Genomic DNA, 116,059 nt, shown 5'->3' on the forward strand with positions numbered 1-116,059 from the left:
ATAAGTCAATCAGGATAAGCTAGGTTATGATGTTGTCATGTTAACCCTGAAACCTCATGCATTAACACAGCTGAAGTTTATTCCTTGCTTATGCTGTTTCATCAGAGATAGCAGAGCCTTCTGCTTTGTGTTGCCACTGGATTTGGGATGACAGAAGCTCCCCTATCTAGTGATGTGACTATTCTCAATACAAGGCTTCTAGGCTTGTCATATCCTGGGAAGAGGAAGGGAGAAAAGCAAACTTGCACCTGTTCTTAAATGTCCCAGTCGCTCCATATAGCTCATTTTCTGAAGTAATTGGTGCAAGAGACTGTGAAGTCTTCCAGAGAATGAACTGCAGTCAGCACCATTCATCTCTACCACAGTAGAGATGTGTCACAGGGTGATGAATCATTCCTATAAGATAATAACAGTGTGAGAAACTATGCAAAGCATGTGACCCCTAAGTCTTCTCTAGCACCTAGTAACACTAACTCACGGGTGCCTTGGCAGGTTATACCTTGTAAAATTTTATGTAACAGACACGTCTTGGCCTATTCAACACACTGTGCCTTGGCACCTACCCAGTACCCATTTACTCCAGCTACCTTTTCCCGTGCTGAAAGTATACACTGTTTCCCAGTAACACATGTAATGCAGAGGAAGGGGAATCTCACTCTATCTACAAGGCTGGTTCTTAGCTAGTTTAGTGGCCTTCCTTGACCACAGGCTTCGCTTCAGGTGTATATATGCGAACAAAGTGGTCTGATAAAGGAGAATCTCAGGAGTCTTACTTGAAATACCAGGGCAAAAGTTGCTTCTCATAGTAGGCAGTTTTAAAGCATGGCACATGCCATGATAAGAGAAACCAGTCTAAGGATTATGATAACACAAAGAAGGCACAACCAACAGAATAAAAGAGAAATGAAATCAGAGCCACTGGGCTTAGCCAATCATGAAGCCCTGTCCTTCCTCTAAACTTGCACAGGAGCTAACATATGTCTTCATAAGGCCACTGAGTCAGGTATTTATTATGTGCAGCCAAAGATATTTTAACAGATTAAATATCTAAATTCCAAAAATACCTGCAGATCTACAATGTACACAATTATTTCAAAAATATGCAGAGGTGACCAAAGAAACATCACTCAAAAGTCTGGATAAAACTAAGTTTACATGAGAGCACACGTGTCTGTGATCCTAAATGAGTTAAAATGAATAACTCTACAGGAACACTGTAGTGAGTCCCATTGCGTTAGGGTTCTCCAGAGAAACAGAAGCAACAGGACAAAAAGATAGAGGCATTGGGAATTTATTTATAGGAATTGGCTTACAAAATTATGGAGGCTGAGAAGCCTCATCATTTGATGTCTGAAAGCTGGAGAACCAGGGAAAACAGTTGTGTAATTTAATTCAAGTCTGACGGCCTGAGAACCAGGGGAACCAGTAGCGTAAGTCTGAGTCCAAAGACCCGAAAATCAGAGGGGGGCCGGTGATTTAAGTCCAGGTCTCAATCTGAAAGCCAGAGGACCAGGGGCACTGATGTCCAAGGGCAGAAGGATGTCTGCGCTCAGGCAAAGAGAGCAAACGCGACCTTCCTCTGCCTTTCTGCTCTACACAGTCCCTCAAGCAATTGGATGGCGCCCACCCACATTGGTGAGGGTGACCTTCTTTGCATCCTCACAGACATGCCCAGAAATGGTGTTTTACCAGCTAGCTGGGCATCCCTTAGAGTAGTCAATTTGACACATAAAATTAACCATCACACCCACTGAGTAAAATAATCTCTCAAACTTGCTCAGCTCAGACACACTTCTTTTCTCTTTTTAGCTTTTGCCATTGACTTTAGAAGATTTCCTTCTTAACTTTTCTTCTTTCAAATTCCTCAGATATCAATAGATCATCCCCTACCTCAGCAATCTCTGTCTCAGGCCACAATATGTAAGAAGTACACATAATACTTTTACAAGTGACACCTACCAACTGCCCATGCTTTACACAAAAGGCTAATTTAACATTAACTGAAATTTATCACTAGCAAACAAAAATTTCAGTAAGAAGGAGTTAAAATTAGCTGAACGTTATCGTTAAAATGTGGCTACTACATCATGGTGTAAATCGTTGGGGAAATAGAATTAAAAACAAAATCATCTCCCAACTCAGAAATCCTCTCCACAAAGACAGTAGAGAAAGAAACACCTTTTTTTTTTTTTTTAAATTGCATAAGCATTAAATCCCTCTAAGAGGCTGCAAGAACAGAGAGGAATCTTATGCTTTTATATAGCCAAGCAGATACAACTCACCTTATACATGTTCAAAAAATAATTAATAACTAGTTCTCAAATAAGAGGACTTGACAGCACCATTTGTCACACACACATAGTTCATCCTTACTTTACCTGGTAATTAGGTAAACATCTATATTAGCTAGCTGGCTTTACCAAGAAAAAAACCAAAGTTCTCAGATCTTTATGATAGGAGGTAGTTTTGCAACTTAGAACAAAGCACCCACCTAAATTAGTGTACTACCATCCCCCAGAAACTGGGAGAGAGGGGTGCTATCTCCCTTGATGTTCGTATTCAGAGAGATGGTTCCCAGGTTCTTGAGAAACATATTCTTGGGTCACAAAGCTGACCAAATGCCAATGTCATCCTCAAAAGGATTTATGTACATTTCAAAAACAGAAGAAAGTACTTCCAATTATAAGTTTTCTAAAATAAATGCTCCAAGAAAAAGAGAGGGAGGAAAACTCTTCCCTTATTGTCAGTAGGGAGAATCAAACCTCTTAATTTTGAGTTATACTTGTCCTTACATGCTGCACACATGTGGACAATAAAGTGGGTGAAATTTCATTCAGCACATATTTCTAAGACTACCTACTATGCGCCAGGCATGTGCTAAGCAGGTCTGAAATCCTTCATCCTTTTTCTAAAAGAAGGAAGCTCTGAAATTAGCAAAGTTTTTTTATCAGTTTGATGCTGAGATTCTTTTAGTAGCAAAATTTGACCTAAAGTATCATGAGACTAAGTATCAATTTAACCTTCATTTACTCCACTTGATATAAATAAATCCTGATACATTTTACTGAGAATTATTAATGTGTTTGAATACTGGATAATATCCCAGACTCTGCTTGGTTAGTTTCAGTTATTGTTCTACTTTGATTTTTAAGTGAAACAAACATCATAACGTAGGGCAGTGGGAGGAGAGAGATTAGCAATATATACATGTAAGTTGCATTAAATTTTTTTTTCATTCTGCATTATAGCCAATTAACGGAGGTCAAAGAAGTAGAAAGAAAAAGAGCAAGAGAAAGTAGATGGAAGGAAAGGGAAAATGCAAGCAACATATATACATATGAGGGCAAGGATCACGTTTGTTTTATTTTCTGTTGAATATCCAGAATTTAGTACAGAGTCTAATACAAAGTGGAAGCTCAAACAATATTTGCTTTATGAGAGGTACAGGAGGAAGGACAGCTGGATAAGCACAGAAAATAGAGAAAGACAGACAATCGTAGAATAACCACCAAGGGAAAGGAAACAAAGAGCATATTCCTAAAACTGTAACGGTTCGAGGGGAGAGAGAGAAAAAGAGAGAGAACAGAGATAGAGACAGGAAGGAAACAGGGAGACCAGGAGCCTCTGAACTATTAGCGTGGTAACAGCTCTTTGGTACAGAGAGAGACTTCAGAGGTCTATTATCTTTGATCTTTGAAATGCTAATTCACGGATTAAAGACTTTCCAGAACTTGTTATTTATACTTAACTTTTTAGAGGAGGCCTCTGAAAGGGCAGGCCACAGCAGCTCCCCAGGTGGGAAATGATGCTCTTGGTTGCCCTGACAGTGACTAAAGAACCAGGGTGATGAGGTGAAGCCCTGTCAAGGTCTGAGGCCATCCATCTCTTCTTTAGAATGAGTAAAAGGTTATCCAGCATCTGAAATGTTTACATTTGAAAAGAGATGTTCCCTCTGTGTGTGTCTCTGTATCCAATATTCCCCTTCTAATGAGGACATCACTCATATTGGATTAGGAGCCTATCCTACTCCAGAATGACCTCATCTTAACTAATTACATCTGCAATGATCCTATTTCAGATAAGGTCATATTCTAAGGTACTGGGGATTAAGACACCAACATATGAATAAGGGGGGCACAATTCAATACATAATGCTTAGTTACCTTTACTATCTGTAAAACTTAGATAAAGATATGAAACATATTATTTAGTCCCTAAGTAGTCATAGGATATATTGATTTTTCACATTAATATATTATTTAATACATTACATGGTCTATGTTTGAAGTATTGGCCATATGGAAATAAAATTCTGAGTTTTGTGAACAAAAAGAAACATTCATTTACAAAAAGACACTAAATCCTAAGTGTCATCAGAGAACACTTTACCAAATCAAACTGGCAATTTGCTCAGTTTCCTGGTACGGTACTTTTAGTGTTTAAAAGTGTTTTCTCAATTAGCTATTAAAAAGCATTTAATTTTGCATAACGCAGCTTTCACTTCAGACCCTTAATTAAAAGTCACTATTCAATTACTTATGTACCACTCAGGGTATCAAATCATTTAGAAGGAATAGCAAGTAACATTTCACAGATTTGGGCTCATTGACACTCAGGGTACATTTAAAATACGATTATGACTTTCCTTCTTTGGGTTTGTATCTGTTAGCCTTTAGAGAAAGCTGCCAGCTAATGCGTTGTCTGATGAGATCAAAAGCCAAGAAGATGCTAGAAATATGCTGAATACTCAAAAGTCCAGAGAAACATGAAGCTCAAAAAGTTTTACCAGCTTGCAGGAGAACAATTAGGTTGACACAACATCTTAAGAGCTAAGTAATAATCACGCCGAAAGAAAGAAGACTCGGTTATGTAACGCAGCAGGACATCTGTAGCTCCTTGGTGACCAAGCAGGCCCTGGGGGTGTTAGACTCCTCACTGGTGACATCCAGCCCTGGCCAGCTGACTTAGGGGCTCCTGAAGCAAGAGGAGTTTAAGGACGTGTCCCTGGTTCTCCCAAACAATGAGCTATCGAGGGTGACACTGCCCATCATGGACAAGTTGCCCAGGGAGGAGCTATAGGAGTTGTATCCCAGGTGGAAGCAAGTCAAATAGTTTCAGGTGACACCCAGAGGCATAGTAGGGGCTCTGCCCAAGTACAACTTCAAACAGCAAACCTGATCTCTGTTTTACATTCACAGGATCCCAAAACTCTTCGTTCAGTTTTAAGTTTTAATATCTTCAGTAGTATAGATGTTACAAATTTATAAAGTGAGCATGATTTGGAAGACTATTTATCTGTACTTATTTAGTTTTTAAATATTTGAAAAATTAATTTCTTTTAGTCACTCTGAAGATGGCAGACACTGATTAAAACAAAAAATTAAATTAGAAATGTATTATTTGACCAACAAACGTATGAAAAATGCTCATCACTAATCATTAGGAAGAAGCAAGATCAAAACCACAATGAGATATCATCACCTCATATACATTAGGATGGCTAATACTATCAAAAAATAGAAAATAACCAGTGTTGGCAAGGATGTGGAGTAATTAGAACACTTGTGCCCTGTTGGTGGGAATGCAAAATGGTGCAGCCACTAGAGAAAACAGTATGGCGTTTCCTCAAAAGATTAAAAATAGAATGGCTATATGATCCAGCAATTTTGTTTCTAGATATATATCCAAAAGAATTGAGAACAGGGTCTCGAAAAGATATTCATACTTTCATGTTCATAGCAGCATTAGTGACAATAACCAAAAGGTGGAAGCAACTCAGATGTCCATCAATGGATGAGTTGATAAACAAAATGTGGTTATATACATATTATAATATTATTCTGCCTTGAAAGGGAAGGAAATTCTGACACACGCTACAGTGTGGATGAACCTTAAGGACATTATGCTAAGTGAAATAAACCAGTCACAAAAAGACAAATATTGAATTATTTCCTTACTATGAGATATCTAGGGTAGTCAAATTCATCGAAATAGAAGGTGTACGGGTGGTTGTCAGGGACTGTGGAAAAGAGGAAATGGGCACTTGTTGTTTAATGGGTATAGAGTTTGTTTTGGCAAGATGAAAAAGTCCTGAAAATTGGTTGCACAACTATGTGAATACACTTAATACTACTTAACTGTACATTAAGAAATGGTTAAAATGGTAAATTTTGTGTTATGGGATTTTTACCACAATAAAAAATTTCTTATTCAAAGTTTCTCAAAACTGCATGATGTGGTAAATGTAAATAATTTACATTTTCAATTTTTTTTTTAATTTTGAAGCATTTATACTTCTGAGATTATTGAAACTTAAGAATATCTTAGACTTTGGAGATACCCTATGTTTTGGGTCTTCCTTCCATTTCTGGCTGATGGTGTTCACTATTAAGTTTAGTTTAGCCAACGTGTTACTGTGATAAAAATCCATGTCATAAATAAAAGCTTCAATATTATTTTGAAATACTTGATATTTCCAAAATTTGTATGGATTTGAAATCCATTTGCATTATCACAGAACTTTCAGTATTTCATTTGGCAATGAAAGAAGCGAAGTGTCATCAGATCCTAAAATACAATTTCAAATACATATTTTAGAATAGTTGCAAGAACAGTTAAAATCTCTTCACTTTTAATTATGAACATTTTCAAATATATAAGAGAAGAACAGAGATGCTGGGATAACTGGAGACTTATGTTCAAGATTCAATAGCACACTATCCGAAGAATTGATAGAAGAATCAGAAGACTCAAAAATACTATGTTACTGAGGAATAAAGAATGTTAAGTTGTTAAAAAATAACTGCTTTTTAAAATGAAAATGAACTGCTTTTAAAATCAAAAATCAAATAAAAAAGTGTTTACTTGCAAAATCAACTTTCACAAATAAAAAGTCCATGAGATAGTCTTCTAATTTAAATTTAAAGTTTTCTTGTCATTGCTTTTTTTTTTTTTTTTTTGGCTGAGTTGCTTTTGCAAGATCAGTGAAGTCATAGCAGTTATCAGGAGGCTGGTGAATAAATTCATCCTCCTAAAAACAAACATTGTCTGCAACTTTAAGTGAACAAGCTGTTCTCCAAAGCAAATATTTTCACAAACACCATTTTCCATGAAACAAAACGATTCTAAGGTCAACAATGCTTAGGGAATCTCTAATAAAACAAATATAAAAAGTTAGAAAATTGAAATATTAGGGGAAATTTCCTTCCCCTTTTAGTACAAAGATATTCACTTTAGGATGGTAAGGAACAGACTAAACGTAGATTTAACTTACTTTTTATGGTAAATAAAGGCTATATATTGTCCTCTATCTGTCTTCCTTCTCTGTAAACATATAGTAATGACTAATTTAGTGATGTAAATTCATGCATCACTTCCTTCAGCATCTTTCTATTTTTTCTTCTGTTTCACTTAAGGATCTTCAAATAGGGACTTTTTTTCCCCTTTGACTTAATCAAGGCTGAATTAAAGTATCCTGGGCTAATAATTTCTTTTTTCTCTTAGTTCATCGCGAATGAGCATTGTAACCTTCCTTATATATAATAGGAAGCTTCCTTATATTCTGATTGACATTTTGACAACTGTAGTAGGTTGAATAATAACCCCACACACATACCCCTGCAAGATATCCACGTCCTTGTCTCCAGAACCTGTGAATATGTTACTTACATGGCAAAGGAGCTTTGCAGATGTAATCGAATTAGGGATTCTGATATGGGGAGATTTTCCTCAATTATCCAGGTGTAATGTAATCACAAGAGTCCTATGAGAGGGAGAGTAGGCATACACAGAACAGGCTATGCTGCTGGCTTTGAGTATGGAGGAAGGAGCCACAGGCCCAGGAAGGCAGACAGTGTCTAGAAGCTGAAAAAAGCAAGGATCTGGATTCTTCCCTAGAGCCTACACAAGAACACAGGTCTGCTGACCCATTCTAGACTCTGACCACCAGACAGTGGTTTTAAGCTACTATACATGTGGTGATTTGTCTGCCAAGAGGAAATTAATCCAACAGTGGTCTATAAGCAGCTTTCACTCATCTCCTTTGTGGGATCTGCACCTGTTGCCTCTAGTGCTGCTTTTAGGTGTGTTTTTGAGGCCAGCACTGCTCGAGCCTGTGCCTCTAGTTACTGGCCTAAAGGTGATTGAAACCCTAGGTGAATGGTGTTGCTTTAGCTGCCTTATAATAAACAGCTCCGTTTCTCCTATGTGTGACTACCTAAGATACAGATTAGAAGGCTATTCACTATAACAGAAATACTAAAAAATTAATTTTGAATAAGATAGACACCTAGAGAAAGATTCAAGGAAACATTAATACGTAAGCCCAATCAGTGACTCTAGCAGTAAGTTTTAGCTCTTCTTCAACACTGCTTAAGCTAATTTGAGTTTCTATAAATTTCACTGGAGTAAACTCATCTTGAACCTGTATTGCTCTGAGATAAGTCTGGAACTATGAGACCAAATTGATATGAAAAATATTTCCTAACTGCAATACTCTTATGCTCTTTAATTAAATATTAATCTTTAAGGCTTTCTCTGATTATCCTCTTTCCTATTTGGTTCAGAGCCCAGACTGCCTGTGGCTTCCTTCTGCTTCCATGTAGAATTAAGAATATTATTCTGTCTCCCTTCATTCTCCTGGGCTGGATTCTGTGACTGCTTCTTCATCTTATCCCTCATTTACCTTCCAAGATAATAACCTCAGAGCTGCTCCGTGTGTATGTGTGTCCATGTCTTACAACACTTTCTGCTAAAATCCTGTGAAAGATGGCCTGTAAGAGATCGATTTTTTTTTTAAGTTAAGGCATGAAGTCACATTTAATTCACTCTGGGTTCTGTAATTCTGAGGGCCAGCAACCCCTCTAAACATTCCAATCCAGTTTCAAAAATTGGATCTTTAGCACGATGTGTATTACTTTTTAAATTCTTTACCAGTGTTTATAAAGTGAAGAAAAGAAAACCCAATTCATCCAAAACAGACACCAGTATGTGCAGCGTCAGTGGTATGCTAGAGAGCATAGCTGCCTTCCCAAACGGACACTAAGAGGCCATATTCTTTAGTTGGCTATTGTGTTGGACAAATCAAGTTTATTACCTGAGTTTTTAACAACTGAAAGGTACAGTGAGTTATCTAAACTACTCCATATTTCTTGGAAAATGGGCTGTTACTTTTTTTGAAACAGTATCCTGTTCTGAGGCCACCTCCTGACAGAGATGGACAAATAGTAAGTGGGTCACTAGAACAAGCATTTCATTAAATCAGCCTCAATTTTTCCTTTTCCCATCCCTTCCATTCTCTATACCCCGAGTTCCTGTTCCTCTTCATTTTTGCATTATGAAAATATGTCCAAAGGAAAGAAGAATGGCCCCCAGGGCAAAAGTGAGATGCTAGTAGGGGACTCTGATATTGACAATGGCACACACATTTTCCATGGGAGTGGGGCTGTCTTGCTGTTAACTACCTGCCTGAGCTACCTTGATACCACTATTTGGCAAGCCCATGCCAGCTGGCTTCTTTATTTTATTTTATTTTTCCAAGAAGCAGTATGTTCTTTCATGAGTTCTGTGTAATTTTCCTGAGTGTACACATTTCTAACATATTTTGCAGTCCAATCTTTAGAGACATCTACTGTATTCATTTAGTAACTAGCAAATCTTTTACCATTAGAATCATTCTTTATTTTCAGCATGATTTTAAGAACAAGAATATTTTCCCCACATTCAAAACAATACACAAATCATAAAAACCTCCTGGGAGTTTATTTGCTTGAAACTTTGTTGGTCATTGTATATGGAAGATAACTTGTCTATATACACAAGGGGAAAAAAATAAATAAGCCTTTGGACTTCATCTAACTAAAACAACTTCAGGAATTAACATTTGACTTAAATGATTATTTTTAACCACAGTGTGGTAGAGGAATTTATCAGTGGCTTTTATGAATTTGATGGAGCACGTAAAAAAAATGGTGATTTGTGACATTGGCAAATATTAAATTTTCCTATTACAACCATTCTTTTAGGGTATCCTGAGAGCATATCGATATGGTTCAAAGAGATCAGAAGGCAGTTTTAGAACAGCCCCAAGTCTCAGTTCCTATGTATGGAATTACGGAATCACGGACACTTAGAAAGATCTGTGTTCTTAGAGGTCATCATGTCTAACCCTCTGATTTGGCAAGAAGAAACCCATCAAGAGAAGATAAGAATGAAGAACAGAGAGATCATGGTCTCTCTTTTTTTTAATTAAACAACAATTGAGACCATGGTCTTTTGAATCCCAATCTGATGCACTTGGAGACTAAATGTCTCCAAAACCATTTACTGCAGACTTCAAACATAGCACAGTTTTGTAGAATATGTTTAAGAATGAAAAAGGTTATAATATCCATTTTAGAGATTTTCGTGGACATTGTTGGAGATTTTATTTTAACCTGAAGACAAACTGAAGTCTCATTTTCAGCACTTTAAAATGGCATTAATATTATTTTGTTATTCCATGTAGCTCCTATGCAAAATAGTGTATATGTCCCCATGTATGTATATATCTGTGTTTTTGTGTCTATATCTATAGATATATATGTATATCCTACTGGTTCTATTTCCCTGGTAGAACTTTAACCAGTACAAATTTTGCTATCCTTATATCTTGATATCATAGTTCACTGAAGAAGTTCTGGGATGTAATGAAACCCACAATCTATTTCTACAGTGGTTTATCATCATTATTTTTAAGTGCTTTCAACAAGTTGCCAGTAGAGGTGATACTACAATTACCAGGAAATACGCCAGTATTTGTATTTTTTTGTTTTTTTCTGTCAACTAGAACATAAGAAGTTATACTAGGTTTTAAAGGTGGCTTTAATGAAACAAAGCTATCAGAGACCTGACAACTGCACCACATCCCAGGTGTTATATTGATACTCATTCACTGATACTAATTTTGTGATATAAATTATGACCAAAAGGAATTCTCTCTTCCCATGACACCATCAATTTCCAGTCCCTGATTACTGTTATTATTTATGGTGGCGAGTATACCTGCCTTCCTGATTAAGTTGCTTTTTTATTTTTATTTTTTGGCCACACAGCACAGCCTGTGGGATCTTACTCCCCTGACCAGGGATCGAACCTGCACCCCCTGCGTTGGCAGCACAGAGTCTTCACCACTGGACCACCCGGGAAGCCCCCAGATTAAGTTTTAATAGAGATTTTTGTTTCCTATGGAACCTACAATGATTTTTACAAAACATTAGATTTTTCTTACTTCTGCCAAAGTAACTAATACCTGACAGAGATGGTAATCTAAGATGAAGGAGGATTTCTGGAACCAGAGCCTTCTCTTCGGAGCTGTGAGCAATCAAGTTGAACATGAGTTAACCAACTTTCATACATACCTCTGACTAGGATCTAGCATAGAGTAGGATGTGAATTTTTGTTTGAGTGTGGTATAGTCAGATGCCAAGTTCATAGCAGAAACACGCTCTCCTTTGATATCTCCTAGATCTCTCTTGACTTTGGGGGCAAACTGAACCCCACTTTAAGCCATTAACAGCAACATGATAAATCATTCCTTAAATTAGCTCTCCAAATGTGAAGGCTACAGACTTTTCCCAGGGTGTTTAAAAGACAAATGTAGCTGAGTGGAAAAAAGCTTACATCTAATAAGTATGTAAATGAACAAGGACAGGTGTGGGTATTGTGTGACTACAGCTGCAAGCTGGAGTGATGGGCTGGTCAATAACATCCCTAAAGAATTCATTGTTCAAGGTCCTGCTTCTGGTAACGGCTAATTTCTATAAGACTGAACTCCCCATAGATAACAGATATAAACTCTAAACACATTAGGAAAAATAATTACTTGAAGGCACTGGAGAGCGACAAAATATCAGGCAGATACTGGTGGGGACACAAGCAATGGGAGGAGTTGACACTTGGAGGGAGAGAAGAGCACCTGGTGAGTGTATCCCACTCCCCTTTTTTCAGAAGTATGATATGTATGCTATCTAATAATATCTATGTCTATGTGTACCTTTTAGCTTCGGGGAAGTTCCCGGACAATGACTTGAATTCCTCACCCCTCCCCAAGGGGTGAGGAAAAAATGGAGTCACACAGTGGAACAAGATCTTTCAGCACTTAGGGTTAAAAACTGCAAGCCCAGGGCTTCCCTGCTGGCGCAGTGGTTGAGAGTCCGCCTGCCGATGCAGGGGACACGGGTTCGTGCCCCGGTCTGGGAAGATCCCACATGCCGTGGAGCGGCTGGGCCCATGAGCCATGGCCGCTGAGCCTGCGCGTCCAGAGCCTATGCTCCGCAACGGGAGAGGCCACAACAGTGAGAGGCCCGCGTACCGCAAAAAAAAAAAAAAAAAAACCAACAAAAAAATTGCAAGCCCAGAACACTACATCCAGTGAAAATATTCTTTCATAATGAAGAATGTGGGCAGATCTATACCTCTACAAACTGTAAAAACAGGATTTGGGGTTTTGTTTTATAATGAAGAGAAATGGCACCAGGTGAACACTCAGATATTCACGAAAGAAGAGGAGCGCCAGAAATGGCAAATCAATGGGTAGGCATAAAACAAGTTTTTCTTTCATCAAAAAAATACTCAGAACTGTTGAAAACAAAAAGTGATAATATTGTATTCTACAGTGTACAATATTTATAGATGTCATATATATGATAACAATTACACAAAGAATGGAGGAGATAGTAGAAAGACCTATACAGTTATGAGGTATTTATATTTTATGCAAAGTATAACAATAGTACCGCTAAATTGAAAATTTAAGATTGTCCATTTTAACCCCTAGCGCCATCACTAAAAATATAAAGAGGTACAGCTAGAAGGCAATAGGTAAATTAAAATGGAATTCTAAAAACTATTCAATTAATTCTAAAAATAGGCAGGAAAAGACGGAAATAGGACTAAAAACAGAGGGGACAAATAGGAAAAAAATTCTAAAATTGTAGACTTAAATCCAACTATGTCAATAATGAACCAAACACACCATTTAAAAGGCAGAGATTATCAAGATGGATTTTTTTAAAAAGCAAGACTCAGTTATGTTGTGAACAAGAGTCATATTTTAAATATAAAGACACAGATTGAAAAGGACATGAATGAAAAAAGATATGCCAACAAATAGTATGCCTTAAAAGGGGTGGAGTGGCTGTACCACCAGATAAAGCAGACTTCAAGACAAAGGTTATTACTAGAGGTAAAAAGGGACATTTTCTAATGAAAAATTGGCCAATTCATGAGAAAGACATAATAATCATAAATATGTATGCATCTGATAACAGAGCTTCCCAGACACATGAGACAAAACAGGTCAAATTAAAGAGAGAAATGGACAGTTTATAACCAGAGTTGATTGCAATTGATGCAACTACTGGGCAAAGAAATCATTAAAGACAGAATCTCTGAACACCATCAACCACAATGACCTCACTGATGTTTACAGAACATTCCATCCAACACCTGTAGATTACACATTATTTTCAAAAGCATGTGGTACATTCATCAAGACAGACGAAATGTGTGACTGTAAAACAGCCTCAATAAATGTAAAAGCTGTGAAATCATACTGTGCAAGTTCTCTGACCACAATGAAATTAAACCAGAAAGCAGCAACAACAATATGTTAGAAAAACTCAAATATCTGGAAATTGTAAAATGCACTTGTAAATAGTTCATGGGCCATTGTCACAGTTTATAATATTTCAGAAGCCATTTAGTATTCACTATGATGTGAATTGTTGTGAACAGAATCAACAGACATGAACTATGATGTGTTTTGATGTGAACAGAAGACTAGAGGCTGTATTGGCAAAGTAAACACCTTTTCTAAAATCCATGGAAAACCTTTAAAGTTTTGGCCAAAAGAAAGATAAATGATCAGAAATTTCATTTGTTATTTTATCCTCGGTATTAATATGGCATGCGAATTTTAAAATCTTTTGTTTACAAGCCAGTTAGCCTAAATGTAATCCTCCTATCTAGACCCCATATGCATGTACATATAAAATTCATCTTTTCCTACTCTGATATGCCTATGTTCCTCTCTATTATCCAGAAGTCTATTTGAGAATACTCATCTTCCAGATTCTACTGTATTTAGAAAATGTGCTGCTTATTCCTACTAAAACTGCTGCTGTACTTATCCATGATAAGCTACTGTGAAGAAGAAAAAAAAAAAACCCAATACATTTTCATTTCATTGCTCAGTAAGAAGATAAGAAATTGAGAAAAAAACAGTTTTTAGAAGAACTATAACTTTTCAGAAGGTGTTCCCATGCACTCGGGAATGAGTTCATATTAGCTAACAGCCACTTCCACAGCTTGGTCTGAGTTATATAGTTACAGGGCACTGACATCCTTTATTCTCTTAAATTAGCAAAGAAGGAAAAAAACCCACAAAAAACGCCTCCCTGAAGCATTCCAGGTCAGCTTGACCCCAGACATATTGTTCAGTCTCTGATCCAGCCTTCAAAAGTAGTGAAATCTATCATCTCAGTAACCCCTTATTTTGTGCCAAAGCTTGGTCCTGCCTTTGTTCTAATTTTCCTCCTACCCTTATGTCTTTTAGGGATGTGTTTCAAGATAATCTGACACCTGAAGTTTAATTTAGGCCAGTGGTTCTTAAACCTAACCATGGGTCAGAATCACCAAGAACGCTTGTTAAAATAGATTGCTGGGTCTACCCCTAGAGTTTTGAATTTAGCAGGTCTGGAGTGGATCCTGACAATTTCCATTTCTAGCTGCTTCCCAAGTGATGCTGATGCCACTGGTCTGGGGTCTACACTTAGAAAACCATTGGGTTTTCCTGTTCAAAGGGAAAGAGAATGTTAAGAAAGGTTCCAGCATTTACTCAAAAGGATTTTTTCTATTGCAAGAAGTCAAGACTGTCTGAGTTGAAATGTTTCAAACTCTCTCTCATACCTCTTCAGAATACTTAAGGATACAGAGGAGACGGGAGCTTGAGAGAGCTAGGGAAGAAATTATAGAAATTCAATAGCTTTTGAGTTAGTCTAAATCAAGTTCCCATTCTGTGAGGCTGGGTTTCTTCAACATGCCTATTCCCAAGGGTTTAGAAACCAGCTAGTCCAGTGGTTCTCAATCTGTGGTCATTGATTCAGCAGGAGAAGCATGACCTGGGAACTTGTTAGAGATGCAAGTCTTCAGGTCTTAACCCAGGTGTACTGCATCAGAAACTCTGGCGCTGTTGTCAACAATCTGTAATTAACAAGCCCTCTTGAATGATGAATGATTAACAAGCCCTTTACCGTGATTCTGATGCACGGTAAAGTTTGAAAACTACTGATCTAGCCCAGTGAGAGTTTCCCTTTCTTAGGCCTGTTCTACGATGGAGAGGGTAGGCTGAGGGGTTCACAGTCGGTCAACATTGTGTGGTCAACACCCACAAATGTACTGTTGCAGACCCTGGCTAAACAATCCTCATGAGAAAATATTTTTGCTTCTTTTGGAAACAAATAAATGATAGGGTCAGATCATTTTATAAATTATAGACCCACCTTTTATTGGCTCTGTTTCAGAGAATGATACAATCAATAATGATGATTAATACAGCCCATTAATCCAAATTCTCACCAAGTAGCAGTCAGGCTGTCTTCCCAATGCTGAAATTTTTAAAGAAGGTATAGGAACACATTAGGATGAATTTCTGATGAACTCTTTAAAAAGGAATTCTTAATACACATTTGTTCATTTATTCATTCAAACATTTGCTGAACACCAACTTTCTGGAAGCTATGCTGAATGGCAATCAGAGATACAGTGATGACCAAAATACAACCCACCTCCTTTACTGAAGACCTAATGGACTGCAGAAGTCAGCACAGGAGTGGACCTTAGTAACCATCTGGCTCTGTGGTTCTCAGTGTGGTCCCGGCACCAGGGGAATCAATTATCACCGAGAAGTTGTCCTCAGACCTTGTCCCAGACCTACTGAGTCAGTGGAGGTGGGGAGGGGTGATCAACAACCAATTTTAAGTCCCTTGGGTGGTCCTGAGGCATGCTGAGATTTAAGAACCAGCAATCTAGCCTCATTATGTTTTACCTTTCTTAGGTCCCAGACCTAAGAATCTGAGAAGCTGATGAAAACAGTTTTGCTTTCAACTTTGGATGTTCTGAACGATGAAGACCCAGTTTAAGGACTGATCTTATTGTACAATTAAGCAAAGTAAATACCAAGAGTTAAGTGACTTGCTAATTGTTAAACAGATAATTAATGACAAAATGGTGCCTCCAAGTTCAAGCCAACCAATTTCAAGTTCGTTTCTCTACTCCTCTGCTTACACAGCAGCAAAAGCAAAGTGTGGGAGCAAGGACACCCAACTGAAGCCACAAGAATTTCTAATTTGATTAAAGAATCTATCTTGCCCATATCAAATGGGACTACTCCTTCAGAGAAGGAAGGGATAATTTTCTTTTTCGTAATGACTACTATGAGGAAATATATGCACTCCAAAACTATCTCTGATAAGCAGATATGCACCTAGGAATTATTCCCTGTGCCAAAAGGAAATAGTGCAGCATTTTGGTTCATTAAAAAAGAGTGTCTTCAGGGCTTCCCTAGTGGCGCAGTGGTTAAGAATCCACCTGCCAGTGCAGAGGACACGAGTTTGAGCCCTGGTCCACGAAGATCCCACATGCCGCGGAGCAACTAAGCCTGTGCACCACAAGAACTGAGCCTGCGCTCTAGAGCCGGTGCTCTGCAACAAGGGAAGTCACCGCAATGAGACACCCCCGCTCACCGCAACTAAAGAAAGCCCGTGCGCAGCAACGAAGACCCAACGCAGCCAAAAATAAATAAGGAAAATAAATTTTAAAAAAATAGTGTCCTCATGTTTCTTATGTTCTTGATTGACCGGGTGTGCTTAATCACATACCAGAAAAGAATTAAACACAAAAAAAGACAACGAAACGAGGTAAAGTCGAATAAAAGGCGGCACAAACGAAACAATACTGTATGCAGCCACCTCAGACACAGGCCAAATGAACCTGTGCTGTCAGGGCTCAGGATGATGATTTACCTCGAGGAGGTAGAAGTGGAGGCTGGGAGGCGGCATCTTCTGGGACTCTGCTCATGTTTACGTTCTTTATTTGAGCCCTGCTCCCACAGGTGTGCTTAATTTCTATTCAATCCATAGACTATGCGTTTTTCTTTCTTGTACATCAATATACAGTTGAAACATACACAAAATCAAGGTGTACAGACTTTAAGGACGCCAAGAGTCGCTCTAAAGTTTTCACGGAAGAAATATTTTATTTCCATCTCTTCCACAAGTAGAGGGCCATGGCAGTTTAAAGGCATCTATCAGGAGGAACATTGAAGCCTATCATTTTTCAGAAAGACAGAGTGTTAACAAATAGCTGCCGTCAGCAGGGAGAAGTTGAGGCCAGACACGCTGAACCAACTGAGTCGGGGACACCACTGTGGCTCAAACCACGTGAGTCTATAACCATGCAGGACCTGACGTGCTTCCAGACTGCTGCTTTGCTTGGCTTGACAATGAAATATTTTCAGTTCCCCACTTCTAGAATTTTACAAATTGGACCTGAGTTCCAGAATCTTAAAACTTTCATATTTTTAGAGGTTAACAGATAATTTTTCAATTTCTTATTGAAATGATATTGCCTGGAGTTAAATACCTTCAAATGTATAAACTGCAAATTCAGAAAATAAGACCACGTTGTGTTAACATTATTTAAATTCCTTGACCCAAATTCCATTTCTATTTTTTTCTGAATAACCATAAGATGAACAAAGACTTATGTAAGAATCTTTTAAATAGCTATTTTTAAAAGCAAAAATTTATATAATACCTTATATTGAACATAAAGAGTCATAATTATGCCCCATCCATACCAATTATATATATTTTAAAATCATGTATTTGAAGGACGGTTATTGATGTAGTACCAAGTACCACTTAACAAAGAGCAGAATAAAAGAACTGGTACAGAATGGACTTAATTTTTTAAAGAATTAAGCGAAACCATATTCGTAAAAATATAAAAACATTAGACGTTCTCATTTCTGTGGCAGAATACTATGTGATGTTTAGTTTCTTCCAAAAGCTTTCCTATATTTTCCAAAATAAACATGTATTAGTTTTTAAATTATAAAGATATTGCATGCTCTTTCTAAAGAAATCCAAGTATATAGATTAAAAAGAAAAAGACTCTCCTTCCCCTTTCCTTCTCCCACCCCTGCCCAAGACTTATGAATATCTTTCAATAAAGAGAAAAAGTGTTAACTTTTTATAATCAGATTTTTTTGGCTTTTGTGTCATGCTTTTCCCATGCCACAGTTATAAAGATATTTCCAAATTGTCTTTTGTGCTTTCATTGTTTTAACATTAGTTTTAATCTATCCAGATGAAAAACAATATGGTTAACATACAGTTTTAACCTAGCCAGGAATTATTTAAGTATGTAGATTCGTACTACTGTGGTAGCCAGCCTCCAAGATGGCCCTCAATTCTCCCCACTGCCTGGTAGTCCACCTCAGGCAGATGCCTTCCACATTGTACCAGGGTTGGTCTGTGTAACCCAAAGAATGTGTAGATGGGATGTACGGGAGGTCATTTCAAATATTAGGTTATTAAAGATGGCTTCCTCCCAGGGCTCCCTTTCTCAGACCACTCATTCTGGGGAAAACCAGCTGTTAGGCCACGAAGACTCTCAGGCAGCCTAAGGAGAGGACACTGTGGTAAGGAACTCAAGTCTCTGGCTAAAAGTCAGTGAGGAACTGAGGTCCACCAACCACTGCTGCTGGGCTACACCCCACAGACTGGCAAGCCCTGTACTCCCCCAGCCTCAAGACCAAAGAAAGAGCCCCGAGGCAGCAACAGGGATATTAATGGTTTAATGGATGGGGGATCTTACGTGTCTGAAGCAAAGCCTGGAGTGACACGCCACGGTATGCGGCAGACGGCAGGCAGGACACCAGGGCAAGACGCGGCAGCAGTCTTCGGTAACACGGGGAGAGGGAGGTTACCGGTTATAGAGGGAATTGATATCAGGTGGGCTCATTGGTTACCAGGGAAACCAACTGAGGGGCACGCCCCTTTCAAACTATCTTCGTAGAGCTCTGATCTAAAGATCAGAACAATCACCAGCTGGGGCCAGGGTCAAGTAGGCATTTACTGATTAGACACTATGATTAGGAGGGAAGGTCAGTCATGTGAGGCAGGGACTGATTGAGCAGGGGATGTAGAGAGAGCAAGAGAGCAGGCATCTTGAGTGGCCTGATCATACAAGCGCTGTCAGCTTGGAAGCAGATGCTACAGCCTTCAGAGGACTGCACTCCCAACCAATAGTTTAACTGCAACCTCAGCAGAGGCTGAGCTGGAAACCACCCAGCTAAGCAGCTCCTAGATCCGGACCACAGAAACGGATAGGATAAATATCTGTTGTTTAAAGCTGCTAAATACGGCGATAATCTGTTGTGTAGCAACAGATAACTAATGTAGTTACTTTTATAATTAGGACGTTTTATTTTTAAAAAGAAAAAGAGACACGTCTTTCAGAGAAAGAAAGGGCTTTGGGTGAATGATTTGTTATTAAGTTCTTGCTGATAAGCATCCTCCCTCTCCCCCAATGCTCGCTTACCTGAAAATCACTACCTTAAGTTCGTTTGGGAAAAATATTATGCGCTAGAAAAGATAAGTATTAGTATTCTACAACTCCTATAGTTTATAGGCTACAAAATTGATTCCCCAGATGTTTATTTGATAGAAGTGCTAGTTGAAAAAATTTTTGAACTGTAGAAACTTACATTCTCATAAATAATCTGACAGCAGAATATAGGCAAAAAAAAAGCACAGGCGTGGGACTCAGCAGTGGGACTTTTGGTTCCATCTTGGTCACTAACTCTAAGACCTTGGACAACTCTGCTTTTCTAGGTCTTAGTGTGGACCCTTTGGAAATAGTGGGGCAAAGTCAAATATCCTCTACTGCAGTGCCCTTCGCATGCTTTACACATGATCCCCTAAAATGAAGGGGGACACACTGACATAAAATTAAATATAAAATACATAAAAGTTGACATATAAAATTTTTATTACAAATTGAATGTAATTTGCATTATTTTATCTTTAAATATACTCGTCAAAACATCGGAGATGAAGATTGAACTTAATTTACAGAGTGTGCCTGTCACGTATCCTAATTGGCAGTCAGCACTTGTCAAATTAGTTTGCCAACTTTGTTTTCAATGAAAATGATTCATTTTTTTCACTTCAAATAAACACATTACATATGCACTCTATAACGTAACTACCGTTTAACTTCATAGTTCTAATTTTTAGATGGATGGAAGGGTAGGTAGATGATGGAGGCTTGCCATGAACTGACGAACTGGAAGAAATCAGATACCCCTCCCTTCGGTTTCCTGCTTTTCTCTCAAGGGACTATGCTATAAAGGCAATGCATTCTAGAATTGTCTTTGTTTAGTACCATGTGGTTTTCATCTCCAGGGCAGTGTACCATGTTGCGGTAGATGAGTTAATACTTTTAAAGCTCTTTATCCTATGACTTCCAGTCATTCTTGGCTGCAGTTATTCTGTCCTTATTATTTCCTGTGTAATGAAAATGACATTCTCACATGTAGATAATAATTATTAATAATAATATCACTTCTAGGGCTTCCCTGGTGGCGCAGTGGTTGAGAGTCCGCCTGCCGATGCAGGGGACGTGGGTTCGTGCCCAGATCCGGGAAGATCCCACATGCCACAGAGCGGCTGGGCCCATGAGCCATGGCCCCTGAGCCTGCGCGTCTGGAGCCTGTGCTCCTCAACGGGAGAGGCCACGACAGTGAGAGGCCCGCGTACTGCAAAATAAATAAATAAATAAATCACTTCTTGGTATTACTGCTATGTGCCTGTATTTTGGGGTTGATTTCTATTTCACTACAAAGATAAGTGAAGTGTATTAGTTATGATGATAAAAGGAACAGAAGTGTTTTCATAGACAAGAACAATTCAGCATTTTGGATGGGAAAAAAAAGCCTAACACTGAAATGTCATCTGTGTAAGAAGTCAGAACAGTAAAGAAATAAAAGCTCTGAAAATATAAGCCCAGATTTTTAAAAAGCCATTTATTTTAAAAAACTGTTTGTCAAATCACATACACGAGCAGATACACAACTACCAAAGTGGCCCTGTAATAGACACCAGTGGGGCATTCACCACACAGTACCTGAAAAATACAGCTAAAAAAGAGGAGTCTGTGGAGTATTTAATTTCAGACACCTACTGGACTCCCTGTTGAATGGCTTTAAGTTAGCATATAGTGAGTGAGAGGTAGAGTCCCAAGTATAATAGCTGATGCCTCAGGGCTCCATTTAAAAACAAAACAAAAACAAAAACCATTTCCCCCTCTGCACAAGGGAAGCCTATCCTATTTTTTTTTTCCTTTGTGAAAACAGAAGCCAAGTTTCTCTTCTCAAATGGTTCAGCATTCCCCGTAAGAGTGTTGTGTGGTGACCTAGGTATTGTGCTTCTTGAGCTGTCTAATTTTCTTCACCTTCAGATTCAGATTCTAGGAGAGAAGAAAGAAAAGTCAGGTCATTTAAATAAGGTCATGAAAGAATTTCTACTCTATCTCCCTCCCCCACTAAAAAAGACATTTTGCCTAGGCATCCATTTACTAGGTAAGAGAGTCATATATGAGGGGCAGGCAGCAAACTTTTGCTCCTTTTTGCTTTTAAACGAAATTACCTTTCTAAAAATGCAACATGCTCAGAAATATTATTGGTGACGAAAACCATTTATATTTTTCTGGATCTGCAACTTTTCACGCTTAGTTGGATTAAGTCTCATCATTATTGTTCTTCCAACTTGTACTGCCATTTTAAATACCAGTCAACTGGTAAAGGCGCCATAAAAACCGATATCATCCCATAAAAGTGATTAAGCCAAATGTATTTTTTTCCTTTCACAGCTGCTGATTATTTCTTCCTCTTTGTCCCTTAAATTAGGAATAATTTAAGAGGTTTTGGTTTTGTTTTGTTTATCTTGCAGAAATTTTCATTGCCTTGATTCAGAAACGAAGGCTAAGAAGAGGTGGACAAAATGCTGTGGAACACACCTCAGAACTTTAGTTTTAGGAAGGCAAGAAAAATCTGTGGAGGGGGGAGCTATTTTGAATTATAGTGAGAAAGGATTTGCTAAATGGTCACCAGAGTTGTTAAATGGAATCATACCTTCTTCTGCGTTTTGTAACCACTCAACAAATTTCTTCATCTGGTCAAGAAAAACACTTTTGCCTTTGGCAACATGTGCTTCTTTGTACCATTTCAATATCGCTTCTTCACTCAGCACATCAGCTGCAATTTCAAATCAAAGGTTTCAAACCTACTACATACATGTCATGTTTTAAAGCAACTTCATGTCTTATAGTTTAATAGAAAGCAATCACTTCAAATATTAAAGCTCTTTTATAAAAGAAATTCGTATTGAAACTTATCAGAAGACAAGAACCAAGCTTATTTCCATACAGCGCAGTGCCCTGTGTATTTTAGTAGTTAGGGGAGGGTTGGTGATGGGACTGGGACTTGAAAATCTCACAGTGCTAATTTGCTGGCAGGAAACTAGGTTATTTTGTAATTTTGCCAATGAATCATCAATTCCAGCCTTTCAGAACACTCTGTGTCCTGCCACCAACTGCAAACACATCTTGATTAAGCAGCAACCACAAATGACTGGTCTTTCAAGGGGATTTACTTTAGGAGGAAAAGAAAGCAAATGAAAAAAATGCAGACAGGATGCAATAATAATGTTAATAATTAAATATAATGATGAGCTTCCTGGGTGTACCATGGGACCAATACACACATAATCCAAAGTTCTAGAGTACTCTATCGCTAAGTCCTAAATTTACTTCCCCACAGCACAATATCTAAATCACATGAGTAATGTTTTCCTTGTACACTGTTAGGAGAGAAACAAAAAGTGTTATCTATTAACTATTACCTAGAACTCTAAATTCCACAAATATTCCTTGATACCCTCAAGTTACCATTAATTTAGAATATTTAATGTTAAGAATAGAAAGGGGAATATGAAAAAAATAGCCTACAGACTTTGCCAATGTTCTAATGGGTTATCTTTTGGGATTTTGGTGTGGGAAATGAGATGGAAGACAGATAAAAAGGATTTATTATCATCCCCAACGCCTGCCCAATCCATTGCAAATGCTGATAAATCATTCTAATGATGTTTTTGCAGTTAAAATATACCTTTAACTTATGAAAACAAGAGAAATGATTTGATACTGGTTTCATTCAAAACCTCAGTGATCTTTTCATAACAAAAACTTTGTTTTTTTAAAATTAATAATTGGCTCTTGGATTCAATTGAAGAGGTCAAATTGACTAAAAATGCACATGACTGGTTTTAGAAAATATAAAGTTTGTTTTATTTTGGTCATTAAATACACTACATTTTGCAAAGGAAGAAGGAAGTCTAGATTTATTCACATATAAGGACTAGATATAAAAATTATAACCAGGAGCCCTAAGGAATTACTCTTAGCTTCTAGTCTTTTAGTTTCTTGTGCTTCCAGCTCTACACTCCCCACTCACAATGATGAAAGAATTCTCCTACCTCTTGCCATCAAAGTCCAGTTTTCATACCAATGAGGAGCAGATGCTTTACAGCTCAAGGAAGTGACCTGTTACTGGGTAAGATGGCTTTGCAGAAACCTTTCAGGAATGCTAATTAGCTCAAACATGGATTTTTAAAGTCCCTTTTATATAATTTGTTTTTATGACATGTTTAAAATGCCTGTGATTTAGACCAATAATTTCCAAACTGTTTTGATCATGCTCCCCTATCAGTAAGACAATTTTGAGTGTGTACACACAACATATGTGTATTTTTTGTTTTATAAATTATATGCATGTACTATATAACTGCTATTGCTAATGTTATAAAACAAAACATACAATTAAACATGTAAAGAGAAATTCTCTTTTTTCTCCTCCCCTTAATGAATCATGTTATGACACAATGTACAGGTTGGAAAGGCAACGGAGAGTGTAGTTTAGCGATACTCTTTGTCTCAGGTTTTCCTTCTGAAGGCTGAGAGCTCATTCTCTGAAGGTTGAGAGTTTTATTGCCCCACAGAGGCCGAAAGAGGCCATGCAACTACTAGAATACTTGTCAGTGACTGTGCTTGTGAAAAGGACAGTACATGACAGGTAAAACTTATAGGATGTCTCATCCACTGAAAATCAGACAAACTGTGCAGAGCTGAGTTCTTAGGAGAAGCTAATTTAGTAATAAACACCTGCTGCAAGACCAAATTTCTAGTCCCAGGGGAATAAAATAATAAAGAAGGGACATAAGCACCTACACAGGGCGACTTTGCGGCAAAGCACGAACACCAGAAAGAAAGTCAACTTTTGTGTAGGGAAACGTCTCATCTTAAAAGGAAGGAACTCCTTGACAAATGAAGAAGAGAGAGAACTTTTTTTTCCCACTAAGGAAAAGTAGGGAGAGGAGTTCATTATAACTGGGAGATGAAGATGACAAAGTGTTGGGATCTCCCAAAATGCATACTAGGAATACGGAGGATCAGTAAAAGTACAGCAAGAAAGGAAGACATTCTACAATTGCACAGAACCCCCTCACATTACAGTACACTTCTCTCCCCTCGATGTGGCCAACTTCTTCATCATCTCTGGTGAAATGCTTGTGTCCCTTGAGCCTTCCTTGTTCTTTCTCCAAGTTAGCTTCAGCTCTGAGTTAGGGGCCCCTCCTCTATCATCCTTTCACTCTTCATCAGCATCTATCTGTACGAGCCTTATTTTAGCCACTGACAGGTGATTATGTTTCTTGATTTTCTTCTACACTCTGAAATCTAGGAAGTCAAGGACTATTTTGTTCAGCATCTCATTCCCAGCCTTTAATAACATAAGATCTGCCATCTACTTTGCATTCAATAAATGTATAATGTACAAATCGATGAACTTGATGAGAAAAACTAAATATGTCTCAATGTGTAGAGTTATAATTCAAAATTTGGGTTTTCACGAGGGTCAAAGAGACAATATTGTAAAAGTGGTTTGAGAACTGCAAAGTTTTAGGTAACGTTAGTTATTTAAATATTTAAGTTGAAAACTGTGTCACTTGGAACTTAGAAAATTCAGTACTTTTTATTAGCAGTGGCACATAGGGACACAAGTCAAAAATAATTTACCTTAAAAAGTTGGCACTATATGGTGAGAAGGCAAATAACCTTTTTTTTTAGAACAAGAATAAGAAACTTCTTTTAGAAAAATGTGCGTGAGGAACAGAATTTAACCTAAGAAATATCTGCAAACAATAAAAGCCATGATAGAGATACTAATGGTACTTGAGAAGGTAGTTATATATTTTTCAGACCTACATGCTGAGACTATGGTACTTAGCTTCAGGAAGAAAGAAAATTATTTTAGAAAGTGAATAATGTGACATTTAAAAAGTAGTGATGAATTTACTATTTTTCTTACTGCCTTAGAAATATAAAAATCTAGATTTTAGTACAAAAAGTAAATCTTCACTGAGTGACCAACCACCACTTTCTCCTTTCATTGCCGAAAAGCATTATTATTTAAAGTTTATTCACTTTTATTCCACTGTTTTTTATATAAAACATCTAAAAATACTTTAATAATATCATTCATTTAAGTAATTAGGTTTTCAAAGGGGACATGAGGAATCATACCCTCATGTTTCTGTTATCCTCAAGTTCTGGAAATACAGTAAGGCGGGTGTATGTAATAGAGACTTAAAATGGGAAAGAAGAAATGATTTCCATTACATTTTTGAAAACCTGCTTGAAAGCAAAATGTCAAGGGATCCACATCACTAGATAAAAGAAACAAAGACATTATTTGATTATTTGTAAAATGTGTATGTGTGTATGGAATTAATGATGAGTATAATCTTCACCATGTTACCATGGTTCATGGGATTTGTCACTTCTCACATCCGATACCCTTTAGACCAGTGGTCCCGGATGAACAGTCACAGCATCACCTGGAAATTTGTTAAAACGCAAATTTGTGGGCCCAATGCTGTACCCACTGAATCAGAATCCCTGGGGAATCTGTTTTAACAAGCGCTCCAGGTGAGTCACGTGCACACAAGCACCGGGAAAGGAGTGCTTTAATACATGCTGTCCTCAAGCCTTCCTAGGCATATGAGATACACAACAAGAGCACCCCAATCCTCATAAAAACAAATGAAATATATGTCTCCAGGTGCACAAGTGTTTGTTGGATGAAATAAGGTCAAAGTAAAAACTACTATTCAAAAAGGAAGGTAAACACAGTAACTCTCCTGACAGTAGTATGGAACAATCATTCCTTGGGGATTCCATGTTCTCAAGAGAAAAAATGCAATTATTTTACTAAAAAAAACAGCCTGTATGTATAATTTTGTGGAAAATTATGAAATTACCTAGAAAATGACATTTAGTTCTAACTTTTCAGTGATATAGTTTAGGTTTCCATTTGTAAAAAGCCTCCTGATTTCATTTCCAAATAACTGAGCCAGAATAAAACTGTTATTGACACTTATCCTCCTGTGTTCCCTTGGGCCTGCTCATACTTGCCACAGACCTCACTAACTGAAACAATCTATTTTAAAAAGCTGACTACCTAGTTAATCAATGGCCTAAGGAAGAGCTAATGCCTCTTCTTTTTACTTCTCAGGGCCCACTGCTTGGTTATTTTATAATTTCAGGTCACTGTTCCTTAGCATTTGGGGCTGAAGAATAGGAAATAAAGCAATCAGTTTTGCTAGCTGTTCGTAGTTGTTATAAAAAGTTTAATGGGGAAGGATGTTGGCATTCATTAATGGTTAAAATGAGAAATTTGAAGAATAGGATTTTGATAGTTTATATGCCACTTAAATGCCTTTACTGATAAAAAGTAGTTTATTTTTGTTTTTTTGAATTAAGTATAATAATGAAATGAGGTATTGCTGTAGACGAGGCTCAAACAACTACGTCTCAGTTAAAAACAAGGATTTGGGGCTTCCCTGGTGGCACAGTGGTTGAGAGTCCGCCTGCCGATGCAGGGGACACGGGTTCGTGCCCCAGTCTGGGAAGATCCCACATGCCACGGAGCGGCTGGGCCCGTGAGCCATGGCCGCTGAGCCTGCGCGTCCGGAGCCTGTGCTCCGCAACGGGAGAGGCCACAACAGTGAGAGGCCCGCGTACCGCAAAAAAAAAGCAAAAAACAAGGATTTGGTAAGAGACACTGTTTGGTTGGGTTGGCTATTAAACAAGAAAGGAAATTATGTGTTTAGGCAGCTAGTTTATAAACAGTTTGCTTTTCTGTAGTGGAAAATATTGACCACTCATGAAGCAAATGTGAAACCTATCCCACAGGCCTCTCTACCAGTTTAAAATGGGGCCAGCTATGGCCGGTGTGGACAGAATGGCTACTGGCTGCAGGGGGCTGCTCCTCTTTCTTGGCTCCTGGGTAGCACAGGTGGGTTGGCCATAGGACCTGCAGGTTTGGTTCTGATGGGTCACCTAGACTTAAGACATTGCTATCTCATGACCCTGCGTATCATTTAAGCCCTAGTTTTAGGACATTGCTATCTCATGACCACATCCAAGAGGGCCAGTTCAGATCTGGCCACAGAAAAACACCTATTACTGCATTTCAAATGGGACTTGGCAGTCATCACAGTCTCCCACTGATATGGAAATTGTGCCAAATACCTTAGTGCTGAGAAAGCAAAAGATCACCCAAACCCTTGTGGGCAAGACATATGCATTTCAAGAATCTGGACAGCCAGTTAAAACTCTTTGTGAAATGCTATTAAACGTTTTAAAAACAGCTAGTAATCAGTAATGTAAAATTTTTACATTCCAAATGCCCAACTTGTCATTCAAGATAGACAACTTTAAGAACACATCAAAAAGAAAAGAAACATTTGGTTGGTATTAATTTATACTTTAGCCTTTTCTGCGTTATGCCATTTAAGATAGCAGTAACTTCTAATTAACATTTTATAATGTTCAAAACGTCTCGCCCCCGCCTCATAAAACTACAAACACCTAGACCAAAGAAGAGTCCAGGATCATTTTCTTCATATACTATAGGTATAGAGATTGAGATCAGTTAAAACCCTAATAGCTAAAGATGTTAAAAAAAAAAAAACAACCCTAATAGCATTCATTTTTAATAAACTGGCTGTGCCAGTTGTCATGGCAACCTAATCCTTATAAATACAATAACAAGACAGTAAATGTGAAGTTCTAAAAATAGCCATTTCCTTGGAAAACAGGAGAATGGCTGGCCAAATAACTAAAATGCAAAGTGAAAAGCTAGTTATTTCAGTAATTTTAAAGTCAGCTTTATGGCGTCTGAAAAGGTATGAACATACTATATGTAACCACTTGGTAATCACCGTTGTTATAGCTAATCCTTACAATGCAAAAACAGACCTTATTTTTTGTAATTACAGTCTTTTTCACCATCCCTCCCCACCAAAATTATTAGTTCATCACCAGTCTTCTAGTAATTTCCACCAGTGACAAGTGTACAGGGGCCTAATCAGGCTGGTTCCTCAGGCCACGCATGTCTACGGTGTTTGCACCTTCTCTCTCTACATAATATGGCTGCATCACTAAAACTCAAAGACTATCATTAACCTATATCCCCCTCTGCCTCACCCCCTACTCTGTCCCTCGAAAAGCTTCAACAAAACATAGAAACATAGTGGCAGGACGACATAGATACACACCTTTATAAAAAAGAACCACGATCTTCTGAAAGGCTTTCATGAAATGGATGTTGTCATAACAGTACTCTTGCACCTTTTGGAGGAGGATCAGCTCTGACTGGCCTTGGGAGCTGAACACAGCCAGGAGTGGAGCGTATTGCTGGAACAGAAGTGGGGAGTAAAACCATTTACTCTCGTGAGAGGTGCAGGGCTGACACCACTTGAATCATAACAATAATCTGGAGGTTTGCTTAGAAAATCTTCACTTTGACGATTATCTTATTCTAATATTGTGACCAATCAAAATGAATTTTTTTATCCCTGCGCCTTATCAGATTTCTCTCGCTGTACCCACTAAAAGCAACCAAACATGAAATTCTGACTATATTAAAGATAACTGCCATGCTACTGTGTCTGTCTAATGGGTCCTGTGAAAATAAGACAGAGTTCCTAAGTTCCAAAGGTTCCCAGGGCTGCTGTGACCCCTCCATCACTGAAGTGTGGCTCTGCCACTGGAAGAGTGGGCATCTCCTTCCTAAACATCGCAGACCCCTCACATGTCATCTTTATGGTTTTGTTCATACTGTTCCCTTCGTCCCAAATGACCTTGGCTTCCAGTTGTTTGGCTGTTGTTTTCTCTAAGACCTACTCAGCTCAACACTTAACTCTTCCTCTGAGCCTTCCCTGGTCAACTTAACCTGCATAGGCTACTCACTGCTCTGTCCTCCTAAATACTGAGAGTTATCTGAATTTACATCCTACCTAGTTTAAACTAGGTACCTGTTGATTTCCCAATTCAAGTGTAAACTCTGAAGGCAGGCTCTAAGTCTTCCACTTGTCTTAAGACACTTTTATAGGGAGAGGACAATAAAAGCAAAAACATATGTATCTCCCCACAAAAATATACAATTTACACAATCGGTTGATTTCTTCCACCACTCAGTTTTCAAATTCTAATGTCAGCTTGTAGTTTACTTAAAAAATACTCATTAAGAATTTTTATCATGTAGAAGGGGAACCAATAGTTAGACTATATTTCCCTTTAAATATTGAATATATGACTATTCTGTGGATTTTCTGACATTGTTTTTAGTAAGAATTTACCCTTAGGTATTTCATAAGCTCTTACATCTGAAACATTTTAGGTAGTGGCAAATTTGAAAAGAAAAACACTAGGAAGTATGTGTCTGGACTGATTAGAACACATCTATCACATTGTTAAGAGCTGCAGTTGGCCTGCAGCCAAGACTGTGCCTTGTTGGGACCCAGTACCTTCAGATGCTTGAGGGCTTGCTCGGCAACGAGCTCTTCCTTCTTGTTCCATTCCACAGCGTTCATTATACAGGTCCACAGCAGTCCAATCACTGCTGTTTCTGGAAGATCATTCCTCTTCATTTCTTCTTTAACATAGAGCACCACCTAAATTTCACAAAAAAAGGAGTCAGAGAGTAACAGACAGATGGGGAGTTCCCCTCTCACTGTGCCCGATCAGTAAAAGGTTAGAGGCAGACAAATATTCTGCTCAGTTCCTCCCTTCCTGGCATATACTCTCCGGTTACAAGAGGCAGGAAAAACACAATGATTTGTTCTCAAAGCAGATTTATTTTTAGTCCCCAAATTAATAGGCTTATCTCTGGCCAGGAGGTGCTGGATAATAGAAAATAAAAAAAGAGAATCGTGGTTTCTTAGGGGCTATACTCTTACAGGCAGGAACCCCTTTGAGTAAAGCAGGGCAAAGATTATTTAAGCCAGTTTGACTTTTTGGGGTTTGAAGAAGGCAACAGAGCTGTGAAGTTTTACTTCTGATCCTTAACTTTAAACCTCTTGAAAAATGTCTTGGGCTTGTACAAGGCATTCTCTGCAATTCATTCTTTAATTATTGCTTTTGATGATCCTCATGCCTCATGTAAATAAACTGTAAAGTGCAAAGACTTTACATATGATACATATCAAAGCAGCAACCCTCTGCAGGCTATTTTCCCTTCAGAATTACTTTTAAATATGCAAATGTATCCTAAAACCTGATCGTACGGAATAAAACCTGCCTAACAGTGTATCTTATATTAAACTTGTTTGGAAAAATCTTTCTCCTTTTGAATAGAATCACAAATAGAGGTGAGGGCCTCAGAAGCGATTAAAAACCATAATATCAATATATCTCACGTGTACTACTTTGTGAGTAGTACAGCTATTTTTCTCCCTTCCTTTTTTTTAATGAAAATACGTTGCTTTCTTTCCTGCTGGCCTGGGGTACAGAGGGGTCAGCTGTGGGTTAAGCAGCCTTGAGAACCGAAGGAACTGGGAAGTCCTAGTCCCCCAGCTGCAAAGAAAGGTGACATCTCTGCACCTAAAGGTATCGCAGTGTTATTTGGTTTGCTTTTTTTTCCCCATGTTAAATCATGTTCAAGTTCTTTGCTGGGAGAAAGATTACTGAATATATTGCTGACCTTAATGCCATGAGACTTAGGACCAACACCTCCACCTGCTGGACAGCATCAGTCTGGAATTCTCCAGTCTTAAACCGCAAAAGGTACCTTGCAAGGCTGCGAGCACGCAGGATAGTGAGGATTTGGGACTTGGGAGTAAGTGGCAAAAGGAAAGGACTCTTTATGCAATTTTTGAATTATCATGTGAAAGTTTTTAAAGTTCAAATAGGAAGTTTTCTTCAGGCAGGACTTAAAAAAAAAAGATACAATCATAGCCATATGAAAGATAGCTATACAAGAAGGTAGTATTTATGTTATGTGAATATGCAACTATTATGAGTGGAATCCAATGAGCCACTGGTCCAACTGGTCTTTACCCATGATATGACTGCAAAATCACCCCTTTTTTGTCTTAAAATTAAAACCTATATATATTAACCCAATACTTAACCATATTATGTAATCTGCAATAAAATGGGAAAACCACCATAAATTGAGGTATACTGCTAGTGGAGAGTAAATCTATTCAACAGATGAAACATTTTGACAACCATAGCAACCTGGTAAATAAGTCACTTGTGTGGAAATACTCATTATTTTCTGGAACATCCTGGAGGAGTCTGAATCAATACTTTGAAATCGAGCTCATTTAAATGGTATGAAAAGGGCCTCGAGTTCATAGCAATAAACAAAGGGAGGTCTCCTTAAGGGAGGTAAAGCTTGTGCTGCACAGGCTACATCATCCCTCTCGCTGAACGGGTTTGCAGTGATGTCAGTCCATGGTCCCCACCTCCTTGATCGGGCATTCCTGAGAAAGACGCTCCTGGAGCTCCTTCTGCAGCTCCTTCCTGGTGCCCAGGGACTGCTGGACTCGGAGGAAGTCAGAGAGCTCCTTAAGACCTGCGTCAGTGAAGTACTGAGCAAAATGATCCACGCTCTGTCTGTTAACTGGAAAGAGCTCCTGGGAGAGAAAAGAAGAGAGACTGTTACACAACATGCCATTCACATTTCAGCAAGCGTAAAGAACAACATTTTCATATTAAGAGAACACTTAGAATATCTCATATTTGGAAGAAAAGAAGAAGGATGGAGTTTTTCAAAAGAATAAATCTCGGATATATTTCTTGAGCATCTGCTAAGGTACCTTCCAAAATTAGGCAATTTGACAAAGAAAGAGAATAAAAAATGCTAAGCAAATTACATAAACTAGTTGCACTCATTTGGCACTGCTATTTCCTTTTTCTTTTACTTTAATCAAAGTGCAGCACGTACAAAAACAGAGCTAAATTTGCTAAATTAAGTACCAATAAGATGATAACCCTGAATAACGTTGGGATTATTTTAAACCGACTAGAAAAAACTGAAATCATTAACCACACTGTTTCCTTAACTATGAGTTAACAGACCAAAGCCAGTTTTAGTAATGCTGAAATGATCTGAGATAATATGAGGAAAACAACATTGACTATTACCATCTCGAGGACCTCTATTCAGCATTTCATTAAGGAAAATGCTGCTATTATTCTAAAATAACAGCTCAGAGCTAAAGGGAATTTTTGTTGTATCTCTTAACGATGGTGGCTCTAAATTAAGTTCATGGCGAGATCTAATCTAAATCCGCCCTACTATCTCTTCAGTTCATTACATAATTCTGTTGGAAATTTTTTAAAAGAGCAGCACACCATGGCTGCTCTTATATTCTCACCTCACTTCCATTTCACCTTAACACAGCTCGGCAGTCTCAGGAACACTTAGTCATGTTCTAACCCTGTGTGACGCCAACACCCAACTAAGAAAGGAAGGCAATTTTCAAAGCTCTCACATTTTTCAGACTGTTGCAGAGTCTATAAAATAGATCCAAACTTTTATGATGGTGAGATTTGCATATATAGATGGCCAATGGCTATGTGGCTTCAATGAAAATCTCAGAAGAAAGATCTGCAACAAGTTTGCCACCAAGCATAGGGACATAGCCAGATGGCTTCTGTCATGACTCAAATTTCAATATTCTCTGTACCATCATCCCATAATTTGCCTTGTTGAGTCATCAGTTTCGAAATGTCAGAACAGAGGTGGTGGGAGCAGCTATCAAACACACATTCATGTTAAAGCAAACATTTCATACCTGACTGAAATGTTGTCACTGATATTTATTCTACCATTCAAGAGGCCTTTCAAATTGGTGGGGGCAGGGAACTAGTTTAATTTTGAGTTTCTTCTATGAATCAAGAGGTGGTGGGCATTTTACTCATACTTGTAGAAAGTAGAAATTTTTCTACAAAAATAAACTAAGTCTCAACAAGGCTAAGCAGCTTGACCCAAATTATGCAGCCAGAAATATTTAAGGGCATAGCTGTGTGACCCCAAAGGCAATAATTACTCTGTTACTCGTGCCAGCATTCAATACTCAATTTAGGGAGAATGTGACTGCAAATTCTGATGGAAAGTTATGTTCAGAGTAAGACATCATCAAACATGTTACCAGTGGTTTTTTATTTATTTTTATGAACTATAACCACAGTCCTTATGAATGATACGTAACATCTTAAAAATTATTATTCAGATTAAACTGAGCTAAAATCAGTATAAATCATGTCATGACCTTTACTAACTTGGAACATAGTTTGCATTTGTTACAAAAATCCTACTCAAGGCTTCCCTGGTGGCACAGTGGTTGAGAGTCCGCCTGCCGATGCAGGGGACACGGGTTCGTGCCCAGGTCCGGGAGGATCCCACATGCCGCAGAGCGGCTGGGCCCGTGAGCCATGGCCGCTGAGCCTGCGCATCCGGAGCCTGTGCTCCGCAACGGGAGAGGCCACGACAGTGAGAGGCCCGCGTACTGCAAAAAAAAAAAAAAAAAAAATCCCACCCAGGTAAAAACCTTTATCACCTCATCCCTAGATTAAGGTCTCCCTACTTCTGCCCTTCCTCCTGAATCTGCTCCCAATGCAACAGCCCAGAGAGATCCTGTTAAGACCCCAAAATCACATTATGCACGTTTTGCAGAGACTTTTCCAAAAAACTTCTCATCTTACTCAGAATAAAAGCCGAAGTTCTTAGATGATAGGGGACCTGCTATGACTCTGACCTGATCTCCTACATTTTTGCTCTTACTAATTACCCTCTCTTTCTTGCTGTCCCCAACATGCCACGCCTCAAAGCCTTTGCATTTTCTGCTGCCTTTGCCTGGAATACTCTTCCTGGAGATATCTAAATAGATCGCTTCTTCACACAAATGTCACCTTATCAGAGAGGCCTTCTCATACCACACTGACACTCCTCAGCGCTTCCCTATTTAGTTTTTCTCTCGGAGCACTCTTCACTTTTTATTATACCATGTATTATTTTAATTGTTTATTTAGTTTATTGCCTGTCCCCCTGAAACAGAATGTAAGCCCCATAAAGGCACAGGTTGCCTGCTTGATTTCTTTCAATATCTTCAGCTCCTAGAAAAGTTTCTAGCCAATGTCTTGATCATTGTTCCCTTTTCCAGGGATGGGGGCATGATATCAGGCAGGCATGGTTCTAAGGCACAGCCACCCTGTCCTCATGGAGTTTCTGGTAGAAACTGCTACCTATGCTTTTCATGTTCAAAACATATGTAGACAAAGAAACCTAGTGAGAACAGTTAAATGATATGTATTTTTCAAAAAGGAAATACATTAAAAAATTTTTAATGAAGTAACCTAATTAAGTTAACCAAGCTCTGCCTATTGGCATCTTTAAGGAACCATGCTTTAAGAAATAACTGAGTCTTTTGTGGTTAAGTTGTAATTGTATCTTTGTTCCTAATAATTCACCCCCCACCCCTCTCCCTTAAACAAGTATTCAGTGAAGACCCTCCTTGCTGTATCTGTCTTCACAGGTGGAGAAGTAGCCCATGAGTGGACTAAATCTTCCTACCCCACGCCAGGCTTCTCCGTGACTTCTTTTGACGAAAGAAGGTGAGCTTTTAAAGCACCGGAATGTCTCACTTCAGTCACCTGTGTTCCTGTCCTCTGCCATGAGGACAGAATAGCCCACATGTGAGCTGCTCCTTCAGCCTGGGACCCAGAATGAAAGGGCTGGGGCCTTGCCAAGATACAGCTAATCAACAGACTCAGGGACACGAATATATTCCTTCATATGAACTTCCACCCACATCAGCAACCTATTCACTTGTCTTCTGTGACTTCTATATACCCTTCATTGCTAGAGAGTAGGTTCCATGAAGGCAGGAAACTTTTCTGTCCTGTCTCTACTGGCTCCACAGCTTCTAGGACTGTGCCTGGCACAGAGCAGGCACTTAATAAATATAAGTTAAATGAAAAGTATTATCAATGGCAGAAATTAACAAGAATCTAGACTTAATTTTTCTTCTTTATCATATTCTAAAGACTTCCAAGACCCAAATAGGGCTATTTTAGGTAAACCTCAAGAGATAAAGGAATTTTAAGTCATTGAAAATAAAAGAGTTTACAATGAGCCAGATTTGGAATTATCCCATGAATCAACATCCTTGCACAGAACACAATGGAAGAGAAAACAGATAAGTAACTAGGTAAAGAGAAGATGGCAAGCATGTCTTGCAATTTTAGACTTTGTCCTAAAATTTTAAAAGCAATTTCACTTGAAGCAATCTCTGTCATCTGCACAGCTGTTGCTTCTGGCAGAAATTATAGGGAGCAGATAGGAATTATGAGGACAAAATATTTTTCTTGATTTTCTTTGAAAAAAACAAAGAGAAGTAAAAATATAATCAAGCAATCATGATACTGGGAGCTTCAAATTACTACTATTAACTTGTTAGCTTTCTTAAATATCTAAGTATTTCCAAGGAATCTTAGTATAAACAAGGAATCTTCCTTAACCTTTTTTTTTTTTTTAAATGTTTTATTGAAGTATAGTTGATTTAAGCTTATAGTTTTGTTTTGTTTTGTTTTTTCCGGTATGCGGGCCTCTCACTGTTGTGGCCTATCCCGTTGCGGAGCACAGGCTCCGGACGCACAGGCTCAGCGGCCATGGCTCACGGGCCCAGCTGCTCTGTGGCATGTGGGATCTTCCCGGACCAGGGCACGAACCCGTGTCCCCTGCATCGGCAGGCGGACTCTCAACCACTGCGCCACCAGGGAAGCCCAACCTTTTATTTTGTTAACAAACTAACGTGTATTTGAGGTCAGTGTCATTCACCTACGACCCAAGATAATCACAAATGTCTAATTAGGTGGGATCGATGTGACTTTAAATTTCATATTAAAACTTTACATTTCTATAGTTATTAGCTGCAAAAGAGTTAATTCTGATAAATGTTATCACTATGTCAACAAACTTCTAAATTTGAAAGTCTCTGTACTCCCTATGACTCTTTAATTTTATCATTCCATTTATTTATGCAACAAAGATTAAACTGGAATTAGTTTCTATCTGCCAATAATACAGAAATAAAAAGAACCATGTTCCAATTCGACATAGACTCGGGCATTTCAGTTATGTATTATATCACAATTGACAGAGCCAAGGCAGAAGCATGAAACATACAACCCTTTGCCCAGACAACACTTACAAGTAGCCTCTTGTCTAAGTTGGCTTTTCTCAAAGAGGAGGTAACAGAGTTGGCATCTTTTTCTGCCATCCATGCTTTAAAAAGCTTGACAGCAAATGAGGCTGCAATGCCTGTTAAAAAAAAAAAAAAGAGTAAACCTTTTATCACAAAAACCACTTGTGATGATGTACAAGGCAACATTTCCCATTAGGCGTCCTGAAATGACTAAATAACTCAGACTTGATTTGGCACAAAGGAAAAATGGAAAGCTCTCTAGGCACTGTACTATTCATTACTCAAGAAAATATTTTCATAAGAAGGGAAAAAAAATGTTAAAGTACTTTTCAAAGTTGGACTCCCTAATTCCAACCTGTTATAACTGTAAATTTATTTATTTTTACCTTGGTCAAAACCAGATTCAAAGCCAAGGATCTTCTAATGTTTTGCCTCTATTTCACCCTGTGGTTCACCAGTATTTCATATTTTTAACTGTGATCCTGAGGTACACCAAATAAATCGAAAGCCATAAAACTGAAATGTCCACATGTCAACTAATTTGCTGATAAATAATACCAGTGAAAGAACATCAATAGTGACCGGTATACATAAATAAAGCTATAGATGAACATGCATCATTTACTTCACAGTTTTGCTTTTTGTAAAGAGCATTTTAAAATATTCACGAGTTAAGGTATGAAAATGTCAGTGCTGTTTTAAGCTGAAATCTTTTCTGGATATTTTAAAAGAGATTTTAAAAATAGCTATGTTGGGCTTCCCTGGTGGCGCAGTGGTTGAGGGTCCACCTGTCGATGCAGGGGACACGGGTTCGTGCCCCGGTCCGGGAGGATCCCACATGCCGCGGAGCGGCTGGGCCCGTGAGCCATGGCCGCTGAGCCTGCGCGTCTGGAGCCTGTGTTCCACAGCGGGAGAGCCCACAACAGTGAGAGGCCCGCGAACCACAAAAAAAAAAAAAAAAAAAAAAAGCTATGTTAATCAGGAATCTACTCAATTACATACCCATATTTATAAGATTTATTTCCAATATAAATAATCAGATAACTAATAGCTTTTCTGTGAACACTCCAGATTTCTAAATTAATGTTGCATTTGTTTAATGAAGAGTTAAGGAGTAGTTAAAATATTAAACTGATTTTTCTGAGTTGAAGGCTTCAGTATCGTTGATGGTCTAAGCAGTGTCTATTCTCCTTTCCTCTTTCCTAAGAGAGTTCCCATGTTGCTCAGGCCAGGTGACTTCCATCTAATTAGTCTAAGCCCTGGCACCACCTTCTTCTGCAATGATTAGCCTAGTGATCTAAGTTGTTGGCCATAACATCCCCCAACAATTACTACTGGGTGGGTCATGTGGCCAATTTCAGCCAATCAGCTGAAGGCAAGATAAATTATCCTATGTTCAGAAGTGCTCTTCCACTGAACCTGAATGAAGAAGCCTGTGCCATAACTGGACTAGCAGACTTCTTTTAAAGGCTAAGGAGTCCACCCTTGGAATGAAGTCGATGCTATGGTAATGGGGGAAAATGCCTGAGTCCTGAATGATATTGCTGTTCACCCTGAAGTCTGCTCTGCTTTTATATTTATTGCTACATAAGAAATAAATGCCCTTGGTGGGGCTGGGTGGGGGGAATAACTTAGAAGGTTGGAATTAACATATACATACTACTATATATAAAATAGATAACAAACAAGGACATACTGTATAGCACAGTGAACTATACTCAATATTTTATAGTAACCTATAAGGGAAAAGAATCTGAAAAAGAATGCATGTGTGTGTGTATGTGTGTGTGTGTGTGTGTGTGTGTGTGTGTATAACTGAATCACTCTGCTATACATCTGAAACTAACACAACATTGTAAATCAACTATACTGCAAAAAAAAAAAAAAAAAATTAAAAAAAAGAAAGAAAGAAAAAAAGAAATGCCCTTGTATACAAATTTGGGTCTTGTCTTCCAGTTACTTGCCGGTAAACAAATTCAACTGAGATATATATATAAAATATAATTTATACAGACACCAACTTTACCCAATTCTTTTCTTTTGAATAGCAGAGAAACTAAGCCCCCCAAATTGTCTATGACAATAACACCTGTGATATGACCTGGAGAATTTTATGTTATCAACTTGTTGACCTGGATTTTTAACATTACCATTCGTTCCAAAAGTCAATATAAAACATAATATAAATTTATGTAATTAAATAAAAATAAAGATAACAGATCTTGTAATCCTCATTGTAAGTAAGAGAAATAAAGCATGCTTGAAACTAGGAGTCTAAAAACCAGGCTCAAACCTATCATTTTACATTAAAAGTGGCTCTTGGTGGAAGGATTGGAGAAATTTCTTTGTACTTGAGATTCTACTGAGTGGAGGGTCTCCCCATAGCCATTTGTTGGGTGGGAGGTTGGGGAAAAGGTATAATTTCATAATCCCTTCCTATTTGGGAAGCAGAAGCTTAATACTTTTGTTTCTAGAGATGCTGGAGCATAAAGAAAAACCATAATGACATAGGTACTACGTCACTTCCATAACAAAGGTATTTTTCTTCTCCTTTCCTACCCCTCTAACATTTTACCATAAAAAATTTTAAACATAAGAAAAGTTGAACAATAAACACTCATATACTCACCATCTAGATTCTATAACAGTTAATATTTTGCTACATTTGCTTTATCAGGTCTGTCCATTTATCCTTCTAATAATTTATTTTTTAATACATTTCAAAAGAAATTGTATACATCATTTAGGTTTTTAATACAACCAGAAAGGCAATTATTTTCTGTTATAAACACTAGGGATAATCTGATGTAATTAATATTTACTGTTTACATTTTATCTTGTCTTCCTAGTATAAAATGTCTAGTACCATAAGTAAAACATGAAGGATCATGAATTCTCTTCAGGAGAATACTTTAAAGTGCTATAGTATTAACAATATATTAATAACAATTAGAGAGCCTGAAAACTATAGAGAATCTCTAAATAATATCATTTGACTCTTGGTTTACTATTCTTTTTTTTTTTTTCGGTACACGGGCCTCTCACTGTTGTGGCCTCTCTCGTTGCGGAGCACAGGCTCCGGACATGCAGGCTCAGCAGCCATGGCTCACGGGCCCAGCCGCTCTGCGGCATGTGGGATCTTCCCGGACTGGGGCACGAACCCGCGTTCCCTGCAGCGGCAGGCGGACTCTCAACCACTGCGCCACCAAGGAAGCCCTGGTTTACTATTCTTTTCTCAGCTACAAGAAACTATAACTCATTTCACTGCAGCTATTAATGAGGCTGGGACTTCACATTTATAGGAGAAAAACCAAGTTCTAAGAAGAAACAGATGTTTTCGCAAAAGCTCTTTTATTTTTAAGAAAAAAAGAACTCTTTGTTTTGTGTTGCATTATAATTTGAATATCATTATCCTCCTGCAAGAAAAAAAGCCCACTTTTGTATTATTCTGTAATCAAGTAATCGTATGTATGCCCATCAAACTCTTAATGTCTTAAAATTAAAGCAAAACTCTGAGGCAGCCACCTGGACTTCTAAAACAGAATGAATATCTTAAAAATGTGATCAAAATGAACATCTGAGCACAACATCTTGAGGGGAAACAGTTCAGAAGAATGGCCCCAACCAGGGAAATGAAAAACTGTTTAAGGGGGCATTTAGGAATGTGAAGGGCCATTTTTGGCTATTCTGCTAAATGCAGGCGGGCGTTTTAGGCTGGCATTTTGTGTCTGAGGGCAAAAAGGTTAAATGACTCACAAAGCACAAGAGAGTCCTGCACAATGAAGCAATGTCCCAACAAAGTATGCCAGTAAGCATCTATGTTGAGAGAAATGGTTTGGACCAGATCAATTTCAGGGTATTTGACCTAGGCATTGGGTCTTAAACCAAAAATTCCAGCTTATTATTATTCTTTATTTGTCTTTGTATAGGTGTGCATATTTTTTCTCCTAATTGCCTACAATAAACATGTACAATTCTCTTATTGTTTGAAGACACACTCTCACACACACACAAGTCTCTTACATGGAGGATGGGTGGGAAGTAGAGAACACTAAGAAAAGGTACTGCTATTTTTCTATCTTTGGCTTTTCTTTTCTTTTCACCTCTGACAGGTAAGAAAATGAGCATAAATACCTTCTTTGACTAAGCTGTCAGTGAAGAGACTGGTGAGGATGTTGGCAGGAAGGTTGCCATTGCCCAGCAGAATCCCAGACAGCATTGCCAACTTTGTCTGCTCTGCTTCAGAAAAGGCTTTAAGGAAGAGGAGAAGCTGTGGGTCAAACAAAAGAAACCATGTCTATAAAGTAAAGGACTAAGGTAGAAAAATAACACACAATGTACGTCCATAGCTAGACGGCACACAACTGGTGGGTCTTACGCAGCACACTTCTTATTCATTGGAGACACACCCATATGTTCAATTATAAATTGGATGCTTTATCATAGTTCCTTTCTTCCAAGTTCACTTACAACAAAGCTATAGATAGCATTCATGGGAAGGAAAACAGACATTTGGAGAACAATGTAAATGGGTCACATAAATAATTTACATTCGACTTTGTATATGACAAAGTGTAAGTATTACAAAGCGTTTTCTGAAATACACTATTGCCTTTCATATGTTTTTCACTTCTATGCATGCTCCCCCCTCCATCCTCATCCTACAATACATCTACCCATCTTCTTTGGGTTATAACAAAAAACAAACAAACAAAAAAAAACAGGAGTCAATAAGCTTTGACATGTAGCATATACTTTTCTGAGCCCACAGCATAAAAAACTTTTTAAAAACAAGATTGCTGAGTGAAAAAAGGGTTTTCTAGGTTCTTGATGCCTCTTTTAAAATAATGAGATTCAACACAACATTGTAAATCTGCTATACTTCAATAAAAAAATAAAGTTAAAATAAAAACAATAAAAGACCACTGAGAGGACCGCGTACCGCAAAAAACAAAACAAAACAAAACAAAACAAAAACCAATAAAAGATATATAAACAAACAAACAAACAAAAATGAAATTCAGGGTTTCCCTGGTGGTGCAGTGGTTGAGAGTTTGCCTGCCAATGCAAGGGACACGGGTTCGTGCCCCCGTCCGGGAAGGTCCCACATGCCACGGAGTGGCTGGGCCCGTGAGCCATGGTCGCTGAGCCTACGCATCCGGAGCCTGTGCTCCGCAACGGGAGAGGCCACAGCAGTAAGAGGCCCGCGTACCGCAAAAAAAAAAAAAAAAAATGAAATTCAAACTAGGTATTTCCTAGATCATACAGTTTTACCACCAGCCCTGGTGATGAGGTAATGATGGATGTAAGATAAAGAAAAGTTCCTAGCAGAGTAAAGGCCTCTGCTGTGATTTTGTAGTGAGAGGATGACAGCGTTGTTTGGGTCCTTCTGGGTCACAATGCTGCCATCCTCTTATCCCAGCAGTAGGAAAAGTAAAAAAGTAGCAACCCCAGAATGGTTGAAGGGAAGCCAAAGCAAAGGGGATTAGACCCCACTTGCCATTTTGAATTCTAAGAGTATCCAGGCTTATAGAATGCCCTCCCTCCTAACCCTCCTCCACTTAGTGCTTTGACTATATTATATTTATATTCCATGGCTATTTTCTCTGTTTCAACAGACCTTGGGCATGTTACTGAGATTCCCCAGGGCCCAGTGTCACTATCGGGGCCCTGTTGACTTTTTCATTACTCTGTACCGACAAAAAATCACTGGCATCAATATAGGCTTATTAAATGTTTTAGGGCCAATGAAATTCCATTAGCTCTGTGCAGTGGGTAGGACTATATTAATTTACCATTCCCAACAGTTAAAGGATTATTACATTACAGAGAGGTTATGTGACTCCAAATATTTATATGATGAGTAAGTGGCAGAACTGGAACCAACCAGTCCATTTCACTCCCAATTTATGCCTATTAAAATCTCAATGATTTAAAAAGAAGTCACTTTCTAAGTTCACAAGAAAAGAGGGAGTGAGGGAAGGAGGTATCAATGGTTAAAGCTCCAGCGAGTCCCAGGAATGGGGTAAAAAAACCAACAAAACTGTAGATACTTTATATCAATCTGGCTTCTTTCTCTTATTATCAAAATAAGTAAGACTGAAGTAAATAATGAAAAATAGCCCCCAAGATTAAAATATTAACACTACTTGTTTAAGCACATTAATATACTCACATGCATCAAAAAACCCCTCAATTATAACAAAATGGTGCAAAAATTATATCTTTTCTTAAAATTAATATCCACATTGCTCAATTATACTAGTCAGCATTAAAATCAGATGCTACATGTATTGCAGCAGAATTTTCTTTAAAAATTGGATACACTGGGCTTTCCTGGTGGCGCAGTGGTTGAGAGTCCGCCTGCCGATGCAGGGGACGTGGGTTCGTGCCCTGGTCCGGGAAGATCCCACATACCGCCGAGTGGCTGGGCCCGTGAGCCATGGCCCCTGAGCCTGCACGTCCGGAGCCTGTGCTCCGCAATGGAAGAGGCCACAACAGTGAGATGCCCGCGTACCGCAAAAAAAAAAAAAAAAGGATACACTGTGAAAAATAAATAATTCTTGAGAGCATGTTCATCAAATGAATCAAACAGAAAGTTTTCAAGGTTCAAATGAACTAAAAGAAAAACATGAGTGATATTATTAGGCAAAATGATAAGATGTTTATTTGAATGCTTTAACATCATTTTTTTGTCATATCTATCCCTCTATTTTAATGATGCACTTGCTATTTTCTAAACATCTATCAATATAATGGACCACTTTTATCCATTTAAATGTTTTTTCATGTTAAAAAAAGTAATACCTGCTAGTAGAACAAATCTAACAACACAGAATAATATAAAAATGTGAGTAATCTCCTCTTTAATCCTATTTCCTTAGAATTAACATTATTAACAGTCTGACGTGTTCTTTCAGATTTCTAAATGCAATTATATATGTCTACATTTTATAAATAACTAGATGCATATACACATGCTTCTACTGAATTATGCACTGATAATAGCTCAAACTTGTTAAGTGAAGCAGACAGTCTTCTGAACACTTCATGTGTATTAATAATTACAAAAGTCTTGATCCTCACTTTAAGACAAAGAAATCTGAGGCACAAAGAACTTAAGTGACCTGCCTAAGGTTAAACTTCTACCAAATGGTTGCTTTTTCACTCGACAATTCATCATAGACATCTTCTTTTATCAATTCACGTGGTTATGCCTCATTCTTTAAATGACTGAATATTATTCCACTGTATTGAGAGACCATAATTTAATAACCCATCTCCCACCATGAACATTTGGGTTACATCTCAATACTGTGATGAACATCTTTATACATATAGTTGTATGTATCCATGCTGAAGGATTCTTTTAAGTGTGAAAGTTGAGTCATGGAGAATGTAAATTTAAAACAATGATTTTACTGTTTAAATGTTCTTCATTATACATGGAACCACTTTGAACAAAGGGAAGTAAGAGTAGGTAAGCAGCAAAGTAGATGTTGCAAAGTAACAAAGTAAGTAACAAAGTAGATGATTTCTTTATTCTCTTGGTTTATAATTTAGGCATATACCTAAAATCAGAGTAACAAGTTAATGTAGTGACTGCTATATATAAATACAGAGGAGCTATAAATTAGAAGGAGGAACATGCTGCAGTTTCTGAAAAGAGGGCTTCTTTAATAAGGTGCTATTGTTTATTTGGCTACTTATTAGAGGCCAATTACTGTATTAAGTACCTTACAGCTCATCTCATTTATTAGTACAACCATAAAATATGTACTTTTATTGCAGCTATTTTATAGATGAGAAAAACCACTGAGATTTACACCCAGACACTATTTCCAAAGATGTGCTTCTATCCCCTTTGCTAAACTGTATCTTCTAAAATTAAGGAATTTTACTGAGTATTAGCTGCTGTGCTATGCTCTTTCACAAGCTTTAACTAATTACATATTCTGTAAAGTTATTCCTTTGAACAAAGCATGCTGGCTTACATTAAACATGAAGGAAAAATTCTAGGCTAATCATGTTTTCTTTCTACAGCTATTAGCTAATGAGCTGTCATACTCATTCCTCCATTCAACAAACATTTATTAAAAACTTAAGAGGTCCATGGTACTTCTGGACCATCACTGTAAAAGCAAAATTTTTGTCCCTCTTCATTTCATCATTTTAGCAAACAGAGCATTACAGTTGAATTTTTACCTTTTTCATTTCATCCTCAAATGCCTTTTCCAAATACTTATATCTCCTGATGAGTTTATTGAAGACCTAAACATAAAAGAGAACCAGTCAATATTACGTGAACAATTTTAAAAGGCAATAGAAGGAGGTGTAGAAACTCACCCTAACTACAAGGGTCTACACTAATAAAAAGGTGTAGTTAAACATTCTCAGACTGTGGTATGAGAACTATCAGCATTTCAAGGAGTTATTATGACCTGAGGGAAAAGGAGGATCAAAATGCACATGTAGAATAAAACAAATTCATTTGAGAATGTAACAGGTGAGAACCAAAAATAGCTTTGATGAAAGTGAAATGAATATAATTTTAAAACTGTGTGATGTAGAGATTGAAAATAACTGAAACTAAGGGGATCATAGATAGAATCACACGCTGGATATGATGAAGAGGAGATCAGAGTTCAGGAGAGATTATACTCCAGGTGAACACAAACATGATTTCAGCAGATGAGCAATAAAGATTACTGGCCTCCACAATCTAGTTAGAATTCTCAAGCAGGGTTTGCAACTGTGTCAGTGGAATTCTGGACTGTTTTTAAGAGGAATGATGTTTGTTATGGATTGAGTTCGTGTTCCTCCTAAATTCATATGTTGAAGTCCTACCCTCAATGTGACCATTTGGAGGTAGGGACTTTGGGACAGGGTTAAGTGAGGTCATAAGGGTGGGGCCCTAGTCTGACAGGACTGATGGTCTTCTAAGAGCCAGGAAAGGAAACCTCACAAGGAACCAAATCCATTGGCACCTTGATCTTGGACTTCCCAGCCTCCCAAACTGCAAGAAATAATATTCTCTTGTTTAAGCCACCCAGTCTGTGGTATTTTGTTACGGCAGCCCGAACAGACTAATACAATGTTCTTATTTAAATGGGGATTTTATAAATATTATTTTAATAAGTGTCAAAATGATTTCTGAATACAATTCTTTTCTCTTATACCCATGTGATATACTCTCATCTAAAACTCTGTGTGTCTTCCTTAATGTGATCAAGATGGAGTTCAAGAGTAAAAATTATAGTGTTGCCCTTTATGAGGAAAGAAAAATGAGCCAGGAGGGAATTGATAATGCAATCAGGAAAAAAATAAATAAACTATACTGAAGTCCCACAAATTTGATTTCCAACTTACACTAGCACTCACATATTTCTTAGTGTGATTATCATCAGGAAAAAGAATTCTCCTTATCCAAGAATGATTATCCAAATCCCCACAGGTAAATGTTTACATATGAAAGCAAAAGTCATTATACTACCAAAGTACTCTTCAATGAACTAACAGCTTATAAAATTAACTTCCACTCAAATACCTTTCTCAATTTAATCTCTCTCCCTGACTACCCCATTGACCTCTGTCAGTCTATCAGTATATAATAATGTTTAATAAACTTAGAAACAATAATGTATCAAAAGTTCTTTCAAATATACATATTCCATATGAAAAAATAAATCATAAGTAAAAGAAACTATCCTATTTAGAAATAATGATGAGGTTAAGTCTATATAGATCTTTTCAATTTTATGAGAATAGTAGAGTACTGATTTTTCTTCCAGGCCTTCTTATCTTTCTTTCCCAGTGGGACTCAAACAGCAAATAATACACCTTGTACTTGCATTAATTTAATCCTAACAAAAATCCTCTGAGGAAGGTAAGGCAGGCGTTAACATCATTGACAGACCTGGAAACTGCTACTAAGTATCAGAGCAGAAACAGAACTCAGAAATTCTGATCCTCAGTGAACTGTACTTATCTAATATATCATAAGGCGAGAGAGAATTTTAAACGAACAGCTTTTGAATTGAGAACATCTGCTTCGGTATCCACCTGGCCCAAGGTGTTTGTGGCCGTTGACATAAGACAGTAGAAGCAAAGATTTAGAGAGGACAGGTTAGAACATCATCCACTGAACCCACGTGCTTAAGCTTTTGGTCCATTTTTAAAGATTTCCTTGGTTTTTATCTATTACACATTTCTTAAATATAAAAAAGGGGAATAAATATCTATGCTAAAATAGCATGTGATTAAAATAATGATTTTTGAAGTTTAAATTCTTAATGGCCACATATCCCCAATTACTCGGCTTAGCATGCCTTACACATTTTAATAAACAAAGTAAAGACAGTTTCTAGCATCTGAAATCACGTAGGTGCCAGGGATTCCTATGGCCTTTTCCATATATATATATATATATATATATATATATATATATATATATATATATATATATATATATATATATATATAATGAAATGTGTAAAACAAGAAGACTTGTTGACCTGGGACTTGCCTTCATGGTTTAGATGGGAATAAAAACTGACTTTTAAGAAGCGTCAGTGAAAGAATCAGAATAGGAACACACCAACCCTAAGCTGGCTGGTCACAATGCACATATGTTCAGCTTTAGAAGGTAATGTCTACAAGGTTGTCCCATTTTACACTACCACCGCTTCCTGATCTTCACCAGGGCCTAAATACTTCTTAATTTTCACAATCTAATGAATGCAAAAGGGTATCTCGATATTAATTGAAATTTTCTCAATGAGTTTGAACTCATTTCCTTTGTTTTTTGGAGGAATTGTGTTTCCTCTTTTCTGAAATGCCTGTAAGTCTTTTCTAATAGGTTGCTTGTCCTTTTCTTATTGACCTACAGTTCTTTATCTAATCTGGATATGAATCCTTTATCGGTTTTATGTATTACAAGTATCTTCCTGCCTCTTTCTTTTAAACAGCTACCTGAGAGTCTGTTAATATGAATTACTAAACTCTATGGATTGACTTATATATTGTTTTCATCCTTTGATATTATTACAAGCAACACTATAATAACTGTCGCTGTTTGCGTCACTTTACACATGCCACTGTCTGCAGGATGAAGTCCTCGAAGTAGAATTGCTGAGTCAAAGGGAATGTGTAGTTTTAGTTTTGAAAGATAGTGCTAAACTGCTCTCCCTAAAGCTTGGACCAATATATACTCCACCAGAAATTATGATTCCCCATATCTCTTATAGGTGAAAGGTACAGAAACTCTACTTTGGTGAAGCTTTAATGTCCGTTATTACGAATGCAATTCAGTATCTCTTCCTATGCCTAAGACCTATCTAATATCCCTATTTAAAAAGTGGCCTGTAGAATTTCTGAACCTAATGTTTTCCTAAATCCTGTTCAAATGTTTCCCTTCCAGTACAACAATCTCTCAGTGACAGGCTCTACCTGAGCATAGTTTCGGATGGTTTCGTGATCTTCATTTGCTGAAAACACACAGTGGTTGGTCATCTTGGTCTTGTCACCATCATCTATGCGTGTTCCTCCAGGGGCTAAAAAGGGAAAGGTAATGACCATTAGGACGGTGCTGAAATCAGAAGAGCATTTGCAGAAGAGATCAATTCCTGCACATCAAGGAAAACAATAAAGGTAGACGTCACATAAAGTTTCATAGAACGATGTGCATGTGTAGACACACACAGTTTTTAGATTATCATCTTAATAAAATTTTGTACAGGTGGTTGTATTTATTACAAAGGGCTAATTAAACCTTATGCATAAATTAATTGCATGAAAATAGACTCCTGAAGGAGGTGACTTTTCTAAAAACTAATTTACTTATAAAAGATGCATACATGTTACGATTAGTTTACATTTCTAACATAATGCAAAGTGGTTGTTCGATTTTCTATTCCTACCATAGTGTATGATGAGATTGTTGTTCTGTATACTTGCCTTCACTAGATCCTACCACTACAAGTCTGGTTCTTTCCAAAGTATATCTTTAACCATGGCAGCTAAACAATAACATTTGTTCAGTGAATTTAACTTGATTATTCTCAGTGCAGTTCCTGATGTTTTCCCACATTGGGACATGATTCACTTTTCAGGCTTGATAATAGTTTGCTGGACTCCAGTTCACCAATACTGGAACTGCCCAGACCTGGCTTTTACAGATCTTGCTGGTTTCTACTTCAGTAGGCATTAAAAATGTTCCCTCCTCCACCAACTCAGTTATTCACACAGGGTTGAACAGTATACACTCTGACCCCTTGTCATTTGTATTTGATCACCCAGCAGTTGCATTGGCTAGGAAAGAGTGTATTTTATCCTCTCTAATCTTTCTTCCCCATGGCCTATACAGTAATCATGGAATAAATGGATAGACCAAAAGAATGCCTTTTTTCCGTTACTCAACTTTCCTCATTCAAAGGCTCCTCCTGTAAGTCTCAATGGTGGTCATTACAAACATTGGTTGATTAGAAGACCAGAGTCAGAACACTAGGTATTTTTGTTTTCTGACTCTACTTTATCAGAATAAGGATAGAAATTTGAGCAAGCCAAGTTAGAGTAATAACTATTATATACTCAACAAGTATTTGCAGAGTATACACTTGTATAGGCCACTCTATTTATTTTAGTGTCTTGATTTGAGTCATATTTCAGATCTTTGGATGAAATGAGCTACACATAACCAACTTTTTTACTTATAAAACTGTATGCCGGAGCCTAAGTAAATTAGTTTTTAGAAAAGTCCGCTCCTTCAGGAGTCTATTCTCATGCAATTAATTTATGCACAAGACTTAATTAGCTCTTTGTAATGAATACAACCACCTGGAACAAAATTTTATTAAGATTATAATCTTGTAAAAACCCTGGGCTAATGATTCCTATCTGATAGAAGTTACATAACTGAAAAGTCTGATTTTGAAACTATAGTCTTTTCTCTTAAGAGGTAAGATTTAAAAATTGCAATCCCTTACAAAAGAAAATATTTGTTACACATTGATAATATTGCTACACCTCACATTTAAAATTTTGTTCCCTGATATCGGGACGAAGTATGAATTGCCATTTCTAAAAATTTTGGTGATCCTGCTGTTTTTCTCAAACTAGAAGTAAAATAATTTCTTTTTTTCCCATAAATTTATTTATTTTATTTATTTATTTTTGGCTGTGTTGGGTGTTCGTTGCAGCGCGCGGGCTTTCTCTAGTTGCGGAGAGCGGGGGCTACTCTTCATTGCAGTGTGCGGGCTTCTCATTGCAGTGGCTTCTCTCGTGTGGAGCATGGGCTGTAGGCTTCCGTAGTTGCGGCACATGGGCTCAGTAGCTGTGGCTCACGGGATCTAGAGCACAGGCTCAGTAGTTGTGGCGCACGGGCTTAGTTGCTCCGTGGCATGTGGCATCTTCCCAGACCAGGGCTCGAACCCGTGTCCCCTGCATTGGCAGGCGGATTCACAACCACTGCGCCACCAGGGAAGCCCCGAGAAAAGTAAAATATTTCTTGTATCTACTCTTCAAAGGGTACGACTGAAAAACGAAGGTAACTGTTGTCTCAAGAATAACAGGGGAAGGTAAATATTTTTGTGGGTGTGAAGAAAATTCTTACATACTCCACTTGTAAACAAAATGTTTATATAAAAAGAATGCACCTGGCTGACTTTATTCATTATATCATAGGTCTGGCCTCAGTAGACATCTGGGGTTGTACTGCCTGTGCTCGTAAGTTGTACCAAATATTTGCCCTCCCCTCTTTTGGATGGATAGGTGTGGTGTGAAGGAGTGAAATCTAGGCTGCAGATATAAATTTGTTGATCATCATTATAGAGATGGTAAATGAAGTCTTGAGATAATCAATGCAAAGCATATAATTTTAAACATATGTAAGGGGACAAGTATGGAAACCTAGGAGTCATGTGAGAAGTGGCAACTAGAGAGGTAGGAGGGAGTCTAAATGGTCCCATGTAAGGCAAGAAAGGAAAGCATTTCACGAATGATGAAAGGGTCAACAGTGCTGCCAGGAAGGCACTAAGAACTGAAAAGCGTGCGTTGAATTGAATGGTGAAGTCATGTGTGACTTTGGCAAGAACCAAAACCGACCGAAGACTATTCTTGCATACAATTTACCAGTGCATCGATAAAAGTATACCATAACTAAGGAAATTGAAAAAGCCAATAATCACATCAGGAAAGGTTCAACTTCACTATTAATTATGGTTTTCATTCTTTTTGGAATCATCTAAGGTAACATAACACTCATGGGCATGAAAGGCAACAACATACTGCAGAGTAAATATAAAACAGCATGTAGAGTATCACATTTGTATAATATCATCCCATTCTCAAAAGTTTATGTATTTTGGTAAAGGGATTTCTAGGAAAGAATTAACCAAAATATTAACAATAGCTATCTCTGTGTATTGGGATTTGAGCACACAATAAAGAGCTTTTTATACGTGGACTTGAATTATCTACAGGGATAAACTGAGACTTTCATAAATGATAACAACAAAATAAACTTGGTACGTAGTGAAAACCAGCAGTTCAGATCAAAAGGGGGCCTGAAAGTAAACGGGACCATGTACCAGCATAGATAGATCTAAGAGCTCAGAGGGAAGAATTAAAGGGTAGCTCTACCTAAAAATGTATGTATACACCCTGGCTTAAAGTAGATTGGCTTAAGCAGCATTTCTCAATGAAAGGCACTCACAGCACACTGGGCAGGGCAATTTTTCATTGTACTGAATGTTCCTTGCATAGCAAAGTAGGTGGCATACCTGGCCTCCACTCCCAAGTCTTTGTAGCAACCAAAACACTTCCACACATTTGCGAAGGTCCCCTAGGCAGCTGAAAGTCACTGGCCTGGGGATCTGACAATTTCCAGTGATTTATGGTTACCATAGGAACTAATTATGAAAACCAAGTTCTAAGAATAACTATGAAAGGAAAAATGGGTGGTTGTGATACCTAATAAACATTTAGAACAATACACCATACCACTTAAATAGTATTCTGAAGCCTTTTCCCCTGATGTCGCTGCTCTATAAGACATAGTTTTTATTTTGCTTTTTATCTATCTTTAACAACTTCCAAACTTCTATCTTTAATCCTTTTACCTATACACTCACAATTGCAAGGATTTTTTAAAAACTAGATTTAAACTATATTTCATAGACGGCTTTCTATGGATAAAATGAATTTTAATGAGAATTAAATTTAATGCGAATTCTTTTTAAATTTGTTGACACAGTTAAATCTCACTATACCTCACTGCTCACTATACCAAAAAAAAAAAAAGAAAGAAAAAGAAAAAAAGGGTGGGACTCAAAAGAAATGTGCTATGGCAATTGGGATTTAATGATATATACTGGAAGGATCTAGATGACAAACATAAAGTTATACTCTACTGTAGAAATTACTCCTCCTAAGTCCACTTCAGAAACATTCAAATATTAGGGACACATGGAAAAATTGGCTTTTATCTAAAGTCAAGGGGCCAATCATGTTGTGTGTCAACAAAAATCCTCAATGCTACGCCTCTCTTAACTAACAATCATTTCATAGCCGCATTAATACCATTCTAAATCGTAATCTAGGTCAAAGTTGTAGAGACTCCCATTTACATTTTTTTACCTACTATCATAAATGTAAGCTTATAAAGATTCTATCTCATAAGAAAATCTTTCAGTAGAATTGAAAGTACACAATATTACAAGAAGGTGCTCTAATGTATGGTTTACCGAGCATACTGCCAGCCACCAGGATATCGAAGAGTGTGTCTGCATAGCGACGATAATCTAATCTTGAGCCTGTAGAGTCCAGAAACTTGGCTACAGCTTCAAGGTCATCACCAGCTTCATTAAGTCCCTGGATGAGTGTATCCCTGAAGACTGTGGGTTCGAATTTCTCTTTTTCATCTAAAATAAATACAGAATACAATTATCCTTTTACTTACACAACATATTCCCAAATGCAACCATACATTTCCTTTGTTCACTGGTTTTTATTTGATAGTATGATTATTTAAAAGTTGAAGGATGATTAAGTTTTTCTACTAGTTTTTCATGTTAAAGCCCTTGTTTAAATATTTATTCAAGCAATTTATTTCTGTTGAAAGGGGCCACACTCTATCTAATACATTAAAAAATTGATGATTGATCATTTGTGTCACTCATAGGATAGGCCAATGTAAACTACTAACCCTATCTATCTGATAAACAATAAAGTATAACAATCAAAACTTAAAATTTTGTTCCACTTAACACAGAAAAAGAAAATGATGCGGGGAGAATCACTTAAGAATAAGGGAGAATATATAAACAAACAAAATAAAGATTGGGAGGAAGAAAATCAAGAGGGGTTATCTCTTTAAATTTTTTTAATCGAGATATAATTGACATATGATATTATATTAGTTGCAAGAATACAATATGATTTGATATTTTTATATATTGCAAAATGATCACCATAATAAGTCTAGCTACCATTCATTACCCTACATAGTCACACATTTTTGTCTTGTAATGAGAAATTTTAAGATCTTTCTTAGCAACTTTCAAGTATGCAATACAGTATTTTTTTTAACTTTTAATTTTATATTGGAGTATAGCCTATGAACAATGTTGTGATAGTTTTAGAGGCACAGCAAAGTGACTCAGCCATACATACACATGTATCCATTCTCCCCCAAACTCCCCTCCCATCCAGGCTGCCACATAACATTGAGCAGAGTTCCCTGTGCTATCCAGCAGGTCCTCGTTGGTTATCCATTTTAAATATAGCGGTGTGTGCATGTCAATGCCAAACTCCCAAACTATCCCCTCCCTCCACCTTCCCCCCTCATAATCATAAGTTCGTTCTCTAAGTCTGTGAGTCTGTTTCTGTTTTGTGCAATACAGTATTATTAACGAGTTATTATGCTGTACATCACATCCTCATTACTTATTCTACGATTGGAAGTTTGTACATTTTGACCACTACCTTCACCCACTGCCCCCTCCCCACCACGTCCCCACCAGTGCACCTCTGGCACCCATCAATCTGTTATCCATGAGCTGTTTTTTTTTTTGTTGTTTGTTTGTTTTTGTTTTAAAGATTCCACACGTAAGTGAGATGATACAGAATTCGCCTTTCTTATTTCACTTAACATAATGCTCTCCAGATCCATCCATGTAGTCACAAATGACAGGATTTCCTTCTTTTTATGGCTGAGTAATGGACAGGTTGTTTCCATATCTTGGCTTATTGTAAATAATGCTGCAGTGAACATTGGGGTGCATGTATCTTTTTGAGTTGGTGTTTTCATTTTCTTCCAATAAATACCCAGAAGTGGAGTTGCTGAATCATGTGTAATTCTATTTTTAATTTTTTAAGGAACCTACATACTGTTTTCTATAGTGGCTGCACCAATTTACATTCCCACCAATACTGTTCAAGGGTTCTCCTTTTTACACATCATCACCAAACACTTGTTATTTCCTGGAGGAATTTTTTTTTAACAAGATAAATTATTCCAGCGTACTTAAATATTTAAAAACTATCGTGAGCTATACGTTTGTATATCCAGCTTCAGAGCAGATGTTCTCAACCTTCTTGTTTTCATGACCCCTTGACACCCTTCAGAAGTATTAAAGATTCCAAAGAGTTCTTGTTTATGGAGGTTACATCTATGGATACTTACTTTATATAAATTAAAGCATAAAATTATTTATTACATGAAAAATTTTAGTGAGAAGAGAGGCACTGTTTTACACTTTTGCAAATCTCCTTAATGTCTGGCTTAATGGCAGACAGATTTCCAAACATGCTGCATGCAATCTGTTGCAATATCACACAACCTGTAGCCACCCACTGTAAACTCATGAGAGAATGTGTGAAAGGGGCAAATGATATCTCGGTATTTAATTCGAAAACAGTTTTGACTTTGTAGACACCCTGAAGTATTTCAGAGGATTTAGAGGTACAGATATTATGTAAGTTCCTCTCCTCAGCAGACTCTAGAGAGACGTCTTGTGGAAGGTCAGTTTGGAGCAAAATCTTGAACAAAATAAAGATCATACGCTGTTGAAAAAATGTGAAGCTAGCAAACTAGAGGTCAGAAGAGGTGTAAAAAAAAAAAAAAAAGGCTAGGTTAAAGGCAAAGTATGTAGGATTCAGTTCAAAGGATTTCACCTTTTTCCCCCCCTTATGCAGAGTCTGCATATGGGGAGAGAGGGGCAAAAGATTAACCCAGAAGTTAAAAAAAGAAAAAAAATTCTATCATATGTGTCTTTAGAGATAAGTAGATATTGCAACTGTAAAAAAAAAAAAAAAAGAAGGAGGAGAAGAAAAGAATGCTATAGAAAAAGAAACATTTCATGAATTAACAGAAAAAGTTCCTAGAAATGAAAAATATGACAGAAAAACATACGAACTCAACTGAAGAGTTAAAAGAGAAAGCTGAGAATATCTCTTAGGAACTGGGAAAAAAGTCAGAGACCTACAAAATAGGAGCAGAAGGGTAAGAAAAAGAGCCGACCCGTCAAATGTCCAAATAATAAGTGAATAAAAATATATTTTTTTAAAAAAGGAAAGGAAAGGATTTAAAAATTTCAAGAAAGTTTTACAGTATTGAAGGACATGAGTTTCCCAATAAAGGACTGTCTAGAGACCCAGCACAAGGACTGAAAGTGGATCCACAAGGTGCATTCATTACTGTGAAACTTCAGAACACTGGGAATAAAGCAACTCTCTGAAGTTTCAGGTGCAAAAAACCAAATCACATATAAAGTATCAGGAAACAGAATGACTTTGAATTGCGCAACAGAAATACCAGAAACCTGAAGATATTCCTTCAAAATTATGAGGAAAAGCAATTTCCAAACTAGAATTCCAGTGTTCGGTCTCACTACTAATCAAACATAAGAGCAGAATAAACATATTTCAAGACATTCAAGGCCTCAAAAATTATGTTTCTGATACACTCTTTTTAAAAGCGATTGAAACAGACACCACACCGAAATGAGAGAATAACTCATGATTTCACAATCTTAGTAAGTCACGAGATCCCAGGAAAAAGAGAAAAAAAAATCTAAGAGACAGACAACAGTACTCTTCAGGACAGTGGTGAAAGGACATTTCAAGCATTTCACGTTAACAGCTGGACAGTTGGCCTAGAGAGCAAACCAAATGGAAGAGGGTTTTTCAATACAATATGATATGATACATAGTCAGAATTCCTTCAATGTAATATCATTGTTAGAATTCCTAAAGTGTTTATATTAAGAGATTTACATAACAAGGGAAAGGATGGGGTTGACTAGCTTTAAGGTACAGAAGACTAAGCAAAAAAAAAAAAAAAGATTTTGATTATTATTAAATTCATTAAATCCAAAGAGAAAATGGTGTTCAGAAAAATAAATCAAATGATAGTTCAGCTCTGAAGAACATGTACCAAGTCACAATAATATACACCCTAAACAGGAGTCTAGCTAAAACTGTGATACAATGAAAGGACGGAGAACGAGACGAGGTTTGCAGGTGGGTGAGGCATGAAAGAGCCGAATCCTCACGTCCCATAGGAGGAAATGCATCTAGAATACCTCCAACAGAAACATCAAGCATCAGCCACACAGGAGTGTTATTTGGCCACAGGAATGCAAATGCTAAAAGAAGCAGTTAAAGAGTAGAAAGGGCTCCGCTGGGGTCTTGCAGAACTGTTTGACTATTTAAACCACGTACACGCATGACTTTGATAACAATTAAAAACTACATGTAAAAACCAGACAGCAGCTGCCTGGTTTGTACAGACTGCCTACCTACAGTCTAACAGAAGGGATGTGTTGTAAGGGGTTAATACCACAGCCTCAGAAACAGAGAAGAATGGCATTCCCAGTACCAGTCAGAGTCACGCAGCATAAGATACCATGAAGACAGATGTAAATTAACTTGAACACTATTCGTCATGAACAAGAGATAAAAGTCCTTTTGATGCCATAAGCAAAACATTATGCAGCCAAGAACATGCAAATGTTGACCGCAGGAAAAACATAATTGGGGTCTTGTTGTGAAGCGGGGGAGGGAGAGAATGGGCACCCTAGAAACGCAGATCACGGGGCTCGGAAGAAGTGGGTAACATCCTGTGACCCACAGGATGAACTCATTGGCAAGCATCATCCCCTACTCGGGGTCCAGCCAAAGGGTAATTCACCACCCACCTTGGGAAGAAGTTCCCTCTCCTTGAACACAAAAGCATGAGAAGTAAAAAGACCACGAGCTGCTTATTAAGTCTCGTGACCAGCTCCCAAAATCAATTGAGGCCATCTGCACAATGGCACCCCAACATGCTTTGACATTGACTCAGGTGGTAGAACAGACTTTGGTGGCTTGAAAATTATAAATTCAAGACACTGGAAAATATAAGTTGAGCAATAAGGTAAGCTACAAATTCATGCAGACAGCTTTGTTTTGAATCTAAGAGACAACTTAAAAACTCTTTGTAAAAAGGCCCTCATCCACCAGTTATACTTTTCCAAAAGACTTGCTAAGGAGAGGGAAAGTAAAAGGAGGAAGACAGCACATCATGGCCAGACATATTTCAACAGTGAGTAATAATGCACTAGGTCAAAATGATCAAGTATAGCTTAGGAATCTTAAAAAGTCATGATGGCCTGGGAGGATTAAAAATTCTCTTGCAGGATGAAAAGCAAAACTCCCACCTGCTAAGGTAAGTGTCCATCTAGAGGAAAACTAAATTCCCGTACAGGAAAATGGCAAGAACATTACTGGAAGTTTGGGGAAACAAGACAATATTTTACCCATAAGTTCTTTTTCATCTGAAACAATCAACAGTGTATATGATTTGTATTTCATTTGAGGACAGTGTAGCAGAAGTACCAACAAAATCCTAATGAAAATATGCCATTGCTTCCTTGAGTTTCCATTTGGCAGGTCAAAACTCCCTTGAGGTAGGAAGTACACAATTAGGGTCTCACATTTATACTGTGCTGGTGAATCACAAGTGTGACACTGAAGAGTCAGTCATAATCACCCTCACAAAACATAGAGAAACAGGCCTATTTCCGACACTCAAATACGCCTGTAAGTTATCTAAATACATTGCTTTCTCTAAGAACTATGGTAAATGGTTAAGACAGCATTCTCCCAATGTGTTAAGTGACAAATAACAATCTACCCTCCCTTTCTGAAGGTCACTGAGTTACAGTAAATGAATAAGAACGATCATGGGTTTTCTAACTATACACACACAGATTTACTTCCGTATATATTTAAAGATTTACCTCATTAGTTCTTAACACCACTTATTACAAATCTAAGAGTAATTTAAAACCACCAAAACGGATCTAAAGCCTCAAAGAGAAACCTGAGTATGTGGTCCCTCTGGAGGCCTGATGTTTGGTCATTTTTTTCTCTCCTATTTTCACTAATTTTAATCCAATTTCTCCACAAAATTTAGAGGGAGGCCAGTTCAATTATTAAATATTTCATTTCACTAAGCATAACAATGGCTCAAGGGAGAAGTGTTCATCCTTTCAGATTCCTCCAAGTCACACTAGAAAACATAATCCCTCTGGAGAAAATATTATAAGCAAGATGTGCATATTTCACAAAGGATACGTTCGATATGATGTGTCCTACCATAATGTTTAATTTTGATGTTAAGCAAAAAGAAATACATTTTTATACTAATTTGGCAGGGAAGAGCATTAACTTTGCTAGGAAATAGGTACAAACTGAAGACAGAGCTTCAGAAGACAGCCTATTAAAATGACCTTGAAATATCCTCCGTAGATTTTTTTTCTCGGCTCTACAAAACTGCCAACCATCTATCTGAATTCAGCCCCATCATACTAGCAGAAGAAAAGCCAAAGCACAATGAATCGTCAGGACGCAATTCACTATTACGAAAAGCAGAAAATGAGGTTGACTCCATTTTCTTTTTCCAGTCAGCAGTTTGGCACAAAATGGCCCAAGTGCTGCTCTAATCCCCAACAGACCTGAGTTATATAAATCTAGATCAACTGACAAATGATAGATAACATATTTCTGGGTGGCTCTCTGTGGGTATTCCCGCAGCTATCAGACACAGGCACAGTCTTGCCCACCAAATGAATCAGAGGCAAACCACTTCAGTGTTAGAGGAAACCTTTCCAGTCCAAAACTGAAGACTGACCGTAAGGGCCAGTTTACTCGCTGAATCATGCCTGCTCTTGTGCAAGACATCCTTGGGCCCTCTCCTGGCGTTGGAGCTCAGCTACCGTGAATCAGCGTCACACTAAGAAAGCTGCCCGAGTTGGAGATCCATGTCTGAGATTAACACGTTCCCTCAGCGGGCAGGCGATGGCAAACTTTCCTTCACCTGACAGTTGGGCATACATTAAATATTATCACATTACTAGGCGCAACAATAGCTTAACTGTAACTAGGTTTCTGATTAAGTCCTTTGGAAATCATCGACGTCATTTATGTTTTTCAAGACGGCTTTAAACAATGAGACAAAGAACGTACGCTGGTTGCAGCACCTTGCATTGCTATCTGCTTCCAGATTTCAATCCACATTGTGTAGTGGGGACACAGTTTGTAAGAGAGCTAAATATAATAGAAGGAGGTGGTTCAGACTATACTTATACTTAGCTTATGGGGATGAGTCAAGGATGCAAAAGATAAAAATAAAAAAGAGTATAAGACAGAAATACTATACAAAATAACCGTATCTTTTGGTTTTTAAAATATTTTTTAATTTTCATTTTTTTAGTGGGAATGTGAAGCCTTCTGGCAGGTAGCATTTTAGTCCTTACTGTTACCTAGTGACTCTTGCAATCTCTTCTAATTCAAATGATCTATTGTACTGAGAATTCTTTTCTTTCTACATGGCTACACTTGCTACTTACATAGTCACAGCATTGCAAGAGAACTTCAGCTACACGCATTGGCTGAAAATGCCAAAGGCATGTGATATAGCTTATCAATTCAACAATTTAGCACTCGATGACCATTACACGGCATTCTGCTTCATAATCAGCTATGAGGCCTTCAAAAGGATATTCAATCATCCTTTATCTTTACACATGATACTTCCTTAAATATTTTTCAGTCACTCTCCTCAGTGTCAGTCAACATAATAATTTCATACCATGTTTCATATTTTAAAAAGTTTCCCTATTGGGACTTCCTTGGTGGTCCAGTGGGTAAGACTCCGTGCTCCCAATGCAGGGGGCAAGGGTTTAATTCCTGGTCGGGGAACTAGATCCCACATGCATGTCACAACTAAGAGTTTGCAGGCCGCTACTAAGAAGCGCACATGCCGCATCTAAGACCTGGCACAGCCTAAATAAATAAATAAATCGATAGATTAAAAAGTTTCCCTATCAACTTTTGACTCAACTGCTCTTAAAACCAAGAGGATTTCTATATAATTATGCAAAAGTGATTAAATACTATAAAAGATTTAAAAATTCTGTACACAAAAAGAATGGGAAGATGAACATAACAAAAAGAAGTCACTCACATATAGAGATTGTACCAGCCACCATCAAACTGGCTATATCACTTCTCTTCCCACGATGAAAGACACTTGACAATATCCTGAGTTTTACAGATATCTAGGGCAGTAAACTTAATTCGACTTTCTAAATTCTGAAAAGGCTAAAACACTTCAATGTCTTCCCTAATTTACTCTTCTCTTAGTTTTACTATCTTGGCTTATGAACGTTTTCTTAAAAACACAAAGAAAGCAAAAACCAAACGCAAACGCTGATGTTAAAAACAGTAAAGTTTATCAACTGCCTTCATAGCCTCACATGAGAGTAAGGCAACCTGAACAGATATAATCATCCTCATTTTGTAGATGAAGACACAAAGCTCAGGAAAGTTAAATGACTTGTCCAAAATCAAACACCTAAGTAACCGGTGGTCCTGAGGCTTGAATGCACACCTTCAGATTTTACAGTCAGAGCTCAAAAGACAGAAATTAGTGAGGTTAGGTGGAAACAAAGATAATCCCAATTCCTCTTTGTGGAATTAAGAAATTTCAGCTAAAATTGGAGTCCGGGAAGGCCTGTGGGGGGAGCTCTTATACCCTGCCATGCACCAACAATTACTCCAAACAGGAAGATACTTATGCCTTCCTCTCTAGTCTCCAACGGAAAGGTGTTGCCTACTTAACTAACCAGAAGGAAGAAGAAAACTTCTCTCCACCTAACCACAGCCCAGCCAATCAGAGAATGTACCAGACCAACCTATGAGTAGCCTCCATACTTTGGACTCCCAGCTTCCTCACATGGACTGTTGGGTTATTTTAGCTCCTCTCAACTCCCCTCTTTTCCCTACAATAGCAAGTTCCTCTTCCTTGTTCTCTGACTTGCCCCATAGTTCACATACCCCGAACTGCAATTCCTCTGGGCTCTTCCCGAAGAAACTCTCTTTTGCTAGTAAAATAACTGGCTGTTGTATTGTTAAACTTGACATTCACCAACCTTATATTTTGATTAGAACTTTAAACACACATTTCCCCCAACCCCGTCCCCGCCATACACACACAAACACACAACACCACCTACCCCTTTTCCGAGTTTTGAACCGCTGGCCTGTTAGCACTGGCTTCTGATGCTTATTCATAAAATTTCTGAAAACAAAGAAAATAACATTAGGCACTTCAAATAAGCAGTTGATATAATATATAGCTAATAAGTATACGTTTGACTTCACCCATACTAAATATACTTTTAAAAATGAGATAATTGTAACTACTGAACTAGCAAAACTTTTAAAGTTTAATAATATCTAGTGTGGACAAAAGACACAAGGAAAATAACCACAGACATAAACTTTGATATAAAGGATAAACTCCATGCAATACTTTTGGGAAGCATTTGGTGAATATCTATAAATATTTACATGTGCATAACCTATGGTCCAGCAATTCCTTTACAAGGAATTTGTATAACTTTTCCTTTACAATTTATACCCACACAAGTATGCAAATATACGTGTATGTGTATATATAAAAGGATTTAGCTGCAACATTGTTGGATGCATAAAAAAATGGAAGTTGAATACTCATAAACCTATCTAGTTCAATAAGTTATAATAAGCCATCATATGGAACTACGAAGCTTTACAAAATAAATTATATCCAGTGTACTACATATGGTCCTGGCTACCTCTCTGATTATGTTTCCTACGTATACCTCTTCCCATCATTCACTGCACCAGCCACATTGCCCTCTTTGCTTCTTCCAGTGGGCCAGGGAAGCCATTCACGTGGCTTTAACTCTCTGCACTCACTCAAATGCCTCCATTTCAGAGACTTTCCCAGACCACCCTGACTAACAAGGCTCCTTCTCTCTCTCTCCCTCTCATCTAGCTCTATTTCTCTTCATAGCTCACAGCAGGCCCTGTCATTTCATTAGCATCTGTTTGCCATGGTCTATTTCCCCCAAGAGTAACATCCATGTGGGTAGGGATTTTGTAGGTTTTACTCAATACTGTATCGTTAGCACCTAAAACAATACTGAGAGTAAGCATTTAAATTTAATAAATAATTGTCAAATAAGCTGTTGCACTGATATGGAAAGATGTTCAAGTAAAATTGTTAAAGGAAAAAAGCAAGTTGAATGAAAGAGTGTAAAGCATAATTTTTCGGTTAAAAAGGGGGGTACACGTAATATTTCCTTTTCTAGGCAAGGAACATTTAAGAACGATACAAGAAACTGTTAGTAAGCTTTTCATTTGTTTGCTTAACCTCAGAGGATGAGTATTTGGGTATTTGAAATTCTCCTATTGGATTTAATATATAATTAAAAATATCAAAAACGATCTTTTAAAAAAATGAACAATCTGCTCTAAAAGACCTTTTACAAACTGAGAATAACCTTGCTGGCATAAATATTATAATCTGAAAATATGTCTAGATTGCCTAAATTATGAGGACCAAACGATTAAGATAATGTCAAGCAAATTATTTAATTATCTTTCAAAGATTTTTTAAATTGTGATTTGAAAATGTCTAGATTTTCTCCATTACTTATACCATTAATTGTATCTCAAAATTTTTAAAAAATCCTCAAGAATGTGGAAAAATTATTATTCAATTTATGTACTAAAACTTTCTTCCAACCCCATGAAAAAAGAGAAACTTCTATTTTCACATAGAAATCAATCTGTTTATCATTGAAAACTTGAATCACCATTTTTAAAGTGAAACTAAAAAAACATGTTTTAAATAAAGTAACAAAGCCCCAAAGTAGTATCTTTTATGGTTTAAGTAGAGAGAATTTTTATCAATCCTATAAGGTGAACTTACTACATCCTGCTTGGAGATATAAAGGTGACTAAGCCGGATTCCAAGCCCTCAAGGAACACAGAGCCCAGCAGAGATAAAATACAAACATCTACAGTACAATGTGACAGGTGAAACAACAGCGGGACACACCTAGCTAACCAGTATAGAGAAGGGATGGATTGCTGTATGTGTATGGGGCAGCAGCTGCACAGTGAAATAACTACAAAAGCAATAACTTTAATCAATGAAATCTCATTTCACTTGAAAGATGTTGGAAATAGAGTTTCTAATGCATTATTTATAATCACTGCAAAACTCTTTCATTCAGAATTTTCCCTGTTGGAATTTTCAACAGATTCACTCTATACCAGCAAACATTTCTATTGGAGCACAAGTAATGAATATACGTGTGTGTGTGTGTGTGTGTGTGTGTGTGTGTGTGTGTGTTCTCCTTAATGTTTCCACACCTCCCAAAACACAACAAATACCGAAATACCATACAAAATATTTTCTTGGGTTAGCGAAGAAAAATATCTGTTAAAGAGTTTGGGTCTCCTACCGAGATACAAACCCAAAAATAGAGCCTGAAACTCCTCCAGGAGGTGAACAAGCAAGGAAGGAGTTTCCTTTTTTGCCAAAGATGTTTTTATTTTAGAATTTAAAAATATTTTTAAAGTGGGAGCCCCCTCTAAGACTTATTTTAATGTCTAGAATATAAACATATAGAATTCCCTAATTAACTCTACCTTTACACCTTGTTTCTATTTTCCTGCTAATGGGGAATTACTACCAAACACAGCCTACACTGGAGAGAATTACTCTATTTTAAAAATTCTTTAGCTCTGTTTATACTTTCTTTAGTTCTAAATACAAAAGTTTTTTCTTCATAGCCCAGTTATGCAGGCTTATTTTACACAACCTCAATATAGTCTATGTGGAAAATAATAAAAGAACACATAAACATAAAAAAAGTATGCAAAGATTTTGACACACACAACATCCAAAATCAAACAAACAAACACAGAGACTCACCTACTGGTATTGAAAGACTAAATGAAGATATTCTGTTCACCAAAAGTCTCTATCGTTTAGCTGTTACTATTTGGAGTGGAGGCTTGGCTTCCCTCTAAATTTAGCTCTGGTGCTACATTATAATCTGCTCCAGTGAGGGTCAGCCTTTATAAGGCACTCACTGAAGCTCTGGCTGAAGAAGAGCAAGGACACTTTGACTAAGAAACTGTGCTGGCTTAAACCTGGGAAAGTAACAAAGGAAGACTAACAAAGGCAGTTCTATTAGGCCAAGGTCAAAAGCTCACTCTTTTTTTTTTTTTTTTTTTTTTTGCGGTACGCGGGCCTCTCACTGTTGTAGCCTCTCCCGTTGCGGAGCACAGGCTTCGGACGCGCAGGCTCAGCGGCCATGGCTCACGGGCCCAGCCGCTCCGTGGCATGTGGGATCTCCCCAGACCGGGGCACGAACCCGTGTCCCCTACATCGGCAGGCGGATTCTCAACCACTGAGCCACCAGGTAAGCCCAAAAGCTCACTTTTATTAGACTGCATTACAACTTACAAGTTGAAATCAACTAAAATCATGATGATTTCGCTTCCATAGAAACTATAACCCAAACACTCACATAGAAAATAAGCTCATGGGACTTCCCTGGTGGTGCAGTGGTTAAGAATCTGCCTGCCAACGCAGGGGAAACGGGTTCGAGCCCTGGTCCGAGAAGATCTCACATGCCGCAGAGCAATTAAGCCCGTGCGCCACAACTGCTGAGCCTGCACTCTAGAGCCCACAAGCCACAACTACTGAGCCCACGTGCCACAACTACTGAAGCCCGTATGCCTAGAGCCTGTGCTCTGAAACAAGAGAAGCCACCACAATGAGAAGCCTGTGCACCCCAATGAAGAGTAGCCCCCACTCGCTGCAACTAGAGAAAGCCCATGCACGAAGACCCAACACAATCAAAAATTTTAAAATAAATAATAAAAATAAATTATTAAAAAAATAAAAAGAAAAGAAGCTTATGTCCCACCAAAATGAAAAAGCTCCACGGTTTAAAATAAAATTTTAAAAAATTGTATGTAAAGTGGTAAAACAAAATGGATTCAAGTATTTCCCACGTCATCTAAGAGACTAAATTTCTTGGATAGTTTAGAAGATAAAAGAAGGCCATAAAAATACTAAAGCGATACAATCAACCAAACAATAGAAAGCAGGTACTTTATTAATGAAATAAACATTTTTGAATCAATTTCTATTTAAGTCTAAATGGAAAAGTTTAATTGAAAGATTTTTAAGTCTAACATATTAGATAAATATCGCCCCACCTCACTTTATTTATCTTCTAACTGCCCTCATGCTCTTTTCATATTCCACCCCTTACTCCCAACCAGACTCTGGGTCCAAGTGTGACAATGGGCCAGCAGCATTGAAGGGTCTCATGGCTACTGTGTATTAATTCTGCCACTTGCCCTGCCCACCCTGAGTAGATTGACACCTTGCATGATGTCTTCCCTCATATTCTTCCTTAATTCTCTCCATTCTGGAAAGTGTCTGACCTATCACAGAAGGCCGTACCTTCTAGTTGTCCCTACTAGTGGATGCCTGTTCTCAACTAGTAATCAAGAGATTTGGCCTGATACTCTATTCTTGCCTGTTCTTCCGGTCTGGCTCATCTTTGAAGTATGATAATCTGCCTTATGTAAGGCATTTAATATTATTAATATATGCTACACATAAAATAACTATGCTATTCAAACAACCTTGACATTATAAATATGGATACTCTAAAGTGGAATCAATCTTATTTTATAAAGGGATAGAAAGAAAATATTTTAGGCTCTGTGAGCTACATGGTCTCTGTTCCAACTACTCAGTTCTGCTGTTATAGCCTGAAAGCAGCCATAGGCAATATATAAATAGGTGGTCATGGCTGTATTCCAGTCAAACTTTATTTACAAAACAAACAGTGGATCAGAATGGGCCCCCAGGTTGCAGTTTGCCAACACCCATCCTGGAGAGGTGTACCCAACAGAACTATCTGTGACCGTGAAAATGTTCTATATCTGCACTGTCTAATATGGTAGCCACATGTGGCTATTGGACCCTTGAAGTGCGGCTAGTGTGACTGAGGAACTAAATGTTTAATTTTATTTAATTTTCATTAATTAAAATTAAAATTGAAATAGCCAACGTGTCTCGTGGCTATTATGTCAGGCAACCCAGTTCTAAAGCATTCCCTACGGCCCAACACACAAACTTGATAAAAAGGTGAAAACACACTCAAAGGATAGAAATTTTTTAATTAATATTTTTCAAATAAAGCAGCTCTGCAGAGCATTTTGCCCAAATTTCAAAACTATGTGGCTACAGCAGGGAAGAAAAGAAAAAGTACCAAACTTCAAAGTGAAACTCTCTTTGTACCGTCAATATTACTTAAGACAATGGGAAGAGAGAGACTTCCGATTCTAAGATAATAAAAATTATAGGGCAACAATATTATCCCCAAAGTATAAAGTGTGTCATAAAGATGCAATAACACCAGCACACAAAACGCAAAATATAACTGACCCACTTTACTGCAACGTTCTCAGGATGTACTCTGTGTTTAGGAGTAAGTTTCAAGAACTACCTTTTATTCTATATTTCAAATGGGTAAAGTAATTTACCATAAAAGAAAACTAAAAATTGCCCATAATTATAAACTATTCTCCTTTCCATTAAAGCTAAAACTGCAAGAACAAACATCATAAACTCCTGTACAAAAAGTTGTCATATCTAGGGATCGTTTGGGTTGATAACATTGTAGCATTCTTCTCTCAAAAGAAAAACAAAATTAAATTGCTCTGTGAAACTTTAAATTATGAACATTCTAAAGCGATAAGCTAAATATTTGCCTATAATTACACTACACAATTTTGTTGTCCAGAATAACATTAACTTGTTCAATATCCTTACCATGATTTTGTAACAGCCTCTCTGGACTCAAAATCACCCAGCCTCTACAACAAACTTCGCTATAGCTCCTAGAAAATTCTATCTAAGTTCCAGTATTTATAATAATGGAAAAAACATTAAAAATTTAAAATAACAAATAGCCTACCTATAAAAGAAAAATGTTTCTAAATAAATTCAAATATTTCTTTAATACAAAAATATTACTATTATATTCATATCCTCTTCATTCTTATAATTAATGATATAAAAGAACAAAGATATCTTTCTTAAAAAGCACAAAACTTAAACTATAGTTCTCTCCTCAAAATTTTACAACAGTAGTTTGCAGCAAGGGACATTAATGGTAGGAACTTAAATTGTGCTAAGCAATGACCTTTTAAGAAAGAGGGATCAAAGCCCAAAGGAATTGTGTTGTGAAAAAAAGTACACTGAGTTAACTATATTCATTTAAATCTGCCTTAAGAAGACATAAAAGCATCGTGATTAAATTTTCATTATGACATTTCCAAATTGATTTCACTTCTTAAACTTTATCTTATTTTCGAATGATTCTTGCTTCCCTGTAAATAAAAATATTCCAGAAATTACATTTTAAGTATTAATGTACAACCTCTTCACTGAAATAAGGACAATTACATAATGTCACTTATTTCATCTCAATGAAGTTATTTTCAAAAACTTTCAAGAAGTATAAATTAACTCCGAAATAGTTTCACTCTGCTTATCAATTCATGCCATCTTCTCAAGGGACTCTGTAAGCAGTCCCTGGGGCAAGCACATGTCCTTCTCTGGGCCCTTCCACTTTCCCCATTTGGGATCTCTCCCAGGCCCTTCCCTTCCCCCAGCAACTGACCAGCCCCACTCAGCTTCCCAGATGGCCTAATCTTGCTGATGTCATTCTTATGTCTCAACACTTTGAAAAACACAAACACACCTTCAACTACACACACTGTACATACTTTGGCTTTTAGAAAACTCATTCCTCAAATGTAATATTTCAGGGTATCTTAATAGCAAAATGTCTTAAAACCTCTGTTCTAGTTAAGACCCTTAGAACTTTTGTCTGCAAGACAACAGGATAGTGATAACAATTGCATACCTACAATATTTCAAGTTGTAAATTCAGAGAATTTAGAGGAAATGGTGGCATGAAACAGAGGAATATCCAATGATTAAATGTCTAGTTGTGGTTTAAATATATTTATTAATTTATCAAGTATTTTAGGGGCGGGCTTATTGTGTATCAGGCACTGTACTAGAGCACTGGTTTCACTCCAGGGTTAATTTTGTTCCCCAAGGGACATTTGGCGGTGTCTGGAGCCATCTTTGCTTGTCATGCTGGGAGAAGGGGCTGCTACTGGAATCTAGTAGGTTGAGGCCAGGGATACTGCTCAACAATCTACAATGCTGTAGGAGAGCCCCCTACAACAAAGGGTTATCTCGCCCAATGTTTCAATTGTACCAAGGTTGGAAAACCCTGCATTAAAGAGGAAACAAAGGTAAGCAAAGCCAGAGATGGGCCTTGCTCTCAAGAATTGAAAATTGTGCACACAGGTCTAAACACATGAGAGCAGCAACCAGGCAGGTATTTCCCTGAAAGACTTATTTCTGTTTGCCAAACATTAATGTCAATTGTAGACAAAACAAATGCATCACCGAGTAGCTCTGGCAGGGGGGGATAATGGGGAGGGGCTACGTATGTATCCGGGGAGAGGGTATATGGGAAATCTCTGTACCCTTCTCTTAACTTTGATGTGAACCTAAAACTGCTCTAAAAAAAAATTAAGTTAAAAAAAAAATCAGCAGGGAGTGGTGTCAAATGCCAGAGAGCATTCAGTTGATTAAGGCTAATTTTGTATTAAACACAAAACTGATGGGAGTATTTATGACTATCAGTACAAATAGAAGAGTAGAAGATAAGTTATTATGGCGAGGGGGACTGAAGTCTGTTCCTCTCTTCTTAGCATTGTAATCAAGGAGGAGAAGATGACAGAATCTTCTGGAAAAAAACATAACACCCTAGACTGGTTACTAGTGGGAGAATGTTGCTTTGGAGCAATGGCTTTTCCAAAACATGGGAGTGAAACTCAGGAAGTTCAAAGGTGGTGATGGACAGGAGTCCAAATGTCTTCTCACTTGTGAGTTCCCTCAACCAGGCCACTCCGGACCCCATCCTCCCAGGAGGGGACCTCCCCAAGCCAAGCCTGTCTAGCAGATGAAGCTTTATTTGAAAGGCTGCACACACGCAAAAAGTTACCTACCATACACATGCCTATTTCACAATGAGGACAGCGTGAAATGGATAGAAATGCCCAAGCATAGCCTGGGACTTAATCGGACATAGCACACTGATGATATGAAACTGTATTCCCAGATACAATTTTAAAGGAGTGAATTACAGAAACTCAAATTGAGAGAGAGAGAGAGAGAGAGAAGATCAGTGCCACATTACAAACTTTCAAGCATACTTTTTCAAAAGGCTTAAAATCATTCATTTGCATTCATTTATTAAACATACCTCTATCTGGTACTGGTCAATAGGGATGCAGATGGGACCAATTAGACAAAATACATAGACAAGATGCATGGTGCTCACTTTCTAGCCGGTGAAGTTTGACCCAAGCACTGCACAGAAAAACCTGGCAGTGTGAGTTAAGAAGAAGTAATGGTCTCCAGTATGTTAAAGTACATCACATGATGAATTTGAGTTGCAGTTGTGTTGATTAATGCTTTAACAATCAAACGTGTGTTGCATTTTTGTTTTTTTACGTTTTAACTTATAATGGATATCCATGAGGTATGGAACACTTTGAAACCTGAAGAACTAAACCTAGACCTTCATCTCACACTCTGATAAGGTTCTGAGATGTCACGCCACTTGCCTGAGGTCAGGCATTCCATTCTAACCTTGGTGATAAAGCAGAGATCAAAGCAGAAAACTCAGGCCCTCACAAACACAGAACGGTCAGGGCCAGAACCCGTCAACTGTCTACTTGCAGAGCACTTCTCCAACGAACCAACTGAAGTTGCTGGGTAACCATTTATATGGCTCTTGAAGGCAGCTTTTTTATTATTTGCCTCATGAATTTTATGGTTTAGAGTCAGAGAGTGAAGCATAAATATTAATTTTAACGTCTAGTTCAGCACTTGGATAAACTGAATTAACATATGTTACCTCCCAAATGCCAAATCCGTGGAGTTCTAGTAAGGAGAAAAACATTTGTCTTTAGCAAGAGGATTTAACAGAAATCCTGCCTCTTAAGGACATGTAAATAGTAGGAAATTTATGGCTCCATGGTTTCTGGTACTACTGGAGCTGGTTCTCAACTTCTTTCCTGCAGAGGCTCAACGCTAACGTAAACACCATCTTCACACTCCTCCACGCCCGATGTGGCGTCCTTTCCTCTAGCCAGCAGCTTCCTCTGTACCAGCAATGTGGGCTTCTCCTTCCTGTTTACAATAACCCCATTCTATTACCTTGTATACTGAGAAAAACATATGTCATGTTCTCTTTTTTCCTTAGAAATGATCACAAATCCAGGAAGCTGTCGAGGTTGGTTTGAAAAGCATTAAAGTCTTTTGTGTGAATATGCAAAAAAGAAGAGGATACAGTAGGATATTATAAAACTGCACACCCCATGGTGGCTTATGATATAGTCTCCGTAGTGCTAAGAGTTAATGTTGCTTACTGTTACTCACCTCTGCCTAGCACTTTTCTTGAGATTTATTTAGAAGTCCTCAAAATAACAGTGCATCTAACAATTATTTTTTAAAAGTCCTCTTCTAACATAAAAATAAGTTGAACTACGAAAAGAGGAAACACAATTCTACACATCTCACAAATTTGTTATTATTGTTTTCCTACTAATATATTATTATATATATATAATTAAGAGAATGAAAGATAACAAAACAAAAAACACCAAAGGATACACCTGAAGTTAAAAAATCAAGAAAGAACAATGAAAGCATTGTCTCTTTGGCATTTGCCAAAAGAATGGTTCATTCAGTGAGTTACTTAAACCTTTTATTTCCAAAGCAGTTTACAAATATGACTATCAGAATATTTTTTGGCACTTTTCACTCAACACATGCCAGATTTAGAACAGGCCAAATTATTCCAGTTGGCATTTAACTGCCTAAAAGATACTTGCTGAAGAGACCCATGGCCCCAACATAGACATCAGAATGAGTTAAGAAAGAAAAGTATTCTTGTGTATACTGCTGATACTGGTATACAGCAGATTTTTTTAATTTAGAAATTATTCTAAATTGTCGTGTATTTTTTCCCCTAATAGATACAAAGGAAAAATGCTGTGGAAACTCCTAACGACAACCACAATCCCGCATTAAAATGATTCACATTAACCTGATTATTAAATCCCCAAGTTGCATCTCTCAGGTTTAACTGTTTCAGCCATGTCTTTATTCCATTCATCAATAAAAGTAGAAAACAAAAAATCAGAACAGTCCAACTGGAAAAAAAATCAAACTGAGAGAATAAAATTCCTTTAAGGCACTATATAGATAAAAACAGTTCCACGCATCATAGTTCACTTGCAAAATAAATTTCACAATTTCCTACTCATTTTATTTTCTAGTTATTTTGGCTATTGATATTCTAGCTATTTTGGATAATTTCAAATTAGTTTGTATTCAAGGGCAAAATATCCGAATAAGTATATGATTTTCTCTTGTATGGTTTCTTTTTATGTCCATTATTAACTTTCCTGCTACCACCAATTCTGAAGATACTGCTTTATAATTTTCAGTTTAGTCTAAAACATGTGATGTCATAAATTACTTGAGAGCAAGAACAAACCTAGTGTGCTTTAAAATATAATCTCCACTTCCATGATTTTAAAAAAGTTGACATACGGAAGAAAACTTGCCTTTGAAAGAAAAAATTTCTAGTTCCAATACGGTTGGCCAGAAAATTACAGCCAATATTTATTTTATAAATATTTATAACATGTTATAATATTGTATGGAGTTGTATTGGGGGTTGTTCTCCCTGGAACGTTCTCCGTTTTCTGGCTCGCCTGCCCAAATTCACCAATCCTTCCAGACTCTGTTCAGAATCTCACTTTCTCTAGTCCTCCCACTGAGCTCCACACGTTCTGGAATATGCACTTGTGACTGTACTGCTCTGGTTGGGGACTGGAGAAGGCTGTGTGGGGAAGGGGTCATTTGAGCTGAGAAGGATTGGAGTAAACTGTGATATGCAGAAACGGGTGGAGGAGGGTATTCTGGGAGCAGGAAGCCAGTGGGTGGGTAGGGAGTAACCACATTGTTCACATTAGAGCTGAAAGACTGGACGGAGCCGGACAGCCACCTGAACAGGCAAAGGGAAGTTCTCAAAGGGGTCTAACCTGTCCGCTGACAGAGGTGGGGGGGGGGGGCTTTTGGATGATGACTTTAGTCCCTATTGTTTCAGGGGCTGGCGGGTCGTCTCCTAAAGGATAGAGGCCTCTTGGGAACAAATATCATGTCTTATCATTTGGGATTCACTAAAAACAACAGATGCATACCAAGAACTTTCTTATTATTATTAAAAAAAAGTTAATCCTGATTAATATTTTTAATAAGTTAATCCTGAGATAGAATTACTAGAATTATATCTTTATGAAAGTCTCTCTTGAAAAATAAATCTCTTCCAAAATGTAGGAAGTTGGGCTTATGGCAAATACTAATGTCTATACAATTTTACTTTAAAATGATTTCTTAACTAGGCCTGTAGTTGTGTTATTCATCTTCTTCTCAACTGTAGAAACAGGTAGAATTGGCCCTAAAAATAACAATTAATTTTTATATAACATTTTATAGTTCACAGGGGATCCTCAAGGGTCCTCAGAGTCATCCTGTAAGTTTGGTTAGTATCCCTGTTTCATATATGAAGAAAGTGAAAGCAAGAGACACTGCCTTGGAAAAGCCATCTCATCACGGAGTCTTGGTTTTCCCACTCTAATTCTCAGAGCTATGGCTGTGCTTGGCTGTCTCCCAGGGCTCATCCATAATCATTTCCTACCAGGTCAGAAGAGGCTAATTAATGGGACTGCTTTACTCCACAATCAACAGACCAGGAAGAGATTTTACTCAGAGGCTGATGAATGTAGTTTTAAGGGCTGCTTTGTCTGCCGGGTCTTTTTAACACAACCCCCGCAACAGATAACCAAATACCAAGAGATAAAAACACCAGTTTTCTGCTTAAATGTATTCATTGGGAAGGTGAATGCTACCTTTTCCCTTCTGATGCAAAAATAGCTTTCTATTTTTAATTATTGGAACTGTTTTACTATACTCAGAGATAAGAGGCACCAGCCTTGAGTTTTAAATTCCACAGTGACATAGCTAATATAAATATATATGAGTTGAAGCTGGATGTACACTAATGTGTGCTTCAGCATTACCTGGCAATGAGACTGGACTGGCTACATTGTCCTTAGACACTGTGAAGGCTTGGCTTTGAAGCTTAATTAAATATTCTTTAAGAACGCTTCAAACCAAATCTGGGAAGAAATGTTATAAACGATACCAAAAAATTCCATGTTGGCTTCTGGAAACATTAACATTTCATAAGTCCAAAACATCATAAAAGAAACATAAACATCAAGACACGCAAGTTATAAAGTTTTAAGAATTCAGAAAGCAGTTGTCAAAGCAAGCATTTAGTTAAGCAAATCCTGAGGAAGGATGTGGCAGGCACACCTGAGTGTGCTCCCGATTTTCAGGCAGTGAGATACCTCCTCTAACTATTGCTCGTGACATTACCAAAGTACTTCTTTTTGTGGAAATGCCTTCTGACTTGATTTATGTGACACAAGGAGAAAATCAGTATCTCCACTTCATTCATGTCTTGATTCTCTCAGTTAAACGAAATATATTTGCACCCCTTGTTGAGACGTGTCTGCAAATTACTTCGTCAGGGTCTAAAAAAGATGAAGATTAGCTGCCAGTAGGATATTCACAAGCTTGTGACACAGCACTGAGATATGCCACCTACCTCTTCGTTTTGTGGAGAAGCTAAAGGGTGATGTGAACAGTTTATGGAAATGCATTGTTCACAAGACAGTCTTTTGCAGATTTAGGTGTAACTGTTTTAACATTAAATGGATAACCGCATAAGCTCAACTCTAAGTATAGAGAAACAGCATTTGTATCCATATTGCTTTCTCTCTCTCTCTCTCTCTCTTTTTTTTTTTTTGGTTTAAACTACAACGACAATTTCTTAGGGGCTGTAATATGTCCAGATTTCCTTTTTAAGACTTCCTTATGGAAAATCTCAAACGTATCAAAAGCAGAGAGAACAGTCTAATGAAGTCAATGTACTCATTGCCCACCTTCAACCCTTAACAACACGGTGAACTTTGTCTCATGAATACTCTTACTCAGTCCCTGTCCCCCACTGTCACAAAATTATATTGAGGCAAGTCTTAGATGTCCTACCATTTCCCCCCCTTAAACAATTCAGTACATATCTCTAAAAGATAAGGGACCTTTTAAACATATAACCACAATATTAGTTTCAAAGAAAATAAAAATCCTTAATATCATCAAATATCCACTCAGTCAAGAAATGTACCCAAGAAAAGAAAGTTAAATGTCAAGGAAAACATTACCCCAAAAGTTACAACACTCAAAAATGAGCTATTCCCCTGCAATAAAAAGAAAACGGCATTCTCTTAAAGCACAGAGCTGTATGTCAAGGGCTTCAAAGAGGAATGGTCTGCAAAATTTGTAACATGTGCATATGTACAATTTTTTTTTTCTTGGTTGGTAGCATTCATCAGAATGTCAAGCAGCTTGAGACCGAAAACATTTACAGACCTTCTGCCCTTGGTTATGATTGTGTGTGCTTAGGGCCACATCACCTCACATTGCCAGGAAGGATTAGTCAAGTAGGGAAACAAATCCACCTGAAATAACTTGGAGATCAAACCGAATTCAACTCAGCATGTACTGAGCACACACTAGGTGCGAGACATGGGTCACAATCTTGAGAAGCAAAGGTAAACTAATTCTAGTTAATTTACAGTCTAGAAGGAGAAGGGGTCAAATAGATTAACAGAAACTGAACTAGGATGTCATGAAAAAGGTGCCTGCCTTAGGTTATTTTCATGGGGATCCAGATGAAGAAGCAAAGATGATGTTAATTTCGGGGTGCAAGGCGGGTGGGGACCAGGGCTCCTAAGAAGATAGGAGAAAATTAGAGGATGTCAGCAACTGTACCAGCAACTCCTGAGGAAAGATTGTTCTTATCGCCCTTGCTGAGGGACAGGAATAAAAATGTTTACTAGGGCCTGTATTCCCCTCCTGGATGGGGTGGGAGAGGGGACCATGAAAGTATCTTGAAAGCTGACACTTCATCAGATCTGGGAAGGAGAGAAAGACTCGGTAAAGAGGGAAGGGAGGTCACTCCAGGAAGAGAAAAGCAGGAACAAAGGGGTGGAAACTACTGGCATGTTAGGGAATCAGCAGTGAGGTGACCTTAGAGCAGAGTATGTGGGAGGGGCTGGCTGACTGGAAATGCCGGCTGGGACCAGAAGTCGGAGCCTCCTAGACGGAACCTGGGCTGGTGGAGAGGAACCAGAAGTACGAGACCAGAGCCTCTATTCTGCGGCAGGTGGAGAGCCACTGACATGCTTTAAGTGAATCAGTTCTGTCTTTACAAAGTATGTCTCATCCTTGGGTGCATGATGAGTGCTCAGTGTATATTGGTGGTGGTGCCTTAATGGTGGTGCCTTGAATGAGCTGGATGGAAAGCAAGCTACTTAGGGATCCACTGCAACAGGCCAAGAGACGTCCAGGGTGGTAGCAGTAGAAAAAGGGATGATGGGGACACATATAAGGATTTCATACATTTCAGAAATCATTATTATTTAAAAGAAGAAAGAAACAGAGACCAAAGCAACATATAAATTCTATTGCACATTGTGGAACAATGTGTTAGTATGCTCTCATTTCTGTAAGAAAAATAAAAAGTGGAACTATACATATAAGCTATATAAACACATACAATTTCTCAGAAAGGTATGAGAAAAATAGACACCATGGGTTGTAGGGCATGGAGAAGAAACTGTGCAAAGAGGTCAGAGAGTCTTTTGTACCTCTGTCACGCTAAACCACATGAATGTGTTATCTATTAGCTAAAGAATATATAATTTCCCCCTTATTGCTAGCCACAGAGATAGAGAATAAAGAAAAGCGAAAAAGTTTTGGAGACAGGTCTAGGTTCCAATTTTGGCTCTGATACTTCCAAACTGTGGGTCTGTGGGCAAATTAACTTCTTTTTGTTTCTGTCCTCTTATTTTCAGAAACAGGGGTAATACTGGCTAGTTCCTAGGTCGCTACAACAATGATTAAACAAATCTTATAACAAAGCATCTGGTAGAATATCGGCACAGACTAAGGACCCAATAAGTAGTAGCTATTTTATTACCAACAAAACTCCTTAGATGTGAATACATTCTTAATACAAAAAAAGTTCCCTGATCTAGTCTAAGGTATGCTCATTAGCTAATCTTATTCCTACATTAAATGTTAACACTGGCCAAAAACGATTAATGGAATCCATCTGATGAACACAATCCATTACGTATCTGCTTCTAGAAATTTAAACTTAACATATTATTTATATACATTTCTAGGCAGATGTTAGCTTTTTTACTTTAAATGTCATTGACTCTAGCTTTACTGAATTCATATACTCACAGAGGACTAAATACCAAGGAAGTACCATAAGGCACCAGGAAAATAGATAATAAGTTGCTATCCTCGAGGAACTGACAACTTCGGTGAGACAAACAGGTGTGACCTTCAAGTAACCATGGCCCCAATTTGACACAAGAGATGGAAATACTGTCAATGAAGCACCCAATTCTGTAACATCCCTTGTAAAATGTTAAGTCACATGGTAAGGAAAGGTTACTCCGCAAGCATTTTCTTAGGTTTCTGGGTTTCTTCTTCATGATACTGTGTTTTCAATCAGTTGTAACTGTGGCAATAGCAGCATTCTAAGTGTTACAAAAGATGGGTCACTCAAAAGCCTTACTACTTGTTTGAACAGTCACATCATTATTAAAGCATTCCCAAACAAAAGTTTCTTTGTTATACATTGCGATGAATAATTTCAAACCATTTTCATGTGATATGTTCTGGCTCAGATCTGCCCCAGCCTGTAAAGATGAAGACTTAGACAAGAAAACATCTGGGATTTGGGGAAAAAATTTTGTTAAAGGCAGGAAATAATGAACATCTTCCAGGATTTCACAAGTGTTAGTGAATGCTTCCAAGAAATGAAGGCGTAAGGCCAGAGGAAAATACACTTCACTTCATATATGGCACAGCGGGGAGAAAGTGATGGTATGGGGGGGATGCTTAACAAAAAAAACTACATAATTATACAAATATTTCTCTTTGAAGCAGACGCGTCTTGGGAGAAACACTGATACTAGACTGTAGAGAAACAACAGTAAACACTAATTTCTACAGAAGCTTTCGCTGATGCTGTAAATATGTTATGGATGTGCACCCAGGAGGAACGACTGACTTCGTATTAGCAAGCAAGTCCTGTCTCTGAGTCACAGGAGGGTACACGCTTGTATTTGGTTCCTGGCTTCCTATAGTGAAAGCCTGAAGCTACATATTACAGTTGAATGAAGGTTGGATTAAGAGGCTAATCTAATGCTATATATAGACAGCAACACCAATTTAATCTCCGCCCCTTCTCCCTCCCCTTCCTATTTCCATAAATCTCAAGATCTGAGTTACAAAGAGACTGGGAACTCTAGAAGAGAGAAGAGGCCCTCCTCCCCCCCTCATCCCCGGCTGTCTTTCATAAACGAAGTATTAGTTCAAGTGTAAATTGCTTCCAAACGTCCTTAACGGGCACCATAGAGCGATCAGATCCGGTTTTCTTCTACAGCTCCCACAGACGCCAAAGGAGATGACAAGTGGGGGTGGGTGGGTGGAGGGGTGAGGAGGGCAGGTTGCCAAATGAGAACTACCTTCTCCCGAGACTACTCTCACATGCGTTCATCTCGCTCGTAATGGGAGGCTCCCCTCTCCACCCCACCCCGAGTCCAAAGCCTCAACCCTGGCTTCCCCGGGAGTTACATCTGGCGATGCCACGCACGGGACGATGGGCACCCGCCACTTCCCACCTCGTGGCCGGCGCCTGGCCGCTCTCGGTCTCCCGGGACGGCCAAATGTGGCAAGTGGCGGGTCTTCACTCCGGGGCACTGATACGCGATATGAGTGATGGTAATGGGGTGGAGGGGCGGCTTCCCCACCGAGAGGAAGGAAGCCGCCCCAGCAGGCACATGCTTCCTTAGGGCCAGCACCGGCAGGGGGGGAAGCTCCCGGTGGGGCTCTGGCTCCGGTTGTCGAAGGCTTCCCGGCTCCCCCGCTGCCTTACCTGGGCTGCTTCTCACCTGTCCGAGGAGGTAGCGGCGACGCGCGAGGCTGGGGGCTGCAGCGATTCCGGCAGCGGCAGTGGCAGCGGCGGCAGTGGTGGCGGCAGACAATGGAGGAGTGAAGGACAGACACATTGACACCGACACACGGAGCTCGGCGCAGACCCGCCTACCACGCCGCCCCGCCTCCCAGCCCGCCCCCGTCCCGGGCCGCTCCACTCCCTGGGAAATGAAGGGGGGTGTATATCGAGAGCAAGGGAGATGCATGCCCCTAGCAGAAAGTGCCGAACACAGAAATTCCAGAAAGAGAATTTAAATACTGTGTGTCCCTAAATACGTGCACCGGAAAGGATGGCGGTGGGAGACGTGTAACAGGCATTTAATTTCCCCCCTCTGATTTTCTCCATTTGGTTTTTCCTTCCCAGGCTGTTCCAATGGGAGACTCTCGCTGCCGCCTCCTGCAGCTCCTCCTCCCGGCCGGGCCAATGACTCGCGCGGGGCGGAGACTACTGCTGGGCCTGCAGAGACTGCCCGCCCGGCTCGCCCGAGCTCGCCCGCTGCTCGCCAGGCCCCGGGAGGGTGGAGAGAATTCGAACGCTTCCGCGGTTGGCTACTTAATGTCCTAGTCTCAAGTTGCCTAACCTTGCGGCTGGCGTTCCTAATACAGACACGTCGTTTACTTTTTAATACTCCCAAAGAAACAATAGCTGTCAAGCTGGCGGAAGCAATGGTTCACATAAAGAAAGGCGAGCTGACCCAGGAGGAAAAGGATCTGCTGGAAGTCATCGGAAAAGGTGTGGGTGCTGGGCTGCGGCGGGGGCGCTGCCTGCCTGGCCTGGGAGGGAAGGGGGGCGTGGCGGAGCCCGGGCGGCGCCCCCGGCCCGGCTGACCCTGGGTTGCGGTTTTGCCAGGCTGACATCCTGCGACCGGGAAACAGCACTCCTACCTTTGGTCTGGGACCGGTTGCGGGGGCGGAGAGGTGGGGAAGGAGAAGCGCCGCTGGGACGGGAGCGGAGGTTGCAGACGTTCGTCTTCTAAATCAGCTTTTGGAAGGGTGCACATTTCCAGGCTCCACTTCGGATGATAATGAGCGACCCGGGGTGGGGCCTCAGAATGTGCATTCTTCAAAACTCCTAAGGTGATTTAGACCACAGTCCGTCTGGGCGATAGTGGTCTGGAAGTTTCAGGTTCTTAGATCGGTTGTCTGAGGGCCGTTTCGACTTCCGGAGGCCGAAAGATCTGGATCCCTTGGCTGTCCCCGCCCTCGCCTGGGGCGGGTGGAGGGAGCTTCTAAGGAGAAGGGTTCCTTACAAGGGCACAAAACAAGGTCTGTAATTTGCCGCATTGAGGCTTCTGAGTCCAGGGCCTCCCTGGCTTCCTTCCTGAAACCCCCGGCCGCCGCAGGAACTCGGAGAACAGCGAGGGGGCTGGGGAGGCGTCCACACCGCTCCGCGCACTTCGCAGGGCTGCGACCTTCTAATCGCGCTCTTCCGCGCTTTCCCTTCCATTCTCCCAACGCGCGTCCCACTTCCGCCGCTCCGGGTCCTAGGGAGGGAGACGCAGGCCCCGGGGACAAGCCAGAAGCCATGTTTGCCGCTCCGTCCCCGAGTGGACGTCCCAGAAGAGTTCCCGAAGTCCCGTTACCTGGCAGGTGACAACAGCGTGACTACGTGGCTTCTGCACTGTCACGGCGCGGCGATACGGATGTGTGGGAACTGCGGGCATTGTTCATTTGGCTGTTTTAAGCTCCCTCGAACGGCAGAGGAGCCAGTCATTGCAACATAAACTCCGCAATTTCCAGTCTTTCTTTTTTTCTAAGTAGCCTGGCTCCCATCTGGACGTACAGAGAGAAAGGCACATGTATTCTTTATACTGACAAGAAAAGTCTAAACGTAAAGGAGAGAAATATCGGATTGGAACTCAACAGGTGCTCATGAGCTGAGCCCACTCCATCTGATCTCGACAGGCTGAACTCAGTCACAGCTGTAATTTGCTATGATGTGTTCTTTGCCTAGAATTGTGGGACTTGGAGTTGTTGCAGATTGTTTGTCCAGCACGGTCCTCGCTGACCTGTTTGGCACTGCAGTCTCCCTTTTCTGCCTGTCTCTGGTTCATGTCTCCGTGCCTTTGGTGGCCCTGGGATTCAGCTCAGCAACCATGTGAGAGTCTCAGCTCTGTGCCAGGTACAGTGCTGGGCAAAAAAAGGAGACAACGCATCAACTTATAATCCACCAGGGATGCAAATTCTGTTTTTAAGCAGTCCAGAGCTATCACCCTCTCTCAAAAGTGTAAACAAGTGAGCAGTTTTATAAAGGGGGTCTCTGAAAGCGGCAGGTGGTGTGTGTGGAGACGTAGGGAGGGAATCCTTGGATACATTATTAGGTGTCCACTAGTTTTTATTTTTAAAGATTAAATAAAAGAATTAATGTGAATTTTGCCTGGTTAGCACTGTGATTTTTTTCTGGGCCTACATCGTGCAACAAATTACACAGACGCTGTCTCACCTATTTAATTGGTCCAAGCTGATGAGAAAAGAAGTGAGATAGACATAGTATGTGATACATTCTTGTCAAGTGAAGGTCTGTGGGACATTACCATACTCTTAAAAAAATGTAATGGGAGATAAGAGAAAGTAACAACCGTAGCCAACTTTTACTGATTGTTATTTTGGGCCTGGCATAATTCTTAGCACTTTACATATATCCATGCATTTAATCTTGATAAGCTAGGAATTATTTTTAAGCTACAACATTATGAGGGACAGCATAGGATGGTAGTTAACCTTTCAAGTCTGATTTGGAATCCTACCTCATTCATTTGCTGGTGACTTGGCCTTGGGCAAATTACTGTTTCTGAGCCTTAGGTTCTCCATGTGAAAAATGGTACCCACCTCACAACACTGCTATAAGGATAAAATGAGTTAGTATGAGTAATGTGTTTAAAATACTCTATTGGCTATTATTATGGTAAACATGGCAGTCTCTACTTGATAGACAAGAAACAAAGAAACTGAAAAGTTCAAATAGCTTGCCCAATATAATACAGGTAATAAGTGGCAGAGCAGAGATATCATATGGCCCACATGGTGGACTTGAAAACAAACTAAACAAACTAAAACAAACTGAACAAACTAAAACAAACTAAACAAACTGAAAAAAGGAATCCAGCACCAGAGTCCATACCATATCTTATTCACTTTGAGAGGCAATTTAATTGCAGCAAAATATTTTCATCTGTCAAGTTAAATTAATTTTAATTGTAAACGTTATTGATTTTGTAGTTTTATGTGCATTTAAAATTTGTAAAATAATTTTTGGCTTACAGTTGAACGAAGCTCATAAACAAAGTTTATATTCGTACTCATAAGAAGCACTTTTCTTTAAAGGAGGTGAGTAGAGTTCTGATATTTTTCCCTTCAGTACATTTCTCAACTTTGAGAACCACTGGCTTAGTCAGTACTAGTACGTGCAACTAACAATAAGTTTCCAGCCACGTGTGACCTGTCATCTTGGCCAATCTGAAATAAACTCAACAAATTTTTGAGTTCTCCCTCTGGCTAACCACTGCCCTCCAGAAGTTAAGCCGATTGTAAGTGGGACTTACAGTCCAGAGAATACCGCACATTGCTACCGGACACTTTTAAACAATTTCTTCTTCTGAGTAAATGCACATTCTAGGTATTCTACAGGTTGTTTATTTGTTAGAATGCCAAAAAGAAGTTCCAGATGAAACTGAGAAGCTGTTTCTCACATATCCATTTAAATCATAGTCACTAACAGCATCCATTTCACAACATTTCAGAAGAGAAATGAAATCACTTAAGCACAGTTAACTGGGTTATATTATTTGTAGATTGACCCATTCTTCTAAGCTCTGATATCTTTTTCATTAAACACTGAGGAAGCACTATTTCAAAATAAATTAAACTTTAAGAATATAAGCCAGAAAGTTTTTCATTACTTATCTTGTTTAGTACTTGAAATCCCTGGGATCACTGTTGCCAATTTCACAAGAAAGTAACGTAATTTTTTTTTATTATTATTGTTTGTGTTAAAGGAGATGTGAAGCGGACTCGGACAATAAGGTTTATTCTACCAATTTTATTGGAGTATAACTAAAGTATGATAAATGGTACATATTTCAAGTGTACACTTTTTAAAAGTCAGTTTTGACATAAGTATACATCCATGAAACCACTGCAATCTAGACAGTGAACAGTTCTGTCACCCCCAAAAGGTTCTACATACCCATTTGTAATGTCACTCCCTCCACCCCTGTCTCCAGGCAACCACTGATAGATGTCACTATTGATTAGATTTCTCTATTCTAGAATTTTATGTAAGTGGAATTATACAGTAAGTATAATAAATATTCCTTTTTTTTTTGCATGACATTTCACTCAGCATCATGATACTCATGTTCATCCATACTGCACCAATAATTTGTTTCTTATTTTTTTCTTTTATTTTCTATGTATGGATATACTACTATTTGCTTATCTGGTGACACTGATGGACATTTCAGTTGTTTACAATTTGGGACTGTTAAAAGATCCTGCTCTAAGGTCCTGTGTAGTTGATAATGTTATTTCTAGTACCTCTGGTATATAGAAAGATTCAGGTCTACTAATAATTATAGCATAGAGTTCAAAGACAAATTTAAATTCAAATACGTAGTTACCATTAACTATATGACTGGGCAGGTTTTGCAACCTCTGTGGGCTTCATTGTCTTCCTTTACAAAACAACAGCTCTTTTAGTTACTCTAATTTTTATGTAGTGATTCATAATCCTAACTTGAAGACATTTTGTTACAAAGTCTAAAAATAGATACACATAGGAGAATTTAGAAACTTTACACTTAAACAGATTCACTATTTCAAAATATATGTTGTAATTAGAAGTTTATTTTAAAATACATTTATAACTATGTATCTATGATTAAGTCTGTATCCATATATTATTTTTAAATTCAGACACTTTAATTATTTATACATGATTTTACTTATACATAAATGTAACAGCAACTAACAAGCCAAATAGTTTTTTAAATACTTAACTTAGATATAGATTCCTCAAAACATTCCTGTTGAGGGATCCCACTAAATGATTGAAACTCATAAATATTCAGATCTCATGACTATCTGATGGATGGCTGCAAACAGAAAATGACATGTTAGTTTGTTTCTCCCTTTTTGTTTGTTTTGGCTACTTCTCCTTGTCTTCAGTAGAGACCAGTGGTCCCAAACTAGATATCAGAAATGTCGCAATGAATTATATTATGCTGCTGTAAATATAAATAACAAGAGCATCTAATATGCACTGAGGTGGTACTCTGTGCCCCGCACCAAGCCAAGCCCTTAGTCCTAAGAACACTGTGGGATGGATGTTATTATTTCTGCTTCCTATATAAGAAAACTGAGGGTTTTATAGGACTTGTTCAGTTTTACAGTGGTCCTGAAAGGGCTCTAGTGTGATATAAGAGAGGGCAGTAACAGTGAGAATATCACTCTTATCATCATCTCTTCTCTGCTAAAATGCTGGTCCATCCAGATAAGTTATCTATCCCACCCTAATGGAGCAGGTTGGGTTGTGTTTTCTTCTCTGGAGCAACTTGGAGAAATTCTCACAAGGGAAACAAATTATTAAATATTATTTTCGTCAGTTATGTCTATTCTTTTTTGTCTCCAATGAGGATAAATGTTGACTCATTTCCCATCCCCTTTATAGTACCACATCCCCTCATCTTAAGAGTTTGTTAAATCAGATTTAACATATTTCTTTCCCAAGTAAAGCAAATAATCTTTTAATTGCAAAATATTGTTTGAGAGTATACTATGCACAGTAAGGAATGACAAAAAATAAAAATCCTTCTGTGTAAACTATGTGTTTCCCATTTCCATGCTATTCTAGACCTTCTACAGTTTCCTAATGTCATTAAATTAGGAACTCCAAGTTAGAAATCATCAAAAGTTTTCCCTCTTGGGGGTATTTTGCTCATCTATTTTCCAAAATATGTTTTCATTCTCTAGAAGCCCAAACAGTTTCAGAGAAATTTTCCTGTCCTGGTCCCTGCATTTCAAAAGACTAACTGGTATTCCATGGTATGTGAGTGAACAACTCACTTTTTTTTTTTTAATTGCCCTGCGATTGGACAGATTTACAGTACATTGTTAGCCACTGGGCTAAACATTTTATAGAATTATTGGCCTGTTGTCTAATATGAGCCAAATGTTTATGATTGCAATCCCCATCCTTTCCCTAACATATAGCAGGCTCTGGCATGATCACAATCCCTATAGTATTCTCCCTTTATTGCATAAACATCTCTCAGTCAGATGGAAAATAACTTCAGTTATTCCTCAGTGGATAATGGGGTTCAGCTGAAGCATCTTCCTCAAGTGAAATTGGTGTGCAGGAGTTTGTTCTAATTCCTTTCCAAAGATGTTTGAGAGTCTCTGGTGAGAAGCCACAGGTATGGATAAGCTGCCCTGCACAACTTGCTTGCATGCTTGAAGGCTTTCCCCTCTCCCTCTGTAGCCATTCAGCCAGTGATACCAACTGCCCTCAGGTGGAGTGTGGGACCAGACAAATGAACTCTTGGCACAATAGCTGCTGTCATAATTCGGGGCCTTGTAGATCACTCACTTGACATTTCCCCAGCTGAGCTATTTCGCTATCAATCTAGGAGACATTTCTGTATCTCCCCTCTGTTGGTGAGGGGCACTCAGACCATGTGCCTAAGAAGCAGGTTGGGTAGAAAGAAGCAGGCTAAGCTTCATTCTGCATTCCACCTTTAGCTCTGGAAGAATTGCAAAGTTTGACACATTCTTGAACTATAATTCTAAATTTAAAGACAAGAAATAACTCCTAGTTGAGGATGCTTCTATTCTTTTATGTCCTTTTAGAGGAGAGGCTTATCTCATCCTTTCTCCCTGAGAACATGCAATTTCATTATCCTGTTCCCTGTCACACCAGAAATTTTTTGGCAGAACATGTGATTGGCTCCTATTAAGGATGATAATAGCAACATTCTCTCCTGCAACTATGCCTTAGTATGCCTTACAGAAGGCTGGAAAACCTGATAGTCGTGGCCCAATCACAGCTTATTTACAAATTTACAGAGACTGACCTTCAGGTTTACATCAGATGGCTTTCAGTATGAGAGTCTGAATACTGACCATATGGCACTTTTATATAGGACGAGGCATAAAAGATACATTTACCTCAGCATTTCCAAACCAAGAATTCTATTAGGAGCATGCCATCAATTCACAGGACGTAGTGGTGACAAGGTATATAAATACTGACTGTATTTTGAACTGTTATTACATTGACTGCAATTTAAGCTTCAGATGGTGGGTTGGATTAGATGCCCTTTAAGATTTGTTTCAGTATTAAAAGTGTTATGCTTTGTGGTTATTGTATTACTGCCAAAAGGAAAATGTGGCCAGTTTAATATACTATAAGGCCAATGGAAGTAAAAGCAAGATGCAGCTAGTTTAGTCTATATGAATCTGTGCTCTGGGATAATTACTTTGCGGAATAAACGGTATGCGATTGATGCTTTATTTCTTAGCAACCTGACCTGCCTCATCTTAGTTGTACAGATAACCCTTTAAAGTCTGTTTCCTTGACGTTAGTTTTTTTTCTGTTCTAGATATAAAAAAACCTTTGCACTTTCTTTCTTTTTTTTTTAAGGTACTGTCCAAGAAGCTGGAACATTGTTAGCCAGCAAGAATGTTCATGTCAACTGCTTGGATGAGGTAAAATTTAAAACATTTAATAACGTTTTACTTCCTATGAGAATGGGTAATATATAAAATCTAATAATAAGAGTTGTTTTCTAGCATTTGTGCTCAAGTTATCCTAAGCTCTAAAGCAAATGTCAGCAGACAGGTTGCAAAAGATAATAAGGATGTAAAAACATGTTTAATTTTACTGGTAATCGAATAAGTGACTGTTAAACCAATTCCATATCATTTCTTGTGAAACATTGGACTTTTATATGCTACTGGACTAGGTATAAATTGGCATCATATTCTGGAGAAAATTTTAGAATATTTCTCATTTTTAAATGTATATACCTTTGATCCAGCAATTCTACTTCTCGGGAGGGTTAACTGACCTAAACTCAACTTTCTAGAACAATTGCAATCCAGAATAACTTTCTGAGATGGTAGTTTCTCTTCAGAGCTGTCCAGTATGGCAGCCATTAGCCATGTGTGGCTAGTAGATATTATACAGGACAGTTCTAGTACTAGAACATTAACTGAATTTCAGTTTCTCATGCAGCAAAGGAGATGTTTTGTTAACCCTTTACCCGCACATGGGTAGTAAAGTTAATATCAGACAAAATAAAGTTTAAAGGGCTTCTCCTGGTGGCGCAGTGGTTGAGAGTCCGCCTGCCGATGCAGGGGACACGGGTTCATGCCCCGGCCCGGGAAGATCCCACATGCCGTGGAGCGGCTGGGCCCGTGAGCCTTGGCGGCTAAGCCTGTGCATCCGGAGCCTGTGCTCCACAACGGGAGAGGCCACAACAGTGAGAGGCCCGCGTACGGCAAAAAAAAGTTTAAAGCAAAAAAGCAAAAAAAAAACAAAAAAACAAAAAAAGATGTAGACTCTTTCTTATAGAAAGTTGATAAACCACCAGGAATATACCAGCCTTAAGCCTTCACTAATAATCTTAAAAGCTTTGAGGTTTATAAAGAAAAAAGTAGAATTCAAAGGAGAAATTTGTAAGACCACGATAGCATCTTTTAGAAAATGATAAGTAGAAAAGAGTATTCAAGGGATGGAAAATTTGAATAACCTAACAGTCTGTCCACTTTATATAAGACAGAAATAGTACATCTCCATTTACATTTAACACTGTTAAAAACTGGTTTATGGGCTTCCCTGGTGGCGCAGTGGTTGAGACTCCACCTGCCGATGCAGGGGACACGGGTTCGTGCCCCGGTCCGGGAAGATCCCACATGCCGCAGAGCAGCTGGGCCCGTGAGCCATAGCCGTTGAGCCTGCGCGTCCGGAGCCTGTGCTCCGCAACGGGAGAGGCCACACAGTGAGAGGCCCGCGTACCGCAAAAAAAAAAAAAAATTGGTTTATGTATTATACTTTTTTTTTTTTAGAAATGAGTTTTTTCCTTTTTTTAAAAAAATTTATTTATTTTTTGGCTGCGTTGGGTCTTTGTTGCTGCGCGTGGGCTTTCTCCAGTTGCAGGGAACAGGGCGGGGCTACTCTTCATTGCGTGTGCGGGCTTCTCATTGTGGTGGCTTCTCTTGTTGCGGAGCATGGGCTGTAGGTGCGTGGGATTCAGTAGTTGCGGCACTCGGGCTCAGTTGTTGAGGCTCACGGACTCTAGAGTGCAGGCTCGGTAGTTGTGGCGCTCGAGCTTAGTTGCTCCGCGGCACATGGGATCTTCCCGGACCAGGGCTCGAACCTGTGTTCCCTGCATTGGCAAGCGGATTCTTAATCACTGCGCTACCAGGGAAGTCCTGTATTATACTATTTTGTAAAGGAAAAATTTAACTAACTTTAAACAAGTTTACCAAATGCAATATAACACTGAAAATAAACAAAAATATGTTCCAAAGAATAAAACATATAACCTGAATGTTTTTAAAAATTCTGAATAGTTCTTGGGTAAAAGAAGAAATAGAAGTAGAAATTTCCTACTATAAACAACTGAAAACACAACATTTATCAAAAGCTACTGCTTATCAAAAGCTGTGTCATGTGGCCAAAGTCATATTCAGAGGAAATTTTGTAGCACTTGTTATTGTACTTTAAATCTTTGTGTTGTTCTGAGCTTTCAACTCATGAAATTAGATAAAAAGAATAAAGTATACTCAGAAAATAGAAGAAATGAGTTAAGAAAAATAAAAGAGAAATAAAAAATTTTTAAAGCCATCAAGCACAAGCAACAAAAGAAAAAGTAAAGAAAAAATAAAAATTCAAACCTTTGTGCTTCAAAGCACACCATCCAGAAAGTAAAAATAAAACCCACAGAATGGTTTTACAAATCATATCTGGTAAGGGACTTGTAACTAGAACGTATTAAGAACTCATACAACTCAATAATAAAAATGGCAAATAACCCTATTAAAAAATGGGCAAAGGATCTTCTTCTTCCGAAGAAGACATATGAATAAGCAATATGCACATGAAAAAAGGCTCAAAAGTAGCTGCCAGGGAAATGCAAATCAAAACCACAATGAGGGCTTCCCTGGTGGCGCAGTGGTTGAGAGTCTGCCAGTGATGCAGGGGACACGGGTTCGTGCCCCGGTCTGGGAAGATCCCACATGCCGCAGAGCAGCTGGGCACGTGAGCCATGGCCGCGGAGCCTGCGCGTCTGGAGCCTGTGCTCCTCAACGGGAGAGGCCACAACAGTGAGAGGCCCGCGTACCGCAAAAAAAAAAAAAAAAAAAAAAACACAATGAGAGGCCACTTTACACCCACTAGGATGGCAATAATAAAAATATATATATAGATAATAACAAGTATTAGTGAGGATGTGGAGAAGCTGGAACCCTCGTGCTTTGCTGGTAGGAATATAAAATGGTGCAGCTGCTCTTTAAAATGGGTTGACAATTCCTCCAATGATTAAACATAGAGTTACCATATAAGTCAGCAATCCTAGGTATGTAACTAAGAAAAATAAAACATATGACAATACAAAAACTTGAACATGAATGTTTATAGCAGCATTATTCATAAGAGCCAAAGGTGGAAACAGTCCAAACATCCATCAGCTGATAAGTGGATAAACACAGTGTAGTGTATCCATGCAACAGAATATTATTCAGTCACAAAGAGGAATGAAGTCCTGGTGCATGCTACAACATGGGTGAATTTCAAAAACATTCTGCCAAGTGAAAGAAGCCAATCAAACAAGACTCATATTGTATGATTTCATGTATAGGAGATGTCCGAAATGGGCAAGTTCATAGACACAGAAAGTAGATTAGCGGTTGCCTAAGGCTGGGTAATGGGATGGGGAGGGGTAACGGGAATGACTGCTAATAGGTATGGTATTTCATTTGGTTTTGACAAAAATATTCTAAAATTGATTGTGGTGATGGTTGCACAACTCTGAAAATACTTAAAACTATTTAATTGTAACGTTAAATGAGTAAATTATATCACAATGAAGCTGTTAAAAAAGAAAAGATAAAACAAAGTTATCAATTTAAGACCAAAAAAATAGACACAATTTGGAAAGTATAAGCAAGAAAATAATAAATAAACACCAAGGAAGTAAGAGCATAACTGCAATTATAAGAGGAATTGTCATAACTTTTTAAAGCCAATTCATTTGAAAACCCATATGAAAGTAGTGATTTTTTAGAAAAATAAAAATGAACGTATCTATCTCATATAGAAATAGAAAAACTGGGATAATTAAGGAAGATTTGTATAAATGTATTTAAGTGCCAACTACCTTCTAAAGCTGCACACCTGAGTAAGCTTTACAAAACATTCAAGGACCATTTAATTCTCATTTTACACAGATTGTACCATTAGTTCATAAAAAGATGGGAAGCTGCCTAACTCATTTGATGAAGTTAGCATAATGCTGATGCCAAAACAGGAAGAAGCCCAAGCAAACTGTGGGCTCAATTCACTTTGTAAATACAGATGCAAAAACACTATATAAAATATTACCAACTTGATCCAGTAGTGTATCAAAAGAATAATAAGACTTAACCAAGTAAGGTTTCTCCAAGAATGATAGGATGGTTCAGTTTAGAAAATCTTTCAATGTAATTCACTATATTACAGAATAAAAGAGAAATATGATCATCTCAATAGATATAATGCATTTGATAATATTTAACTACTGGGGGTAAAAACTCTTTTAACAACTTAAGATAGAATGGCTTTTCTGTAACTTGAATAAGTTTGCAGAAACCTTCCACAAGCATTGGCATCCTACTTAAGGTTAAAACATGAGACACACTCCTGTACTTAATGTTTAAACCTAGGGGCACCAAATTCAAGACAAGGAGGTTCCTGGAGCTTCTATGAGTGAGCTGCGCACAGATTTGGCCTCCTTGGTATTCCTTGAACCCAATGCTCCTCTCCCCCAAAGAGTTTTACACTTGCATTCTCTTTACTGGAGCATTCTTCCTCTAGTTATTTACATCCTTTGCTCCTTCCAGGGCTTTGTTCAAATGCCACCTGCTCAGAGGGACATTCTTTGACTGTTCTTTTAAAAATAACGATCTCTTCTTACCTTCTGCCATTCCCTCTCCCCCTTACTCCATGCTGTTTCCCTATAGCACTTATTATCACCATCTGCCTTGTCACCCCTACTAAAATTTAGTGCCAGGGACTTAGACTTTAGGGGCATGGAATTTGCTCATTGCTACCCACAGTGCATAGATCTGTGTCTGACATATCTTAGGCACTCAATAAATATTTGATGAATGAATGAATGCTGCATTTAATGATATAGAGTTGTAACTCAATAGACTAATATTGATGAATTCTTTGATTTAAAAATTATGGGAGAGAAACTTTATTTTTAGGATCATCATATTTAAAGTTTTTTAAACTACTAAAGTTTTAATCTCCTTATCAGTTTCCCGTTACTACTCTCAAGAAACATTGACTACTACTAAGTTGCCTCTTGTAGAACCTTCCTATGATTCTCACATCAACAAACCTCTGATAATATTGATGACGATGTTCATTATAATAGTCTAGAATCATCAAGAACAATTCAAATTATGTTAGTATTCTAAGATTTGCTTAAAAAAGAGATTATGTGTTTTAGAGAGGTTTTCATCCAGAGTAACTCTGAAATTCCAGCACTCAGAGAGTCTCTCCTGGATTCTGAGAAGATTTACTTACAGGGAACATCTCATTTATTTATCCACCAAATAGTATTAGGTAGTCAACATATAAAGTTGGATGTTTCATTGGATATGGACAAAACATATGGAGACTAAACAGTGTAGCCTGGTATAAATACTACCAATCATTTCTCTATATTCATATAATCATATATATAACCAAATCATATATATGATCAAAATATAAATGTGATTTTGAGGATCATTTTTTAAAAATGAGAACACTCTAACATACATTTCTCACATCTTGTTTTTCTCATTGGCAGTAATTCATGGAAATTTTTTCAATTCAATAGATACAAATGTATTCAATTAGTAACATCACACTATTCCATACTATTCCATGCTATGGATATACCATATTCAACTTTCCCCTTGATAAGCATTCTATTTGTTTTAAGGTTTTTCCTTACTTTTTTCTTTTCTTTTCTTTTTTTAACGCATTTGTATCTGCTTGTTCATTTGTTTCCCCAGGAGCTAAGTATGTGTAGTAGAGATGAGAGCCCTGATAAATTTAAGTTTTGGTCCTTGCCCTGGCCATTTTACTAGTCATGTGAAGTTGAGCAATTCTTCTCTGAATCTGTTTGCTAATCTGTAGAAAACCTCAGGTAATAAAACCATCTTTTTTCTTCAGCAGTTTATGGAAGATCCAAGTGGGGAATTGAGTATAAAAATGCAGATTATAAAGATGATTTTATTAATTCATTTTATTTTGTGTTTTAATTTAATTGCAGGAATTGTTCATAGGCAGGGGGAAAGGTAAATAAGTAACTTAATACTTTTTTTCCCTTTCTGTTAAAGAATGGAATGACTCCTCTAATGCATGCTGCATATAAAGGAAAACTTGATATGTGCAAATTACTTTTACGACATGGAGCTGATGTAAATTGTCATCAACATGAACATGGATACACAGCCCTCATGTTTGCTGCACTTTCTGGTGAAGTTTTAGCATTTATTCTAATATACCAATAATAGTCACCTATACAAATTTGTTATAAGAATGTGTACATTTTTAAATTAAGCGCATTTTTGTTATAGTAATTTTAAGATCATGTCTTGTGGAAAGACATGGTGGGAATCGGTTTTGAAAAGCTATAATGTATGAAGTATGTTATATAGTTTATTTGGTGATGTTTCTTTAGTTATTTAAATCACTTGATTCTTTGTATTGACAATATATTTTGTTTAGAGTTGTGGAGCTAGATCTATTATTCTTACAATTTAGTTCCTTTGCTGTTCTATAGTTTTATATTTTGAAGTAATATGAAAGCTTCTTTGTTGTCCTCTTGAGAGAATACCTGCTATGATAGGGCTATTTGCTTCAGTGACATTTAAGTACTAAATATGATGATCCATTTAGAAACTTACCCTGATTCATGTTGCTTATAATTTGCTGAATAAAGACAATTGGGAAATATCTCAAATTAAGTGGAATTATCTGTCCTTGTTACAGTTTTTTAAGAAAATAAATATGTAACTTAATATTACCATGCTTTAAAAGCAGTAATCTGTATTTTTATAATCCAGGGGGAAAAAAAGCATTTCTAAGCATAGTATAAAATATAGAATTCAAAAAGGGCAACATTGCCTAATTTGATTACATAAAATCTTAAAACATTTCCATATATAGAAAATACCATACATAGAGTTAAAATATAAATTAAAAAACTAAGGAAAATAGTTATTACCATTTCTAAAAGGGTTGTATCATTATATATGAAGAGTTCTTATAAGTCAGTTAGAAAACAACAAATACTACAGTAGAAAATTAGACAGAAAATTGAACAGAGAACAAAAGTAATACAACTGGCTAATAAGCTTAAAACGCTCTCAAAGATCTGCAGATTAGAACAACAAATGATAACCTTTCACTTAAACATATTGGCAAAGGTTAAGGAGGAATGATGATGCCCAGTCTTGGCACAGGAACTTTTGTGCACTGTTTTGGGGAGTGTACATCAGCCCAGCCTTGCTGGAAGGCAGACTGGTAAAATGCATTTAAAATATGCATAACGTTTGATCCTACAGTGTTTTCCAGGAACGGTTCCTAAGGAAATCATAGTTCAAGCTTGCAAAAAGTAATGGGAAATGCTGTCCACTGAGTATAGTTGATAATAGCAGATTATCTGTAAGGATTCCTTTAGTGAAAGAACACAAATAGAATCACTATGAATGTGTAGATAGGACAAAGTGTAAAAAGATAGATCCTCAACTGTCAGTAGTTATCTCAGGGCCTGTAGGTGTGAAGGATGGGATGAGTTAGTAGACATTAAGGGGAGACTTTTAGTCATTTTATTTTTTCTGTCTTTGTTTTTTGTTTTGACTTTATACTAAGCATTATTCTTTTTTTTAATACTAAGTATTATCATAGGAAAAACATACTTTGTCTTGTTAAAAAAAAAGTTATATTCAATTCCATACCATTTTTGTATTGCTTGATGTGTTTTCTAGAAAATAAGGTTAATTTCTATGCGGGTTCTTTAGCATTTTACTTTTTGCTATAGTTATGATTTATATTTTGGAAAAAATGAAAATATCCACAAAATAGAAACCTAAAACTGAGCAGAAAAAAAAGGGTACAGATTATTTAAAAGGGAATATTTGAATTGTGCAGTCCTTAATTTTAACAAGTATGTTTCTTTTTAACTCTAGGTAATAAAGACATCACGTGGGTAATGTTGGAAGCTGGTGCCGAGACAGATGTTGTCAACTCTGTAGGAAGAACAGCAGCTCAGATGGCAGCCTTTGTGGGTGAGTTTTTATGGCAGTTTTACATTCGCTTATATCCAGAGTTTCCCCCATGGAAAAAAATACCACTTTGCTTCTCAGAGTGTAAATACTGTCATGTTTATTTTTCTTTTTTTTTTTTATAACAGCCATGTAAATGACCTTGTCTCCCTTTCACTTTTTTTTTTTTAATTTTATTTATTTATGGCTGTGTTGGGTCTTCGTTTCTGTGCGAGGGCTTTCTCTAATTGCGGCAAGTGGGGGCCACTCTTCATCGCAGTGCGCGGGCCTCTCACTATCGCGGTCTCTCTTGTTGCGGAGCACAGGCTCCAGATGCGCAGGCTCAGTAATTGTGGCTCACGGGCCCAGTTGCTCCATGGCATGTGGGATCTTCCCAGACCAGGGCTCGAACCCGTGTCCCCTGCATTGGCAGGCAGATTCTCAACCACTGTGCCACCAGGGAAGCCCTGTCATGTTTATTTTTAAAAAAGCAAATGTTTACAGTTTTGTCTAACTTAATGAAACACCTAATGACACTTTGGATAACATGAACAAGCTATTTTGAATCTCCACTCTGAAATACAGAGTGTGGTGAGGCCTTTTTGTTGCAGTCAAATGCTTGAATGAGAATATTTTACTCCTCTAAGGAAATAGTTTAACCTAATGTTTAAGAACAGGAACTGTGGAGTCAGTGATCCTGGGTTGAAATTCTGGCTGTACCACTTAATAGCAAGTGACTTAATGATTCTGATCTTCAGTTTCCTCATTGCAAAATGTTTACATGGTTATTGAAAGGATTAAATGAGATGATAGACCTAAAGAGCTTTACATGTAGCTCTCAATAAATGCCATCAGTTATTGCTGTTTATAATAATTACAACAATGATTAGGAAGGAGCATTAATGATAATACAATATACAGCTGTTTCATTATCATCCTCATCAACCACAAACATTTATTGCGTGTGCCCAATATTTCTTGATGTGTTAATCCTGTTACTTGATATAATATAGGGGGTTTAGAAGAGAGTGGGAATGAATATTTGATGTTTGGTATTTTGGCCCCAATGAGTTGGCAGTTAGAAGAGTCCATTGATAGAAAAGCAATGATAGAAATATCTGATTTATTGGGAATGTAGTAAGTAGCTCGGTGAGGCCTAATGATTCATTAAACAGATACTTAACATTCACAACCTGTAGACCAAGCATCACTCTAGATGCTTTGGTGAATAAGACAGAGGGTGTTCCCCCATTCGTGGCACTAAGAGGATAAAGGCAATGACTATGTGAAAATGTATTCCAATGGGTGACTTAAGGGTTCCATAAAATACATCAAAGGGAGGGATCTTCTCTCCCATTCCAAGGGAATTTCAAGAGAGAAATTACATGTAAGCTAAGGTACAGTGGGAATTAGTCAGATATGGGGGACAGTAACTGTATATGGTGTTAAATTTTATTATTATATTACTTAAAACTACTAATAGTAAGTACTGTTGATTAAGTCAAAACAGTCACTGAGTCACTTTATGACAGCTCTTTAAGAACAAATATTCTTGTTTTATTTTACTTCAGTTCAGGAGGATTTGAAAAAGGTACGGCTTTGCTGTGCAAACTTCAGAGAAATATTTATCTCCCACAGTTAGGGGCTTCCTGGTTGCTACCACCTCAGCCCTCAGCTAATTTTGAGGGTGTCAGTTTAGTAAGAAAAAACACTAAACTAGGAATCATGAGACTCATATTTTAGTTCATATCTGCTCCTAATTAGTTACAAGATCACAGGCAAATCCCTTCACCTCCAGATCCTCAGTTTTCTGATATGTACAAAGAAGCCAGGGAATTGGATGATCTGAAGTTCTCTTTAACTCTACAAGTTTTCATTATGTCCACAATGTAATGAAATAGAGCTGAGATAGAGGTTAAGTAACTTTCCCCAGATCACAGGGCTGGAAGTGGAGGAGCCTGCACTTTCAACCATTAATACAATGCTTTTCTTTTTCTCTGTTTTCTTAATACTATCAATACTACGTTAATAAAAATCTAATGTACACCTGTCCACAATTCCATCCTAAAGTGAGGGTAATGCTTTCATTCCATTTTAATCAATTTAGACTAATTTCATAGACAGAAAATTACATTGTAACCTTTCAAGTTGATATTATATTTTCCTTATAGTTAGTCTTATTAAAAACTCATTCTCCCACTTTCATTCCCCTCAAGCAGATCAATATGTATACATATGTACTCACACATGTGCAAGATTTTTTCATCTTTTACAAATAAGGTCATACAAATATATTCCTTGCAACTTGTTTTCCTCACTTACCAGTACACCATGGAAGTCCCTCCCGTCTCACTCAGTATGTGGCTGTTTGTGTGTGTGTGTGTGTGTGTGTGTGTGTGTGTGTGTTTCCTTAATGTGATTGGCCTGGTCTTGTTAGAGTAAATTTTCTTTCTCCTTTTATTAACTTGAAAGATCAAGAATGCTTTTATATTCTACCAGTGCGTACTCTCCTATTCACAATGCTCCCAGTTAAACCCATATTTCTCAGTTACTATCTAGAAACAAGAGCAAAACTATACCCTGTGCCCTACCCTTAAGGTTTTGCATTTGCCCATTTAGCAACCCCAACAAGATGAAATCCTTATAACTCATTTATTTCTCCACATTCTCTGTGTTTGCCTTGTCAGGCAACAGGCCTTTCCTTTCCTCCTCCACCACTACGACTAGCTGTGGACTTGCCTGAGAAAGTCTAGAATGTTTGGGCCAATATGTCTTTAGAGTGTCATTCATGGTGTGTTCTTTCTGCTTCAGCAGTCCTCACCATCTACAGTATAATTTCTCCATCGTGCTGTCTCCACCCGTTGGGATTAACTAACTCTGCTGCCAAGGGCTCTTGTTCTGCACTCTCTCCTCTCTTTTCTCGTTGCTCCCTCTTGAGATCTCTGTTCTCATTTAGGTTTTGGTTACAGGACATTCTCAGATGGTACGTAGGTTGTATATTGTTTGAAACCCATCATAACCAAAACTCTCTTTTTCTCTGAAATGCGAGTCATATGTTGGCTAGTTTCATGATTCTTATATCACTGTTCTATTCTCTCAATCATATGTAGAAGTTACTCCACAGTTTTCTAAATCCTGGTTTTGTAAGTGAGAATGTAATTTATTTTTCTTTGTCAACTTTTCATTTCTTAGTCTGGAACTGTATTTCAATTTCAGTTTATCCTTGAAAGTAAAAAATTGTACTAGCATGTGTCTGGTTGTGTGTATGTTCTCATTAATCCTGCCAAGGGCTGACTCAGTGAGCCCATTCAGTCTAGAAGACGCAAGTCCAGTGATAGTAATAATGGCACAAAATGATGCACTGGTCCCCACCCAGCCCCCACCCCCAGCATTCATTTTCTGTATTAATAGTACTATTTTATTTGTAGGTATTCACAATTCATAAATTAAAAACTCATAAAACTAAATATTTAATAGTTTCAATTTTAAAATTTAAATGTAAATTAAGTAAAAATTTATAAAGATAAACTTCAAATATATATGTATATCACTCTAATACAAATTATTGGCAGACTTTTTTAAATAAAATATCAAAATTACCTAAGTACTACCTAAAATGAGAAAGATTAATGTTGGAAAAAAGTAAAATACTATTATTTTTTTCCTTCTCACAAAGGTGTAATTTTAACAAACCTCTAGTCCTACGACAGTGTCATTGTTAGGTAGCCAGTATTTTATGTACAAATATTTCCAACTGCTAACAAGGCTTTTTCTGAGTATACTAGTTGGAGGACTGATGAGAAGATGTAGTTACAAACTAAGTCTGTATTTTCCTCTGATCCCTTTACCTTCAAATATTCCTGTCTATTTTGATAGTTAGAAGCTATTTTATTTTTTATTTTAATTTTTTAAAATTTACTTATTTTTGGCTGCGTTGGGTCTTCGTTGCTGCACACAGACTGTCTCTAGTTGTGGTGAGCGGGGGCTACTCTTCATTGTGGTGCACGGCCTTCTCACTGCAATGGCCTCTCATTGCGGAGCACGGGTTCTAGGCGTGCAGGCTTCAGTAGTTGTGGCATGTGTGCTCAGTAGTTGTGGCTCGCGGGCTCTAGGGCACAGGCTCAGTAGCTGTGGTGCACGCACTTAGTTGCTCCGCGGCATGTTGGATCTTCCCAGACCAGGACCCGAACCCGAGTCCCCGGCATTGGTAGGTGGATTCTTAACCACTGCACCACCAGGGAAGTCTCTAGAAGCTATTTTAGAGCACGTTTTTTTTTTTAAACAGGAACCTCTGTCTTTCTATTGAAGCTGGATGTGTTTTAGAAAGCAGTGCAATTTGTCTTCATCTTCTTTAGTTTCTTCATGTACAGTTGTAAATTCCTGCACACCATTATCTGTGTTACTTTTGGTGCCGTCATGTTTACATCCTGCTTGTAGTATATTTGCTTGATTGTCATTTTTCTCCCTTCTTGAAGATTATGTAGGTAGAAATGATCATTTTCTAAACAGAACATTTCATATTTTTAATATTTCCTGTTACTGTTTGACTTTTCCTCAAGATATATACAATGGAGATTTCTGGTTTTAAAAAAAGAAAAGAAAAAGAAACTGGTGTTTCAGCATTTAAGAATAACATCAAATACCAAAAATGATACTGTGATCACTACTAAAACTTCCCTTCATATCATGGATGTGTTCTTTTATCATTTGTTTAATTATTAATTCTCCATCCATTTCTTTTTTTTCCTGGATCTGTTTTTCAGCTCTCATCTCTTCCATAATGATTTCTATATCCTAGTTTTTCTCTGTTTTGAGATATTTCATCCCCTTCATCTTCTACATTACTATTTTAGTTCTCAGTAGTAACCAGGATTACCTCTTTCAGGTTGTCTATTAACTTTTAAAAATGGAATCTTTCTGTGGTCCATGAAAGTCTCTTTACATACTGTAGTTGATCTGCTTAATTTAAGTTTTCTTCTTTGGTGGTTGTGGTTATGGTTTGGTTGTGGTGTGGTTGTAGTTGTAAGAACACGTTCCGCGGAAGAAGCCCTTTGCTGGAGGCGTTGCAGAGTCTTTCGAGATTGGATCCCCTTTGGTCTGCATCTCCTAGGCAGTCAGGTAAAGCCGACAGCGTCGTGGAGCTGTGAAGGGAAGTGCCATCTCTCTATACCTGTGGTCTTAGGGTCAACAAACCACGAGATATTTTGTCCTCTGCTGAGACACAGCGGGAAGCCGGTCCACTCTTGAGTTCTCCTTGAACTCTCAGGCAGGCTGAGCCCTTGGCCAACCTCAAGGGTCCACCTGGCCCACAATGCAATCCCCCCACAGGTCACCTGTTGTTGGCAGGATTGAGCAGATGCTCCCTGGACTGTGTACAAGTGGGCAGGGGCCACAAGGGCCACCCAGGGTGGACCCCTCTCTGGGAGCCCTGGCGTCTGGGCCGGCTCCCCAGGACTCTCCGCCGCTGGTCCCTCAGCCCTCCTCAGGCAGAGTGGAGGAAGAAGTCTGTCCTCCGGAGATTCCGGAAGAGCCTGCACCTGCAAATGTGCCCTGCAGGCACAGCCTGCTTGCCCAGAGTGGCCACTTTCTTGCTCCAGAGAAGTAGTGGAGAGGGAGCCAGGGAGGGGGAGGCAGCAGGAAAACACAGGCCACCAGCTTCGCCAGGGAAGGTTTTGCTTTCTTAGAACAATTTTTACCTCTGGAGATGGCTTAGAGAAGTGGCACAGGGATCTATGAGGAGCCGTAATGTGGATTCCAAGCTTACGGGGGCAAAAGCTTTTTCTCTAATTCATTTCACAAAGAGGCCAAGCTTTTCTCAAATTCAAGGGGGGAAGAGATTAGCTTAACAATATGAACAGTAATTATAATGATAATAACTTTATACAGAATAAATTTAAATTCTGTGTAAAGAAAGCCAGATGTGATTAGGGAAGAATGAATATCATTTGTGTAGGGGTGGAAGAAGAGACATTTAAATTACAAGCAACTTTTATTAAACATTTAGGGTCAATTTTAAGTTGAACATTGCTTTTTTGTTGTTGTTATCCACATAACAACATAATCTTCTCATGTATTGTGAATTCTGTGTCTTTAAAAGGAGATTATTTCTTGGGCTTCCCTGGTGGCGCAGTGGTTGAGAGTCCGCCTGCCGATGCAGGGGACACGGGTTCCTGCCCCCGTCCGGGAAAATCCCACATGCCGCGGAGCGGCTGGGCCCGTGAGCCATGGCCGCTGAGCCTGCGCGTCCGGAGCCTGTGCTCCGCAGCGGGAGAGGCCACAACAGTGAGAGGCCCGCATAGCGCAAAAAAAAAAAAAGATTATTTCTTGATCACAAAGCATGCTTATAGATGTTCCCCAGAACATTTTACCTCTCCTCCTCCCCCTGTACTCTCCTTTCCTACAAATTGAAGATGTTGATGCATGTTTACTTCAGAAAACAGAGTAACATAATAAAAAAATGGAAAATGTCTTATTTTGAATAATGAAATTATATATTTCCTATTTTTCTATTAAAAGGTCAACATGATTGTGTGACTATAATCAACAATTTCTTCCCTCGAGAGAAACTGGATTATTACACTAAACCCCAGGGACTGGATAAAGAGCCGAGGCTGCCCCCGAAGTTGGCAAGCCCCCTGCACAAAATTATCACCACAACAAATCTGCATCCTGTCAAGGTACCATAACGTCTCCTGTATTTGCTTTCTATTCAAATATTGCTTCAGAATTTAAACGGCTCTTAGTACATAGGATCATAATTGTCTTGGGCTGCTTTTTGTTGATGTAAAGCTTGCGATAGACTCTCTTGTTCACTTGATACAGTGAAGGAGTGCTGTCGTTTGAAACCTAGAAGAGAGTGAGGGACACAGCCTAGAGCCAGAGGAAAAGCTAGGCAGAGAGATGGGTTCAGCCGAAGCCTAGCTTCCACCTCATCTCACCGTGAGCTCCGGATCATTAATGGCTCCAGAGAGGCAAGGGAGCCAGGCTTTCATATGTCAGTCTGTAATTGGCTGAGGTCTGTCCCCAGAGGGAAAGGACAGCTTCCCAGATAGTGACAAGTGAGGTGGCTGTCTTTGGATGACGAAAGTTCCCTGAGGAAGGAGGCAGCTCGGAGCCCACAGCAGCCAACAAGCCAGCAGCAGGGACCTGGTACACAGGCCTGGTAAAGAGAATCTGGGTGGGGAACCAACAGCATCTACTACGCTAATTATCCTTCCAGGAAATGTTCTGAAATGTAATAATGAACACCTTTTTTTTTTCATGCAAGTAGGTATTTGATGCATTTCAGTGATACACTTCTTCTAGTAAATAGTCAAATCACACAGATTTTCAAACTCAGTAGACCAACCCGGAAGTCCAAATGGCTTAACTGGGAAACTTCAAGGGCTATTGTGAACTATTTCCACTGCTATTTTCTTCATGTTTTATATATGACCTTTGTGTTTATTTATAAACTGATTGTTTTTTTAAATTGATCCAAATTAATATTATTTTTTCAGTGAGTCATCACATAAAACTCCATGTGTGCTACAATGATGCTGTCCTTTTTCAAATTTCAATGTCTACCATATATCTTCATTCATAATGTACAGATTTGATAGTAATTCAGAGCTGTTTGGTGAGCAAGACAGTATGTTGGGTCGAAAATTGAAGTTTTCCCTTAATACAAAGTGTTAATGTAGTGAAATAGACTTCCTTTGTCTGTTACAGAAGAATCTGGAATATACTTATTGTCATTAAAGTAAGTGGACAGCTCTCATAAAGTAACTCTTTTGAAAACTAACACTCAAGTTCCAAATTGTGTATAATCTTATTAATTTACTGCTACATCCCTTTGCATATGGTCTTTGAAGCTCGAGGAACAAACAAATCAAAAAATACCTTTCATGTGGTCCTTCACCCAAACTAATTTTCTGGACCATCTAGAGAGATGACAGACTAGCAGATCCTTTCCCATACAACAGACAAGTGGTATCTATTCTGTTTTTATTTTTCAAAACCCAAATGTTTTACTTAACATTCTGAAAGAACCGCTAGAGGCAACACTTATGACCCTAATCGGGCAAAAAGGAAATTCAGTCATGAATCAGGTGTTTGTGTTTCTAGTGGAGATTTTATAGGACTTGGAATTTAACCTCTAAAAAATATTTAGCCTCTTCTGTTTCAGTCTTTCTTTCCCTCCCAGCACACACAGGAAAGACAGAACTCCTGTAAACAGTGACTCCCTCTCCGTGGCACTTCTGTGAGGAGTGGAGCAAGCTGGAGTGGGAAGACAGGATTTTTCCCAGGGATACAGTATTTCTCAGTGTAGAGAACGTGTGTGGTTTTACAAGGCCCTTGTCATTTCCCCTCTAGCCTGAGCGTTACAGAATATTCTGGGTTTGATTGATTTGAAGAAGTTTCCTGTATGTATCTGATTCACTGTGTCTTATATCTGTGTCCACCCTTTGAGATTGCAGTAATCTCAATTATTGTGATAATTGAGTCTATGGAGTAATTTTTGATGTTTGCACAGAACCTAGTTTCTCAGGGTTAAATATCCTAAGAATTACTGTACCCCCAATTATCTTTAAAGGCACATATTTTGAGTAAATTTGATTAGGGGTATATTTATACAGACAAACTGTAAAGGTATATAAACTAAAATAGCCTACATTATATTTTTTAGAGCACTTGGTCTTATAAGAGAGACTATTCTATGATTATAGTACCTTCCTTCAGACCACACCTTGCTTTTTGTACGTATAAATAGTCTATTCACTTGAAAACCTTTCTTTTATCCATACTTTAGATAAAAGCTGCCCAGTTGCTTTTGTGGTGGCCCATTTTCATTGCTTTACCCCTTTTCAAGCTGGCACAGGTCTTCATAGGGCTTATTATAAAAAAAGTAACTAATAGCCACTCTACCAAATCAAAGACCTTTTAAGATAAGCACAGTACAACACTCGATCCAACAGTGCACCTTTTTGCTGCATTGTACCTAACACAGATACATTTGCATGGAGGTTAAGTGGCTGCTATAGCAATAAGGATGTTTGCTTTCAACAGGGACTTGGGGAATTGTGCTAGTGCCCAGAATACAGAGATTATAATGGAGAAAAACAGAGTCACAGGAAAAATGACAATAGAGTTTAGCAGAGTCTCTAAGTGATTAGGAAACAGATGTGTGCAAGTGATCCTATCTTTTGATTATTAACATGATTTTTAAGCCCAGAATTTATTTATTCCTCTTCAGTAATTAATGATTCCCTTTATAATAAATATATTATTTTATAATGCTGCAGAGATTAAAGGAAGGAAACTAATTCAAATATTATTATTTTGTGTGCAGCTATGTAAATGATTCAGTGAGCTCACTGTTGAGCTGTGGGTATATATTATTTTTTATTGTGTGTACTGCTGTATATTATAAAATAAAGTCTAATGTCTTAAACAAAAAAAATCAATCATTAATCTGGGTTCTATTTGGGATTTTTTAAAGAATTCTTACATGTAAGTTTAGATCCTATCCTTTGATTACAAATGCTGTATACAAAATATTGAGCAAACAGCTTCAATTGATTGCAGTTGACAGCAGAAATATAAACAGGTAATTAATGATATATATTACGGTAGGGAAAGTTTGCAGCAAACTTTTTGTTACCAATAAGGATTCTGATTATACTTATTTCATGAAGTCTAATAATTTGTTATTCAGTGCTATATCTTAAGTAAAATACTAGGTTATATATCAATTTAGTAGTGTCAAAAATAAGTAAAAAACCTTAATTTAACAGGAACATTTAATATATGTTAAATTTTCAAGTAGGAAGCTCAGCATGGGTTTTACTTAAGTTAACAAATTATCTTCATGTCTAAAGAAAAGGATCTAATTCATGAAATCTGCCACCTGTTGTTTCCTAAGATTACCTGGGACAGGTATTTAGCTGTAACACGTAAGTTAACAAATACTGAATGAACTTCTGCTCTGAGAATACAACTGTGCCTATGTTACACACATGTTTACATTACTGTATCTCACTATGGATTTTTACAGCTGTCCTATGAAAGCCTACCACAACCAATAGAGAAAAAATAAATACTCCTTATTACACTAAATTTGGGCTTAATCTGGGCATATATGGGAAGTGAGGGACTCATAATGCATCAGATTGGATAACTCTCTTAGAATCCCTTTTTAAAGCTATTTTTGCTTTCCGCTTTGACCTATTCGCATTGGTGATTAGAAGCATATTAGGAAAATTTCCAAAGAGAAATGTAGTCAATCAGTAAGTAATACACCTTTTATTTTTAGACTTCTTGTCAGTAAAAATCTTCATTTCCTTATAATTAACAAGAATGAATGAGAATTGTGGTTTTCCTAGCCATGAAATCCTAACAGTAATGTTAACTAAAAGTAGTGATTGCTCTGTTAGTTGATTCTATATATAAAAGGTGTACAAATATGCCATGCTTATCTTTAGTGAAAGTGCTTTTAACAGAGATAGTGAAACCATGATTCCTACTGGCCAACTAACACCCTAGTTTAGCTGGATGGCAAATCACTCGATAACTGATACACAGAATTCAAGAGATTCCATAATGTCAGGGTCCTTCTGTATTAGTTTTACAACTTGATCAGTGGCAATTTGCATTCTAATTTAAATTAACACAGTAAATATGTGACCATAAGAAAGACTTTATTTGGTAATCAAAACTGACTACCTAATTTGCACATGGAAAATTTCTCAATGAATTTCTAAGCTTACTGGGATTTCTTCTAGATTGTGATGCTTATAAATGAGAATCCTCTGCTGGCAGAAGAAGCAGCTCTGAATAAATGCTACAAGGTGATGGATTTGATTTGTGAGAAATGTATGAAGCAAAGAGACATGAATGAAGTACTGGCTATGAAAATGCATTACATCAGCTGTATCTTTCAGAAATGTATTAACTTCTTAAAAGACGGAGAGAATAAACTGGACACTCTGATCAAAAGGTACTGTTTTTTCCCATGTCATGTATAAAGTACACTCAAATGGATAATGTTCCATTATATGAGATCTCACTATGGATTTAAAAATTAAACATTTTAGCAGCAGATGTTAATGTTGAGATCACATTTCATCTGTAAGAAACAAGGGGCACTCATAACTAAATTGATTATTCCATTCTATACTCTTTACAACAGTGCTTTTGTTATCACCAGTTATAGGTGAGAAATCTGAAGTTTGGAGACGTTAAATATCATGTGTAAAATCATACAGCTAGAAAGCAGCCCAAGTCCAAATTTGAGGATAGGAGTGCTTATGCCATAATTGCTGCTCTGGATTCACAGTGGCGCTCAATGTATCTCTGTTTCTGTACCCAGGAGAGCTGTGTGTTACCCTTGTTCTCTGACCCCTGGGGGTCAAATTCTCCGATACTTTTACTAAGAAAAGAGAACTAAGTCAGAAGGGTGTGACTCAATGAGAGTTTTCATTCTTTGTACAAATAACTGACATGGTAATAAGTAACTAGCTAATCTGATAACAGTGTTTAGTATGTTTTATGTCAGGGGTTACTTTTATAAATACATCTCTAAGCCCCTAAACCTGATAAGGCCTAGCCTAATGCGCAGGTAGAGCAGCAATCTGAATTGAGTCTATCCTCATGATGTGAAGACCCAATGAAAATCTTATGCAGCAAAGAAGAAACTACTCAAAGTTCATGGGTTCAGCTGGGAGGAAATGCTTAGTAATTCAACTCCTTTAAAAAGTAACTCTAGTTACTTTTTAAAAAATATCTTTCAGCTTGTTAAAAGGCCGACCTTCTGATGGCTTTCCAATATATCAAGAAAAGATCATTAGAGAAAGTATCAGAAAATTTCCTTACTGTGAAGCTACACTCCTCCAGCAGCTGGTGCGAAGCATTGCTCCTGTTGAAATTGTAAGGCTCTTCGCAACTAAGTTAACTCTATCAGTAAGACCTAATCACCATATTTTGTACAGTTAAAGTCATGTTCTCTTTAGCATTATTTATTTATTTAATAAAGACTTAATTCTTTATTATTTTAGAAAAACTTCAGAAGCAAACATGGTTTGCCTGTTAACACTGTTTCTGTTTATCCATTTCCCCTCTCTCAATCCTCTTCTCCATTTATATGGTTCATGGTTTAATAAACAGTATATCCTTATGTCAGAATATAGATTGTTACAGTGGATACTTACATTTTTAATGCCTCTGTGAAACCTTAACAGTGGGTACACATCCACTACGTAATACAGATCCACACTTGTTCAGGTGTAGTGTGTGAAAAACCAGTACAAAATCCCATACTAGATGAAAGTAGGAATTGAATGTCTGCGTTGATGGTTTCCTGTCAGGGGATGTGAGGGGATAAGTCATGAGAAGGCTCATTGTGTGTCCTGCTAAACAATCTCAAAGGACGTCCCAGCTTCTTATGTTCTACTTTAATGCCTCTGATTTTATAAATTTTTCTTACGTTAAAAAAAATCTATTTATACTTGCCAGTTATGGGAAGTAAATTTTAACTTTATTATCTATTCTTTAAATTATTTACTGCCCTTCTGTCATATATTTATTTAAGTAGTATGAAAGACACTCCCTGCCTTCCCTATTTTGAATAGGTTTCAGTTTACCTTATCTACACCAGTTACGCTTTTAAGCATTTCAATCAAATCCTTTATCAGCCTTTGTCTATTAGGCAAGAAACTGCTCCTGACACTATTCCCATCCCTGGTTTCCTCCCTCCATCTGGCAATGTTGGTTCTTCTCTGCCTTCTCTAGGCTGTTACATCATTCTCAGTCTGAAAAATCAGGACTAAAAATGGGTTCCAGGTGTTCCTTTATACATTGACTTAACCGACTCAGAACCATGGAAGAAGAAAGACCTAAGCAGACAAGATGATCTCATGAAGTTCATGCACTGATTTATTCCTGAGAGCTCTCCATGATTCCACATCGAGATTCTTTCCCCTTGCTCTTTAATATGCTTGGCTATTTGGTGTTTAAGCTTTTGGAAGATTAAAGTTAGCAAATTATGAGGGTGGTGTATCAATTATGAATGTGTTTTGGCTGTGCATATCAAACTCCAGCCAACTATGAATTAAATAGATAAGGGTTTATTTATTCTTGTATACTCAGAAGCCCAAAGGGAGGCAGACCGGATCTGGCACAGTAGCTCAGAAATGGACTGAGGACCCAAATACTTTCCTATTTTTCCACCCGATATTCTTTAGCCATACAGATTATCATACACATGCTTATGACCTCAGAGTTGCAAGGCTTCTCATGCTCTTCCTCCAAGCTCACATTCCTATCCTAGGCAGACAAGAAAAGGAAATCGGTCTGTAGCTGGAAAACATAAGCTCTCCCTGAAACGCATGCTGACCTGTGCTCTTAGTGGCACAGGTGGAAGTGAGTATTTTTGAGAAATGGGTATTCTGGGGAAATGCTTTTGGCCGGTCTAAACACTGCTGCTCTGACTAAATTATGTTTCTGTTAGTAAGGAGTTGGGGGAATGGCTATCAGAGAAGCAATTAATAGTGGCTGCTGTGGGATATTTCCAGCACTAACAAGTGTAGCTGACATTGTACCTTCAAGGGAGAAAACAGAAAAACTAAAAATAGCAGCCTGGAGTATTTTTTAAAAAGTCAAAGCAGGTCAGTGTAAGGCTCAACAATCCATTTTAACCCTGTATCATAAAATAATGTAGTTAGAGTGTGTGGTGTGTGATTGATATTTATCCTAGTGATCTGAGCCATCAGTAAAAAGATAGTATTTATTTAATGCAATTTAGAAAAATTTCTCTCTTTAAACATTTTTGTTCTTTAAGAGTTACATATTCTGCTCTCCGGAGAACTTTATTTATCTGCAATGCTTGTGGTTGTGAGTGTCCCAGATAGCCACTGTTCACTGCCTAATGGCTTCCGGTATCCTGCAAGTTCAAAAGCCTCTGAAGCAGTGTTAAGCTCGTCCCGTGCCATGGTGGTTCTCATGGCTGGCTGCCACGAGGGTCCCCTATGGTCCTTTCTGACAGTGCTGATGCCTGGGCCCTCATGGAGGGGTTTTGATTCCCTCCGCCTACTGTGGAACTCTGGCTTCCACCTGTGACAGAATTCAGCAGGAAGTGTGAGGCATGGCTACACCTAAGAAATGCTGCTCCAGCATTGTAACAGATGATAACTGTTAAAGATACTTTGCTTTCTCAATTGACAGTGTGTATTTTAACATCTGGAAGGCTAGCTAATGTCTCTGATTTTATAGGATACATTGAATAAAGCATCCTGTTCGTTTTTAGGCTGCATATCTTCTATAGGCGGAGCTCTGGTGCCTAAACAGATTCTTATTTAACAAAGTAGATGACAAGATTTTGCACAGCAAGAAAGAATTCTTGTCATTCAACTGTGACAAGAAAGATTTCATGTGGTTACTCTACTGTACCGTCAATTTTTTTCTGAAGCAATAGTTCACATTAACAGCCATACTTCTAGCAAAAAATCCTTTAGTTTTACCTCCGGTTCCATCTGTGAGAATGTCATTGCTTTCTGACTCCCACAAAAGTCCTGTTGTGGGGGAGATTTTGAACATGTCTCAGTCACTTTTACAAAAAAAGAAAATGTAATTGTTGTAAAATCTGTTGAATATATCATACTCTGTGGGCCAGACTGCTGTCTGATCAAATACTCTACTTTTAAGGCAGAATAATTTTATAGATTAATAAGTGTTCATTGTAACATTTAAGTACCAGTAATTCTCAAACTTTTAGTATGTTTCAGAATTACCTGTAATAATGCAGGTACATGGACCACATCCTTAGAGATTCTAATTTAGAAAGTACAGATCAATCTGAATTTTTAACAAGTTCTCTTCTGAGCACAACTGCCATAGACATTCATTCCTTATGAAATTATTAACTTATATCTAGTATCTGAGGTTTTATTTCACTATTTTTTTCTCACTGTTATACTATCTTCATTCCAAAAGAGAATTCTCAGCCCTTGAATGTGAAAGGAAACTCAGTCATCATTTATTTTCAGGAGGAGTAAGGCGGTTTGCAAAATGAGTACAGTGTAAAACAATGTTCCAAGGTGGTATTTGTAAAGCTCTGTTGTGTACAATTGATAAGATAATATTAAAACAAATAAACTTAGGAAGAAAAGGCAAATGAAAATGAAAATTTAAATTATGAAAATTGGCAAAAATTTAGTTGGGAATAAAGAAGCAAATTGGAAAAACTCAGAAATAAGAACTGTTTTGAGTAGGTAAGACAGCTCGATACCCTGTAATTGCTCTAAATAGGTCTTAATAGTATTATGCTAGGCTGATAAACATTCAAATAGGTCTTAATAGCATTATCCCAGGCAGATAAATATTTGCCCTTAAATTTCCCATGTAAAAAAATTCATAAATCCTCTTTAGCAAGCCATTCTGATTTTCAGTGGCCATATGATAATTTTCATATTTTTTGGTTTTTCTTAATACCCTAATGCAATCACATCTATGTCTTTTTAATTTTAGGAGTTTGGAACATTTCAGTAATAAAGGTGATAATTTTTAACTATTAGAATTGCAGACCAGCATCAAGTAAATAGTTTAAAGTCTTTAAAACACTTAAATTGCACTAAACTTTTAAGAATTAAGATAAACATTTGTGATGTGCCCTATAAATTGTCCCTCAAAATATGTATATTGTCTTAATTCTCAGAAGGAAATTCCACTCTGAGCTCATTGTCGTATATCTGACATCTTTGTGTGCTTACTGAATAATCCTAATTGAAAAAATACTTTTATTCTAGAATAAGGCCAGTTTTTTTCTCTCTGAATATTTGGATCCATGACTTACCTGCCATGTACTTTGTATAGAAAAAGGTGTACTCAGAAAGGCATCTATCATTTTGTCATAGTCTGTGCAGTCTCTTGCCTTAATAATTTTGTCTCTTGTTCTTGACATGTCTTCTCTGTAGTCTTTCAATGGTGATTTCAGAGGTTTTTTTCCTCCTCTTCTAACCCACTGTAGGGTTCTGATCCCACTGCATTCTCTGTACTTACCCAAGCCATCACTGGTCAGGTGGGGTTCGTGGATGTTGAATTTTGCACCACCTGTGGAGAAAAAGGAGCAAGTAAAAGATGCTCAGTGTGCAAAATGGTAAGAATGAAGTTCTTTTCAGTTCATTGACATCTGGTTTAGATTTCATCCAAATTGATAATTGAGTTTTAATATTCTGTAAATATAATAGTTGATGTCTGTTTTCTAATAAATTCTAATCCATTAGATATAAAGTATTGCATCTAATATTTTAAAATAATTTTGGAAGAGAACTACAGGATAAATGTAGTTCTGTGCCCTCTCTACGTTCTGTCAAACCCCCAGGCTGCCCAACTTCTATGCTGACTACCCCCAAAAAGGAAAGAATATGAATGAATGAATCAATATGAGAAAACAAGAGAAAAATTATCCATAGGGGACTGAGACTGGTGCAGATGTGAGAACCTACAATGGAACAGTTCTAAATATGCAGTCTTAAATCTTCTGATGTTGACTTTAACTACAATCTCTTCATCAACTCTTCCTTGTAAAACTACAACTCCCTTCTGACTGTCACGAATCTTTAAGCTTTCTGGATTACTACCCACTTCTGTCAGAATTATCTTTATAAAGGGCATATCTGAATGGGTTCTTCTTCTCACATACAAATGTCACCCACATGCATGCGTCTATACATTCACTTTACCCTATAGATTATGTTAATTTCCTCTTGTTTTTTAAGGTTGAAATTCTTCAGCATATTCTTCTGTAACCTATCATATTCTGCTATAACCTACTTCTCCAGTTTCACTTCCTTTAATTACTTACTTCTCTGAGCCTCAGTTTCCTTATGTGTGAAATCGGGCTAGAGTTGTGAGAATTAAATGTGACCATCTATATTGATTAACTACTGCCACATGTAAAAACACTCTAAAATATTTTACTTAAAACAACAATCATTTATTTTTTCTCTCATGTCTGGGGTTGGCTGGGGCACTTGTGTTCCATGTGTTTCTCATCCTCCTTGGACCAGCAGGAGGTCATTTAAAATAAAGCATAGAAAAGTTAACGTTTTTACAGCACAGTACTTGGTTGAATGTCATAATTGAAAAATTATGCGATTACACCTCTTGAAAATAAACGTACAATTGCCTTCAGGTAATATATTGCGATCAAACCTGCCAGAAAACACATTGGTTTGCACACAAGAAAATCTGTAAGAGTCTCAAGGACATTTATGAGAAGCAACAGTTGGAGGCTGCCAAAGAAAAGAGTGAAGAGGACAACAGTAAGTGTATAAAAACCAAGATCATACTGTTGGTCAGTGGGGAAAGGAAGAATCAATGATACTAACACAGGACACACAGGAACTGAGTCTTCTCAGGGGACCAAGGAAGCTTGGGGTTAACCAACATAAGGATCACGCTTAAATGCATCCCTGTTTTGAGTCCCTGGGATAATGTACAAGACTGTGGTCAGCCTAGCTATCACTAGAAAATGAAAGACATAAAATTCTGAGGATGGGACTTCCCTGGTGGTGCAGTGGTTAGGAATCTGCCTGCCAGTGCAGGGGACACAGGTTCGTACCCTGGTCCGGGAAGATCCCACATGCCGCGGAGCAACTAAGCCCGTGGGCCACAACTACTGAGCCTGTGCTCTAGAGCCCACGAGCCACTACTACTGAGCCCGTGTGCCACAACTACTGAGCCTGCGCGCCTAGAGCCTGTGCTCCACAACAAGAGAAGCCACTGCAATGAGAAGCCCGCACACGGCAACGAAGAGTAGCTCCCCCCACCACAACTAGAGAAAGCCCGCACACAGCAACAACGACCCAATGCAGCCAAAAATAAATAAATTAAATTAAATTTAAAAAAAAGATTCTGAGGAATATCGTTTATTCCACATTCTACGTTATGACTCATGAGACTGCCCTGGAACCATGCACTCTTAACGAGTTGTTACTTATATTTTGCTCACAAAGGATTTTAAGGTCTTTGAATACAAAAATAATTAAATTTCCCCTAATGGCTACCCAAAAGTTTTAAGGTCGGAAGCCTTTAAATTTCTTAACTATGAAACTTCAGGTGAAATTACAGAGTAAATCTATAAATTACAAATTAACTTGAACAAATTAAATTTCTACAAGTGTGAGGGCAGTGAGTTCCATATTATTTTTCCTCTCCCTCCCTCCTGAAGTATATGACTCATTTTCATCAGGAACAGTGAGTTGTTTGAGCAATGATTCATATATTGGAGAAGAGAACCGCCCACACTACCCAGAGGATATATAGCACATTCTGGGGAGTGATAGTTTGAAAACACTGCCCAGGTGATTCTAACACTAAGCACGTCCATCTCCACCCCTCAAGGGACTGTGTCCACTTTACCACCTGGTGGAGAAACACTACTAGTGGGAACGGATGATTGGTACAAAGCTGAATTCATACAAAATTAGATTTTTAGAAATAAATTGTTAAGAGAATAGTCAGGCTTTCTGACTGCCATGCGTTCTCCCGTTTTCTGAACCAAACTTGTATATCCTTTATGTTGACAGGTACTAGAGAAGCCATATGGGAGGACAGTCAGTAGAATGGGAACTCCTGGTTGTTAGACATCAGCCCGTGTCACACACCATTCTACACCTTTATTCTCCACAGACGTAGGATAGGCTTTATTATGCACCACTTTATGGATAAGGAAACAGCCTTGTACAGGCAGTTACCTAACCAAGCACGTCAAGCTAACTCATGGCAGAACTGTATTCGAATGTGGGTTTTGCCAGTCAGCAATCCTGATTTCAAGGCCTGAGTTCAAATGCCAGTTCTGTTCTTCTCCCAGCGGTGCAACTATGAGCAAGTTAACAAACCCCTCTTCTCAGTTTCTCCATTTGTAAAAAATGATAATAGAGGTAATACTTGGCCTCATGGTTGTTATGAGGATTAAATGATTGAATACACGTAAAGTACTTACAAGAGTGTCCAGCACACGGTAGGAACAAAAGGACTCACTTTTTTTTCTTTTTATCAGATGGCAAACTTAATGTCAATTCTAACTGTGTTAATGAAGAGCAGCCGGAGGCTGATGAAACAGGAATCTCCCAGGAGGACTGCAATCCTAAGGATTCTGTGGAAGGGGAGAGCGAATCTCTTCAGAGTGATGCTGGGCTGGAATGCTTACAGGATACTCCTGCAGGTCCACAGCAGTCCGAGGAGTAAGAGCCGGAGCAGGTGCCAGCGTGGACAGTCCTCACCCTGGCGGGCAGCTGGAAAACTCACGAGACTGTCCTCCTTGCCTCCACACCTGCATGGCACTGTGGCAGGATTCCACATTTCACAGAATACGTGCTCTCCAGCAAAGCTCTGTCTACCAAGCCCTAATTTCCTACTGATTCTGTTCAATAATTGGTCACATATTCCTAGGGAGAAAAATTTTTTTTCAAAATGTAGGAGAAACATTTCTATTCCCTTTCTGAGGCAGGCTTCCCAGCAGTTGTTCTCAAAGGAAAATAAATCGCCTTTTAAAGAAGAAATATAGGTTTTAGGGAACACAGAGGCAAGCAGAACAGTTGTAGGAGAGAGGAGATTTTCAGGAAAGAAAACTTTTATAGCCATAGAGATGGGTAGTTAAAAGAATCATAACTTATATGTAAATAAAATGCATATAAATAGCATTTACAATAGTGAAGTTCTACTTATTAAGGTGCAATGAAGATATGGGGATATATGTATATGTAGAGCTGATTCACTTTGTTATAAACCAGAAACTAACACATCATTGTAAAGCAATTATACTCCAGTAAAGATGTTAAAAAAAAAGATGCAATGAAATGAAGAAAAGCTACATGTTAAAGGATCTTTGCCGTAGTTCAGCTAATTGTAGTTTTTCTATAGAATTTATCCTGAGCAGCCTGAACTTTATATAGTTCCTGCAGTGGTGTTTTATCTACAGTCTTTGTACCTTCAGAAATGTCAAATCCCCCAGGAGGAACTAAGGCATAGCCACAGTTATCTCAGCATGTGCATTTAAAAAGATATCTGACGAAACTGTCAATTAAACAAAGGCTAAACATACTGTGTCCACAATTATAAAACTAACTCATGTGCCATTTTCCACTTGAAAGGCTTTTACCTTCCTGTAAGCTTTTCATATGGCTCTTCCTGTCCACAAACTGATTTGTAACTGTCACTTATAGACTGTCCTGGCATCAGTTTTTAGTGTCTGAGTATTTAAATAAAGCTAGAGTATGAGATCTGAAGATAGTGCTGTGTTTCAAAGTTTCTTGTGTTGATTTGTAAAATAAATTGTGCCTACTGATACCGCCACCTCACATCTTGTTTCATAGTGTTTTGCTGTCGAGGGTGGCAAATATTAAAGAAATACTAGAGAACGTAAAACATTTTAGGAAACTTAGCAAATACTGGAGAACACAGTATAATTATTTTAATATTCACAATTGCAAATCAAAACGACTAGAATTCTCACCTCACTTCACTGATTAGATTTTTCTGTCTTGCTGCTTTTCCTCTTCCTTACACTCAGTTACTTTTCTCCCAGTGCCAACACATACATCTTCTGCACACCCTGTACCATGCTGCTCTAGGAAGACTTCATGTGAGTAAATCACAGTTAAGTGTTAAGTGGGTAGGAATTCTACAGGCAGATTTTACCCGAACCTGTCAATCATGACGAGCCTCCCTTCACTCATCAAGGTACCTCAATCTACACACTGATAAATATTTATCTTTGACCAGAAAAAATAGTCCTCCCAGGCCTTCCTCTTCCACAAGTATGTTTTCTAACCTGAGTTCCCTGATTCTAATTATTTTCTGGGTGTGTGGTATCATCATGGTCCCTGTCTTTGGATAGCATGGAAGGTTATGAAACAGCAGAAGGGAATAGGAAAGTCAAGAGATGAGGCAACGTAGAGGTAATTTTTCCTTCATTGAAATGAATGCTAATATGAATCAGAACTCTAACAAAGCTACAACTGGCATTAATAGTAACTTTCCAATTGGACAAAGGGAACTTTAGATATAAGCCATGTCAATATCAAAATTTCCATGGATGTATTTCAAGAAAGGGGTGGTTGGGCTTCCCTGGTGGCACAGTGGTTGAGAGTCCACCTGCCGATGCAGGGGACACGGGTTCGTGCCCAGGTCCGGGAGGATCCCACATGCCGTGGAGCGGCTGGGCCCGTGAGCCATGGCCGCTGAGCCTGCGCGTCCAGAGCCTGTGCTCCGCAACGGGAGAGGCCACAACAGTGAGAGGCCCGCGTACCATTAGGAAAAAAAAAAAAAAAAAAAAAAGAAAGGGGTGGTCAGAAGATGGGGTTTAAGAGAAATGAGGTTGGTTCTCATTATACTCCCTTCCTTTGTCATAAATAACCAAAAATAGATGTTTCCATTATAACACCATCAAGACAGGTGTTACCCGTTTTTTTGTTTTGTTTTTCAATATGCCATCAAGAAACTTTGCTCAAACAAAAATAGACCTAAAGGATAAGAATAGCCTTACTATTCCAATATGTCTTATACTTAGAGCAGATGTAATAGAATATTAAATTAGCCAGTGGGTTTATTAGGAAATTGGATTCTGCTTTTTGATCCAATAAGTGGTAATAGCTACCACTGAAAGTTATTGTATCCCTGAAGTTATCTTGTTTAATATTCACAACAACCCCATGAAGTAGACTTTATTTTTATCCCCATAACACAGATAAGGAGGCTAAAGTCTAAAGAGGTCTACTAATGTATCCAAAAATACAGAACTGGAACTCAACAAGGTCTGCAGTTTTGACTACGACATTGTACACTCTTAATATGTTACCATCACTGTAGTTTCTCTGCAGATGTAAGATAATAATAGAGCTCTGAAGACAAGCCATTATTTTACAGGACATGGTAGATAATCCCTAGGCTCTTAAAAAGATGAGTGATTTTAGTCATCATGATGTATATGAGTTTACTTGAGTTTTAATATTATTGGATATTAAACTTAATAGAAATTCTTAAAGTAGATGTTCTTGCAGTGTTTTTATCTTCTCAGGATCATCTCCCCTGCTTCTGAAGCAAATCAGTCCCCTTCTTG

The 116,059-nt window shown here is 38.1% G+C and overlaps 2 protein-coding genes across 6 annotated transcripts; one reads left to right on the plus strand and one right to left on the minus strand.

Annotated features, from left to right (window-relative positions):
• Positions 1-21,110: 21,110 nt before the first annotated feature.
• On the minus strand, positions 21,111-79,341 carry BZW2 (basic leucine zipper and W2 domains 2; the record flags this gene model as incomplete). 4 transcript variants are annotated; one of them, XM_082846544.1, is made up of 12 exons in its annotated part: positions 78,396-78,497; positions 61,280-61,344; positions 52,463-52,639; positions 48,171-48,274; positions 44,928-44,993; positions 40,857-40,992; positions 36,729-36,838; positions 31,977-32,147; positions 30,033-30,179; positions 28,782-28,920; positions 22,238-22,360; positions 21,111-21,573 (listed from the first exon to the last, which is right to left on the minus strand). In XM_082846544.1, the coding sequence occupies exons 2-12, from the start codon at positions 61,335-61,337 to the stop codon at positions 21,545-21,547; spliced, it is 1,260 nt and encodes a 419-aa protein (XP_082702670.1). In that variant the 5' UTR covers positions 61,338-61,344; positions 78,396-78,497. The 4 variants fall into 4 exon arrangements, with proteins under 4 accessions (XP_082702670.1, XP_082702669.1, XP_082702668.1 ...); XM_082846542.1 differs by lacking the exon at positions 21,111-21,573 and adding an exon at positions 79,324-79,341 and having other exon boundaries at positions 22,182-22,360; positions 78,396-78,433; XM_082846541.1 differs by lacking the exon at positions 21,111-21,573 and having other exon boundaries at positions 22,182-22,360.
• On the plus strand, positions 78,655-114,231 carry ANKMY2 (ankyrin repeat and MYND domain containing 2). 2 transcript variants are annotated; one of them, XM_082846540.1, is made up of 11 exons: positions 79,120-79,171; positions 81,702-81,765; positions 86,078-86,142; positions 92,035-92,173; positions 93,889-93,987; positions 100,480-100,640; positions 104,727-104,941; positions 105,735-105,870; positions 109,964-110,092; positions 111,131-111,260; positions 113,000-114,231. In XM_082846540.1, the coding sequence occupies exons 4-11, from the start codon at positions 92,041-92,043 to the stop codon at positions 113,185-113,187; spliced, it is 1,191 nt and encodes a 396-aa protein (XP_082702666.1). In that variant the 5' UTR covers positions 79,120-79,171; positions 81,702-81,765; positions 86,078-86,142; positions 92,035-92,040; the 3' UTR covers positions 113,188-114,231. The 2 variants fall into 2 exon arrangements, with proteins under 2 accessions (XP_082702665.1, XP_082702666.1); XM_082846539.1 differs by lacking the exon at positions 81,702-81,765 and having other exon boundaries at positions 78,655-79,171.
• The last annotated feature ends 1,828 nt before the right edge of the window (positions 114,232-116,059 follow it).

The sequence above is a fragment of the Leucopleurus acutus genome, assembly GCF_964270905.1.
Source record: "Leucopleurus acutus genome assembly, chromosome: 9".
Classification (NCBI taxonomy): domain Eukaryota; kingdom Metazoa; phylum Chordata; class Mammalia; order Artiodactyla; family Delphinidae; genus Leucopleurus; species Leucopleurus acutus.

Coding starts and splice junctions, on each gene's coding strand:
- ANKMY2 (XM_082846539.1), top strand. CDS start 79,105: ATGGTTCACATAAAGAAAGGCGAGCTGACCCAGGAGGAAAAGGATCTG. Junction 110,093..111,130: donor GATGCTCAGTGTGCAAAATG/GTAAGAATGAAG, acceptor AATTGCCTTCAG/GTAATATATTGCGATCAAAC. Junction 111,261..112,999: donor AAAGAGTGAAGAGGACAACA/GTAAGTGTATAA, acceptor TCTTTTTATCAG/ATGGCAAACTTAATGTCAAT.